General features: G+C 38.2%; 2 protein-coding genes across 3 annotated transcripts; one reads left to right on the top strand and one right to left on the bottom strand.

Moving 5' to 3' along the window:
- The first annotated feature begins 2,171 nt into the window (after window positions 1–2,171).
- XRN2 (5'-3' exoribonuclease 2) lies at window positions 2,172–92,354 on the top strand. 2 transcript variants are annotated; one of them, XM_045981274.1, is made up of 30 exons: window positions 2,172–2,350; window positions 29,750–29,877; window positions 29,960–30,071; window positions 32,013–32,124; window positions 33,843–33,901; window positions 33,978–34,067; window positions 35,055–35,127; window positions 35,269–35,319; window positions 35,758–35,915; window positions 37,157–37,231; window positions 37,319–37,452; window positions 37,552–37,609; window positions 37,693–37,800; window positions 42,071–42,115; window positions 43,512–43,643; window positions 47,348–47,466; window positions 49,760–49,895; window positions 51,153–51,260; window positions 51,354–51,443; window positions 52,109–52,181; window positions 57,807–57,890; window positions 59,397–59,494; window positions 60,499–60,578; window positions 61,770–61,826; window positions 73,141–73,209; window positions 73,307–73,438; window positions 74,620–74,747; window positions 83,562–83,625; window positions 89,426–89,564; window positions 91,816–92,354. In XM_045981274.1, exons 1-30 carry the CDS (start codon window positions 2,276–2,278, stop codon window positions 91,879–91,881), a joined length of 2,853 nt encoding a protein of 950 aa, XP_045837230.1. In that variant the 5' UTR covers window positions 2,172–2,275; the 3' UTR covers window positions 91,882–92,354. The 2 variants fall into 2 exon arrangements, with proteins under 2 accessions (XP_045837230.1, XP_045837231.1); XM_045981275.1 differs by lacking the exon at window positions 37,693–37,800.
- Window positions 92,355–98,649: 6,295 nt separating this feature from the next.
- On the bottom strand, window positions 98,650–100,101 carry NKX2-4 (NK2 homeobox 4). The gene is made up of 2 exons (XM_045980085.1): window positions 99,633–100,101; window positions 98,650–99,266 (listed from the first exon to the last, which is right to left on the bottom strand). Exons 1-2 carry the CDS (start codon window positions 100,087–100,089, stop codon window positions 98,650–98,652), a joined length of 1,074 nt encoding a protein of 357 aa, XP_045836041.1. The 5' UTR covers window positions 100,090–100,101.
- Window positions 100,102–121,896: the final 21,795 nt, after the last annotated feature.

The following is a 121,896-nucleotide window of genomic DNA, read 5'->3' as shown; positions in this document are numbered from 1 at the left end:
GCTCAGTCGGTTAGGCTGCTGCTTTCAGCTCAGGTCATGATCCCAGAGTCTAGGGATCGAGTCTCGTATCAGCTCCTTCCTTGCAGGGAGCCTGCTTCTCTCTCTTCCTCTGCCAGCTTCTGCGTGCTCTCTCTCTCTGATAAATAAATAAAATCTTAAAAAAAAAAAAACAACTCCCAACTCCATTGGTTTTCTCCATGTCCCCATTCCACTTTCCAGGATCTCACTCTTTCCCAGTCAGTGCCTTTACCTTAATAGGAGACACCCTGTGAGGCTGGGAATTCAGTGTGTTGTAGATCAGTCACTCCCACAATGAGGTTCTGAGTTTGGCTCTCAGCAATTTCAGCCCTGCTGTAGGTGATAAAGGTCTCTTTCACGGCATATATAGACACTATTAGGTCATTTATGTGATGCTTGAGTTGGGAAATTGAATCCCAGGGAGCTCATCTTTTTCTTCCCCGACTTTGTTCAGTGATGTTAGGAGAAACCAACTCAAGCACACATGTCACAACACAGCTCATATGCTCCTCCCACCTTTCAGGTTCCCTCTCCTCTCTACCTTTTACCCTCCTCTTTTCTGCCCCAAATTTCAATTTTTGTACCTCTTTCAGGCAAAGCAAATTTAGCACCCAATGAATTAGTTGTGTACTCCTCAAATGTTGTTACTGGTTTGTTTGTATTGTTTCCTTTGCAAGGGATAGGAACTCAGTCCAAACCAGCTTAGGGCAAAAGGAGAATATATTGGTTCATGGAATTAAGGGACAGGTTTAGCAACCAAACTGCAGGAAGAGGAATTCAGCTGTACTCAAAACCCCCTGGAACCAGGAACTAAAATCTTTCTTATCTTTATCTTAATCTTTATCTTAATCATTCTTATCTTTCAGCTTTCAACCATCTGGGAGGGGTGCCTTAGCTTACTTATGGTTCAAAGTTCAAAAATGCTGGGCAAGGACTCTCACTGTCCTAACTTACCCAGCTGTCCTTCCCCCCATATGATGTGTGTGTGTTCATAGAAGAACACAGCACCTCCCAAGGAAACCAAATAGGTGAGGAGGAGGAGCTATTTCCAGGAGAAATGAGGGATTTCACCACAGGTATTAATAATTTCAGCAATCCTTAAGTAAAATATTGGAAAACATTTTCTCTTAATTTCTGCAACACGTTAAGCAAAATGGCATCAGCTCACAGAGGAGGGGGCAATAAATATTGCATTCCAGGTAGCAAGGAGAAATACTTTCAGAGAGGCCTCTTGAGGTGAGCCTTTAGGATTGAGTGTGATTTGTCAAGCCAGGAGGGGATTCCAGGGAGAGAGAGAGAGAGTTCCAGGCTTGAACAAATGGACACAAATACCTCCTCTTCCAGAACTCTCTTTTTATATTCTGGAAAAATGTATTTGAAGCCACCACAAAACAAAGGATAAAAGTATCCTTTCAGTGCAAAGTTAGAGGAATTAAATGCTCTTTAGTTGGACGGAAACACAAGCTGTGTGAATAAACAAGTGACTAAATCCCCCTGCAACTTGACTTTCTCATCTGCTACATAAAGATGGTAATGGTACCTTAAGGCTCAAGTAACGATTAAATGAGATAATCCCTCAGCCAATGCTTCCACACATCATAAACGCTCAAAAAAACCCCGCTAGATATCAGCCGTTATACTCATAAATGTAGCTGGGAAAAAAAATGAATTAAATGCTAAATGCCAGCCAGATACCATTTTTAAAGTATTGAGAGTGAACTCGTTATGCAAACCAAACATTGTGAGGTCAAACTATTTAAAATTACTCCTTTTAATAGTTCAGGTACGTACAATGTTACAAAACCAGGAGAAACCAGGAAGCAGAGTTGACGAGTGGGTTTAGATGCTCTGATTTTGTCAACTGAGACAGATGAGAAACAGGTGATCAAACCCACAAAGAGCTCCCCGAGGACCTGCTGAGCGCCCGGATTGCGCGACCCAGGGGAAGCTGCAGCGAAGGCACAGCCCGGGGGCCCACACAACTCAGACGCGCAGGAGCGCGGAATCCGCGCCTGGCCCCAGCTACAACAAGCACCCCAGGATGGGGCACCCCCAGCTCTCACCACTCCTCCCGCAAAAGAACCCTGCCCCGCCCCCCCGGCCGGTCGACGTCCCAGGCGGCGCGGTCGTGACGCCACTTCCTGTCGCCGGCGCGCACGTGGGAGGAAGTGCCGGTGCCCGCGGCCGCCGCTCCTGCTTGTTTCTCCGGTTACGTTCGTCCGCCGGCCGGGCCGCTTCTTCCAGCTGGGCAGCCGCAATGGGAGTCCCGGCTTTCTTTCGCTGGCTCAGCCGCAAGTACCCATCCATCATTGTCAACTGCGTGGAAGAGAAGGTGAGGAGGCGCCTGACGGCCGCCACGGACTCAGGCGCGTTTAGGCCGCGGCCCTCGGCGCCCGCCACTTGCCCCCCGGGCACGGTTTTGGGTCCCGCGCCACCCTGTCGACCCGCGGACAGGGCGGCCCGACACGCTGTTGGGCGCCGGCACCCGGAATCGGGGCCCGGGAAAGCGGGCGGGGCGGGGCAGGCGCCGAAAGAGGCACGAACTCGCTTGAGGGCTGTTCCTCCCTTGCCCGCTTTTTCCGGGACCGGGAGGCCCCGCCCACGGCTTTGTTTCTTTCCGGCCCAGTGCGTTTGGTTTTCGGATGAGTCTTAAAGTCTGTTGAGCTACTCCTGGCGGCTCCACAGAATTAGCTGGTTAGGGCTGCGCAGATGCTGATCCTGGCCTTTAACAACCTTGTAAAGTAATAACCCGCGGCGAGCTTTTTTATTGTTTACTGTCCGTGCCTGAAAGGCTTCGTAGTGCCAGAGGCCATTTGTTGCTAGATTTGTTAGATTCCACGGCGAAAGCAGCCATCCAGGACAAGATAGGACAAGATAGAAGTCTGATAAGTGCCCCTTGTCTGGGTGCTCTACTGTCGGACAGCTTGCTTGTTAAAATTTCCGGAATTCCTGGATGCACTCGAACAGTACACTTTTTGTTGTTAGTTTGTTAGTACATTGACTTTTGTCCATTCTTCAATTTTGTAGTTACCGTTTCCGTGTTACCAGTCCGAGTTCGATTTTGTACTCTTAATTAGAATTTTTGGGTTGGGAAGGTTCAGGGGGGCACATCATGCCTTCCACCCTTTCGTTTTTGAAGGAAGTACCCCGCTGTTACTGTGAAAACTTACTTTTGTTTCATCCTCGCACCGTGAGATCTTAATTTTTGCTTATTTGCTATCCAAAGGGGGAATCGAAAACCTTCTTTTGATGGTATTCCCAGTATCCTTTTTTTTTCCTGAAAGAGAAACTGTTAAACTTAATGCTTGTTTCCTTTGTTTTTTAAGACTTTTCTCAAACACAATGTGCATCTCATTCCATTTTTACTTTCTAGTGATAACCAGTTCTAACTCTTTGGTCCTATTTCTGAGTATCATGCTTATACCTGATTTACTGGTTTTGGATCTAGCTGTGGAATTGCAGCTATGATAGAAGACGGTTTAGTTGCTCTTGCAATCTCTTTCCCCCGTCCAAATAATAGTACATCACTATCTTCATTTCTTCTAACGGTAAGCTTGATAATTTTACAATGCCTTTTTAAAAATTGTATTTCCTATATAAAGTATCCCTTGACTTTTCACTGTCAAAGCTTAGGTATTAGCTTTTCTACTCTTGCTGCCCTACTCTTCACCTCAGCTTGTCAGTTATACTTTTTCCTTGTTGGCATCCAAAATTAAATTGTCAGGGCGTTGGCAATACTGATTTATTTCAAAAGCTAAAAAAATTGGGGGTGCCTGGGTTGCTCAGTCAGTTAGGTATCTGATTTCAACTCAGGTCATGATCTTGAAGTCCTGGGAGTCGGGATCCCTCTCAGCCTGGAGTCTGCTTGTCCCTCTGCCCCTCCTTCTGTATCTGTCATTCATTCATTCATTCATTCATACATACATACATACTTTGAAAAACAATAAAAGCTGAAAAAAATCAAATAGTATTGTCAGTTATTGTCACTATGCCGACTCAGGTTATGTGCTACTTTGTCTTTTCCTTGGTGTGCTTTTCTCTTTTCCTCTTTACATCATTCCCTATCAAATCTCCCTCTTGCCTCAGATATTCTATCAAGTCCTCTTTCTACTTGCAGACTGCTTTTTGAGATTTTTTATTTCTATTGCTGTCACACTTGATTATTTAGGCTTTCTGGAAACCTGTTTCTTGAAATTTTTAATAATTCCTTTCTTCAAATTGGAGATACTGTTTTCTGATCATCTTTCTTGGCTTAAATCCTTGGTTTTTATTTTCAGTCAAATTCTTAAAAGAAGTGCTATGTGGGATGTTAGTTTTCTGAGTCTGTTGTATCCTTGTACATATGAATGGTCATTAGCTAAACATAGTTTTAGCTTGAAAATAAGTTTCCCTCAAAAGTTTGAAAGTATTGTTCCTTTGACTTCTGTTATCCAGTGTTGTTGATGAGAACTGAACATTTATGTGATTTATTTATTTAATCAACACACTTATGGAGCGTTTAACATGTATCAAGTTTAACATGTATCAAGTTTAACATGTATCAAGCGTTTAACATGTATCAAGTGTTTTTCTAGGTACTTTACAGATTAATTTATTAAATCTTCATACTCATAAAATTATTACTCATTATTATTACTATTATAGATGAGAAAACTAAAGGACGGAGGGGTTAAGTAATACACTTAAGGTCACTCAGCTAATGTCAGCCAGTGTCAGCCGGGAAGACCATGCTCTTAATTTATGTGTTCTTCTGCTTTCATTCTTTTGTAATTGGTTTATTTTTATTTCTGAATTTTTTAAAGATCTTTGTATCCTTGGTAGTATAAGCTTTCATGATTATATACTTAGGTATAGGGTTTTTTAAAATTTAAATTCATTTGGATCAGTACTTGGCTGACTCTTTGAGTCTGGAAACTTGTGTTATTCAGTTCTAGAGAATGTTCTTTGATTTTTTTTTTTTTTTCCTGACTTTTTTCCTCTGCCCTCTGAATCCTGGATACTGGGTCTCTGATTTCTTTTTTTTTCCTTAACCTATAATGTATTATTTGCTTGGGTACAGGTCTGTGATTCATCAGTCTTAAAAAATTCATAGCACTCACCATAGCACATACCCTCCCCACTGTCCATAATCCAGGGACCCTATCCCTCATACCTCCCTCCCCTGCAGCAACCCTCAGTTTGTTTCCTGAGATTAAGAGTCTGTTAAAATTTGCCTCCTTCCCTGGTCCCATCTTGTTTCATTTTTTTCCGCCCTTCCGCCCACTACCCACTGCCTGCCTCTCAAATTCCTCATATCAGAGAGATCTTATGATAATTGTCTTTCTCTGGTTGACTTACTTTACTTAGCATAATACTCTCTAGTTCCATCCACATCGTTGCAAGTGGCAAGATTATGTTTTTTTTGATGGTTGCATAGTATTCCACTGTGTGTGTGTGTGTGTGTGTGTGTGTGTGTGTGTGTGTGTGTGTGTATACACACACCACATCTTCTTTATTCATCTGTTGATGGACATCTAGGCTCTTTCCATAGTTTGGCTATTGTGGACATTGCTGCTGTAAACCTTGGGGTGCACGTGCCCCTTCGAATCACTACATTTGTATCTTTAGGGTAAATACCTAGTAGAGCGATTGCTGGGTCGTAGGGTAGCTCTATCTTTGACTTTTTGAGGAACCCCCATACTGTTTTCCAGAGTGGCTGCACCAGCTTGCGTTCCCACCAACAGTGGAGGAGGGTTCCCCTTTCTCTGAATCCTTGCCAACACTTGTCATTTCCTGACTGGTTAATTTTTGACATTCTGACTGATGTGAGGTATCTCACTGTGGTTTTGATTTGTATTTCTCAGATGCCGAGTGATGTGGAGCACTTTTTCATGTGTCTGTTGGCCATCTGGATGTCTTTTCTGCAGAAATGTCTGTTTATGTCTTCTGCCCATTTCTTGATTGGATTCTTTGTTCTTTGGGTGTTGAATTTGATAAGTTCTTTATAGATTTTGGAAACTAGATACTGGACCTCTGATTGATTTATTTTTCTTTCTTTCTGTTCTCCCCTTCCCCCTCCTCTTTTGTAGCTTTATGAGATATAATTGACCAACAGCAAACTGTACATATTTCATGTGTACAGTTTAATAGATACGGACATATGTGTACATCCATGCAACCATCACCGCAATCGAGATAATAACCATCACTCTAAAATATTCCATCTGCCTCTTTAATATTTCTCCTTAAAGCCCCTCCCTGTTGACCACCTTTAATCAACCACTGGTGTATTTCTGAATCTGTAGATAAGTTTTCATTTTCTACCATTGAATATAAATGAAATTATATTGTAGGCACTCTCTCTTTTTTTTTTGACCTGGCTCAGTTACTTTCATTCAGAATAATTATTTTGAAGTTCATTCATGTTATGTGTATCAGAAGTTCATTTCTTTTTTATTTTGTATAGTATTCTTTGTTGTGCATATATCACATATTGTTTATTCATTCATCTGATTGAGGAGCATTTGGATTGCTTTGGGCCATCATAAAAAAAAACTATGAACAGCTATGAACAGTGGTGTCCAAACCTTTGTGTGAATGTATGTTTTCATTTCTTTAGAGAAATTACCTAGGAGTGAAATGATTGAATTGTATAGTAGTTGTGTGATTATTTCAAAAGGAAAAATTGCCAGACTGTTTTCCCAAGTGATTTTACAATTTTGTATTGCCACTAGTAGTTTATGAGAGTTCTAGTTCTTCTTTTCTTTGCCAACACCTGGTATGGTTAGTTTTTTCAGTTTTAGTCCTTTTTTTTTTTTAAGTTTTAGTCCTTCTAATGTAGTTTTATCTCTTGGTTTTAATTTGCATTTCCTTAATGACAAATGATGTGGAGCATCTTTTTGGGTGCTTATTTGCCTTCCATATATCTTCTTGAGTGAGATGTCTATTCAGATCTTTTGTTCCTCCCCCTTTTTTAAAGAGAGGTAGAAAGGGGGGCAGGGGCAGAAGGAGAGGGAGAGAAAGAATCCTAAGCACGCTTCAGGCCTAAGTGGCTCGATCTCACAGCCCTGAGATAAGAAACATAAACCAAAATCAAAAGTCAGCTGCTTAACTGATTGAGCCACTCAGGTGCCCCACGTTGATTTTTTTTTTTTTTTTAAGAATTTATTTATCTATTTGACACAGAGAAAGAGATCACAGGTAGGCACAGAGGCAGGCAGAGAGGCAGGGGGAAGCAGGCACCCCACCGAGCAGAGAGCCCGACGCAGGGCTCGATCCTAGGACCCTGAGACCATGACTCGAGCCGAAGGCAGAGGCATAATAACCCTCTGAGCCACCCAGGCGCACCCTGATTTTTTTTTAATTGTCAAACCCATTTGCATTCCTTGGATAAATCCCACTTGATCATGATATATTATTTTTATGTACCATTAGATTCAGTTTACAAAAGTTTTTCTTGAGAATTTTTACCTTTATGTTCAAAAAGGATATTTGTGTTCTGGTATTCTTAGGTCCAAAAAGGATATTTGTGTTCTGGTATTCTTAGGTCTTTGATCATTTTTCTTATCAGATAATCTTGATGTCAGATTGAGTTGTGATATTTGCTCTCTTCAGTTTTCTGGGAAAAGTTTTTGTAGAGTTGGTATTATTTCTTCCTTAAGTATTTGGTAGAATTCACCAGTGAAGACATCTAAACCTGAAGTTTTTGGGGAAGGATTCTTTTAGCTACAAATACAGTTTCTTTAAGTGAGCATAAAGCTGTTCATATTATCTTTTTTTTTTTTTTAATGAGTTTGTATGTTTCATCAATTCTGTCCATTTCATCTAGGTAGTCAAATTTGTTGACATAAAGTTGTTCATAGGATTCCTTATGATCCTTTTGCTCTCAGTGGAAAATGTGGTGATGTTATCTTTCTCATTCCTGATACTGATGCCTTTGGGCACCTGGGTGGTTCAGTCAGTTAAGCATCTTTCTGCCTTTGACTCAGGTCATGATCCCAGGGTCCTGGGATTGAGCCCCATGTCTGGTTCTCTGTTCAGTGGGGAGCCTGCTTCTCCCTCTCCTTCTGCCTGCCGCTCCACCTGCTTGTCCTCTCTGTCCCCTGCCCCCCTCTCCCCCCCCCCCCCCCCGGTCAATAAGTAAATAAAAATCTTTTTAAAAAAAAGAAAGAAAAATGCCTTAAACTCTCCTAAACTCTAAAGAACTAGTGATTCTGCATTATACTCCGCTGCTCCCACCGGTCTCTGTTCTCTGGTTATTTCTGTGTGAGAGCTGAAACAAGGCAGTGTTGCCATTCTTTGACTTCAGCTGGGAGTATGCATGTTGGTGAACTCAAATTTTTCACTGCTCTGCTCATGTTTGTGAATGACTGTGAGAGCATTGCAAATACTGATTTAGGGGTTACCAAAAGATTTTCAGTAAGTTGGTGAATTAGCAAATATGGAATTCATGAGTAATGAAGATCAGTGGTATATATGCCACACGGGGTAGTTGTGTGAATTAAATCAATTAATACAAGTTAAGTTGTTTCAAACATTGCTTTGTACAGACACTTGGTATTTCAGAATCTTATTGCTAAATTAAGTTTCAGGAATTCGTATGTCCAAGTAAAATTGGGGATATATTTGTGTCTAACTTTTGATAATATTGTGTAGTGTAAAATAGTGCTCTATCCTCCTTTTTTTTCCCCCCTCTTCCATTTGATTGAGTACTTTTTTATGACTGGCACTAATTTAAGGGCAGGAGGGACAGTAATGAACAGGGTGGGTGTTGGTCCCTGATTCTACATTCAGTTTTGATCAGTATAATACTTTTGGGGGAGATGGCTGCTACATTTTTAGGTAGCTTAATTCTCCCACTTAAAGTTTATAATTAAAGGGTTTCTTGTATATTCATGGATGTGGGTAACCATCGCCATAGTCAGTTTCGGAACATTTTCATTACCTCAGAAAGAAACCTATACCCTGTGGCTATCAACCCACTATCCCCTGCCCCTGCTACTCCTATCCATAGGCAACCACTAGTTTACTTTCTGTCTCTCTGTAGAGTCTCTATTGTGGCTTCCATGTAAATGGAATCATGTAGTCTGTGTTTTTTTCCTGGCTGGCTTTCTTCACTTAACATTATGTTTTTAAGGTATATCCATGTTATAGCATGTATCAGTACTTCATTCTTTTTTATGGCTAAATAATACTTCATTGTGTGGTGTGGATATACCACATTTTGTTTATCCATTTGTGTGTTAATAGACTTTTGGGTTGTTTCCACCTTCGAACTGGTATGAGTAATGGTATTAAATTCACATACAGGTTTCTGTGTGGACATGTTTTCATTACTGGGTATATACCTAGAAGTGGAAACTCTGATACAGGGTAACTCTGTGTTTGATTATTTGAAGAACTGCCAGACTGTTTTCCAAAATGGCTGCAACATTTTAATTCCTACCAGCAGTGCTTCAGGGTTTTAATTTTTCCACATTTCACTAATACTTGTTATCTGATTTTATTTTTGCCATTCTAATGGGTTATGAAGTTGATATCTACTGTAGTTTTAATTTATATTTCCTTTAGGACTAAATTATACTGAGCATCTTTTTTCATGTGCTTATTTGGCCCTTCGTGAATCTTTCTTGGAGAAATGTCTATTCATATTTTTTGCCTGTTTTTTAAATTATGTTGTCCTTTGATTGAATTGGAAGAGTTTTTAAAATGTACATATTCCGAATACAAGCCCCTTAAAAGATATATGACTTGCAAATGTTTTTTTTTTTTTCCTGTTTTGTGTTGTCTTTCCACTTTCTTGACTGTGTCCTTTGAAGCATGAAGTTCTTACTTTTGATGATGAAATCTAACTTACTTTTTGTTTAGTTGCTTGGGCTTTTGGTTTCACATCAAAGAATCCATTGCCAAATTCAAAGTCATGAAGATTTATGCCTGTATTTTCCCCTGAGAGCTTTATACTTCCAACTCTTAAATGTGCATATATGATCCATTCTGAGTAACCTTTTGCATATGGTATGAGGTTTAGGGTCCAACTTCATTCTTTGGTGTTTGGCTATCCAGTTGTTACAACACCATTTGTTGAAAAGTGTTCTTTGCTAATTGAATGGTTTGACACCTTGTTAAAGTTGACTATAGAGGTATGCTTTTGTAGTGAATTTTGAAATCTGGAAGTATAAGTCCTTTGTTTATTCTTTTTTGAGGATTATTTTGTATATTTGACTTCCTTGCAATTGCATATGAATTTTATAATCCACTTCATAGTATAGATTTTACATTTCTTTGATTAACTTTAGTTTTAGGATACTACTATAACTGGAATTGTTTTATTTTTTAATTGTTCATGGCAAGTGTATAGAAATTAAATTTTTTTTTATATTGGTCTTGTATCCTGCAGTGTTGCTGAGCTCATATATTCTAATAGTTTTTTGGTAGTTAATTTAGGATTTTCTATATACAGGATCACATCATGCAAAGTTCTACTTCCTCCTTTACAATATAGGTGCTTTTTATTTTTCTTACTTAATTGCCCTGGTGGAACCTCCATGACAATTCTCACCTTAAAGGGAAACCATCTACTTTGTCATCTGTTGAGTATGATGTTAACTATTTTTTTTGTAGATGCCCTTTATTGTAAGGAACTTATCTTCCATTCCTAATTTATTGAGTGGTTGTTTGGTTTTTGTTTTTACCATGAAAGGGTGTTGGATATTCTCAAATGCTTTTTCTACATCAGCTGAGATGGTCATGTAATTTTTGTCTCATTCTGTTTTATGTATTTTATTAATTGATTTTTTGATGTTAAGCAAGTTTTGCATTGCTAGGATAAATCCTGCTTGGTCATGCTATATGATTCTTTTCATGTATTGTCAGATTCAGTTTGCTAGTATTTTGTTGAGGGCTTTCATATCCCTGTTCATTAGAGAGTCTGTAGTTTTGTTTTCCTGTGACATCTTTGTCTAGTTTTGGTTATCAGGAGAATACTGGCCTTGTAAAATGTGTTGGAAAGTTTTTTTTCCTTTTCTTGTTTTTGGAAGAATTTGTGAAGAATTGGTTTTTTTTTTTTTTTAAGATTTTATTTATTTATTTGAGAGAGAGAGAACATGAGTGGAGAAAGGTCAGCTGGAGAAGCAGACTCCCTGCCGAGAGCCGGGAGTCCGATGTGAGACTTGATCCGGGGACTCCAAGATCGCGACCTGAGCTGAAGGCAGTCGCTTAACCAACTGAGCCACCCAGGAGCCCAAGAATTGTTATTCTTCTTTGCGTGTTTGGTAGAATTGAGTGAACAAACCGTTTAGGCTCAGGCTTTACTTTTTTTTTTTTTTTTTTAGATTTTATTTGTCAGAGAGTGAGTGAGTGGGTACACACAAGCAAGGGGAGTGGCAGACAGAAGAAGCAGACTCCCTGTTGAGCAGGGAGCCCAATGCAGGACTCGATCCCAGAACCCTGGGATCATGACCTGAGCTGAAGGTAGATGCTTAACTGACTGAATCACCCAGGCATCCCTAAGCTTATTAGGCTTTTCTTTGTGGGTAGTTTTGTTTTCTGATTTTTTTTTTAACTGGTTTTGCCTCATACAGGTTTATTCAGATTATTTCTTTTGTCATTTTTATAGTTTTTTTATTAATTGTATGCGTCATCTAAGTTATCTAATTTTTTGGTGTACTATTCATGACCTTTTTTGTTTGTTTGTTTCTATAAAGGTGGCAGTAACATCCTGTCTTCTCTTTTTCTACTGATTCTGATAATTTGAGTCTTCTCTTTTTCTAGGTCAGACTGACTAAACGTTTGCTGATCTTTTGAAAGAACAACATCTAGTCTCAAAGGTTTTTTTCTTTTAATCTTTTCATTTTTCTGTTTTGTTACTTTTTCCTCTATGTCATTGCCTTTGTTGGCTTTGAGTTTAATTTGCTATCATTTTTCTAGTGTCTTAAGGTACATATATTTTTTAGTATTTTTTTTTAAAGATTTTATTTATTTATTTTATAGAGACACAGAGAGGGAACACAAGCAGGGGGAGTGGGAGAGGGAGAGCAGGCTTCCTGCTGAGAAGAGTCTGATGAGGGGCACAGTCCTAGAACCCTGGTTTCATAACCTGAGCCAAAGGCAGACACTTAACGACTAAGCCACCCAGGTACCCCTATTTTGTAGTGTCTTAAGGTGCATAACCTATAAGGTTAGGTTGTGGATTTGAAGTCTTTCTTAATATAGACATTTACAGTTATAAATTTATGGTAAGAATAAAGCACATAGAATTCATGGCTTTTCCCCCATGATTCTTTAGTCTTTCAAAGTTAAATATTTTTAATTTTATTTTTTTCTTACTCTATTTTTAAAAATTTTACTTCTTTCCTGTTTTACCATTTTTAACTATTCTATATTATCAATACCTTTTTAAAAATCTTTTAAAGTTTTCATTGTTATAGTTCTGTTCTATCCCTTCATTGTATTTAGCCTTGCTTTTTGTATACATAGAGGTTTTTCTTTCTTTAAATTTTGGAATACAGTTTCTTCTAACAGATCAAAATATACCCTAAATCTAGCACATGGCTTTGTTCTAGTCTCCAGCCTGATCACATTCTTTCCTCTTTTTTTCTTCTTTTTTCAACTTTTTTTTCTTCTTACTAATTTCTTGTTTAGAATCTTTTTAAGTTTTCACCTTTACAATCATATTCCATCCCTTAATTGTGCTTTACTCTTATTTTTGTGTATATGTACATTTTTTTTTTTTTTTTTTAAATTTTGGGAGCAGTTTCTTCTAACAGACCAAAACCTCCACTCCCTGGTTTCGGGTCTCTTCCAATTTGGTTAGTGTATATTTTTCTGGTGTCATTGCTACCCTTTTCGTATTTTGTTCTCTCAGCCATCTGATCTTACCTGGATAAAATGACAGGGCAGAAAAATTCACCTCAGAACAAGAGGCATTACCGACAGCTAGGAACCTAATCAATACAGACATTAGTAAGATGTCAGATCTAGAGTTCAGAATGATGATTATCAAGGTGCTAGCTGGGCTCAAAAAAAGCATAGAAGAGAATCCCTTTCTGGAGAAATAAAAGAACTAAAATTTAATCAAGATGAAATTTACAAAGCTGTTAACGAGGTACAATCAAAAATGGAGGCTTTTATTGCTAGGATAAATGTGGCAGAAGAGAGAATTAGTGATACAGAAGACGAAGTGATGGAGAATAAAGAAGCTGAGAAAGATAAAGTACTGGACCATGAGGGGAGAATTCGAGAGATAAGTGATACCATAAAACAAACAATATTAGAATAATTGGGATCCCAGAAGAAGAAGAAAGAGAGAAGGGCAGGAGGTATATTGGAGCAAATTATAGCAGAGAATTTCCCTAGTTTGGCAAAGGGAGCGAGTATCAAAACCAGGAGGCACAGAGAACCCCCCCTCAAAATCAATAAAAATAGGTCCACACCCCATCATCTAATAGTAAAACTTACAAGTCTCAGTGATAAAGAGAAAATCCTGAAAGCAACTGGGGATAAGAAGTTTGTAACATGCAGTGGTAGAGATATTAGATTAGCAGCAGACCTGTCCAGAGAGACCTGGCAGGTGGGAAAGGACTGACATGATATATTCAGAGCATTAAATGAGAAAAATAGTAGCCAAGAATACTATATCCAGCTAGACTGTCGTTGAGAGTAGAAGGAAAGATAAAAAAAACTTCCAGGACAAACAAACAAAAATGAAAAGAATTTGCAAACACTGGACCAGCCTTACAGGAAATATTGAAAGGGGTCCCCTAAGCAAAGAGAGAGACTAATAGTAATAGACCAGAAAGGGGGGCGCCTGGGTGGCTCAGTGGTTTAAGCCGCTGCCTTCGGCTCAGGTCATGATCTCAGGGTCCTGGGATCGAGTCCCACGTCGGGCTCTCTGCACTGAAGGGAGCCTGCTTCCCTCTCACTCTCTCTGCCTGCCTCTCTGCCTACTTGTGATCTCTCTCTGTCAAAATTAATAAATAAAAAAATCTAAAAAAAAAAAAAAAAAAAAAAAAAAAAAAAAATAGACCAGAAAGGAACAGAGACAGTATACAGTAACACTCACCTTACAGGCAATACAATGACACTAAATTCATATCTTTCAGTGGTTACCCTGAATGTAAATGGGCTAAATGCCCCAATCAAAAGACACGAGATGTCAGAATGGATAAAAAAAACAAGACCCATTGATTTGCTGTCTACAAGAAACTCATTTTAGACCCAAAGACACCTCCAGATTTAAGGCAAAGGCGTGGAAAACAATTTACCATGCTAATGGACATCAAAAGAAAGCTGGGGTGGCAATCCTTATATCAGATAAATTAGACTTTAAGCCAAAGACTATAATAAGAGATGAGGAAGGACACTATAGCATACTTAAAGGGTCTGTCCAACAAGAGGATCAAATAATTTTAAATATCTATGCCCCTAGCATGGGATCACCCAGTTATATAAAGCAATGAATAACAAACTCAAAGAAACACATTGACAGTAATACAGTAATAGTAGGGGACCTTAACAACCTTCCTCACTGAAACGGACAGATCATCCAAGCAAAAGATCAACAAGGAAATAAAGGCCTTAATGACACACTGGACCAGATGGACATCAAAGATGTATTCAGAACCTTCCATCCCAAAGCAAAAGAATACACATTCTTCTCTAGTGCACATGGAACATTTTCCAGAATAGATCACATCCTGGGTCACAAATCAGGTCTCAGCTGGTACCAAAGATTGGGATCATTCCCTGCACATTTTCAGACCAAAATGCTTTCAAAGTAGAACTCAGTCACAAGAGGAAAATGGGAGGGGCGCCTGGGTGGCTCAGTGGGTTAAGCCTCTGCTTTCGGCTCAGATCATGATTCCAGGGTCCTGGGATCGAGCCCCACATCGGGCTCTCTGCTCAGTGGGTCGCCTGCTTCCCCCTCTCTCTTTGCCTGCTGCTCTGCCTCCTTGTGATCTCTCTCTCTCTGTCAAATAAAAAAAAAAAATACACGTTTAAAAAAAAAGTTGGAAAGAACTCAAATACGTGGAGGCTAAGGAGCACCCTACTAAAGAATGAATGGGTCAACCAAGAAATTAAAGAAGATTTTAAAAAATTCATGGAAACAAATGAAAATGAAAACACAGCTGTGCAAAATCTTTAGGACACAGCAAAGGCAGTCCTGAGAGGAAAGTATATAGGGATACAGCCCTTTCTCAAGAAACAAGTGAAGTCTCAAGTACATAACCTAACCCTATGCCTAAAGGAACTGGAGAAAGAACAACAAAGAAAGCCTAACCCCAGCTGGAGAAGATAAATAATGAAGATCAGAGCAGAAATCAATGAAATAGAAACCAAAAAAACCCAAAAAACAAAACAAACAAACAAAAAACAGTAGAACAAGTTAATGAAACTAGGAGCTAGTTGTTTGAAAGAATTAATAAGATTGATAAAGCCCTGGCCAGACTTATCAAAAGGAAAAGAGAAAGGACTCAAGTGAATAAAATCATGAAAGAGGAGAGAGAGATCACAACCAACACCAAAGAAGTACAAACAATGATAAGAACATATTATGTGCAACTATACACCAACAGATTTGACAATCTGGAAGAAATAGATGCATTCCTAGAGACATATAAACTACCGAAACTGAACCAGGAAGAAATAGAAAACCTGAACAGACCCATAACCAGTAAGGAGATTGAAGCAGTCATCAGAAATCTCCCAACAAACAAGAGCCCAGGACCAGACCTCTTCCCAAGCGAATTCTACCATACATTTAAAGAAGAATTAATACCTATTCTTCTGAAACCATTCCAAAAAATAGAAATGAAAGGAAAACTTCCAAATTCATTTTATGAGGCCAGCATTACCTTGATCCCAAAACCAGACAAAGACCCCCCCCCCCAAAAGGAGAATTACAGACCAATAGCCTTGAGGAACACAGTTTTAAAAATTCTCACCAAAATACTAGCCAGTATGGTCCAACAATACATTAAAAGGTTGATTCACCATAACCAAGTGGGATTTGTTCATGGGCTGCAAGGTTGGTTTAACATCTGCAAATTAATCAGTGTGATACAATATATTAATAAATGAAAGAAAAAGAACCATATGATACTCTAAAAAATGCTGAAATAGCACTTGATAAGGTACAGCACCCTTTCTTGATCAAAACTCTTCACAGTGTAGGGTTAGAGGATGCATACCTCAATATCTTAAGAGCCATCTGAAAGCCCGCAGCAAATATCATTCTCAAAGGGGAGAAATTGAGAACTTTTCCCCTAAGGTCAGGAACACGGCAGGGATGTCCACTGTCACCACTGCTATTCAATATAGTAGTAGGAGTCCTAGTCTCAGCAGTCAGATAACAAAAAGAAATAAAAGGCATCCAAATCGGCAAAGAAGAATTCAAACGCTCACTCTTTGCAGATGATATGATACTTTATGTGGAAAACCCAAAAGACTCCACTCCAAAACTGCTAGAACTCATACAGGAATTCAGTGAAGTGTCAGTATATAAAAATCAATGCACAGAACTCAGTTGCATTTCTATGCATCAACAACAAGACAGAAGAAAGAGAAATTAAGGACTTGATTCCATTTATAATTGTACTCAAAACTGTAAGATACCTAGGAATAAACCTAACCAAAGAGGCAAAGAATCGGTACTCAGAAAACTATGAAAGTACTCATGAAAGAAATTGAGGAAGACACAAAAAGATGGAGAAATGTTCCATGCTCATGGATTGGAAGAACAAATATTGTGAAATATTTGCGACAATGTCTATGTTATCTAGAGCAATCTACACATTTAACGGAATCCCTATCAAAATACCATCAGTGTTTTCAAAGAAATGGAACAAATAATCCTAAAATTTATATGGAGTCAGAAAAAAGCCCGAATAGGCAGAGGAATGTTGGAAAAGAAAACCAAAGTTGGCAGCATCACAACTTCAGACTTCAAGCCTATTACAAAGCTGTCATCATCAAGACAGTATGGTACTAGCACAAAAACAGACACATAGATCAATGGACAGAATAAAGAGCCCAGAAATGGACCCTCAACTCTATGGTCAACTAATTTTTGACAAAGCAGGAAAGAATGTCCAATGGAAAAAAGACAAGTCTCTCTGACAAATAGTGTTGGGAAAATTGGACAGCCAGATGCAGAAGAATGAAATTGGACCATTTCCTTAGACCACACACAAAAATAGACTCAAAATGGATGAAGAACCTCAATGTGAGACAGGAATCCATCAAAATCCTTGAGAACACAGGCAGTAACCTCTTTGACACCCGCAGCGACTTTTTCCTAGAAACATCACCAAAGGCAATGGAAGCAAGGGCGAAAATGACCTATTGGGACTTCATCAAGATAAAAAGCTTTTGCAAATTAAAGGAAACAGTCAACAAAAGCAAAAGACAACAGAGAGAATGGGAGAAGATATTTACAAATGACAGATCAGATAAAGGGCTAGTATCTAAAACTTGTAAAGAACTTAACCAAGCTCAACACCCGAAGAACAAAGAATCTAATTAAGAAATGGGCAGAAGATATGAACAGACATTTCTGCAAAGAAGACATCCAGATGGCCAACAGACACATGAAAAAGGTGCTCCATATCACTTGGCATCAGGGAAATACAAATCAAAACCACAGTGAGATACCACCTCACCTCAGTTGGAATGGCAAAAATTAACCAGTCAGCAAACGACAGGTGTTGGCGAGGATTCAGAGAAAGGGGAACCCTCCTCCACTGTTGGTGGGAATGCAAGCTGGTGCAGCCACTCGAAAACAGTATGGGGGTTCCTCAAAAAGTCAGAGATAGAGCTACCCTACGACCCAGCAATTGCTCTACTGGGTATTTACCTTAAAGATACAAATGTAGTGATTTGAAGGGGCATGTGCACCCCAAGGTTTATACAGCAATGTCGACAATAGCCAAACTATGGAAAGAACCTACATGTCCATCAACAGATGAATGGATAAAGAAGATGTGGGGTGTATGTATGTATGTATGTATGTATGTGTACACACATGTACACACACACACACACACACACACACACACACACACACACACCGGAATACTATGCAGCCATCAAGAAATGCAATCTTGCCCTTTGCAACGACGTGGATGGAACTTGAGGGTATTATGCTAAGCGAAATAAGTCAGTCAAAGACAATTATTATATGATATCTCTGATACGAAGAATTTGAGAGGCAGGGTGGCGGGTCGTGGGTGGAAGGGAGGGAAAAATGAAAGAAGATGGGACCAGGGAGGGAGACAAACTCTAAGAGACTCTTAATCTCAGGAAACAAACAGGGTTGCTGGGGGGTGGGAGGGAGGGATATGGTGGTTGCGTTATGGACACTGGGGAGAGTACATACTATGGTGAGTGCTGTGAATGTGTAAGAATGATGATTTACAGACCTGTACCCTTGAAGCAAATTAAACATTACATGTTAGTTAAAGAAATTAAAAGGAATAGTGTTGTTGACGTCGTCTGTTTCCTTATTTTTTTTTTTAAGATTTTAATTATTTGACCAGAGATCACAAGTAGGCAGAGGCAGGAGGGGTGGGGGAAGCAGGCTATTACTGTTGAATTATCTGTTTTTACTTTTGTCATTTATTAAAAGATTTGTGTTTTAAAAAGTTTTTTGTAATAGCTTTTGTTTAATTCAAGTATAATTAGCACACAGCGGTATTTAGATGTACGCATTGTTTTGCATGTACAGTATGATTCAAAAATTCTATACATTACTCAGTGCTCATCAGAAAAAATGCATTATATATCCCATTTATGTTTCACCCATCCCCTCACCCATCTCCCCTCTGGCCACCATGAGTTTATTTTCTTATATGAGTCTGTTTTTTGATGGTCTTTTTGTCTTTGTTTTTTGTTTTATTTCTAGAACTCCATCCACATACAAGTGAAATAATGGTATTTGTCTTTCACTATTTAACTGATTTCACTTTACATTATATTCTGCAGGTCCATCATGTTGTTGCGAATGGCAAGATCTCATTTTTAATGGCTAGTGATATCCCATTTGTGTGTGTGTGTGTGTGTGTATCACAATTTCTTTATCCATTCATTTGTGGATGGACACTTGGGTTATTTCCATGTGTTAGCTGTGGTAAATAATGCAGTAAACATAGGGGTGCAAGTGTCTTTTAAAATTAGCGTTTCTGTTTTCTTCTGGTAAATACCCAGTAGTGGAATTAACTGGATTATATGGTAATTCTGTTTTTTAATTTTTTGAAGAACTTCCAGCTTGCTTTCCACAGTGGCTGCACCAATTTGCATTCTTACCAGCAGTACAGAAGAGTTCCTTTTATTCCACATCCTCGCCAGCACTTGTTATTTCTTGTGTTGATTTTAGTCATTCTGACAGATACGGAATATCGTGTTGTGGTTTTGACTTGCATTTTTCTGATAATTAGTGGTGTTGAGCATCTTTTCCTTTGTTAGCCATTTGTATGTCTTTGGAAAAATGTCTTTTCAGGGCCTTTGCCTATTTTTTTTTTTTTTTAAAGACTTTATTTATTCATTTGACAGACAGACATCACAAATAGGCAGAGAGGCAGGCAGAGAAAGAGGGCCCCCCGCCGAGCAGAGAGCCTGATGCAGGGCTCAATCCCAAGACCTCGAGACCCGAACCCAAGTCGAAGGCAGAGGCTCAACCCACTGAGCCACCCAGGCACCCCTGGCCTTTGCCTATTTTTAAATTGGATTATTTGAGGTGGGGGTTGCTGGTGTTGTATAAGTTCTTTATATGTTTTGGATATTAACCCCTTACAGGACATCTCATTTGCAGATGTCTTCTGTTTTGAAAGGTTGTCTTTTTGTTTTGTTGATGGTTTCCTTCACTGTGCATTCATTTTTGTATAGTCCCAGCAATTTTTTTTTAAAGATTTTATTTATTTATTTGACAGACAGAGATCACAAGTAGGCAGAGAGGCAGGCGGGGCGGGGTGGGGGAAGCAGGCTCCCCGCTGAGCAGAGAGCCTGATGCGGGGCTAGATCCCAGGACCCTGAGATCATGACCTGAGCCGAAGGCAGAGGCTTAACCCACCGAACCACCCAGGCGCCCCAAAGTTCCAGCAATTTAATTTTGTTTTTGTTTTCCTGGCTTGAGGGGACATATCTAGAAAACTATTTCTGTGGCCAGTGTCAGAGAATTCGTGGCAGTGTTTTCTCCTAGGAGTTTCATGGTTTCAGATCTCACATTTAGGTCCTTTGTTAATCCATTTTGAGTGTATTTTTGTGCGTGGTATAAGAAAGTCATCCAGTTTCATTTTTTGCATGCAGATGTCTGGTTTTCCCAACACCATTTGTTGAAGAGACTGTCTTTTCCCCATTGTATATTCTTGCCTTTATCATAGTTTAATTGACCATATATGCATCAGTTTATTTCAGGGCTCTCTATTCTGTTCCACTAATCTGTCCCTCTTTTTCTTTGTGCTAGTACCATACTGTTTTGATTACTACAGCTTGGTAGTACATCTTGAAATCTGGGATCATGATACCTGAAGTTTTGTACCTTTATTTCAAAATTGCTTTGACTATTTAGGGTCTTTTGTGATCCCTTACATACTTTAGTATTATTTGTGCTAGTTCTGTGACCAGTGTTATTGGTATTTGGATAGGGATTGCATTAAGTCTGTAGATTGCTTTGGATAGTGTGGACATTTTAACAGTTTTGGTTTTCTCAGTCCCTAAGTATGGTATATCTGTGTCATTTTCAGTTTCTTTCATCAGTACTTTATAGTTTTTAGAGCACAGGCCTTAAACCTTCTTGGTTATGTTTGTTCTTAGGGATTTTATTATTTTAGGTGCAACTATAAATGAGTTTTTAAATTTCTCTTCCTGCTACTTCATTATTCATGCATAATACAGTGGATTTTTGTATATTAATTTTGTGTCCCATGACTTTACTGAATTTATTTATCAGTTCTAGTAGTTTTTTTGGTGGAGACTTTCTGTGTATAATACATCATCTGCAAACAGTAATAGATTTACTGCTTCTTTACCAATGTGGGTGCCTTTGATTGTTGTGGCTAGGACTTCCAGTATCATGTTGAATAAAAGTGGTGAGAGTAGACATCCTTCTCTTGTTCCTGATCTTAGAAGAAAAGCTTTCAGGTTTCATCAATGAGTATGATGTTGACTGTGGGTTTTTCATATGTGGTCTTTACTTTTTATTTTTTAAATTTATTTATTTGAGCAGGGGAGGGCCAGTGTGGGGAGAGAGAGAATCCCAAGCGGGCTCCATACTGAGCACAGAGCCCAATGCAAGACTTGATCTCAAGACCCTGAGATGACCTGAACTGAAATCAAGAGTCAGATGCTCAACCCACTGAGTGACCCAGGCGCCCTCATATGGTCTTTATTACGTGGAGGTGTGCTCTAAATCTGCTTTATTGAGTGTTTTTTTTTTAAGTCACCAATAGATGTTATACTTTATCAAGTGTTTTTTCTGCATCTGTTGAAATGATTGTATGGCTTATATCTTTTTTCTTGTTAATGTGATGTATCATATTGATTCATTTATGAATATTGAATCACATTTGAATCCTTGAATCTCTGGAATAAATCCCGTTTGATCATGGTGAATGATTTTTTTTTTTAAGATTTTTTTAAATTTATTTGACAGAGATCACAAGTAGGCAGAGAGGCAGGCAGAGAGAGAGAGAGAGGAGGAAGCAGGCTCCCAGCTAAGCAGAGAGCCCGATGCGGGGCTCGATCCCAGGACCCTGGGATCATGACCTGAGCTGAAGGCAGAGACTTTAACCCGCTGAGCCACCCAGGCGCCCCTGAATGATTTTTTTTTTAATGTATTGTTCGTTTGGTGTGCTAATATTTTGTTGGAGTTATTTGCTTCTGTGTTCCCCAGAGATATTGGCCTATAGTTTTATTTTTTGGTTGTGTTTTTATTTGTTTTTGGTATCAGGGTAATGCTGGCGTCCTGGAATAAATTTGGGAGCTTTCTTTCCTCTTCTATTTTTTGGGGATAGTTTGAGAGGAATGGGTATTAACTTTTCTTTAAGTATGGGGGTGGGAGGGGATTGCAGAGGGGGAGAGAGAGAATCTTAAGCACACTCCAGACCCATCATAGAATCTCTCTGGCCTCTATCTCATAACCCTGAGATCATGACCTGAGCCAGCAAGTAGGGATCAGACACTAATCCTGCTGAGCCACTCAGGCATCCCTGGTGATACAGTTTCATTGCTAGTAACCAGTCTGTTCAAATTTTCTATTTCTTTCTGATTCAGCTTGGGTAGTTTATATGTTTCTAGGAATTTACCAATTTCTAGGCTGTGCAGTTTGTCAGGATATTTTTCACTATTCTCTTATAATCCTTTGTGTGATGTTGGTTATTTTTCTTCTTTCATTTCAGATTTTGAGTTCTCTTTTTCTTGGTGAGTCTGGCTAACAGTTTATTTCTTTTGTTTATCTTTTCAAAGAACCAGCTCCTAGATTTATTGTTCTGTTCTTTCCTTTCTTGCACTGGCTTTGGAAAGCTTCATATATTTTGATGCTCTGTTTCTATGAGCATATATGTTTTTAATTGTTACAATTATTGATGGATTGATCTCTTATCATTATGAAATACCATTTCTGGTAACATTTTTTTAAGTGTATTTTGTCTGATACTGATAGGACAATTGTAGCTTTCTTGTGGTTGCTGTTGCATGGTGTTCCTATCCATTTACTCTCATTTTTTATCTATGAGTCACAAATGTGTCTCCTGTAAGCACTTGTACCTATAAATAACATATAATTGGATCTTTTTAAAATCCGGTCTGACAGTTTCTCACTTTTGATTGGATTCTTTAATCCATTTACATTTAATGTTATTGATGGAGTTGGATTTATATCTATTGTTTTACTTACTGTTTTCCATATGTATTTTATAATGTAAAACTTAACTTTAATTACTGATTTTTTTTTCCACTATATTTTTTGAGTGTTTTTTTAAGTGGTTGCTCTAGGGTTTGCCAAATACCGTAAACTCTTGAGCAGCATGAGGGTTAGGGTTACTGGCCCCCACATAGTTGAAAATCCACCTATAAACTTTTGAATCCCCAAAACCTAACTGCTAATAGCCTACTCTTGACTGGAAGCTTTACTGATAACATAATAGTCAATGAACACATAGTTTGTGTCTGTATTATATACTGTATTCTTCCAGTAAAGTAAGCCAGAGGAAAGAAATGTTAATAGAGGGGTACATGGGTGCCTCAGTGGGTTAAAGCCTCTGCCTTCAGCTCAGGTCATGATCCCAAGGTCCTGGGATTGAGCCCTACATTGAGTTCTCTCCTCAGCAGGGAGCCTGCTTCCCCCTCTCTCTCTGCCTGCCTCTCTGCCTACTTGTGATCTATCTCTCTGTCAAATAAATAAAATCTTAAAAAAAAAAAAGAAATGTTAATAGAAAAATCATAAGGAAGAAAAAAATACATAAGGAAGAAAAAAATATACATACCTATATTTACTGAAAAAAACCTGCATGTAAGAGGGCCTGGCCCACAGATGCTAATGTTCTACAGCCTCGTTGCCTGGCCTCAGGAGCAGCAACCACCAGGCAGGCCTATGAGCAGCAACAATGGTCTGGAAGCCCAGAAAAGCTGCCCCATCTGCCTGGAGGTGTACCACCAGCCTGTGGCCATCCATAGCTGTGGCCATATGTAAGTGTACTGACATCTGGGAGGCCACAAGGGTGGGGTACAGCTGTGGGGAGGAGTTTATGCCTGATGCAAGAGGGCCCTGAGGTACAAGACTGCTCCCTGTGCAATATCGTGCCTGCCCTTTGGGTGGATTCCTCAGCTTGGGCCTGACCTCTTGCCTGCCAGCCCTGGGCACTCAGTCCAACCACCCCATCAGCATATGTGGTGACCTGCAGCCCTACCTGGTCCTGGGACTCTCTGAGGGCTACTGACAGGCTTAGCTGGGCTCTTCCGCTACTCAGACGGCAGCAGGTCACCTTCAGTTTGGTCCCATGAAGACTGGGGTGGGCATTTATAAATAAATGTTTTGAAGCTTTTGCTCTCCACTCTTAAAGGTCCTTGTATAAGTGGACCTGCGCAGTTCAAACCCATGTTGTCCAAGGGTCAGTTGTACATCTTATCACCTTTAGATTTATAGTAGTTTAATTCCAGTAATTTATAGCACCTTTAGTGCTACCTAGCTTGATTCCCACTTTCTCTTTCCTGTGGTATTGCTGTTATACATATTGGATTTATTAATGTTACAAACCCAACAGTGCATTATTATAATTATGACTACACTATTTACAGGAACTGTCTTAGCCCATGGCATCTTTGCTCCCACTCCATCTCCATTTGTGCTGTTACTGGGAAATACGTTGCACTTACATTACATTGTATTAGAAGCCACAGTACATTATATAGTATCATTTAATCCAGTTGCTTTTTAAATGAGTTAAGAAAAGGAAGGATTAAAGATATGCGTATTTACCTTTATTGTCTTTACTTCAGCCTAAAGAACTATCTTTAGTATTTTCTTAAGTTCATTTTGCTGTCAACAAATTCTCTGAATTTTTGTTTATCTGGCAGTCTTTTTTTTCACCTTCATTTTTGTTGTTGTTTTGTTTTGTTTTAATTCTAAGTAGGCTCTGCACCAGCGTGGGGCTTGAACTCTCAACCCTGAGATTGAGAGTCGTATGCTCTAAGGACTGAGCCAGCCAGGCGCCCCTTCACTTTCTTTTCTGAGCAGTAACTTTCCTTGGTTTAAGACTTTCGGCTAACAGGTTTTGCATTCTGCACTTTGTTACTCCATTGCCCTCTCTTGATTCTGTTATTTCTGCTAGAAGCCAGCTGCTGATCTCATTGCAGTTCCCTTGTAAGTATTCTGTGGATTCTTCTAAAGGTTTCTCATCTTTCATCTTCAGCATTTTTACTCTTATATGTCCATCTGTGGTTGTCTTTATGTTTATCTTACGTGGAGCTCTTGGAGCTTCTTGCATGTTCAGGCTATTGTTTTTCAATACATTTGGGAAGTTTTTTGGTTATCATTTTCTTGAGTATTTTTTCTGTTCCTCTCTCCCCTCTCCTAGTAGGTACTCTGTTTACATGTGTGTTCATGATTTCATTGTGTCCCATATTCCTCTCAGGTTTTCTTTTCTTTTTCTTTTTTTTTCCTCTTCTGCTCTTTGGTTTGTGTAATGTCTATTCAACTATCCGAGTTTTCTAATTCTTTTGCTTCAAATCTGTTGGGTGTCTCAGGTGAGTTTTTAAAGTTATTGTACTTTGCAACTCCAGAATTACAGTGTTTTTATTTTTAATTTTAATTTTTGTTAACATTCTCTATTTGAAACAGATTGTAATCCTACCTTCCTTTTTTTCCTTAGGCATACTTTTATAATAACTACTTTAAAATCTTTTCTGTTCATTATGACATCTGGACATACAGGTGGTTTTTGTTGCTTGTCTTTTTCTGAACTGTGGTTTATTCTTTTCTGTTTTTCTGCATATCTAGTAGATTTTTGGTGCAAACAGGACATTTTAGATAATATACTGTAGCTCTTCTGGGTACTGGTGCCCCCTCCCTGCCCCATTCCGGGGCGTGTTATGTGTTCCTAGTTTACTTACCGGTTACGTTATTGTAGTGAACTACGTTTCTTTCTCACTGTGTTACATGGCTCTGAAAGATCAGATACCTCCTTAAAGAGGTATAGTTTGGGTCTGCCCATTGCCACCCTGGGATGACCTGTGGTACTGGTAGGGGGCTCTCTCCCACTTTCTCTGATCACACTCAGCTATTCAACTCCACTAATTTTGGCCCTTTGTTGTTTTCATTAGTGCCCTGGGGCATAAATTCCTTTATAGACAATCCAGTCAAACTGGTTCCTTCCAGGGATTACTTTCTGAGATTAATATGGGGTATTTGTTCCAACCAAAGGAAAGTTCCTCCCAGCTGCCTTATTCCCTGGTTCTCTCCTGCAAACTAGCTGGCTAGGGGAATCTAAAACTGAGTTCTGTAGTTTGGTATCTGACTTCAACAGTGAGAACTTCTTACAGTGGGTTTTTCATGATTTTTCTAATGCTACTGTTAAATATTAGGCAGGCTTAAGCAGAACTGCATCTACTTAGCTATTACTAAAAGTAGTGGTTTCTGCCTCATGTTTGAGGAACCAGAAAGCCTTGTAAGGTTAGTAGAACAGTAAGTTGGTGTGAAATTAATTTTGAGTGGTTTATGTTAAAACCTGTGGAGTATCTTTTTTTTTTTAAGGTTTTATTATTTTTTGGCAGAGACACAGCGAGAGAGGGAACACAAGCAGAAGTGAGAGAGGAAGAAGTGGGCCTTCCTCATAGCAGGGAGCTTGATGCAGGGCTGGATTCCAGGGCCATGGAATCATGACCGGAGCGGAATGAAGGCAGACACTTAAGGACTGAGACACCCAGGTGCCCCTGTGGAGTATCTTTTTATACAGACTCACTTTTATACAGACTCACTATTTGTGTCTTTGTACTGTCTTTACTTTTTAAAAAATATTTTCTTTACCTTGATTGCTTGGGATCATTATCAAACAAATAGGATGATTTCTCAAACTGCCTATGTGGGATATATATATATATATATCCTTTTTTCCATGAAAAGGAGAAGGCTTCTTGCTAGGCAAGAACTGCCTTGACTTCCAGCCTTCTGGGTAGGTGTACTCGTTCCTCTGGGACAAGTCAGTCAGCGTGGGGACTGCACTGCCTTTCCTCCTCAAGTACCCATCTTGCTTGGTCCCTGTGGAGCCTGAGTGGTAAGGAAGGGGGAGAATGCAAGGGACTGACTCTTCTGGCTGTTAGTGCTGCTGGTGCTGCTGGATTATCCAGAAGCTGTCCCTTGAGTCCCTCTCTGGGTCTGGAGACCTCTTGTGTTTACCCACTTCTTGGCAGGAAAGCTCCTCTCTGCATGTTTTAGGCTGTGAGATGTACTAGTTTTCCATATCACGAGTTTTCAGCCACAGAGGACTCTGGTTTTCTGTCACAGATTCTGAGTTGCAGATGTCTGTTGTTAGTTTCATGGTCTTGGGTTAGAAAGGGAAGGCTGCAGTGTATGCTCCGTCTATCATTTGGAAAACCCAAAAGATAATGAAAAGGTATTTGAAATGAATTGATTTTGGGGTTCAGAGTGGCTCTCCTTTTATCTGCCCTTTGATTAAGATCTCTCTTTAACCAGCAAGAGACACATTGGCATTGTATTTGGCAAGGCTCTTAAGGAGTGAGTTCCTTTGTTGAGCATCAGTCTTCTCTTGAAGAAATTCTAAATTTATGTAATTAGCATGTTGAATATATCTGCAGTAATTCTGAGAGGAAAATATATTCACAGTCTTCTTACTGGAAATTCCTGGAATGCCCTCTTTTTTTTCCCAAAATTAATGCCTCCCTCCCACCTGCCCCCCTCCCCCGCTTCCCCGAAACATGCTTCATTTTCTAGGTAGTATAAATAGAAATTCTCATGCAGCTATATACTCAGCATTCATTGAGGAGCTGCAATATGCCTAGTGGTGTACTATGGACAAAGGGCAGAGGCTATTAGCAAGCCGATGGCCTCCTGTTTTTGTACACACAGTTAAATTGGAACACATTCATAGCCATATTTATGACTGCTTTCACTCTGTAAAAGCAGATATGAGTTGTTGCAACTGAGATCATATGGCCAAGTCTAAAATATTTTTAACCTGACTTCCTGGGGAGCATAAAGACGGTGAGTCTTGATTCACCTGAGAGTGGTATCTGGCTTGATGCAGAGAAAGGAATGTGTGGACTTTGGAGTGTAGAGGCTAGGTGGAGAGGTTGATAGCTGACTGCCTTCATAGAGTTTGTTTTGGTTTTTTGAGGGGAGAGTTTTATCAGGTTGTCTTCTATTGAAATAGACCCACCAAAATTGACCTCTTACTTTCCTTACCATTTTTATCCTATTCACTGCTTCTGATCAGGCCCTTTTTCCTGATACACAAGTATATGTGTACAGAGCAGTATCTGAAAGCTGCTGCTCTGTTCCTCCCTTAAACCCCTTTTGTGATTGCCTTTTCTCCCAATTATAAATGTACATTAAAATGCAGTCTCATTCCTTTCCATCTCTCAGAGATAACAACCAGGGTCTCATAATTTTTCCCTTGCTTTTCTTTTTATGCTTTCACTGTGTATGTTGTACTCCGCCCTGAACAATACCTGTTATTATTTTTTTGTTTTAGAACTTTCTATAAATGGTACTGTTTGTATTCTTCTGAAGCTTGGTGGATTTTGCTTTTGTTTTCTGTTTGTCTGTTTTTGGCTCAGTACAAATATATTTGTGACTGTCCTTTATTTCTTTGACTCTCCCTTGTGTCTGACATTCTGGTATATGGACATCCACAATTCAACATTAATTCATTCTGTGGGCTCTTTTTTCCCCCTAATTAAGTTGACCTTTCAATTTTTTAATAGTCTTACTGAAATGTAATTTATATGCCATAAAATTCACCTGTTTAAAATGTACAGTTCAGTGGCTTGTATATAGAGTTGTTATCACTACCTAATTTTAGAACATTTTATCACTTCCAAAAGAAATGTTGCACCCATTTGCATTCATTTCCTATTACTTTTTTCCTCCCCCACCCCCAGATTGAAACTCATCTGTTTCTAACTCTGTAGATTTATCTATCCTGGAGTTTTCATATAAATGGAATCTTCTGTGGTCTTTGGTGACTGGCTTTCACTTAAAATGTTTTTGAGACTCATCCATGATGTATGCGATGGCTTTTAAGTTCACAGTGTTTTGCTGCTACAAATGATGCTTTTATATGCTTTATGGGAACTTTTTTTTTTTTAATGACTTACTAACAGTAAAAATTTGGTCTCATATTCTTACCATTTACTGAAGCTCTGGAAGAAAAAACAAAGGTAATATTCATTACAAAAATACAATTGAGGGGTGTCTGGGTGGCTCAGTCGATGAAGTTCCTGCTTTCAGCTCAGGTCGTGATCCCAGGGTCCTGGGATCGAGCCCCATATCAGGCTCCCGGCTCAGTGGGCAGTCTGTTTCTCCCTCTCCTGCCCCTCGTCCTACTTGTGTGCGCGCGTTCTCTCTCTCTCTCTCTCTCAAGTAAATAAATGCAGAAGGAGAAGCAGTTAGTTTTCTGAGGGATGTGTATGAAGAGTTATAGAATGAGTGACGTTTGATCTCAGTCTAGACTGTGGAAAATCAGCAAGGTTTCAGAAGGTGGGTGTGGGCAGGAAGACAGAAGGAGAAACTACGCAGAGGCAGGAGATGGAAGAGGGTTTTCTAGGAACTTAGAAGAGATGGGATTGGCCTGAATGATACTGTGGCAGGCCAGAAGGCTAGTAAGGGTCAGTCTTTGAGGCAAGTGATGATGCAGTGATGGTCATAGCAGTGGGACTGAGAGGAAATGAAGTGGAGAGGCCTTTTTTTCAGGTTAGATTGATGGACTTACTGATAATGGGTTGGGGGCAGAGAAGAATTCTAAGACGACTCCCATGGTTTCTTACTTGGACAACTGGACAGTTTTAGATTTTGATAAATATCCTTCACATAGTTGAGATTAACTTGTGTTGGAAACTGTCCACTTTCCAAAGATCAGATATCTGCATGAGTTTGCTTTAAGGAGTAAAATCATTTCTTACTTTATAATTTAAAGATGGCTTAAACTGCTTTACTTCCAGTTCAGAAGTGAAACGGGTTTATACTGAGCCTAGGATATGTTAATATTAGACTTGAACAATCAAACTATTATTGTCCCTTTTCTCCTAGCCAAAAGAATGCAATGGTGTAAAGATACCTGTTGATGCCAGTAAACCAAATCCAAATGATGTGGAGTTTGATAATCTGTATTTGGATATGAATGGAATCATCCATCCCTGTACTCATCCTGAAGACAAGTACGTAATCCATTTTTGTCACTGATAGCAGAAGATACAGGGGAGTACTGTATTCTGTTACGTTGTTTGTTTGTCCTTATAGACCAGCACCAAAAAATGAAGACGAAATGATGGTTGCAATTTTTGAGTACATTGACAGACTTTTCAATATTGTAAGACCAAGACGACTTCTGTACATGGCAATAGATGGAGTGGTAAGTGCTAAGAAGAAGTTAGCTTATAATCCTCTGTTTGTGTTTTTGCTGTGTTCCCGAGTGTCTAGAGTGAAAGTCAGCTAAATAACGAAAAATGTTGACTGTGGTGAACTTGAGAAAGGCAGCCTGATTCTTCAGTCATTCATTCAGACATTTCTTGTACCTGTTTTGTGCCAAATGTTGTGAGATACTGGGAATAATGGTGACTGTCCTTTATTTTGAAGGGCTTAAAATGAGCAAGGTAGTTACTCGTGGGCTTTATAGGTATTAGATAACACGTGCACAGTACTGAGGGAAGAGGAAATTATTTTACTAAGGGAGTTAAGAGATAGGAGGTGACTTTTCTCCCATTTTCTGAAGCATAAAGAATAATGGGAGATTGGTGGGTAGTGGAGGGGGATCAGTGGGATAGATAGGAAGAGTGAAGAGCTTATGGATTTCTCAAATGGGCCCAGTAAATATACTTCCCATGCCTTTGACCACACTAACACATTTGAGCAATTACAGGTGTTTTAGATTGGAAGGGGAAGTAGAGCAATGTCTTGAGAAGGCCTTATTGCCATGCTTAAGAGTTTGGATTTTTTCCTATGGGCAGTGATGAGTACTCAGAATACTTTAAGAGGGCAATAACTTACTAACCTAGGGTGATATGTCCCATATCAACTAGCTTAGCTTATAAATAACCAGCAAACTATATATCAGCATTCAAGGAAAATTAAGGTAAATCATAACCCTAAAACTTATAGCTATACACAAACAGATTATGTTTCTTTTAGATTTAGTAATCCTAGTGGCTAATGGAATGATTTTAAAAATCTAGAAAACTTTGGGTCCAAGAAGATTAATTTTTCTGTGAGGTTCTCTTTAGGCAATGAAAAATCTTAGTTACTTGATAACTTGGTAAGTTGCAGTTGAAGTGCAGTGAAGAGTAGAGGGAACAGGAATATCTTATTTGGAGCTTATTTCCATTCATATTTGTGAAAGGTCTTGAAAATCTGTCACTTTACATCCAGTGTTCCCTTACTGCTAGATCAAGCATAAACTGTATGCATACCTGTGTGAGTGTCTGTATGTCTATCTGTCTGTTTGTATGCTCAGGTGCGTAGCATGTTTTTGTTGAAATATATGTGTGGATCAAAGAACATGGTACTTGAAAGAGTTAGGTTAAGTGGTCTTATTTTATAGGAAAAGGAACTATTTAAAAGAGAATTTAAAATAACTTATTTTATGTAGACAGGATGTGTGAATCCTTCCAATCCCAAAACTCAGTTCAGGAATTTCAAAATCTTAGAGTCCAGTTCATTTCATTCAAGCTTATCCAGTAATTTTAAATTATATTTGGTCAGAGTAATTCAAAAGTATTTTCAGTTAAAACCTTGTTCCCTTTCGACTTGCTTGCTTTCTTGTAGAGACCGAGTATTGTGGGACATACAATATAGAAGTACCTTGAGGTCCTACAGATTAAGAAGTTGTTTTCTTTTGTTTTTATGGGACGTGGTGAATCTCATTTGGAGACCATTCTTCCTTTTAGGCATGGACATAAGGTCTTCTTGATCCTGGTTCTGTGCTAGTATCTATTCATTTTATGCTGGCTGGGTGTTTGAGTAAAGTGAGCTCTCCTTGGGTGCCTTGAAGCACCATAGCCCAGTAGAAGTGGCTTTGGATTGTGGGCTCTGTAGTATTAAGTGACTTGTTAGGATGTTTGTCCATTTTACATGTCACTCATGTACATGACTGAGGCCAGCTTTTAAGGTCTTCATCCAAATTTAAGTTCTCAGGATTTATTGTCATGAAAGGATTTTTAGATATATTAGATATTAGGTATATTACTTTTCCATTTTAGTGTATTATTTTTGTAAGAACAACTCATTGAAAATAATGGATAGATTTTGTTACATGTATTTTGAATAGTATAGTATGACTGTCTAATAATGTTTTCAGGCACCACGTGCTAAAATGAACCAGCAGCGTTCCAGAAGGTTTAGAGCATCAAAAGAAGGAATGGAAGCAGCAGTGGAGAAGCAGCGAGTCAGGGAAGAAATATTGGCAAAAGGTAAAGAATGTGCATCTTGAACTTGGACTTCTTAAGAAATGTATATAGAGTGGGGGAGAGGTGTCAGCTTTTGTCATAGTAGGTATAGTTTTAATTTAATTGGGATCTAGAATATCCAAGGAAAAGTTGTGTTCACTGTCAAAAAGTTGTTAATGGAATCCTTCGTTCCCACTAACAAGCTTTTCTTTTCCCAGCTCTGTAGTAAAAGGGAAACCTAGTAATAAAAGGAGGGAATTCTGGTAGGGAGAGCTGTTTGGCAGCCTCTTTCAAGGCAAGTGCAGCTCTTCAGCTAACTTTGATGTATCTGTAAAGGAGGAATATATTAAGAGTGCCTCTTACTTTTCTTTTCAATGGGGGCTGTTAGAAAGCTACAATTCTGTAAACATTTTCCTTAAATCAGTCTGGGTAGCTTGCTTATTACTTTCCCTTAGAACTCAAAGGTCTGTAAAAGGAGGCCCAGGATGACGTGATCCGTAGTTACAGACTTTCACTAAACTCAGACACACTTCAATAGCGGAGTATGCAACAGGCACTAAGGCAGTGAAATACCCAGAGTTCCCTTGACTTGGGGGAAGGGTGAGGTGTGATCATCTTTGCAGTTCCCCAGAGCTTGAAATTCCTGTTGGATAAATAGGTGGACCTTGATGAAGTCTCAGAGGGGAGGAAGGTCAGGGAGTCCAGATACTCCATGGGACCAGTTCTCTCCCAAGACACTTCTGTCTGTGAGATGGGGTATTTTAATGGTGGGGTGATTTGTTTGGTGTTTTGTTACAAGGTCAGTATGATAGACCAGAAAAGCAACAATTTATTGGCTCAAGATATTGTACCTTGCAGGTAAAAGGATACCATAGTGTAGTCAACTCAGGCCTACAATTAGGATATATTTTCTGTTTTAATTTGCTAGAAGCGTGTGACTGAATAATTACTTTAGCTGCAGCTTGTAATATGCTTAAGGCCTGTTTGGACTTATAAAAGATAGTCTTTGATTTTAAAGAGGTCTTTCTTGAAGATGTTTTGAAATATATTTGTCTTTAAAAAAGCTAATCAGTGATATAGAGGACAAATAGGACTTTTATATCGCAGCTGATAATTTTGTTTCTTATCATATAAGGCTGTAATAAACTTGACAGTTTACAGGCACCTGGGTGGCTCAGTTGGTGCATCTTTCTTTGGCTCCAGTCATGATCTTAGAGTTCTGGGATTGAGCCCCGCCTCGGGCTCCCTGGTGGAGGGGGAGTCTGCTTGGCCTTCTTCCTTTCCTTCCACTCATTCGTGAGCACACACATGCATGCCCTCTCTCTCTGTCTCAAAGAAATAAAAATCTTTAAAAAACAAAAAACTCTGCACTTTAATTTTGTTTTTCTAAGGTACCTTTATCTCAGGAATTACTATCCAAAAGAAAATTCCTAAACTGTGTATGTGTGTGTGTGTGTTTTCTGCTGCAGAGGGCATTATGAAGAATATCATAATTTCCATATTTCTATGTAACTATAGTATCTTTTGTATACCATATATTGTTTGATGGTCATGTTAAAGCTTATATTAAATTTGAGAGAATGAATCTTATTTTCTTCCCCAGAGGGGGAAAATTTGTTCCTCAGGTGACAGTATTTCCCTTTTGTTTGTATTTGGACTTATTTTGTTGTTCTGCCTTAATACTGAGTAATTTATCTGTTTTTTTAGTGGAGAGAACAAAACATTGCCTCTTTTTCCTCTAGGTGGCTTTCTTCCTCCAGAAGAAATAAAAGAAAGATTTGACAGCAACTGTATTACACCAGTAAGTAGTCTCATACTTTGGCAGCTATTGCTAACTCCTAAATGGTAGGTTAATTTATTTCTTTCTATCATTTTAGGGAACTGAGTTCATGGACAATCTTGCTAAATGCCTTCGCTATTACATAGCTGATCGTTTAAATAATGACCCTGGATGGAAAAACTTGACAGTAAGTTTCACATTTTGGTACTTCAAAAAGATAAGGGTGATCATTTTAGGCTGTACTTTGATATGACTGATACCCCATAAAATGCTAGTTGATTGTCAGAAGAAAGAGAAACTTCCACGGTTATTAGAGATGGGATGCCCTGCATGGTCCAGTTTTAGGCTGCTGAATTTTCTCTCAATGCCAATTTTGTCCTCTTACCATCACTATGAAGCTATAAAACAGGACCCATGATTTTTAAAAAATACATATATAATATTTTATATTACATATGTATATATAGGAAGGCAAGTTTTAAATGAAAATTTCTACTGTTAGAAATTGAAACAGAGCCAGATTAAAGTCATGGGGCTGCCTTTAAAGAATAGCTGTGTTCTCCTATGTGTTTAAGTAAAATTTTATTGTACTTTTATGTAATTTTAAATTCAAAGCTTGTTGGGGCACCTGGGTGGCTCAGTCAGTTAAGCATCTGCCTTCTGCTCAGGTCATGATCTTGGGGTCCTGAGATCAAGCCCCGCATTGGGCTCCCTGCTAGGTAGGGAGTTTGCTTCTCCCTCTCCCCCTTCCCTTGCTCATGTGTGCCCACTTTCTCACTCAAATAAATAAGATCTTTTAAAAAATAAAAAATAAATTCAAGGCCCATTTTGCTGTAAACTAGATATGGTAAATTATATTTAATGGGTATTTTTTATTGATTACTCCCAGGGTTTATGTGGTTTGGGGCTACATCCTTGGGTAGCAGTGAGTATACTAGAAAGTGATCAGTTCTTCTGGCTAAATTTGACTGAAACGTTTCATTTTTTTCCATTCCTGTAGTAAATTAACCAATGAAACAATTTTGGTGTTTAACACATACCTTATGAAACATTTCTAATTAATAACACTGTCTTAATGGAATTATCCTAATTTATTTTGAGCTATTCAGTTTTATTGATTTTTGTGTTAGAAAATTGGGGATGCACTGACAGTGTTAAAAACTGTTTTTTATAGGTTATTTTATCTGATGCTAGTGCTCCTGGTGAAGGAGAACATAAAATCATGGATTATATTAGAAGACAAAGAGGTAAAATTCCCTTATAAATATTTATTATATGTTCTATTTAAAAAGCCAAGCCATTATATAGAAAATATTTGGTAGAATGTGATATTCCTGTGGTGTAAAATACATTTATATAAATATAATGTATCTTTCTCCCGTCTTTAGCCCAACCTAACCATGACCCAAATACTCATCATTGCTTATGTGGAGCAGATGGTAAGTTTCTTCTTACCATTTGATTTGATGCTCTTGGATTAAACCATAGCTAATTGATGGGTTGGTGTGTAGTAGTGGATTATTCCTGGTTTCTTGAAATTCTAATATATTTGCTCATTTTATGTTTGAGAAGGAATTGGTACTAAGTTTAATCTGTGATTCATGTTCATTTATCTTAAATTTTAAAAATATTTTTCAATCTTTTGATACTGCATACCTTTAAGATGGAAGATTTTCATTGCTCATGTTTCTGGAGGACAGCTTGTTGCTTGAGAACTAAAAAAGTTTAGGTTTTTTGGCTTTATCACCTCTTTATGTGCTTGTTTTGGCTTTTCTTTGTGTTGTGTCTTGTGTTACAGTGGTGTCCTTTATCATTGGTTGTGGTAGGGTCTTCTCAGAGTGTTCACTGTTCAATGTTTTATCCTTGTTGGTTGGTAGCTGATCTCATTATGCTCGGCCTTGCTACACATGAACCCAACTTTACCATCATTAGAGAAGAATTCAAACCAAATAAACCCAAACCATGTGGACTTTGTAATCAGTTTGGGCATGAGGTCAAAGACTGTGAAGGTTTGCCAAGAGAAAAGAAGGGAAAGGTAGGAACTTTGAAATGGTAATTGCCTCACATTTAAAATTTTTCTGTTTTATTTTTTTGTTGTGATAAAATATACTTAACATACAATATACTGTTTTAACCATTTATAAGTTTACAGTTTAGTGGCATTAAGTATATTCATTCAGATTGTTTCATTTTTAGAATGGATAAAGAGAAGACTGTATTGTATTACCTACTTGCTCTGTTAGCCCTCATAGGAATGTATCTTTCATAGCCCTTTAAAGTGAACATACATTCAAAAGCATGCATGCACTTGGTCTTTCTCCTCTGACTTCTGATACAGCTTATGTCTACATGAGGCTTAGGTCTCATAGTTAGTAATGCCTCTTGCACATGATTTGTTTGTAGAAGTATTTGTTTCAAATGATTATTTTTCTTTAAAACAATATAAAATACATTAATTTGCTTGATACTTTTAAGTTACTCCTAGTACCTATATATTTTGGGTTCACTTGATTATATCCAGCTCCCTTTGAGTGTTTTCATCTGATTAAGAATATGGTGCCTCTTTACGAACCATAAGAGACTATGGACTCTGAAAAACAACCTGAGGGTTTTGAAGGGTCAGGGGTGGGAGGTTGGGGGAACAGGTGGTGGGTAATGGGGAGGGCACGTTTTGCATGGAGCATTGGGTGTTGTGTAAAAAGAATGAATACTGTTACGCTGAAAAAATAAATAAAATGGAAAAAAAAAAAAAGAATATGGTGCCTCTTTAAAAGACATGCTGAGTGGGGGAAAAAAAGGTAAAAAGTATACTGTATATTCATAGAGAAGGGTCTAGAATTATATAACTTGAAATTTAGTATTGGCTGGATGTACTGTAAAGGCATCCAGCTAAATGGGTATTTATGTTTTAAATGCTAAAAATGGTATTTATGTTTTAAAAGAGTTGTAAAAACAAAACAAAACATGAAAGAATATGCAACAGAGACCACCATATGTGTCTCCAAAAGGCTAAAATTTTACTATCTAGCCTTTTACAAAAAACATTTGCTGATCCCTGGTCAGGTATGATTGGGATTATGGATAATTTTCTATTTTTAAAATGGTTTGGGGAGTTCTCTCTCTCTCTCTCTCTCTCTTTTTTTTTTTTTTTTTTTTGGTAATTCTTGTAATATTAAAACGGATCTTGCTTTAGCGAAATCCACAATATTGACTTCGTTGGAAAAAGTCACAGGGTTTAAAGTAGACTTGTTTAATCTTGACTCCCCTTTCCTGCAGCATGATGAACTTGCAGATAGTCTTCCTTGTGCAGAAGGAGAATTTATCTTCCTTCGTCTTAATGTTCTTCGTGAGGTATGTAGTAATAAACATTGGGATCAGTTCTCTAAAGCAGGGTGGCTTTTGATAACTTCTAATGGCAACGTTCCTTCTTGGTTGTAGTATTTGGAAAGAGAGCTCACCATGGCCAGCCTGCCGTTTACATTCGATGTTGAGAGGAGTATTGATGACTGGGTCTTCATGTGCTTCTTTGTGGGAAATGACTTCCTTCCTCACTTGCCATCATTGGAAATTAGGTACGTGTGTTTGTGTGAGTTTTCAAACTAGTGTTTTAGCCTTCTTGCCTTTACAGTACACATTGGTCCTAATGTGTAATATTTGTTTCCTGGTGGCAGGGAAGGTGCAATTGACCGTTTGGTTAACATATACAAAAATGTGGTACACAAAACTGGGGTAAGTTAACTCTTGAATAATTTCAAAACAGAAGTATTTGCTTTTGTAAGAAGATCATTTTACATGTATTTTATCACTTACAGGGTTACCTTACAGAAAGTGGTTATGTCAATCTGCAAAGAGTACAGATGATCATGTTAGCAGTTGGTGAAGTTGAGGATAGCATTTTTAAAAAGAGAAAGGATGATGAGGTAAAGTGTTTCTATTGCAGTAGCTAAATTGCTCCTGTCTCTAATAGGCTGTGATGATCCTGTGATTGTACTTTTAACCTCTTTGAATGCGTTGTTATATCATTATAGTGTATCAGACACCAATGTAATCATGAGTGGTCAGTGCTTTGATTATTTTATAAAGGTGGTGATGCTTGCTCTGTGGAACTATGTATTGCACACTGTGTGGTTGCGTTGTAATTTTGTTTTCTCTTCATAATCTTAATAAAGATAAAAATCCTGGGGCGCCTGGGTGGCTCAGTGGGTTAAGCCGCTGCCTTCAGCTCAGGTCATGATCTCGGGGTCCTGGGATCAAGTCCCACATCGGGCTCTCTGCTCAGCGGAGAGCCTGCTTCCCTTCCTCTCTCTCTGCCTGCCTCTCTTGTGATTTCTCTCTGTCAAATAAATAAATCTTTAAAAAAAAAAAAAATCCAAACACCTGTCTAATCAGGCTGTGAGATGAGGGTGCCAAAGCTAGACGAATCCTGGGATTTAACTCATGGCTGCCATGTGTTATAGGAAATATTTATGCCCTGGAAGATAGGTTCAGACTTACCAATTCTCTACTCTGGTAGTAGAGTATAGGGGGTCAAGGTTGAATTGCATCAGCCAAGGCAGGCAGAGGGTTGCAGCTCTGAGTAAGAAATTTAACACATGAAAGAAATAAAATAACAAAGCACTTAGAAATTGATTACATATGATAGGATGAGTACTTGGTGAGAAGTTCAGGTTTCTGACTTGGGTAGTTGGGAGATTGCTGGTTCCATTCACTGAGATAGCAAGCGCTTAGGGTAGAGCAGTTTGAGGTGAGGGACAAGGTAGAAATTGAGTTTTATTTTGGAGATACTAAGTTTGAGGTACCATATGGCGACACTGGAGAGTAGAAAGTCCATGAAGCAGTGAGATGGGTTTGTGTAATGCTCAGGCAGAAGTCTTTTGAAAGGAGATTTGAGAACCCTTAGTAGAGGGGAGGTACTTCAAGCTGTTAGTGTGAACTTGAAGTCCCTGGGACCCTGTGTGTAGTGAAAGTGCCTCCAATAGAAACGTTGAGAAACATGGACATTTAAGGAGAGAGAGGAGCTGGTTGTAGAGAGATGGGAGGAAATCCCTGAAGAGAGAAGCCATTGGTGCTCTCTTGACTTGTCAGGGCAAGGTGGACAGGCCCCTAGTACATGGCCAGGGGTTTGGAGGCTCTGGGGAGTCAGTGGGGTAGAGGGGCAGTAGTGTGGAGCCAAAGCAGGGTACAGGGTGATTGTGGGGGAGCGTCAAAGGAGGCAAGCAGTGGGTAGAATTAACAGATAGGGCTTCTTAGAGAGTGAAGGAAATCCTTTCAAAAACTGATCTTACAAAAAATTCATATGCCTGTTTTGAGCAAATATTGCTACTTCATAATTTTTTACAGATTAAAACATATCTTTTTTTATATTTTCTTCAACTTTGTGTACTATTGCTAGTGGTCTCTTTCTTAGAACCTTCAGTACCATTTTATGTAACAGAGTGAGTGGACCGTAATTCTTTCCAAAACCTTTGGTTCTTGGTAATCCACTATGGCAGCAAGAATTTTTCACATGTAAGGTTCCAGTAGCAGAACTGACTTTGTCTGGGATATCAAGTGTCTACCAGTGTAGCCATTTTGAACTGAGACTTCAACAAGTGGAGTTGGCTCTTGCATTTATGCTTAAGGAAAAAAACTGTACGTTTGTACTGTGCACTACTTGATATAAAAACCTTAGAACAGCCCTTTTATGTGGCTTTAGCAGACTCTGTACTAATAAATACTTGTGATATTTGGCATTAGAGAAGGATGTATGAGATTTGATAGGTACCAAAGTGCTTCAGGCTTAAGTAATATGGTTTCCAACTGGACTAGCAGAGAGGGCATTTTAAAGCTCTTTGGATCTTTTTTGGTGTTCCTGACATCATATGATGTCTATCAGCAAGGTTGGGCATTGATAGAAATATATGAACCATCAGAAATTCAATATAAAAGTGTCTAGGTTTATGTGTTTTCCTGAAAACTGTCTGTGGCATTTGACCAACTTCCAAAGGAGTTCATAGCACAAAATAGTAGAAAAGGAATACATCAGTATTTATTATTAAAACTGAGTGGTTGAAGGTGATGATTTTTATTTTATAAGCTTTGATATTTGCCCTTTATCTTGCAAATGTCCTTATTTATCCAGTAAATATTTATTAAGTGTTTCTCGTGTGCCAGATAGTATTCTGAGTATCATTGATATAAAAGAAAAACAAAAAGGCAGACAAAAATTCCTGACCTCGTGGAGCTTACATTCTTCCTGAAATGGACAATAAGCACAAAAACTAAGTGAACTGTGTACTCTGTTAGAGTGATGAGTGCTGTGAAGAAAATTAAAGCAGGTGACAAAATATCTGGGAAGGTGAAGATGGGGTTGTTGCAGTTCTAGAAAAGGTGATTAGCGAAGGCCTCACCAACAGATGACTTTGAATAAAGACCTGGAGAATGTGAAGAAGTAAACCATGCAGGTGTTTGCATGAAGAGCATTTCAGGCAGAGGGAATAGCCAGTGCAGAGGCTCTAGGGCATGTACCCAGGATATTGACTATATGGAGGCAAAGATAGAAGCCAAGAGCCCAGTTAGGAAACTCTTTAGCAGCCATCCAAGGGAACCAGCATGGTGGCAGTGAAGATGATAAGAGGTAATTGGATTTTAAATATGTTTTGATGGTTGAACCACTGGATTGGCTAATAGATTCAATGCTAGTTCAGTGACTCCAAGGCATTTTGTCTGAGCAGTTGAAAAATGGTCTGAGCAACTGACGAAGAAGACTGGGAGGTGCTGAGTTGGGGGTGGGGATTCCATTTTGGGGACATTAAGTTTGAGACAGCCAATTGGAGATGTTGAATGGGGAGAGGTCCCGGTTAGAGACTTATCACCATATAGATGGTATTTAAAGCTGAGACTAGATGATTACTCTTATAAGTATTAGGCACAGAGAAACACTAACATTGAGAGGTTGGAGAGTCATGGAACAAAGGCATGCAGCAAGAGTGAAAAAAGAGAACCAGGTGAGTGTAGTGGTTTTGAAGCCAAGAGAAGAGCATGATTCAAGACCAAAGAGTCATGGTCAGATAAGGACTGAAAACTGACTAATAGCTTTCACTGTCTGCAGCTTGTTGGTACTCTAGATAAGAAATATTTCAATTAAAGATAGAAAAGCTTGATTAAAGAAATTGGTGGATTTCATATCTTAGGAGGTTTTAGGGTAGCCATTCACCATATATCTAACATTCAGCCTTTCTTCTGGAAGAAAGTATACCTTTCAGACCTTAAGTAAGGGTGTTATTTTGCATTTGGCATTACTGACCTGAAAGAGATAGAAGTGCAGCTGGTCAGGTGGCAGCCAGTATAGTACCTACTGGCCCTTGTTTTGGGCTATTGTAGGACCTTAGTTGTTCCAGTGCCTTGATACTCAAGGAATCTTGGGCATGGAAGGAGTGCTTTCTGGGACCAGGGAGGCCTTTGAATGGCCGAACAGTTAGTTGGAAACAAGATCAGTCCCAAATCTGTTGAAGAGAAACCATGACTACATTTTGAATATGAGTGGAGGGGAAGAATCAATACAAACTGGATCCTTTCCTGTGAATTAAGTTGGCTCAGAATGAGCAGTACAAACATCTGAATTTCTTTCCTTACTTTCATGAGATTGACTTTTTGGAACCTGCAGTTGGGTGGGGACGGGTGTCGTGTTTGCACAGAGCCCCACTTCTCTCTTTACCCACTTGGTGCTGTGGGGTGCTGCAGAATTAGGAACTGTTGAGCCCTCTTTAGGTAACAAATTCATTATTAAATTGTCTTATTAATTTTTTTAAATGGCTATCTTGGTTATTAACTATATTCAGCTAAAACTTAGGAATTGTTTTATTTGTATCTTCTCCATGTTGACAGCCTATTCACTCCAGGGTAAAACCAAGAGTCTTTGTCATGACTCTTGCATTCTTTCATGAAATGATTTCAAAAACTATCTGAAAATATTAAGAGGAACAGTTAAATTATATCTAAACTCCATTTAGAATGTTCTCTATCCATCTAAAATTCTGATAAAACGCACTTTGAATATATAGTCCATTGCCTAGTTTAGCTATGTACCTAGGTTTCTGGGGTCTTCCTTTAAAACCTGAATTGTTTCCCAAATCATTCCTGGAAATGTTTAACTCTGGCACTTTTTGTGTATGTAATATTTGACAGAATATGTGGATTTTATACTTTTAGGACAGTTTTAGAAGACGACAGAAAGAAAAAAGAAAGAGAATGAAGGTGAGTTTTAATTAATTTCATAAGATTGGCAACAGCATAAGTTTACGGTGTGGGAGAAAGATGTTTATTGCAGTAGCTTTATCCTTATCCTGTAGGAGTTGGATAGGGGTGTAATGTCTACCCAGCTCCCTTCTTGCCCAGAGGAAGAATACTGGTGTCAAGTCTTTTCTAAACTCTGGAGTCTGAAAAGATGCACTTGATGGGTATGGGGTGCTTAGCTCTTTGACTTTTTTTGTGATAATCAGGTATTTTTGCAATAAAAACTGTCAACCCTTTATACTCTAAGTTACTGCATTCTGTCTACATCTTTGTCAGATTAATCTTCCTGAAACTCTTGTTTCTTTGTTTGGAAATGACGAGCGACTTTGTAGTCCCCTTAGAGCCACTTCTCTCTCAGGCTGGCTTGCAGAGTGTAGTCTGATCTGGCCTGATACTAGCCACCGAGCTTTTCTGTGCTCTCTTCTAAATGTACCACACCCCTCCTGACTAAGAGTGTTACCTACATTTGCTAGCTCCGAGTGGATTTCTGACTTCACAACTCCCTCACATCTTAGCTTTTCCACTGGGGCCTCCCTTGAGGCCTTGGCCCTAGTCCAGGATGAGCAGTCCTTTTCTTTGAACTCCACTGCTTCTTGCTTGTGATATTTGTTTTCTTACCTCATTGCATAATGTTCTATAGTTACTTCTTTAGTTCTTATTTTTCTTAACTGGATTTAAAACTTACGGAATTTAGGGAGTGCCTTTTATTAGAAGTGAGCAAGTTGGGGAACTTAGAAGGGAAAAAAGTAGAGTTATTTATTGTTCCAGGTAGTGTCAAAGCCAGTTAGGTTGAGAGGGGAATATCTGCTTTCTGCCTTTTGTATTACTATTTTCTTTCAGTCAATATCTGTGTAAAAAGTATGTTTTACCAGTCAGCCACAATGGTCATCGATTCCAGCTATGATTATAGCTCTAATTAATTGGAAATAGTTTATTCTAGCAAGCTGAAGGGTAAATAAAAGTGGGTTTTCCTAACTATAAATCAAACTCTTGACTAGTTTTTTAACCTTCGTTGTTGTATTATTTTTATGTGCCTGAAATCCTTTGTTCAATGTATTCTCAAATTGTCAATAAACATAATAGAATAGCTTACTGAGGCTTGAATAGATTCTGTGTATCAGAACAGTGTATTGTATGTACTTTTAGAACTGTTATTATTAAATACTACAGAGTATTGTTTGCAGGGTGAGTTACTATCAAATCAAATTTTGGATAGTCCTGTAAATGCTAACAGAAATCTGGTTCCTCCTTTATATGCTTACAGTGAGGACTCTATTTCAGTGCCATCTTTTCTTCCTGTCATCTAACTGTATTGTGATTTAATTTTAATTTCTACATTTGTTTCCACTTACGTTAGAGAGATCAACCAGCTTTCTCTCCGGGCGGAATATTAACCCCTCATGCCTTGGGTTCAAGAAATTCACCAGGTTCTCAAGTAGCCAGTAATCCAAGACAAGCAGCCTATGAAATGAGGATGCAGAATAACTCTGTAAGTGACTGACTTTTACGTGGCATTGAAAAGTGGACCATCAGAGGTCTCTTGTGGTTGTATGTGAATTTTGTTACTAAGTCTGGAGTTGTTTTGTGTTGTAGTTTTTCTCAATTTCTTTTTCCTTGAGATATTTTTAACTTTGTTGCAGCCATGATTATCAATATGTAAATATCTAAATGATAGGAAAGAAAAGAAAATGCATGTAAATATATATAGCTAAGTGGCAGCAATGTTTCTGTAATGCAAATGGGCCACAGTGCTTCCCCCTTCCCCTAAAGGTACTGGGTGCTAGAAGCATGATGGGGACATCCAAGTATCTCATAGCTAGGGGTAAGAGAGAAAGGTGGGTTTTCCCCTTTCTTTCCAGGGATCAGCTTTGGGCATTTTATTATATATATTCCTCAGTCTGTCAAATACAGGTATTCCTCACTGCCTAAATTCTTGCTTTCCAACTCAGGCATGGAATAGATTTGAATACATATTTTCAAGTAGCTCTCACTATGCAGATTCTGGTTGCTCTGTACTTAGAAACTCAGGAATTGAATGGATCTGCCACTTGGTATCCCTCCTTGTTTGAACTTGGTGATCCAGACTGAAGAAGCAGATCATCTCAGCCAGCAAGGCTGTAGTCTATCCAGTAGCTTCCTGTTGTAGTGGTAACACACCATGAGCTCAGAGCACAAGGCAGGGCAGCAGCAGGGGTGAGGGAACAGACAATGAATTGATGCACAGCAAATAATCAAAGCTATTGCTTATTTCAGGCTGGTAGGCATAAGGGAGAGTATGTGTTATAAAGAAAGGAAATACATTTTGTAAAGTTTGATATCTAATGTAAATTTTATTTTGATATATTCAAGGAAATTGCGTAAGTTTTGATATTTCATTATTCTAACAGTTACCCTATTGATGCCCCAAATCTTTTATTACAAGGCAATCCTGTATATGGAATTTTTGCCATATCAGGAGACTGATTTATATTTCTGCAAATTCCCATCTTGAAATTTTAGGACCTTAGCTATGGAATTTGAGAATTCATGAGAATTTGCATCTCCTGAGAGAAGCAGCCTGGGGTTTTGTTATGTTTTTTGTTCTGTTTGATTTTTGTGTTCTTGTCTTATTCCTTACACATTAACAGTGGGATATGGAGGGTCAGTGAAGGAATTGCAATGAGACACTTGAATAGAACAGAAAAGGCTGATGCTTTTTCTTAATCTCAGGAAGGCAGGGAGGTTTACACTTTGCCAGCTCTGATTGCTTTGAGAAGGATTCCAATATTATATTGAGGCTCCACAGGACTAGACCCATTGTTGATTAATAGTGTCTACCAATGGAAGTAGGAATAGAGAGATTAATGATTAGGTTGCTTATTTGATCCTGTTTTAATTCCCCTTGACATAATTATTTCTGTTGGAGTCTTTGCATAGAGGGATTTTCATCTCGAATATTATGAATTTAAGGAAATCACAAAGCCTAATTACCAGTTCATTTCAAGGGAGAATTTATTTAAAGTTACAGATTTATTGTTTTGTTTGTTTGTTTGGGCTGTTGGGCATATTAGTATCTAGTATTGAGTAGTGTCTACCTGATGGTTTATGCTGTTAATGCTTTACTAGCTGGCTTCTGTTTCCTGATAAATGTGTTTTTAAATTTTGCATTCTGAAATACAGTTTGACTATATCTGTGGCCATTTCATAAAATGTGATTGCAAAAAGAGCTTTTTAAAAAGGAATTTGAGGGATCCCTGGTGGCTCAGTGGGTTAAAGCCTCTGCCTTCAGCTCAGGTCATGATCTCAGGGTCCTGGGATCAAGCCCCGAATCGGGCTCAGAAAGGGCGAAGCGGGCTCCCTCCTGAGCAGAGAGCCCGTTTCCCCCTTTCTCTCTGCCTGTCTCTCTGCCTATTTGTGATCTGTGAAATAAATAAATAAAATCTTTTAATAAATAAATAAAAAGGAATTTGAATCATTTGAGGTGGTATGTTCAGGAAAGACTTGGTTGGTAAAGAGCAGAAAAGAGCAATAAAGATTTAATATTAAAAAACTACTTTTTGTTTTCCCTTGCCGGTATACTATTTTTATTATCAGATAAAGATAGTTTGTATCTTTTTTGTCAGTTTGGGAAAATTTGCTTTTTACCCAACTTCTCTGTACTTAGACAGTTGATAGGAATATTGTTCTCATAATTTAATCCAAATAGATTTAGTGATGGTTTAAAAATTAGTGATAACTTACTTCTGAAAGGTGAGCCACCATATGCCACACCTACATAACATTTCATTTAATCCTTGCTATAAACAACAAAGAGGACATTATCCCCATTTCAAGTTGAGGCTGACAGAGGTTAAATAAATTGCCCAAGGCCAAACAACCAGTAAAGATTAGAGTTGGAATTTCAAACTCAGATCTTTTTGACTAAAAATACTCATCTCATTTTCAAGTACAATAGCGCCTTCCTGAATTTATGTTTTATAGTTTTGGTTTTTTTTTGTTTTTTTTTTTTTAAAGATTTTATTTATCCATTTGACAGAGAGAGATCACAAGTAGGCAGAGAGGCAGGCAGAGAGAGAGGAGGAAGCAGGCTCCCCACGGAGCAGAGAGCCCGATGCGGGGCTTGATCCCAGGACCCCGAGATCATGACCTGAGCCGAAGGCAGCGGCTTAATCCACTGAGCCACCCAGGCGCCCCTATAGTTTTGGTTTTTTTGAACAGTATTGACCGTAGAGTGTCATGAATAAATCGGAAATTATACATTTTTTAGAAAGTAAGTTATAAACTCTATGAGAAATACAATTTTGCTTTGTTGTAACTTTTTGGTCTATAGCGTGAACTACATTCATACTAAGTTTTTAGTTATAGTATCATTAAAGTATCCTTGTAAGCTCTCAGTTTGAAAATAATTCAGTTTAATCACAATATCTAATATGCTATGAATAATAGAAGAGAGACTTTACCATGAAAACGTTTTTTGCCACTTGTGGTTTTGGTCACTTAACATAAAACTAAAGTTGCAGTTTAGATTTTTTACTTAAATGTTAAAATACTTTCTCATTGAATGAGGTACAAATGGAAGATAATAGTGAATTTAAAGTGGTATCCAAGTCTTTGAAATAATGTTTGCATTTTTCTAAGTTACTAATACATTTTTACTTGGACCTTGAATTTTAAACCTTATCTATAAAATAATTTAGCAGTTATCTGACAGAGTCTTGTTAAACTTTTGCTTTCCAGATGGTTGTGTGAGGTTGAGCATTTACCATTTAACTTCATTCTCACTAGCACTGTTTTGTGTATTACTAATTAATATATTTGTATTTTCCTCCTTATAGCTTTGCCGTTTGATTGGTAGAAACTGATCACAAACTCATAACGTGAGGGAACCACTGAAGAAAAAAATAATTCCCATCCTTTAATTTTTAAAAATCTATTAAATTAAATTCTTTTTTCTTCTGAAATAATTTTTATTCTAATAATGTTCAGATTCTTTTGAGTTTAAGCATAGGAGGCTTGAACTATATAATTCTTTTTCTGAAGGAGTAGAGTATGCCAAGAACAGTCTTTATATTTTTTCAATGTACTTACCATATCTATTTAATAGCTTTAACAGTTGTATTACCATGAAGCATGATTATAATAGCAGTTGGATGTAACTTCTTATGTGAAATGAATAATTAAATCCTTCCTCTGTAATATCATAATTGTTTGCAGAGTCCTTCAGTATCTCCTAATACGAGTTTCACTTCTGATGGCTCCCCATCTCCAATAGGAGGAATTAAGCGAAAAGCAGAAGACAGTGACAGTGAACCTGAGCCAGAGGATAACGTCAGGTGAAACCATTTTTTGGTAACACTTTGTTATGAAATTGCTGAAATAGATGCTGTCTAATTAATACTGTTTAGCTTAGAGCAGCAGTGCCTTCAGATGCTTGCCTGTGATCTTTTTATCCACCAGTAATTAATGTGGAGGGTTAGAATAGTCAGTAAATTCCAGTGAGATGTGTAAGCTATAGCTGTTAAATCTAAGTATCTAGATTAGTATGCGTGCAGGTTTTTGTCCTCCAAGCCACTTTTCCCTCTGAGACCAGGCACTAGATCAGCTAGACATGCGGTGTTTAGCTCTGACTATGTGATTTGAATGTTACTGTTTTGAGATTAAATTTTCAAGCTGCTTAACACAGGAAGTTCAGTTACACTTGGATACTTAACACAGTTTGCTTTAATCTTCTCAATTGGAAAAGTTCTTCCTCAAATGAAATAGACAAAAGTCATTCAGTTAAGAGATAAATCTGTATATTTTTTAAAACCACAGACATGCATATATACAATTATATTTCATGACAAAGAAGTTTCCCTTTAGCTATATACTTAAAATTTCTAATAGGAAACTGATTCTTTATACAGAAATTTGAGATCATTATATAAGATTAATAATCTCTTGTATAATTAAACCCAGATTTGAACCCTGGGTTCTGCATGCAAAAGGCCAACAATCTTAACAATTGTAATTCATTAAGAAGTTAGCAAAATGATATATTTCAAAGTTAAACAATGGTGGTCCACAACTCATGCTTCTTTTATAGGACATGGATGGTATGTTTACATTTATGATGAGAAACTTCTTGGGTGTCATGTATGGTTCTGTATTTTCCTAATGTCCTTTGGTGTTAGATTCTGAGATCTGTGGTGGCTTGTGATTGAACATTTACCTTATCCTCTGTTTCTGCAACTCTGGATTTTCCTCTTGTAGTATGTTATCTGTTTTATTGGGTAGCCATCTTGATCAATACCAGCTTAATAGTTGAATTGATTTGTTAGTACTTCATTGTGTAATCCCAGTGCTGAGAATAGTCAGGGTAGAAATGCTTCTGTCAAGAAGTGCTTGAGACACTTGACGTGTATTTCATTAATATTTCTGTAAAACAGTTATAGTCCACATCATAGAGGATATTTCTCCTAATTGATGTTCTGTGAATGCATTGGGGCAGGGGAGGGAATTAAAATTGGTGTGGTGTATTCTGGAACATGACTGTAATTAATTAGTAAGATGTGGCACATGGTGGAAAATAGTCCTTAATGAGAATCATCTTGATGTTCTTATCTGTCCTGATTTGTTTCGTTAGTGTTCTTTGGCTTCTTTGTGTTATGTTTAAATCTTTTAGAGAATGAAAAATGAGTACTTAAAAAAGCATTTTGAAAAAGTGGTTCTTTACATGTATTTTCAGTGATTAATAATAATTTAGTGTATTGATTGACCTGCTTCTGAGTTCTACCAGAACATACATACGTGTGTGTATGTGTCCTTCCCTTAAGCCAACAACTCTTAGCTGAAAGAGGGATAAGGCCCAAGGATGGGAGAATTGGTATAAACATAATTTGCTGCCTGGTTCCTAGAATGTTGTTTTACAAACCACTTTTTACCTTTTAAAAAATTACCCATGCAAATCTCTTCTTCTTTTTTTTTTTTTTTCCTTAACATTTTATTTCTTTATTTGACAGAGAGAGACACAGTGAGAGAGGGAACTCAAGCAGGGGCAGAGGGAGAGGGAGAAGCAGGCTTCCTGCTGATCAGGGAGCCTGACTCAGGGCTTGATCCCAGGACCTTGGGATCATGACCTGAGCTGAAGGCAGACGTGTAACAACTGAGCCACCCAAGCACCCCGCAGATCTTTTTTTTTTTCTTTTTAAAGTAACTTGGTTGACTGCTTTGTTCAGTTTAAATGTATTTCAACAAACTGAGAAACTTACATAAAATATCTTCAATATTTGAATCTTACGGTGTAGTTTCAGAATTGGTCTATGATCAAAAAACAAGTAAAACAGTATTAAAATTTGAGCAAACAAGTGTTCACTATCTCCTTTAGTAATAGTTTTCTCTTTTTCCAAAATGTAGTTTTATAATGGTCTTACTAGAATTAGTGTTTAGATTTTTGATGTTTGACTGTCTTAATAAATTCTGTGAAAGTGGGCTTTTTTAGATAATTAAAGGAAGTTGTGTTAGCATTACTGTTTAACTCATTCACATTTCACCTGGATATTAAGTATAAAATGATTTGGGTGATAAACCAGTGGACAATTATGGAAAGTATTAATTCAACATGAACCGGCTTTGCCTGGGTTTTAGGCTATGGGAAGCTGGTTGGAAGCAGCGGTACTACAAGAACAAATTTGACGTTGATGCAGCTGATGAGAAATTCCGTCGTAAAGTTGTACAGTCTTATGTTGAGGGGCTCTGCTGGGTTCTTCGATACTATTACCAGGTACAGAGAGAATATTTTCCTCTAAACCTAGCTAATCATTTTAGGACGATCATAATTTCTGTGTATTATTGAGCTATAATGAAATTAAATCCAGACTCATTCTTTTAAAGCTTCCTGTTCAAAAATTCATTACTTTAAATATTTGTTTATAAAGGCTTTTACGCTTCTCAAGTGTTAATATATAAATAAAGATAATTTTTGTTGTGCTTAAGGATTTCAGCATCAAGTAGTGTGGGTTGAGTATACTTTAAGTATGGTGGTTTTTTAATTGGAAGTAAAAAATAATAGTCACTAATGACTGAACAAAGGACAAAGACTAGAAAAAACTGGTAAGAATTTGAAAGGCATTTGAATGATACAATTTCCTCTGTGTAATGTAGTGATGTTACATGAAATGCATTCTAATTGGAGTAATCCGTATCTGACTTAAAGCCTTTGATAATTGAGATGTCACATTGGTGAGAGATTAGGTAGACATATAGGGAATTGTAACACTAGTTGTTAATATCTGGTTTCATTCTCCGAGAGCAAGGCAAGTTAAGTATGGTGTGATCTAAGAAAAATGAAGTTTGTCATTAAGTGGAAAGTATAATTCAATGCATTGTCAACTGTATAATAATAAATTCATGTTTTACTTTTGTTCTCAGGATTTTAATTCATTTAGGCATAGAATCAAAATCATATTAGGAGTTTTTTCTATCAGTAAAACTTCTTTTTGATGGGTTTACTTAAATATTTTTATAATAAAGAGAAAATTGTTACAAAATATAATAAGGAATTATAAAATGAAACTTTTGGAAATTTTATTTAGTCACTGTTCAGTGTGGTGTCCCTTCCCCCTCTCTATGCTAAGTAAGTGCCAGCTATCACTGCTCTTCATTTTGTTTGATAATGGCAGCTGTAAAATTGGAAAGAAATGTAACCAAGCACATTTTAAGGGTAAAAATCTTCACCAAATTGTATTATATAAATTGTATTTACAAAGTTCGTTATTAACTACTGATTACTAAAGACACTTTGCAGTAGTTTTTAAATCAAGGAGCCATTGATAGAAAGTAAAAGTTCAGTTAATCAAAACAACTCTTAGGACTCATGGGGAAAAAATTAATATATGGAATGTACACTGGAAGTTATGTATTTTATAGGCTAATACTCTAATTTTTATTTGCTTTTCTGTGTCCGTATTGAACGTAGATTTTTGTTTTTGGTTTCTTTTTTTTTTTTTTTTTGTTTTTTTTTTTTTTGTTACAATTCTAGGGCTGTGCTTCCTGGAAGTGGTATTATCCATTCCATTATGCACCATTTGCTTCAGACTTTGAAGGTATTGCAGACATGCCATCTGATTTTGAGAAAGGCACTAAACCAGTAAGCTTAATTATTTAAAGTCATGAAATTCATAGAATTTTGGCTTAGATAAAAATTGTGTGTCTTATCTTAAACCTTTTTTCTTTCTTGCAGTTTAAACCATTGGAACAACTTATGGGAGTTTTTCCAGCTGCAAGTGGTAACTTTCTACCTCCATCATGGCGGAAGCTCATGAGTGATCCCGTTAGTGTCTTAGTATTTTGAGTATGTTAGTAACTGGGTTTTTGTCATGTTTCATGAACATTCGTCACAAGTGCTTTTGTATCTAATAGTTAATACAGTGAAGTCCAAAAACAAAGTGAAAGTGTTGAGTTCTTCTGTATGTTTTTCACCTTTTTCCCCCCCTACTTTCCTTGGCTGTGAGAACGCTACCTGGTATAAATAAAGTTAATTTGTGTTTAGGAACAATTCTTAAAACTGTTACTTTGTTCTAAGCCTACCTGTAAGTCATTGTTTTTTGTTGTTGTTGTTCCAGCCATGTGTGGTGGCTACCAATGTTCAGACATCTCTGAGCTTCTTTTGTGTGCCAGATAGAAAGGAAAGCCAGGCAAGAAGTAGGAATCATTAGAGCCCATAAACTCTTCATTGACTGTGTTGGGTCCACAGTTGTCAGTTTTAAATTCCTCTCTAAAAATGCCCCCCCCTTTTTTCTTCGTTTTTTAAAATAAAATTGTTAATTTTGTTTTACTATTGGGATTAATGACCTGAAATCTTATTAACATTTTTTAAAGGAATGAAACCTTGTTTTCTCATCAGGCTTGATAAACACGAATGAAAGACATGTCAGATTTTTTAAAACTCAGACGTGTGACATTTGTTTTGAATCTTTATTTTTCTCCTTGACATAGGATTCTAGTATAATTGACTTCTACCCTGAAGATTTTGCTATTGATTTGAATGGGAAGAAATATACATGGCAAGGTAAAATTTAGACATTATTCCTTTTTGTTAAAACAGTCTCCACTTTTTGGTAAACTGTAAACGAACATGATTTAGGTGATGAAAGAATTTCTATAAAATATAAATATTTTAAGAATTGCATGTCAAAATTTGATTTTTTTTTTCTATCCACTGTGGCATTGGCAATGATTAATAGTAACATTCTGATAAACAGTAAATAGAGTTAAAATAGACCAATCATTCTTTTGTCTTTTCTGTGATTAATTAATGGGACTTGGGAATTGCTTTCATTTAGTAGCTCATTGACACCTTGTAAGGTTGCTGAGAAATACAGGTTTACAGTTTTTATAAGAATGCCATTTTTAAATTACTACTAAATTTAATGTGCTATTTACCACCTAGCAAATGTGTGATGATGACTGATTATAAAACACAATAAAGAAGTCTCTCACATAGTAAGTCAACTGTTATTTCATGCCAAAGGCCCTTTCAGCAAATCACTTTAAACTTTGCTTCCACTGTATATTTTTCTAAGATAATTTCATTTGGGAAAACCATGTTTTTACTTCCTGCTTGGTTATTTCCTGTGGTACAGATGCCCAGTAACATGACTTAGAGAATTGTGAGATGGGAGGAGGGATAAGTAATAATTTACAAATTGAAAATCATTTTATGAGATTTTAGGGTTGATTTTGGGTTTATGCAGTAAAGGAAATTTCATACTACTTTAGTGGATTGATAATGGGAAATGCAGCCCACTGATTGAGGTTAGCAGGTGTTGTGCTCTATGGTCATAGTTTGTTGTGTGTAAATTGGTTGGAGTTTTAGGTTGTTTTTAAGGTGCTTTGTGGAGGGTATTAATAGAAGGGAAGGGCTAAGAGGCAGTAAAGTAAAAATATAAGTACATAAGTAAGCAAATGTTGAATAAATAAGTAAATATATAAACATGCAGATGTCTTGCTTTCTATATATAATCATCCAGAGGAAAAGTGAAGTAGTGCACAATGGTTACAATTTCTTCACATCCTTGCCAACATTTGTTACTTTCTTTTTTTATTCAGTAAATGGCTTTTATGTATTTAAGTGTTTTTGGTTGAAGTATAATTGACATACAATATCCTGTTTCAGATGTACATCATGGTGATTTGATATTTTTATAGGTTATGAAGTGATCCCCATGATAAGTCTAATAACCATTTATCACCATACAAAGTTACTTCAGTATTACTGACTGTATTCCCTATACTATATATTACATCTCCATGACTGACTTATTTTATAACAAGAAGTTTGTACCTCTCAGTCCACTTCACCTAGTTTGCCTATCTCCTCACACTCTTTCCCCTCTGGTAACCAACAGTTTGTTTCCTTATCTGTGAGTCTGTTCCTGTTCTGTTTGTTCATTTGTTTTGTTTTGTTTTTGAGATTACATATATAAGTGAAATCATATGATATTTGTCTTTCTCTGTCAGGACTTGTTTCACTTAGCATAATACCCTGTAGGTTCACTGATGTTGGAAATGGTAAGCTTTCTCTTTTTTATGGCTGAGTAATATTTCATTATATATGTGTGGGGGTGTGTGTGTGTACACATCTTTATCCATTTGTCTGTTGATGGACACTTGGGTTGGTTCTATATTTTGGCTATTATAAATAATGCTGCAGGGAACATAGGGGTGCATTTATCTCTTCAGACTGCTATTTTTCTTTTCTTCGGATAAATATCCAGAGGTGGAATTGCTGGATTGTGTGGTGTTTCTATTTTTTTTTTTTTTAAAGATTTTATTTATTTATTTGACAGAGATCACAAGTAGGCAGAGAGGCAGGCAGAGAGAGAGGAGGAAGCAGGCTCCCTGCTGAGCAGAGAGCCTGATGTGGGGCTCGGTCCCAGGATGCTGGGATCATGACCTGAGCTGAAGGCAGAGGCTTTAACCCACTAAGCCACCCAGGCGCTCCTCTGCCCATTTTTTAATTGGATTTTTTTTGTGTGTGTTTTGGGTATCAACCCCTTGTTGGATGTATGGTTTGGAAATATCTTCTCCCATTCAGTGGGTCGCCTTTTCATTTTGTTGATTGTTTCTTTTGCTGAAACAAAAGCTTTTTAGACTACATCACTGAAGTAGTCCCATTTGTTTATTTTAGCTTTCGTGGCCCTTTCCTGAAGAAACTGGTCCAAAAAAAAAAAAATGTATTGTTGAGGCTGATGTAAAAGAGCTTACTGCCTATGGTTATTGTTTCAGTTCTGACATCCAAGTCTTTAATTCATTTTGAATTTATTTGTGTATATGGTACAAGAAAATGGTCTAGTTTTACTCTTCTGAATGTAGCTTTCTGGTTTTCCCCACACCATTTCTTGAAAAGACTGTCTTTTCCCATTGTGTGTTCTTGCCTCCTCTGTCATAGATTAATTGACTGTATATATGTGGGAGTTTTTCTGGGCTCTCTGTTTTATTCCATTGATCTGTGTGTTTGTTTTCATGTCATACCATACTGTTTTGATTGCTGTAGCTTTATAGTATGGTTTGAAGTCAGCGAGGGTGAGACCTCCAGCTTTGTTCTTTCTCAAGGTTGCTTTGGCTCTTTGGTGTCTTTGTATTTCCATACAAATTTTAGGATTTCTTGTTCTAGTTCTGTGGTAAATGCCAGTGGTATTTTGATAGGGATTGCATTTAATACATGTTCGCTTAGGATAGTATGGACATTTTTACAGTATTCTTCCAATCCCATCAGCATGTAATATCTTTTCCATTTATTTGTGTCTATTTTTTTTTAATAATAGCCATCCTAATGGGTATGAAGCAGTATCTCACTGTGCTTTTGATTTGTATTTCCCTAATTATTGGTGATGTTGAGCATTTTATTCATGTGCTTATTAGCTATTTCTGTATCTTTGGAGAAATGTCTTTTCAAGTTTTTTACTCATTTTTGAATTGGGTTTTTGTTTTTATTTTTTTATTATTTTATTTATTTATTTATTTATTTGACACAGAGAGAGAGAGATCACAAGTAGGCAGAGCAGCAGGCAGAGACAGGGGAAGCAGGCTCCCTGCTGAGCAGAGAGCCCAATGTGGGGCTTGATCCCAGGACCCTGAGATCATGACCTGAGCTGAAGGCAGAGGCTTAACCCACTGAGCCACCCAGGCACCCCAGGTTTTGTTTTTATATTGTAGGAGTACTTTATATATTTTGAACACCAGTCTCTTACATATGATTTTGTATTTATTTTCTTCCCTTTTGTGATTGTCTTTTTACTCTGTTTGATAGTGTCCTTTGATGCACAAAATTTTTAGTTATGAGGGAGATTCAGTTTTTGTTGGACTATTTTGTCGTTCCTGTGTTTTTGGTGTTGTATGCAAGAAGTCATTGCCAGATCCAGTGTCATAAAGCTTCCCCCCCCCCCCCCCCCCCGCCCCGTTTTAGGAATTTTACAGTTTGAGCTCTTAACATTTAGGTCTTTGATCCATTTTGAGTTTACTTTTGTGTAGGGTGTAAGGTTAGAGTCCGTCTTCATTCTTTTGCTATGGATATCCATTTTCCCCAGTACCATTTGTTGAAACAACTGCTCTTTCCCCATTGAACAATCTTGCCACCCTTATTGGAAATCATTTGAGTGTGTATCTGAGGGCTTACTTGTGGGCTCTCTATTCCACTGCCTAATATGCTTATCCTTATGCCAGTACCAAACTGTTTTAATTACTGTAGCTTTAGTAAGTTTTGCCATCGAGTGGTGGGAGTCCTCCAACTTTATTTTTCTTCTTCAAGGTTGTTTTGGGTCTTTGGGGCCCTTGAGATTCCAAATGAATTTTAGGATGAGTTGAAACTCAGACCTTTAATATTTTTATATTTTATGTAAGTATTTTCAGTTACTAGACTGCAGCAAGAACATAACTTTTTTGAGGTCAAATTTAGTACTGTGAGGAGTTAAAGTTATTCCCCCATGTCTTTAAAACTTATTAAAAGTAATGGTAATACTTAAGTTCTTACCTAAGTTGCATGTATCTTAAAATGATAGAAGATAAAATATATCTGGGTAGTTTTTTGACATTTACTGAACTCTTGCAATGTTGTGTTTTTGTAGTATTTCCTTAATATACGTAAGAGGAATATAGCATACCCATTTCGAATACTACATATTTTATATATGAACAGAATATTTTGAGTCATTTGATCAAAGTCACAGTGGCTGAACTAAGATCTGGACCCAGGGAGTGTGACTACTGTGTATTTACCTAAGTGCTGTCTCTACTTGGGTTACTTGTGTTGTTGAGGTAGTTCACGTTAACGTAATAAATAAGTACTCAGGAGAAATTAGCTGTAAATGTCATTTTTACTATCAGCTCACTCAAGAACTAAATTTATCACATCTGGGTATAAGGCATTTCTTTCTGTCCTGCCCAGTAGGGCTGATTTGTTGCTTAGTAACCTTATTGCTTTCATTAGCACTGCAAGTTGCTTACCAGTTGGAGCTGGCTTTTAGAGTTGATATTGTAGGACAGTCTTTTTGATAATTTGTTTAGGTCTTAAGTGTATGACTAAACAAAACTTGAACAACTCCCTGCGTTTTTTCCATGTAAATGTTCACCAGTAGATGAAACAACCTAACTTTGATGATAGATGTTAATATTCTTGAAATCACTTTTTAGGCCCTTCAGAATTCACTTAGTTTCTTTTTAACTTTAAAAAATGCATATTTCCCTTCTAGATAATGAAATTGAACCTGTTTCTAAACTTTGAAAATATGGTAGCTAAATAATTAATGACAGCTTTGGGAACCTTTCATTTCTCTCATTTTAAAGGGAACAATCACAATTGGCAGTTTTGACTGGCAATAGTTTCAAAATTATTTAGCTCTAATTAGCATTTCTCTTTGCTGTTTATTTTACACTTTTTATTTTGTCAAAAGACTACTGTATACAATATAACATATACATGTGGTTTAGTAACTTCATATATCTTTCTAGAAATAGATACTGTATTACTGGTGTGCTGCTTTGAAAATTATGAATGTAGGTTGAAATAAAACAATTACTTTAATTCCAGCACATTCCACAGGACAGTTTTCAGCCTGAATATGAACAGCTTGGATCCTACCCAGCCCCCAAGATTACTTAAGCAAGTCCTTAAACACCTTTTATATCTAAATTAGTTATTATGTTTTAAAATGTAAAAAACAGAATGCTGTGCAGTGTTAGAGCTGGAAGACATACCGTATATTTATTCACATTGAACAGACCTTCTGAATATTTTAGTTGAAAACCAAGTCCTAGAAAGATGAAAGGACAAGTTCAAACTCTTTGCAGATTAACTGGCTTGCTCAAGGGCATCCTCATAAGTAAGGCACAAGAACATAAACTGGTGTCCAGGTGGCACTTGTTGACTTAATTTAAAAGTTTTATCATCATGGAGTTAAGATTCTGCAAATGTGATTTTTCATATGAGCTGTCTTAGGGATGGAAAATATATGAAACTTCTTTCTTCTCTGAACACATGGAAAGTATTTGCATCTGAGATTTGAATAGACTTCAGTTCCCAAAATGTTTTTACGCCAACAGGGATATTCTACTAGAAACGTTTATTTGAACGAGTAATAAGTGGAATTTGGGTGATCCTAAGAGTTCAGTGGTTGGTGTGCATTTCTTTCTCCAGGTGTTGCTCTGTTGCCTTTTGTGGACGAGCGAAGGCTGCGAGCTGCTCTAGAAGAGGTATACCCAGACCTCACTCCAGAAGAGAGTAAGAACTGTGCTTCCACTTGGTCTCAACATTGAGTCTGTATCTTACAGACTTTACATTTCTGTATAATATTAGACTCTTTTTTCCATTTGTCAAATTTCACGTACAGGGGGCATAAACCGTTGGTTTTTACTTCTTCATAAGAAAAATCAACTTTGCTTCTTAAAATGTGTTATCCAAATTGAATAGTAAATACAATTTTTTTTTTTTTAACTTACAAGTATTAGATTTATTAAAAAGCAATACTTTAAGGGGTGCCGGGGTGGCTCAGTCAATTAAGCATCTTACTGTTGATCTCAGCTCAGTTTTTGGTCTCAGTGTTGTGAGTTCAAAGTTCACAGTGGGCTCCATGCTAGTTGTGGAGCCTGCTTTTTAAAAAAAACAAACACAAAAACAGCATTTCAAGAATATCTTTTGACTTTCTGATTCCCTTTTTTTTTTTTTTTAAACATTTACTTATTTATTTTAGAGAGGGCAAGCATGCATGAGCGGGGGTAGGGGAGGAGGGAGAGAAAGAGAGAGAATCCTCAAGCAGGCTCTGCCTTGAGTGTGGAGCCCAACGTGGGGCTCAATCCCAGGACCTTGAGACCATGACCTGAGCTGAAATGCAGTCAGCCACTTCACTGACTAAGCCACCTAAATGCCTGCCCCTTGACTTTTTGATTCTTACATGACATGCACACACAAAACTAATTTTCCATGCTGTGAGTGTATTAATTTCCTCTCTGTGTCCCTTCTTCCCTTCATCCCCTCCAGTAAGTTAACTTTGTTTAAAAAGCTATGTTGAAATAAAGGCATTTACTTAGTTTGCTAACCTGAAATGTTATTTGTACAGAATGGCATTTAAAATACTGACAGTTAAAAGTGTTGGGAAATTGTAAAGCTAGACTCTGTTGGAAAATTTATTTAATACCAGTATAATAAACCTATAGAAATAATTTCTCTGTCAGCCATCCTTAGAGTAGTCTTTGTTATCAGATGTTGTAATTTGTTTGGGTTTGCTCAGGAAATGGTTATTTATTTCTTACAGTAAGAAATTGAGTTCTATATAAGTTTATTCCTTATCTTACAATACTGTATTGAAATATGTCTTGGTGATAATTTTTTCTGATAGTCTTTGATCTTTGAAACCTTAATGTCAAACTCGTTTTTCTTCTACAGAGACCTCACACATTTAGGTCTGTCACTTTTAAATTATTTTTTGTAGGGGCACTCAGTCCTTAAGTGTCTGTCTGCCTTCGGCTCAGGTCAAGCCCCACATCAGGTTCCCTGCTCAGTGGGAAGCCTGCTTCTCCCTCTCCCACTTTCCCTGCTTGTGTTCCCTCTCTCGGTGTGTCTCTGTCTGTCATATAAAAAAAATCTTTAATAAATTAAAAAGTATATTTTATTGTAGACCTTATACTAAAGTTTTAAAAATTTAGACGTTTCTTTTTATTTTATTCTTATTAAAGTTGCTCTTGCAGATATAATTGTTTGATCTTATTTCTTTCCTTATTTCCCCCCCAGCTAAAAGAAACAGTCTTGGAGGTGACATCTTATTTGTGGGCAAACATCACCCACTCCATGACTTCATTTTAGAACTCTACCAGACAGGTTCCACAGAGGTATGGTCTCTTTTTCCATCATGAAGTGCTTTTAGACAGTATAATTATTCGGTTAATTCATCAGAAATACATTTGTTAAATTTTGATAAAATAGAAACAAGTGGGGTGCCTAGATGGCTCAGTCAGTTAAGCATCTGCCTTCAGCTCAGTCATGATCCTGGGGTCCTGGGATCAAGTTCCACATTGGGCTCCCTGCTCAGCAGAGAGTCTGCTTCTCCCTCTACTGCTTCCCAGAGCTCATGGACACATGCTTGCTCTCTCTCAAAAATAAAATCTTTTAAAAAAAGATAAAGAGGGGCGCCTGGGTGGCTCAGTGGGTTAAGGCCTCTGCCTTCGGCTCAGGTCATGATCCCAGGATCCTGGGATGGAGTCCCACATCGGGCTCTCTGCTCAGCAGGGAGCCTGCTTCCCCCTCTCTCTCTGCCTGCCTCTCTGCCTACTTGTGATCTCTGTCAAACAAATAAAATCTTTAAAAAAAGAAGAAAATGTACCATTTTAATCTTTAAAAACCATTTTAAAAGTGTATAATTTTGTGGTATTAAATCTATGTACAGTGTTGAGCAGCCATTCACCACTATCCACTTGCAGAACTTAATTAGCTTCCCAAACAGAAACTGTTATCCCTTCACAAACAATACATCTCCATTCTCTCCCCTTATTTCTGATAACCTGTCTTCTACTTTCTGTCTCTAAATTTACCTGTTTGTGGAAATGGAATAAATGGAATCCTATAATATTTGTCCTCTTGTGTCTGACTTATTTTACTTAGTGTAATGTTTTCAAGGTTCATCCATGTTGTAGCATGTATCAGGGCTTCCTTTTATGGCTATAGTGTGTATATACCGCATTTTCTTTATCTATTCATCTGTTGATGGAAACTTGGGTGGTTTCCTCCTCCTGGCTTTTAAGAATAATATTACTATGAACTTTGGTGTACACGTATATGTGTGAGTCCCTGCTTTCCATTCTTTTGGGTTTATGATCAGGAATGCATTTTTCCACAGCCAGTGGATGTACCACCTGAACTATGTCATGGGATTCAAGGAAAGTTTTCTTTGGATGAAGAAGCTGTTCTTCCAGATCAGTAAGCATTCATTTGTGCACACTGGGGTGACTGGGAGGAAGTTTAGCTAGCATTTTTTCCTTGTTGCCCAAATGTTTTATTTTCTAGTGATAGTAAGAAAACAAAACAACAGAAAACCTGCTGGACTATAAAAATACTTGGGGTCAGAGCCCACCTCTTCAGCCTAGTAGCTGTATCACTGTGTGCAGGGAGCCCTGGGGGTCCCTAAAGCCCTTACAGGAGATCCATGAGTTCACAGCTATTTTTATAATAATACTAAGATGCTATGATATTATTTGCTTTTCTCATTCTCTTTCTCTCTTGAGTGTACAGTGGAGTTGTCCAGAAGCTGAATGTAGTGTGATAGCTATCTCAAGAGATTGAATCAGAAGCAGATAAGAGAATCCAGCTATTAAGATAGATATTAAGCCAGATATTAAAGAAATTTTAAAAAATGTAAGACAATGACACTTCTTTTTTTTGCTTTGTAATATAGTTTTTCATTAAAAATGTTACTTATGTTAACATGTAATAGTTTATTACTGTTATCTCTAAATTTATATTTTAGAAATTTCTTAGTTTTAATTTTTAATAGGTAAATATTGATACACATAACCAACATAACCAGAAGCTCTTTGAGGTCCTTGATTTTTAGAAATGTCTTAAAGGGGTTCTGAGATCAGTGTTTGGGAATTGCTGGTCAGTTGTATCTTCCTCTTTTGTAGATAATGGGTGGTTTTCCAAAGTGATTATACTGTTTTGTAATCTCAGTGGCAGTTTGTGAGAGATCTTGTTGCTCTACATTCTTGCAAACCCTTGGAATTGATTGTCATGACCTTAATTTCTGTCAGTTTAGTGGATGCTTATTGGCACCTTTTGTCTTACAGTTGCATTTCTCTGATTACTAATGAAATTGAATGCCATATGGCATATTTATTAACCATTAGGTTTCCCTCATTTATCAAGTACCTGTTCTATTCTTCTGTGCCCCTTTTTGGTTTGTTTGTATCCTTTACAAATTCTGATATGAACCATTTGCCCATAATAGTTTTCTGTTGAGGTTACAAGCAAGGAAGACAGGGTCCTTTTTTTAAAGATGTACTTTGTTGTGTCATTTTTTGTTGGTACATTTTAATGATTTCTCTTTCCTAAAGCAACATCTTAATTCCACTTGTCCAAAAGGTTACAACTTAATCCCTTCTTTCTCTTTAGAATAGTATGTTCTCCTGTCCCCATGTTACGGGATCTGACACATAACACTGCAATCAGGTAAGTCTTCTAAAATTCATGTCTTTGACCAAAACACAGCTCTGAACTTGCAGATAAGTTTAAGAAGATCCCTGAATCACTAGGAAATGGCAGCTATTATTCCCACTAGTGCTTTGAGATTGGAGAGTCCCTGTGTTGCAGACCTCAGAACAGAGCCTCTTGACTTTAAATTATGTATATTGTTAAGGTTACTGATTTAACAAGCTTGCTTCTCTGCTTTCCGGTTTCCCCTGACAACCTCTTAATTCTTCCTGGATTAGGGAAGTGGGAGGTAGAAAGTAGGAGTTTCTAAGAGTAGTTTACTATGTAGGAGCAAACAGAACTCATTACCCCAGAGACCCACACAGCCTCTCTGTGTTATAACAGATTATTTTAATTGTATTTACCTGCAGAGTTTAAAAACAAAACTATTACATACTTTATTTTGGTTGAGATAGAATAAATTGGCGGAAATGTTTACCAATAATTATTATAAACTAAAATTAGATCATTTCTGCTACCTGGAAAAATGTATTTCATTTCTTTCTTTCTTTTTTTTTTTCCAGTTTTTTTTTAAAATTAACATAATGTATTTGTTTCAGGGTACAGGTCTATGATTCATCAGTCTTACACAACACACAGCACTCAGCACAGCACATACCCTCCCCAATGTCCAACACCCAGCCACCCCTCCTTCCCACCCCCCCGTATTTAATTTCTTGCATTTCTTCATACAGCATTCTGTATGTATAAAATATAATGTGACTGTTTAAAATAAAAACCAACACACTTACTACTCATTTGCTTAATTCTTGTATGTAATTACAAATCTCGATTGCAGGATTTATGTTACCATTTTCTTCAGTCTTTAAGCAAGACTAAGGAAAATACATCCTAATAATTCAAGGATTTTGTAAAAGCCTGCTTGGGAAGACTGTTACTGAATCCTTCTCTCCCAGTCATTGTTACTATTTCTCTTACTTTTTGGAAGTATTTTGGATTTTATTTAAATTTATCATTGTAAAGTGTGAGCATATTCATTTTCCTATTAATAGATTCAGATAGATAGCAACTGCCACTTTAGAGGGGCTTTTATTTAAAGAAAACTGTCATGAATTTAAAAAATCTTTCTAAATTAGTTGCTTTTATCTTTACACACATTTTAAATTTATCTTCACATGTAATTTGTTCTGGCTCTCTGTCTTTGGCTCTTCTGTTAAGGGTGGAGTTTAGAATTGTGGGCCATGCTCTTGCACCCATCACAAATAGTCTGGTTCAGGTAGATCCAGTGTGGACACTGTATTAACCCATGGGATTTCTCTGCCTTGAAACAGTGCTTCAGGCCAGTTAATGCTACCAGTTCCGTCTTTGGATTGTCACATGCTTGTGCTCCCCAGTTCTGCATGTTTTCAGGGCCTTTCTGCCCAGCCCTCTAGAAGTACTTAACTTTTTTTTTCTACTTAACTTTACAATTAGGACAGAAAGACTTGTCCAAGGGAAGAATTACAAAATTGGCAAATCCTCTAACTTCTGTTTGTATGGTGGTGTTATTGTTGGCTGGTTGGTTCTGAGCCTGAAGAGGTCTTTGGTATTATTTGGTATCCATTGTGTTCTCCTAAGATTTTTAAATTTACAAGACAAATACCAGATCTAGGTGCAAATTCAGACATATGTTGAAAACTTCATAATAAAATTGATTCGAGTTAATGTCCTAGAGATTTGTGAAAGACCACATTAACTTTTACCTTACGAGCTAATTTTCAGTGTTTCCTATGAGGGGTAATGAGGTTGATCCAGTTTATTGCAGTTTTTGTATATGCGTTTGGGGGCTTGTTTTTCATCCCAGTCTTGTGTTTGCTATATAAATGAAAATCTGAGAATGCAGGCTCTGGTGCCAGTTGCTGGTTATTTCTATTTTGACTCCTGTCATTTTTTTCCCTTCTCTGTTTGTATGCATCCAGTATTCCATCCCATATTTGAGTAGTTCTTCAAGTTGAGTTTACATGGGTTTTCCTGCCACACAGCTCTTACCTGTAGTGTTAAAAAGGCATATGATAGAGGTTATTGAAGTGTTTAAGTTCCTAGAAGGACTCTTTAGAAAATACAGTCAGCTGTGACCTAGGAGATCTCCCTCCCCCAATTCTGATTCCATAAATCAGTCAACATATTAGTAGCTTAACTTTGAATAGAGCAGAGCTATCTCCCCTATTTTTCCTCATCCCATTCTTCACCATTGTAATTTGCTTAGATGTAATATTTTTAGACTAATTCTTTGTTAACTTTAAATATAGGGGTGCTTGGGTAGCTCAGTCAGTTAAGTGTCTGCTTTCAGCTCAGGTCATGATCCCATGTCAGGCTCCCTGCTCAGCAGGGAATCTGCTTCTCTTGCTCCCTCTGCCTCTTCCCCTGCTTGTGCTCTTTCCTGCCTTCAAATAAATAAAATCTTGGGGAGGGGGACCTTTAAATATATAAAACCTCATATGATCTTAAAATTAAATTTTCTTCCCACTGCAGTGGCACAATTTTCTATTCATCTGGAATAGAGAGACAGACAGACAGACACACACACACACCCCCTTTGTTTTACCTCAGACTCAGCGTTCTGGACTTCTTTGTCATGCCCCTCATCAGTTCTCCTTGCTGGTCTCCCCTTTCTGTCCCTGACCGTCCTGTTGCCCAGATTTACATTCTGCTCTCTTACACTATGTGCTTTGGCTTCTCATTCTACCTTAATTCCTATATCTATACCACTGTTCTGGATTTTCTTTTTCCCAGTTGTTCTTCATTTCTGGCTCTTCCCAGTGAGCCTGTGTTGTAGGGGGTTTTGTTTTTTTGTTTTTGTTTTTTTTTTCCTTTATTTTGAGTTTTTTCTGAATTACTGTAATGATCTCCCAGCTAATTTATTTGATTCCACCTTCCCACTGAATCTACTGGCATATGCTATGAGGCTTATCTTTGTTAAACACTGCCGCTCCTCAGAAAGCTTCGCTCTGTATTGTCAGTGGAATTATACTTCTTTGCTTTTTGAAGGCCTGTCCTGGTTTGGCAGAGCTATAGCTCTGTGCCTGAATCCCCACAGTTCCTCAAGGACACCTGCCACCTCCTTCAATGCAGGCTCTTCCCATGAGTATCCCATTGACTTTGCTGCCTTCCTTACGTTGTTTGGAATGTTTGTTCCTTTATATCCTATCTTTCATAGCTTTTCTTCTCTTCTGAAACGTAATCTGAAATTTATATATTCTTATATGTTATTTTTATCAGTAGCACTGTTAAGATTTTGGTTGTTTTGGGATTTGTTTTTTTTTTAACTCCTAGCACCTGGCATAGTTCTAAACCTGTATAAAAGCCCAGGTGTTCATAGTGTTCATAGTGTCAAAGCCCAGTGTTTGCCAGAGTCTTCTAGCAACCCTTATTCCTTCAGAGTAGTGTTTCTCAGACTTTCTATGAATCAGGCAAGGGGTAGAATGTTTTATCTCTTCAAGGAGGTTTTTAAAAATATGAATTTTTAATGTAACCATTACTGCAGTATTTGTAAGACTCATGGTTGGCAAGCAGATAACTTGAAATCAGAAGCCTAGAGGAAGGGGAATACATAGAGTCAGTCACAAATTTGATAGTGAAAGCTCTTGGGAGGGCTTAATTTCCACTGCCTGGTTAGCCTCCTCTGATAGAATGTCAGAAAAGATATCTTAAGTCCTATAAACTTAAGTGCTTTAAAATGTCAAGTATATGAATCATGAAGTTTTTCTTACAAGAACAGTTTGCATTGGTATGCTGATTTAGCATTAATTAAGGAATGTCAGGGGAAGGTAGAGTAAAAATATGTAACTTGATATTTGGAGTTTTCTGCTATCTTTGTGAAGTGTGCTAGCACTCAAGCAGTAATAGTACTTAAAATAGCATTTCTAAGGATAATTCTTAAAGTGAATTGAGTTGGAAAGGGGTGTTGTACATTCCATTCCGTTTCTGTTGAGACTTTGCTATATAGTATTTTCTTTTTATTAATGGTGTCTAAAGTGCTACTTGTAATACAAATAAAAGCACTGCTCAGTTTTGTTTTTTTCAACCATGCTTAGGTTTATAGTTTTTATATTTTATCCTTAATGTGCTTGTGATGACAATTAGGTGATTAAAATAACAGGGAGGTTCCCTACCAATGGAAGGATCTATTATGCTACTCCCGGACATGATGGTCTGGTAGATAGAAGCCTAGGCTTTGTAAGTCAGCTCTGTGCCACCTGGAAGAAGTGGTGAAAAACGCTTGTGTTTACAGAGTTAGATGAAGCAGTACACATCTAAACACAGTTCTCTTACCTCAGAGGGGCCACCTGTTGAATCTATAAGCTGTTCTGTTAACTCATTTCCTCCCTGAAGGTGCTTTTGTGTTATTTCAGTGTTACTGCTTTCCCCTGACTCGCTCCACAGTTAAGCTCTTTTGTTGCTGGTGGTAGAAATTGTCAAAGATAAATCTTGTTTTTCTTCTTTATTATTTCTATTTTTATTTGTGTATTTTATTATAATAACATCATATTTGTTATTTTAGTTTTTCTGTTTATAAGAATTTTAATTACATAAACCTGAAAAAAACGAAGGAACTTTGAAAGGTTGGGTCTCAATAAAGTTCCCCTTTGAGACTTTGACTAATGGGCTCCTGCCTGGTTTATGTGTTTCAGGTTTTGTTTTTTGTCTTTTTTTTTTTTTTTAAAGACTTTATTTACTTATTTGACAGATCACAAGTTAGGCAGAAAGGCAGGCAGAGAGAGGGGGAAGCAGGCTCCCCACCGAGCAGAGAGCCTGATGCGGGCCTCAATCCCAGGACCCTGAGATGATGACCTGAGCCAAAGGCAGAGGCCCAACCCACTGAGCCACCCAGGCGTCCCTGTATTTTCAGTTTTTGGAGAGGTTTGTTTAAGTTGTGGCTGGTGTTTCACCTTGGAAAAGTACAGTTGAGTTGTGCTTTTCTTTTATTTTCTAAAAATATAATAGTTCTTAGTATATATTTTTGGGAACAAATTACTAAAAAAAAACCACCCTGAACCAGTGAAAGCTTAACTCATTTTAGAAGAGAATAAGTCTTCAAATTGTTCTCCAAGATCCAAGGGAAAAGAATGCTTTAGTCTTTGAGATCAAAAATAGCATCACTTGTCTCTTCAGTAGGGACCTCCAATCTTATTTTTAGATGCTCCTTTTCTGTCTCCTAATAATTTGTTTCCTATGAAGTATATAGATCACTGTGTTGAGTTTGGTTCTGAGGGTAAGTAGGAGAGATGTTGGAGATTTTTTTCCAATTATCTTGAAAATTTTTTCCCTTTTAGAACATGACCATGGATGATGGAATTTTTTTTTTTCTGTTTAAATAAGATGTATTTTATTTTATTTTTAATTTTTTATTTATTTATTTTTTTATAAACATAAAATGTATTTTTATCCCCAGGGGTACAGGTCTGTGAATCGCCAGGTTTACACACTTCACAGCACTCACCATAGCACATACCCTCCCCAATGTCCATAATCCCCCTCCCCCTCTCTCAACCCCCCTCCTCCCAACAACCCTCAGTTTGTTTTGTGAGATTAAGAGTCACTTATGGTTTGTCTCCCCAATCCCATCTTGTTTCATTTATTCTTCTGCTATCCCCCTAACCCCCCATGTTGCATCTCCACGTCCTCATATCAGGGAGATCATATGATAGTTGTCTTTCTCCAAATGACTTATTTCACTAAGCATGATACCCTCTAGTTCCATCCACGTCGTCGCAAATGGCAAGATTTCATTTCCTTTGATAGCTGCATAGTATTCCATTGTGTATATATACCACATCTTCTTTATCCATTCATCTGTTGATGGACATCTAGGTTCTTTCCATAGTTTGGCTATTGTAGACATTGCTGCTATAAACATTCGGGTACACGTGCCCCTTCGGATCACTACGTTTGTATCTTTAGGGTAAATACCCAGTAATGCAATTGCTGGGTCATAGGGTAATTCTATTTTCAACATTTTGAGGAACCTCCATGCTGCTTTCCTGAGTGGTTGCACCAGCTTGCATCCCCAGCAACAGTGTAGGAGGGTTCCCCTTTCTCTGCATCCTCGCCAGCATCTGTCATTTCCTGACTTGTTAATTTTAGCCATTCTGACTGGTGTGAGGTGGTATCTCATTGTGGTTTTGATTTGTATTTCCCTGATGCCGAGTGACGTGGAGCACTTTTTCATGTGTCTGTTGGCCATGTGGATGTCTTCTTTGCAGAAATGTCTGTTCATGTCCTCTGCCCATTTCTTGATTGGATTGTTTGTTCTTTGGGTGTTGAGTTTGCTAAGTTCCTTATAGATTTTGGACACTAGCCCTTTATCTGATATGTCGTTTGCAAATATCTTCTCCCATTCTGTCAGTTGTCTTTTGGTTTTGTTAACTGTTTCCTTTGCTGTGCAAAAGCTTTTGATCTTGATGAAATCCCAATAGTTCACTTTTGCCCTTGCTTCCCTTGCCTTTGCCGTTGTTCCTAGGAAGATGTTGCTACGGCTGAGGTCGAAGAGGTTGCTGCCTGCATTCTCCTCAAGGATTTTGATGGATTCCTTTCTCACATTGAGGTCCTTCATCCATTTGGAGTCTATTTTCGTGTGTGGTGTAAGGAAATGGTCCAATTTCATTTTTCTGCATGTGGCTGTCCAATTTTCCCAGCACCATTTATTGAAGAGGCTGTCTTTGTTCCATTGGACATTCTTTCCTGCTTTGTCGAAGATTAGTTGACCGTAGAGTTGAGGGTTTATTTCTGGGCTCTCTATTCTGTTCCATTGATCTATGTGTCTGTTTTTGTGCCAGTACCGTGCTGTCTTGATGATGACAGCTTTGTAATAGAGCTTGAAGTCCGGAATTGTGATGCCACCAACTTTGGCTTTCTTTTTCAGTATTCCTTGACTTCTTTGCCGATTTGGATGCCTTTAATTTCCTTTTGTTGTCTGATTGCTGAGGCTAGGACTTCTAGTACTATGTTGAATAGCAGTGGTGTTAATGGCCATCCCTGCCGTGTTCCTGACCTTAACGGAAAAACTTTCAGTTTTTCTCCATTGAGAATGATATTTGCGGTGGGTTTTTCATAGATGGCTTTGATAATATTGAGGTATGTGCCCTCTGTCCCTACACTTTGAAGAGTTTTGATCAGGAAGGGATGCTGTACTTTGTCAAATGCTTTTTCAGCATCTATTGAGAGTATCATATAGTTCTTGTTCTTTCTGTTATTAATGTGTTATATCACATTGATTTGCGGATGTTGAACCAACCTTGCAGCCCTGGAATAAATCTCACTTGGTCATGGTGAATGAATAATCCTTTTAATGTACTGTTGAATCCTATTGGCTAGTATTTTGGTGAGAATTTTTGCATCTGTGTTCATCAAGGATATTGGTCTGTAGTTCTTTTTTTTTTTTTTTGTGAGATCCTTGTCTGGTTTTGGGATCGAGGTGATGCTGGCCTCATAAAATGAGTTTGGAAGTTTTCCTTCCATTTCTATTTTTTGGAAGAGTTTCAGGAGAATAGGAATTAGTTCTTCTTTAAATGTTTGGTAGAATTCCCCTGGGAAGCCATCTGGCCCTGGGCTTTTGTTTGTTTGGAGATTTTGGATGACTGTTTCAATCTCCTTACTGGTTATGGGCCTGTTCAGGTTTTCTATTTCTTCCTGGTTCAGTTGTGGTAGTTTATATGTCTCTAGGAATGCATCCATTTCTTCCAGATTGTCAAATTTGTTGGCGTAGAGTTGCTCATAGTATGTTCTTATAATTGTCTGTATTTCTTTGGTGTTAGTTGTGATCTCTCCTCGTTCATTCATGAAGACTGATCCAAAGGAAAAGAGAAAGGATGATGGAATTTTTAAAGCAGTTTTATTGAGGGACAATTGACAGTAAACTGCACATATTTCATAAATAAATGGGTTTGTTTTCTCAAACACCGGTTTCGGCTGTCTTATTATGTTTCTTGTAACCATTGTCCTTCAGGAGAGATTATCCCTGTGAACCTGGGGTTCTCTCTTCTGCCTTGGGAACTCGCTACCTTGGCTGTTTCTTTCGTTTAGTTGCCATCTTTCTGTACATCACTTGCAGATCTTCATCTCAAGCCCTCACCTGAATGTGATCTTCATTCTGTTCTAGCCCTGCCATTTCTTTTGCCTGCCCAGCATTCCCACCTCCAGCGCCTATTGAAGGCCCTTACCTAGACTGTGTCGATGATCTTTTGGTTCTCTCTTTCTTCTCTCTTACACACTGTTGCCAGGAGTTTCTTTTTGCGTTGCATTCTTGATCATGTTTACTCCCTGACTGACTGTCAGAAGTGATTTCACATTGTGGTCAGAACAGGCTCTCAATGATATTAACCCAGTTTGGCCAGCCTATGTTCCTGCTCGCTTTTGTTCACAAACTTGCTTGCTCCAGTCTAGCTCTTCTCAACTGACGTCCCACTTGGGAGTTAAGGCTTAAGACATTGGGATGCTTGGGTAGCTCAGTTGAGTGACCAACTCTTGACCTCAGCTTGGATCTTGATCTCAGGGTCATGAGTTCGTCTCCTGTGTTTTGCTCCACGCCCAGTTCCATGCCCAGCTCTACTTAAATTTAAAAAGAAAAAAAGGCCTGGATGCCTGGGCAGCTCAGTCAGTTGAGCATCTGCCTTCTGCTCAGCTCACGATCCTGGAAGTCCTAGGATCGGGTCCTGTATCGGGCTCCCAGCTCAGTGGGGAGTCTGCTTCTCCCTCTAACCCTCCCTCCTCTGTGCCCCCTCTCTCTCTCTCTCTCAAATAAATAAAATCTTTACATAAATAAATAAATAAATGGTTTTTAAAAGGCCCTCAGGCCAGTTCTCAAACTTTCATTGCATGTAACCAGTCGGTTTGTGTCTTATTCCTTTAGAATGGGACTATTTATCTGTCTTTCTTGGGAGAATTGAGAATGTAATCACTCAGATCATTTGTATAGGGATGGCTTCTCTCCCAGATCCCTGTTGAGAAGGCTGCTCCAATTAAACAGAGCTATTCCTTAGTTCCTTTGGAACCCCTTTCCATGTCTTAGTTACATTTATTTCCTCTCCCATTCTGTAACCAGTCCTGTCCCACTTTATATCATGGCCTCTTGGATGATGTTTTCCTTGGTCCCAGGTGAAAGAATCCTCTTCCCTCTCCCCCTTGCACACATGCTTTTATCCTGTACTAACAAAGACATGAGTGGAAGGTATGTGTACACACATCCTTTGACTCAGCATCTTTTCTGTGTCTATTATTGCCTTTTCCACTTTCTTATGAAAATGTTATTAAATATTTCCTATTTCCTTTATCAGAAGGGGAGGCAAGCTTGATGCCTGGCCAGGATTTGTACCCCTACGCCCACCCTGAGATTGTGTATGCTGTGGGAACTCTTTTTTTTTTTTTTTGTGACAGAGAGAGATCACAAGTAGGCAGAGAGGCAGGCAGAGAGAGAGGAGGAAGCAGGCTCCCTGCAGAGCAGAGAGCCGGATGCGGGGTTGGATCCCAGGACCCTGAGATCCTGACCTGAGCCGAAGGCAGCCACTTAATCCACTGAGCCACCCAGGTGCCCCTGCTGTGGGAACTCTTAAAGTTTGTTTGGTAAACTGCTGAAAAACTCTGCTGACACAAAGATAGCTGTTTTGAGACCTTCTAGTTGCAAGTCTTGCTTTTTATTACTGATTTTCTCTCTTCACTTTGTATCTGGAAGGCCCTAACGAACCTCTATACTTAACTACCATTTTCTCTGTCACCCTCTTAAACCTGTAACACAGCCCTAAGCCACTTTGCCCAGTAGAGAACATTTGAGATAAAGACAGTTGCCAGTGAAGAGTGAATTTTAAGAGGAATTGATTCAGTAAATGAAGTATTGTTTAGCTGCTCTTGAGATCAGCATTTTTATTATAAATGAAGTTATTTTTGTGTACTTAAAATGTAGTTAAATCCCAGTGCTACGAAAGTAGGTCCTAATAATTTAAAGTGGCAGTATTTGAAGAGAAAAAAGTTAGCTATCTAAAATGTCAACCGGTTCAATAAAACCTTCTTGAGTAGAAACGTTTTCCTGCCTCACACTGAGGTCTTTTATCCATTTCAAGTTTATCTTTGTGTATGGTATAAGAGAATGGTCGAGTTTCATTCTTGTATACATAGCTGTCTAGTTTCCCAGCACCATTTATTGAAGAGACTGTCTTTTTTCCACGGGATATCTTTTCCTTCTTTGTTGAAGATTATTTGACCATAGAGTTGCAAGTCCCCATTTGGACTCTCAAATAAAACCGTTTTCAAGTATAATCATGGAGGAATTTTAGAAAATAAAAAGCACCAAGAAGGAAAGGAGGTAATTATACAGAGCATATCACTGATTACTTTTTTGAATATATGCAGTCAAATGCTCTACCCCTGAGCTATACCCCCACTTTTTTGAATATATGCCTAGGCTGTTGTATACATATTGAAATGTCAATTGAGGATTCCATTTTTATGGAGAACCATAGTTTCTTTAACCAGTCCACTATTAAATCCCACACTTAGGTTTTAGTTTTTCAGCATGAATACAAATGTCGTGAGCATCCTTAGGGATAAACCTGGTACAGATCCAGAATCCTAGAAGAGGCATTGCTGTATCAAAAGGAAAACTTAAATATTTACCAGCCTTCGGGACATGCAAACCCCACCAGAAAGGAAGCTTGATCCAGCTTATACTCAACAGTCTGAGTGTACAGATTTATAAAATACAATAAGCCTTTCGTGTAGTTTTCAAATTGTGACTGTTCCTGATATAAGAGAAACATTAAGAGAGCATGATAGAGGGCTCCAGCTGGGAAATTTAACCTTTTTCCCCATAGATTATTTGTGTTCACTTTCTGATTTTGTGAGTATTTCTAGTGGCATTTGCATCTTTTCTTTCTTGCCACAAGAACTAATCTTCCTAAGATGCTGGAGGGTACGTCTTTGCCCCACACTAAACAAAATGAAAGGTATTTCTTTTTTTGTCTTTCTGTTGTTTGTAAACCTCTTCCCCCTGTCTCCAGTATCCTGTTGGAATTGTTCAAGATTTGAAGCAGTGTCTGTTTCTTCTCTCTGATCACCCGCGGTTAGCTAGAGCATGGCTTTTCCCACAGAGAAAGTTACATGTAGGCTGTGTACTAGGGATTAGCAGCAGTTTGGTGAAAAAGATAGTTAGCTATTTGGCGAAACTATTGATTAAAATGATTTTTGGAGAGAAGACTTTTAATTTTAGTCACTCTTTTTAAACATGAAAAGTACCTCAGTTTACATAATAGTTGAACCAAGGTAATATACTGAAGTCATTAAATTGTATGTTGCTCTCTCCTAGTATTAATTTTAAAGACCCACAGTTTGCTGAAGACTACATTTTTAAAGCTGTAATGCTTCCAGGAGCAAGGTAACAATAATGCGGTTATAAAATATGAACTATCTCATTTTATTTTGTATGAACAGTGTTTATCCCAGTACTAAATATTGTATTTTCAAATGGTCAGAAAACCAGCACCAGTACTGAAACCTAGTGACTGGGAAAAGTCCAGCAATGGACGGCAGTGGAAACCCCAGCTTGGCTTTAATCGGGACCGGCGGCCTGTCCACCTGGATCAGGCTGCATTTAGGACTTTGGGGTGAGTAGTAGGTTGCTGTCCTTTGTATGTTTTGCTTTTTTTGGAATCATTCACAAGGATTAAGTCAGTATTTATGCTACAGATATTTAAGAGACCATTAATTGAAACTATTTGGCAAATATTTTAATGACTTTGATACTCTTATGCTCTTCATTTTTAAAATTCACTTCTGTTTCTTTGGTTTATGCTTTATGTGTTATTTGAGAATTCTGTTATTTTCTCTTAAAAGGTTCTCCTGTCTTTCTGACAGATCTTTCAAAGGAATGAAACGTTCTCTTTACCTTCAAGAAAGTTTTAGCTGAATTAATGTATGGCAGAATCTGTTTAAAGTGTTAATCAAGGGGCACCTGGGTGTCTCAGTCAGTTAAGCATCTGCCTTCAGCTCTGGTCATGATCCCTGGGGACTGAGCACCCCATCAGGTTCCCTGCTCAGCAGGAAGCCTGCTTCTCCTCTCCCACTCCCCTTGCTTCCATGCCCTCTCTGTCTTTCTCTGTCAAATAAATAAATAAAATCTTTAAAAAAAATAAAGTGTTAATACATTACAATATATGATGCATAATATATAACAAGTACATAATACAGTATATGTTCAGTACATGAAGATAACTCTCAACTTTGATCCATATTCCTACTTCTTGGAATTTATTTTGAGAAAATAATTTTAGAGGGGCATAGAGTTATATGCCCAAATCTATAGTGCATTATTAATAATAGTAGTACTAAATGAGAGGAATAGTTTAATAAAATGAGACATCACCATAGTGAAGTACTCAATAGGTATACATCCTATAATTATGAAGACAACGAAAAATATAGGGAAATGTTTCATAGAATTGAAAACGGCAAGTTATAGAGCAGAAGTATATGTAGTGATAGCAACAGCATGGGTCCTTGAGGGCAAAACTTAAATATGATACAAAAAAGAAAAGTAGACTCACTCTTTACATGAAGTAATTAATTAATAATTAATTATCAGTTAAGAATCTTGGTGTGGCAAACAAACATGCTATCACCCTTACCATTGGTACTATTTTGAACTTTGTTAATTATAAGTCTTTTAAGTTTGTATTATCTTTATCAGATCTAGTAAAGGGAGAACTACTAGCATTTAATTTATATCAGCTGTCATGTGATGGATCTGTCTATAAATTTTTTTCTGGTTGGTGGGGTCCTTTTACAGCCATGTTATGCCAAGAGGCTCAGGGGCTGGCGTTTATGGCAATGCTGCACCACCACCTGCAACTTATCAGGGGAACCTATACAGGCCGCTGTTGAGAGGACAAGCCCAGATTCCAAAACTTATGTCAAGTAAGTTTTTACAAATTGGTATTTGACATGCTAAATGAAATATTACAGCAAAGGTTGGTTTCTAATCTCACTGCTAGAAAGATGTATTTTATCAGGGCAGAGATAGTGGACTATAAAAACATAATTTAGAAGAATTGTAAGGGAATGTAAAGTCTTTCAGATACTTTTACTTTGGCTGTATATAGTTAATTGAATAATATGAATTGGATTTCTTATTTTCATCTATAAATCTGCCACAGTGAACCTGTGCAGAAGGAGGTGTGTGGAGTGAATTGCTGTTTATTCCATTATTACAAGTACTGGGGCAGTTAAATCAGGTGCAGTAGATGTGGAATTACAAACTCTTAATCAACTGAAAGACAGCAGTGTCTCCCTTTTATGATGCACATTGTATGTTGTGATGCATGTTAAGATAAAGCCAGGTATTGCTTTAGGTAGGAATATTCCTTTAACTCTGTGATTCTGTGAAAATCTTGGCCTTTCCCTGACCCCTTGTAACCCCTGTATCCTTGTGGATAGAAGTGGTTCAGAAATGTTACTCATTGAAAATAATTACATTGCATTTGGATGACAGTGGAAAAGGAGAAGGAGTTAAATATTAGGCTTTTTATAGATTTTGTATTAATTTTAAATTGTGTCCCCATTTTGTTATTTTTTGAGCTTTGTGGCTGTGTTCAAGTCATGTGCCAGGTTCTAAAAACCATCTTCTTCATAAAGTCTTTGCTTCTCCATTCCTGATTATCTGGTTGCTACCCAACCAAACTGGGACAGCATGGTGGTGGGGGAGACATGACATGTGACTGTGGCAAGAGACTGCTAAACCTTTGTTAAATCTAAGTGTTTATTTTATTAAGTTTCTTTCTGACTGTTGGAAATATTTCATGCAAAGTAAATTAACGAATACAGAGGGGGCTGCTCTGAGAAATCTTTTTAAACCAAAGTTGTAGTTGTCAAAGAAATACCAGATTAATGTGAAGATGTTGGAAAGTATTTATCCTATGTGCCTACTACTGTTTTCATGCTAATTAAGTTACAGGCCCACTTGTTTTTTTTACTACCCAGATTTTCCTGGTACAGTATCCAGGAAGAAATTGGTTCTGAAGGTCTCATTCTGTCTTAGAGCTTTCTCTCTTTTCAGTGTATCCTCTCTGCCTGTCTATCTCTGTCTCTCTCTCTCTGTGGCTTTATGACATTGAATGGAACAATATTAAGACTACATGAAAACTATGGAGTTCAGAGGTTTTATTCTATTTAGTGAAACATAGAAAGGGCACAGAGTTTAATGGGCCTTGTGGGGATCTATTTATTGCGGTAGTTTACTTAGCTGCTTTCCCCCTAAGATTTAGCAAATGACATTTCTGAGTATTTCCATATATATTTCAAGCCATGCCACATTCAACAAAGAAGTTTAATCACTTTGGAAGAGTCACCTATGCCCTGACATTTTACTAGTAAATGGTGAAAGCATATCCAGCTTTTGATAAAGCCAGCTGTTTATTGACACATTCCTTATTAGTTCCTTTTTTTTTTTTAATGACTCTTCACCATGTACTTCTATCCATAATGGCATCATAGCTTCCAAATAGGAAGAAAAAAATGAGATGCAGAGTGCTAGAATCAAGTATACTCTCTATAGCTTAGGTTAGCTGGTGTTTCTCAAAATGATGGTTATGAGGCATTTCTGAGGTTGTTCCATTTAGTAAGCTTTGAGAAATTTGGAGAGAGATTTGATCAGCAAAGGTGAAAACATGTGTTCTCCATTATGTAGCTTCCTTTCATTTCATGTTTCCTAAGGCCCAGTCTCTGGACCTGCTGCCACCATAATCTAGAGTATTCTTTTTTTTCCACTTAAATTGATTGTTTTAAATATAAGATTATATCAAAAGTATATGACATTGTGAGTTTAATGTTTTTTTGTATTTTTTCAAATAGACATAAAAATAAGAATGTAATTATGAAGATAAAAGGTTTATCACAGTCCCCAGAAACTGATCTTATATACCACCCGTGGTATGCATACCACACTTTGGGAAATATTCCCTAGATCTTCTAGGGAATCATAGACCCATATGGGAATCTATAAAAACCATGGACTGCCTTCACAGAAAATAAATCACTCACTCAGTATGGTGTTCATGTAAATCCAAGTGCTTCATTCTCAGGTCCCCTTTCATCCTGCAGGATCCATCTCCAACAGTAAGAGTAAGAAGACAGTCAGGAAGGTCTTTTATTTATCAAGGTCACATCAGAGGTAAAGAATTTCGTGTCTTTCACGGCCTGTAATTTTTTATAGTTCTTAAGTTTGTCATCTTCATCAACAGTCAGCTCTTACCAGATTAGCATCTGTGCATTCTATTTCAAATAGTAGGGTCACCTCTCCCCTTTTTATTACCTTGAGTCTCTCATTTGCCATTGTTACTGGTCTTATGAGTGACTTTAATTAGAATCTATTTCAGTAAGAGTCTCTATTTTAATTATATCATTAAAAATAGGGAATATGTTTTGTAAAGTAGGGATTGACTTAGGGCAAGAAATGAGTTTCCCTCTCTGCCTGGTGACTTGTGAACATTGAGCCACCTGAGCATTAATGCTGGGACTTTCAAAGGGAATGGGAGTGGTAGCAATGAAAAAGTTTATGGGAAAAAATCAGCAAGAATGTGCTATTCAAACTGAGCCTACTGAGGGGAATTTGGGTTACTCTGGCTTGATGGGGAAAAAAAAAAGAGTTTAAAGTATATTGCAAAAAGTCAGGTGGTATTAAGCTTAGAATAACTGGGGGCGCCTGGGTGGCTCAATTCAGCGTTTGCCTTTGGCTCAGGTCATGATCCCAGGGTCCTGGGATCAAGCCCCTTGTTGGGCTCTCCTTCTCCCACTCCCACTGCTTGTATTCCCTCTCTTGCTGTCTCTCTCATCAAATAAAAAAATAAAATCTTAAAAAAAAGAAAAGCTTAGAATAACTAGTACAAAATTCTGGGAGCATAAATGGGAACCAATTATGAAGGTGGGAAAGCTGATTTTTTTCCCTCCATACTTTTAGCGACATTTTAAATGGATTTTAACCGTAATACATGTTAAAGGAAACATGGCAGATAATAAAATATAAACACCCGTAATCCCATGGTCCTGCAATAAAGCAGTAGTTTCTTTCATTATATTCTTACATGCAATTTTTGAAAATTGGATTATTATACATATATCTTCATATGCTTTTTTATTACAATGTAACATATAAAATTCTGAGTTATAAGTGTGAAGTTTAATTAATTTCTATGAAATGAATACTTTCATGTAACCACTGCTTTGATCAAAAAGTAGAAAGTGACCAGTCTCCAGAAGGCCCCCCATTATGTTCTTTCCCAGGTGCCACTCCAGCCCATTAAAGAGAATTATTTTCCTGACTTCAGTGTCATGGATTTTTTTCATCTGTTTGTTTAATGGACTCTTAACACGATTGACCTTTTTGAAAATTTGCCCTCTTTTGTTCCATATTTTGTTTCTGAGATATATCTGCATTGTTTCTGCAGCAGTTCGTTCATTCTCACGCTTCCCCTGCTCCATCAGTAACTATGTTGTCCTTTCTCTCCTTGGGATAGTGTTTGGGTTGGTTCCCGATTTGGGGCTTCTGGAGTAGTACTGCTATGAAATTCGTGTGTCTTTGGACACATGTAAGTAAACATCTCTGATGGGTAGGTATGTACAAGTAGTGGAATTGCAAAGCTAGAGTCGTGTGTGTTCAGCCCTTATGAATAAAAATGCCAGACACATTTCCCAAGTTAAATTCAGTTTATACCAATTTACATTCCTTTAGCAGTGCAGGGAAGGTCCAGTTGCTCCACATTCTTACCAGCCCTTGGTATTGTCAGTCTTTACACCTGTAGCCATTCTGCTGGATGGGTAGTGGTCTTCTGCTGATATTTAATTAACATTTTCAGATGTTTTAGCCAAAATTTTTTTCTGATTTTCTCCCCATGAATCTGTTAAGATGGTAACCAAAGTGCATGTGCTAAGTGCATTTATTTTTCCTTCCTGTCTTAATTAGATGTGTGGAATAATGTTAATTAGAAACTTCTGAAGTGTTGAAAGTAGTTTTAAGTCCCTGATCCTGCCTTCTTGAAACCCTAAGCTTGTGAGCCTCCTGGTTAAGGTAGTGGCTCTCCTCTGATTTTCCTGAAGTAACCTGGATAGTCACCTATACCAACAGCACAAGTTCATGTGAACTGTGGAGTAGCATAGTGTAGCATGTAGAGTGGTGAAGAGAACATAGCTCCTGCTTTTACCATGCCACTTAGGAACCCTGTGACACCCCCGCCCCCCCCATTTCTAAAATGGTACTGAGAATACCCCTCTTAAAGAATATCCATAATAAAGGAGTTTAAGTTATTAAGCACTGGAAATGGTGCCTAGCACACAGTAAGTGCTATGAGGGCATTAAATAAATATTAAAAGATCAGCTTTCTTTTTTTATAAAATCTTGAACTGTGAAATTTGGTCAGAAATAGTTACAGTAAAATTGAGATCTAAGCCATTTAATTTTTTAAGTGTTTGTAGTATCATAGCTATTTTCTTTATGTGGTACAAAATAACACTCAAGGCAGGCCATTTGGTCAAACTCTGTGTCTGCTGTAGGTGTTTTTCACTGTTGGTTTTTGATTTGTCTTGATGTGTCAGTTTTTGGCTGATGAGTAATTATCTGGGTACTGATAACTTGCTGGAGTCAAGTGCAGCCTTGAGTACTCCATGTGAATAAAGCATTTCATTTCTGTAACCCAGAGAACCCAGTATGTCATTTCTCTTCATTTCAGTTGGTAAACTTGTCAATTAGCTGCATTTGGAAAGTGATTTTTGATTAGTGCAATCAGTAAACATGGAATCTTTCCTGTGATTGCCACGCTGATTAGGTAAATTGTCACTTGAGGAGCTATTGGCGAAGCCTTGGTTTATATGGCCTTAGAGCTTTAGAAAAGGGATAAGTTTTTAAAGACCAAAGGAAAAAATTAACTGTCATTTTTCCTCTCTCGCTGGTACCTTTCTGAAGTGCAATTCACTACCTCAGAATTTTTTTTTTCTTCCTCTCAATGGATCTTCTGTTAGAGCCATACAAATGAATGATAATAAGTTTGTTTTACCTTCTACTTCATTACTTATCAGCCAGGAAATATTTCTGCTTTATGAATACTTAAGGGTTATATATATTTCTCAGAGCCACATGAAGAGATTTGTTTAAAAGTAACCTTGAAGGTTTTCTTTGATCCTTTTTATTTTTCTTTTCTGGGTTGAAAGCAAGAGATGTTTTAGTAAGTGTGTGACAGAATTTTTACATCATAGGAAATTTGCTTAGGTTTTAACAAAAACTATAGTTTTTGCATGTGCTGAGTTTATGTGAAAGCAGTTATTCTGGAAGTGAGAAATGGTAAAAGCAAAATAGAGACTTTTGCCATTTGTCTAGGCAGGTGCGTAGGTAGACTGTTAAGAAGGATTCCTTCTCTCTACAGACAGTATTTGTACTTAATGAGCTTTACATTCCAATTCCAGTTAGAAATACTGTTGTGCTTAATCTAACATGAAGCATATTTGAATCTAATGAAAACGTATTCTGGATGAGGGTGACTTTCCCTCCATTTGTACTGTTTCTAGGAGAAACATACAAGATTTTTTTCTGCCTTTTTCATGAAACATTTTGGTTTTTCTTGATTTAGATGTATCTTATTTTTGCTTGATTTTAAATTTATTAGGGATCCTGTGTGGAAGCTTCTACAGGTACCATGGAGAGTATGTATTCTGTGATGATACCATGTATATAGAGACCCCATGGAACCAAAATCACGGAATTAAGTCTTCATGGTAAATAGAGGCATGTTTCCAGGATGACTATAAATGATTATGGGACTTGTGAAATACAGAGCTAGACAGGGGTCCAAATGAAATTCATGGTATTTCTTTTGACTTTGGTTAGTTAAATTAGCTAATTTTATATGTGTAAGACACTAAAATAAAGTATACTTCTGGAAACATTTTAACCAGTTCTCATGAAACTAACTTGTGCACAACATCAGAATAGACCAGTGGACTTCCATGTTTAACAAAGTAATGATCACAGGGGCACCTGGATGGCTCAGTCGGTTGAGTGTCTGCCTCAGTTGGTTAAGTTTCTGCCTTTGGCTCAGGTCATGATTCCAGGGTCCTGGGATTGAGCCCCAGATTGGGCTCCTCCTCCTCCCCTCCATGCATGTTTTCTCTCTCTCTCACTCTCGTTCTTGCTCTCTCTCTCAAATCTTTAAAAAAAGAAAAAGTGGCCCAAAAGTTTATTTTGCTTTCAGTAGATTGCTTTCTCATGAATGGTGATGTGTTGAAAATCATATATGTGTTGAAATAAGTGTATTTCATGTTTTTCCGTAGTAATAAACCACACAGATTATCATTGCTGTTTTTGTAGGAATTTCTGGTTTTACCTCTAAGGATTATGATTTCCTGTTTATATATGGTCTGTAGTAATGATTCAGAAATTATTCTGGGCCTGTAGGGATCCTTCTTTCCCTGTTGGCTGTGGGTTCTGTGGTGATAACCCCCGTGTCCCCATTCAGGTTTGGAATATCTAATGACTGCATGAAAACTCCTCAGCAGTGTTCCTCAGTTTGATCTCTGCTAGCTAGTAATGGCTTTTAAGAGAAGGAAAGGGTCTTAATTGAAATCGACTAGAGGTGCCACCTTCCTTTTTATGCTTTTTTAGATTTTATTTATTGATTTTTTATTAACATGTAACATATAACGTGTATTATTTGTTTCAGGGGTACGGGTCTGTGATATATCAGTCTTACACAATTCATGGCGCCCACCATAGCACATACTCTCCCCAGTGTCCATAACCCCACCACCCTATCCTTCCTACCTCTCTCCTCCAGCAATCCTCAGTTTGTTTCCTGAGATTAAGTCTCTTGTGGTTTGTCTCCCTCTCTGGTTTCATCTTGTTTCATTTTTCCCTCCTTTCCCCTATAATCCTCTGCCTTATTTCTCAAATTCCACCTATCGGTGAGATCATATGATAATTGTCTTTATCTGATTGACTTATTTTGCTTAAAGTAATACCCTCTTAAGTAATTACCTTAAAGTAATCCATCCCGTTGTTGAAACTGGCAAGATTTCTTTCTTTCTTTTTTTTTTTTAAATGAAATGCTACCTTTCAATTCAGAATGGGTCTCACATGAAAATAATGGTGGTGAAGGCTTCCTGCTGCTTTCCAAGAGAAGCATCTATTGTGGGTTTGGCTGCTGGGCACTTCGTGCTAGCGGAGGTGCAGTGCGCTTTGGCTGCCCCACTGCTCTGGCCAAGGGTGGTTGTCTTTTTAGGAAAGCTGTCTTCAGGGGGCAATGTCAGCCTTGTTGAGGTGGGGAGAGCCCAAAACAGTAGTAGTTGTTATTCACACTGTAATAATGTGAACAGCTAGATCCTCTGCTTGTTCCATGTTCTCCTTTGTGGGGCTTTTAAACATAATTCCATTTTTCTCTCCACCCCCCCCCTTTTTTAAGTAAACCCAGATTACATTTTTTTGGTTCCTAACCAGAGATAAGCTTTCATTTCTTCTTTCCTTTAAGAAAGTAATTTTGAAAAGCATGTTTCTAGTTTGTGTTTCCATTAAAATGTGAGTCTGAATACATTATGGTAAGCCTTGTTGTCCTTGGGTCTCAGGAGTCTGGAGGAGGTTACTGTCCTCACACAGTGAACTCATTAGACAACTCCTGGAACCAGCTGTTTTAATTAGGTCACACACAGACTCTGCTGAAGGGTGGCCAAGGTGACTGCAAGACTGGAGACCGGAGCAGAGCAGCACTTGGTTAACATGACCTGCTGAGCTGCTGAGTGCCTGCCTGACCAGTGTTTGGGGCTGCTCCTTTCAGCTTGGTTACGTGCGGGAGTAGCAGCCATTTAGTTGTTCCTTGGAGTCAGATGTTGCCAGTTCAGCTTTGTGTTAGAAGAGGAAGTTTGAGACTCAGAAAACAATGGAAAAGTGGGTGGCCCCTTTATTAGCATCTTCTGGCCTGTGTTGGAGAGATGTGTGCCCTCCACTTTGTTGTGATAGCTAGGTAAGCCAGAGTTCCTTCCAGTTTCTATGATTAGGGGGAAATTCTCAGGATTTCTATTGAAGTTATTATTCTTTGAGTTGTATTTATGGAAAAGAACCTAAATCCCTTTCTTTTGCACAGCATTTAAAATAAAAATGTGAAAAACATAGACCTTTACATACTCATGCACACATACATAGGTAGAGAGAAATGTGGGAGTTTAATGACTAAGGCTCCTGAAACTTTCATTATCAAAGGAAAAATAATGAAAAATTTACTGACCCTGTTGATTTTGTGTCTTTTTACATTTGTAGTTTGTGTAATTATGCTAGTTTATTTAGTTTGTATTTTGTCTCAGATTTTTTTTCAAGAAATTCTATTTATAAGACTATAATATGGGTAGCTGAACAGTGATTACTTCTTAATTGAATTCTGGAGATTCTTTGATGTTGAGTTGTGTCAGTTCTTTATATATTTTGGATACTAACCCTTTTTCAGATATATCATTTGCAAATATCTTTTGTTCTATAGGTTGTCTTTTAGTTTTGATTGTTTGCTTCAGTCTGCAGAAGGCTTTTATTTTGAGTAGTCGCTCTAGTTTATTTTATGCTTTTGTTTCCCATGCCTCAGGAGACCTATCTAGAAAAATGTTGCTGTGTCTTATGTCAGAGAAATTACTGCCTGTGCTCTCTTCTAGGATGTTTATAGTTGTGATTACTTAAAATATTCTGTTGACCCTTCCCTGTTTATTTTCCAGATATGAGGCCGCAGGATTCCTGGCGGGGTCCTCCTCCTCTTTTCCAGCAGCAAAGATTTGACAGGTAATATTAAAGCAAACATGACTTTTAAATATTTTTCCACATCAACATTTGAGGTTTGGGCTTTCTCCAGGGTTTGAAATGCACTTTCTTCCTCTAAACAGTTTCTGTTTTGCTTCTTTTAGGAAAATAGATGCCTAGCACATTGAATTAAAAGACTCCTCTTTATATACTTTCCCACTTCCCTTGGTCCTTGGCCTTTATTATTTTGAATGTTTTAAGGTGGCCTGAAAAATGCAACACAGAGGGCTTAAAATTGTATTAGGTTTTGGTCAGGCTAAACAAATTTCTTTTTAGAAGGCTTGTGCAGCTTAATGAGGCATAACTAATGGTGTTCCACTTTTATCATTTCTGTGCGGGCAACACAGCATTAGTACAGACCAACCATTGATTCTTGCTACAGACCTCTTGAAGTCCTAATCAGCTTCTTTGGTACAACTTTTTCAGGGCTGACAAGCCTATTGTAGGGCAGTGTCACTGTAGGTCAGTAGTTATTAGTTGCCACTGAAAACAGTTTCTTTAACTGCTTAAGACTGAACTGAATTAAACGCAGAAGGGACTCAGAAAAGGATTATGGGATCTGCAGTCTAATAAGTACTGGGGACTAGGAAGAGTGTGACATGGTTTAATAACGAGGGATGTTTGACTTATGTTCTTTCATTGATAAGTTGTGTGCTCCTAAGTCAGGTGGTTTCTGCATGACAAGACAGCTAGGCATATTATGAATAATTATATTAACATCTGTAGAATAATTTTTTTACAGGGTAGCTTTCAAACCTATCATTTTATGCATATAGTCATTTTATGGTTTGCCAGCATCAGTAAATGCTGAAACCAATTAAACCTATAGTAAGACTTCCCTCTTTGCCTTCCCAATTCTAATCTGTTTTGTTCCCCTCTCTTTTATTGTTTTAGCAGTCTGACCATCTGAAATGAGTAAAAGTGTTGTTATGAACGGATTATAAATGTTGCTCCTCTTTTAAGAAAACTTTCTTTGGAGATTCCCAAACTTCATTTTGTGATTTTCTTCAAGAAGATAAAAGAAATCATGTTACTAAATTATGTATTAATAGTAGCAACTGCTTAGTGCAAGCTGCTTTTTAAGTTTAAGATGACTGATACAATGCCTGAATTTATGTTTTGTTTTCAATATAAGTGCCCCAAGCATACCCTACTTCCACATCTTTGGGATAGGACCATTTTCAGACAAATTAGGAAATGAGTAAGGCTTAAATTTTTCCTAAATTATAAATTACCACATTGGAACTGATCTCATTTTAAATAACTGTCTTTCTGCATTAAGTTTGTTGAGTTTGATTTTCAGTTTCCCTACTTTGTTGCTTGCTTCTCTCCCGTGTCGTTAATAATCACGAACCTTTATAGTCTGCCTACGAAGTGTCAGCACTGTGAGCGAACATGCCTTTAGAAAAAGACTTCATTTATTCCTCCTAGTAAGCCTCTGAAGTAGATGTTGTTTTTACAGATGAGGAAACCTAGGTACACAGCAGTTGAGCAGTTTCCATACATTTCTCTTCTGTACCATTCTTTACCAAGAAACTTTGACTTGAACAAACAGAACTTTTTAGAATGCTTATGTGAACATAATGGTATAGTAAAGCTGTAGGGACTTAGAGGAAATAAAGGATCTCCTTCCACTTTTGAGACATTTTTTATTTCCAGTGGCTTTGCTTCCCTCTGGACACTGAAAGAGCACCTAAGATCATCACCGTTGTCCTGATTTCCATCAGGTTTTGTTCGTCTGCCCTAGCCAAGTACTTGTATTGTATCCTGACTGTCTTTGTGAACCCAGCAGGTTAGGGACAAGTTTTGTGGAGCATTCATTTTTGGTCTAGTTTTAGTTGGAAACTTGAAATCCTACCTTAAAGCAGAAGTTAAATGTGAGCATAAGAAAATTCTTAGACCATGTCACTTAAGAAGCATAACATTCATAAAGAAAACAAAGTTTGAATTCAGCCACCTGAAATTTGTTCATTAGCCTGTTAGCAGATACAATTAGCAGATACAGACTGACAAGTGTGTCTAACCATTCTGACTTCACAAGGCGTAGAGGAGAAAATATAAATTTGTAGTCACTTTGACTTTACTGAGATGTGACACAACTGGTTAGTAGAATTCTTACTGGAACCAGTTTTACTGATTTTTTTTAAAGATTTTATTTATTTATTTGACACAGGGAGAGCACAGGCAGGGGGAGCGGCAAGGAGAGGGAGAAGCAGGCTCCTCACTGAGCAGGGAGCCTGACCCAGGGCTTGGGCCCAGAACCCCAGGGTCATGACCTGAGGTAAAGGCAGACACTTAACCTGCTGAGCAACCCAGGCACCCCTGATCCTTATTATTAGTTCAGTACTTGCCCACTGCACTATTTTGGGTATTTGGTTGAGAACCCTACTAGAAAAGAAAATGTTGAATGTACTTTTTTTTACTAAAATACACTGTTTCTTGAATTTTCCTACTTTGAGGTAGTATCCGTACTCCGTATGTTCGTTTCATTTAAAAATACAACAGGGGGCGCCTGAGTTAAGCTTCAGACTCTTGATTTTGCCTCAGGTCATGATCTCAGGGTTGTGGGACTGAGCCCTACCTCAGGCTCATGCTCTGCAGGGAGTCTCCTTGAGATATCTTTCTCCCTCCCTCTCTCTGCCCCTCCCTTGCTTCACTCAGGCTCTCTTTCTCTGTCTCTCTCAAAAACAAATAAATCTTTAAAAAAAAAATACAACAGGAACTGCCCCCACCCTTGCCTTCTCGCACGGAGACAAGCCAGCTCAAACTGAGTGAATGGTAGAGAGTATTTGAATTCTCTTCGTTGCTTGAGTTCTGCCCTGTTGTGCATGTAATTCTTGCCAGGGAGGGCTTCTCTTTTCTGGCCATATCCAAGGTGGCCATTTACTTTTTAACTTAAGGGCATTAAGCTTAGTCAGTCATGGAAAATCTTTTAAAACTGCCATATATATAAATTTAAAATATCCAGATTGGTCATAGTGACTTCATATTGCAAGCTACTTTCCAAAATGGGAAGTTAGAAACTTGAGAATTTTTTTTAAGATTTTACTTATTTATTTGACAGAGAGAGAAATAACAAGTAGGCAGAGGGGCAGGCACAGAGAGGGGGGAAGCAGGCTCCCACTGAGCAGAGAGCCTGATGTGGGGCTCGATCTCAGGACCCCGGGATCATGACCTGAGCTGAAGGCAGACTCTTAACCGACTGAGCCACCCAGGCGTCCCAAAAGTTAAGAATATTGTTGTCATAGACAAAAACCAAAAAACACAGTCTTAACCATAGAGGGCAAACTGTTGGTTACCAGAGGGGAAGTGGGTGGGGGATGGGTGAAATAGGTGATGGGGATTAAGGCACTCACTTATCATGATGAGCACCAGGTGATGTATGGAATTGTTGAATCACTGTGTTGTACACTTAAAACTAACACTGTGTTTTAACTATACTGGAATTAAATGTTTTAAAAAACATTTTAAAAAAAGAAAATCGAATGTTGGCAATAATGTAAATATTTATATGTAGTTGCCATCCATGATGCCAAATGCCTCAGGTAAGTTGTCTCAGTAGATAGCTACTAAATTAAAAAAGGTAAAATGTGTCAACCTCAAAACTTTGGTCCCAGATTTAAAGTATATTTTTGAAGGTAAATTTACTTGTAACTACTTGCAAATTAATACAATTAGTATAGAAATGTGGTAGACCTGTGGAAAAAAAAGGACTGCCAGTAAAAAGCAATAGAGGATAGTACCTGTCCCTCCTACTGTTCTATTTAATTTCAATTAAAATATTTCTATAAAAATTATCTTTCAAAAACATTTTAAGTAATTATTTTGAACAAAAAGAGGACTTTGGGAGCGCCTGGGTGGCTCAGTGGGTTAGGCCTCTGCCTTCGGCTGGGATCATGATCCCAGGGTCCTGGGCTCGAGCCCCGCATCGGGCTCTCTGCTCGGCGGGGAGCCTGCTTCCTCCTCTCTCTCTGCCTGCCTCTCTGCCTACTTGTGATCTCTACCAAATAAATAAATAAAATCTTTGAAAAAAAAAAAAGGACTTTGTGCTTTTAAATTGTGGCTTTGTTTCTAACCTATTTTTAGAATATAAAATAATGTAAAATTGCATTTATAATATCATCCATACCAGCAGATTTTCCAGAAGCCCAGTTGAGTGAGTTTGATCATTGCAGAACTGAAAATAAGAATCGATTATAGTTAACACAATGTGTGAGTTGCATCTGGTGTGTGGGTTTTAGGTTAATGGCCCAGTTTTGAAAAGCCTCCTTGGTTACAGTACAAAACATTAACCCCTCACTCCTTAGAGATCAGAAGAGAACATTCCTATCTCTCTGCATAATTGTTCTTTCCAAAGAGATGGGACACTCTTGCTAAAATATATTTGTATTAGTAATGAGCCTGAAAAATAATAAAAGCTCTGAATATATGGATATTCCCTCTGAGATATATTTTTTATTTTGAGTACAGCAGATTTTATTGGTTAAAGCTCTGGTTTCACCATTAACTGTGAAGAATAGTATTGGTTTCTCTATAGTTCTTCAAGGAGTTGTCCTTTGAGTCATCACACAAAAAGAATTATCTTTAGTATTAAAAAAAAAAAAAAAAGCTCGAAGTGAAGGCAGGGAGAATGGGAGGGTAGAGAGGATGGATTCAGGTTTGAATAGCTGTGAGAAGAATGCATTACCCAGCATTACCCAGTGAGCCCAACTTCAGGCTATTCCCCCTACCCCCAGCACCTGGGAAGTGAAATTCATATGCTGGTATGGTTGCAGTTAGTGCTTTAGCAATTTTAAAATTCTGTGATTTCTCCTAAAATCTGTAATGGCCCCAAAGCATCTGGTGTTAAAATATATTGGAGAATTTTGCTTCTATTTACTCTTTATAGTGACTGTTCTGTAAAATGGAAGTTGAAAATGCCTCGATAAAATTGTGTCTTACATGGTGATTATCTTTAGAAGGTGTATCTTGGCTACATTGTTTATGTGACAGTTTTACATTATTATTTAATACATCATACCTGTTGCTTTGTATCTGCAAAGTTAAAATAGGCACTTGAAGACAATTAAAACATTTCTTTTCACTAGTAATCTGGGCCGGCAAACTGGGTTATAATAGCTGTTGAATTTGTGTTCCCATGTAAACTGTACACCAAATGCCAGTCAGCCCTTGCCAATTAGTGCTCATGTTGCTAGGTCACCGTGGTCAATTGAAAACTGCATCAATAGAACTTGAAAAGGTTTCCTCCCGATCAGACCTTCTGACATATTGAGCAGAATAATGGATGGGAAAAAACAGCCAAGTCCCCTACCCTAGATTCAAAATACTGAGCAGTAAGAATTCATTTGCAACCTGCAATTAACTAGAAAGAATGGACTCCAAGAACGAGTCTAGACATTTTTAAAAATAAAGCCCATTTTCCTGTCTTGTACATGTTTACTCTTTGGATAGCATCTTAAATGTAACCAACTTGGTGATCTTGGGTCCAAATATTCAAGTAACCAAAAAGGAAATTTCATAGTTGAAAATGAACAAAATATTTTAAGTCATACGTTTCTGATTCATTCGAGTTTAGATCCCTTTTCTTTAAATGCTGATACTTAAACATGTTAGACTACATTGAATATGAGGGGCATAAAGGTCCCTCTGATGCTGTATGCCCCATTTGACAAATGCAGGCAAATTTGATTGTCATAAGAGTTGGAAATGATGCTAGCCAGTTTGAGATGTTGAGCTCTATAACAGGTTTGACTTATAATGCAGACATAATACTTCTCCACAGAGGCGTTGGGGCTGAGCCTCTGCTGCCATGGAACCGGATGCTCCAAACCCAAAATGCAGCCTTCCAGCCAAACCAGTACCAGATGCTAGCTGGACCTGGCGGATATCCACCCAGACGCGATGATCGTGGAGGGAGACAGGTGATACAGTGTGGGCTGTGGGATGAAAAGCATGCTGCACACTTGGTACTTAGCCATGCTTCTCAGGACACCGTATTTTCTTAAAAACATTTCTGGATGAGATACTGATTGTGTCGGTCAGCTGAACTTGGGTCCTTCATTTTAAAATGTATATAGAGTGAGTCTGTGCCTTACTACATCTTTTACACCCTGAAGATGCTAAAGGTTTTCCAGCCCCAGAGTCCTTTTAATCATAGCGGTCAGTAATATTTAGCACAAATAGAGTCAGTTGCCAAAACATTTTTTTATCCTTTAAGGATGTTCTTTGTAGTAGTAGAAACTAGATTTTATAGTAGATAATTTTGTAGAAGCTGAAAGTAACAGTCCACCCTTTTAGCTGTTACTTTATTCATCTTAGAAGTCTCCTCTTTTTTTGATTTATCTGGGATACCCCTTTTCATGGAAAGAAATATCTCCTTCATTATTTCCCGCATATTTTTTAGCTAAATTTAAATAGCTTTACAATGAGTATAGCAATTCCTAGACAAATTTATTTAGCATGTGTGAGCTTCATTTCCTTCTCTGTAAAGTATCCAGTTTAAGCAGTATTTAAGATAGAGGTCTGTTTACCTCAGTCTATTTTTCCCCCCAGCCATTTGACGCCTGGCTAGTATTTATGTGCTCTGCAATCAAATCCTTGCCAGAGAACAGGGTCAGAATGCTACGATTTAGTGTGTGCAGTGTTCATGGAGTTTAGCACCTGTGGTGATGTGAAGTAGTTTTAAAATTGCTTACCTGGCATTGCCTACAGACCTTTTGCAGTGCTTCGAATACTAATTTTCTTAACAGGTTCTTGGCATGCGGTCCCTTTGTGTAAGACCTCTCTTTTGATAGCTTAGAAAGATTTTTTTTTCTTCTACACATTTTTGTAGATTATTTTGTAATAATCTAATGTGTTACTTCTTATAAAGCTATTCACTTTATAAGAAAATAATCATCTTAATTATCTTTTGAGAGAATTTTGTTAAAATTTATTAAAATCTGTTCATAGAATTTTATTTTGAATTACTGTCAGCCCCAGAGGTCTAAAAATCATATCAGTAGTTTGCCATTTTTTGCTGAAGAGTTGATGGGATGATAGTAGGCAATCTACAAAATGAGTATTACTGAAATGGGGACATACTTATAAACTGGAAGGAACCCTAGAGAATTTTTAGTCCGATTACCTCATTTTCCAAGTGGGAAACAGCAGTGGCAGCAGAGCTATGGCCTGGCTGCGGGTTCTTCTGAGCCCAGTTCCTCTGGTTTTTCATCTCCTTCAGAGGAGGTCTTTCCTAGAAGGAACTCTCTGTTTTTACAGCAGGTAAAATTGTTATTCACTTAGAAGATACAAACCAATTGGTAAATTTATAATTCTTTTAGGACCTTTTACAAATACATTTCTTTTTCTTGCTCTCTTTTTTCACAGATACTTTTTATTAAATCACAGGTTTTGAAGTACTATTAAATTGCAGAAGTTCATTGTTAAAAACAGTGTAATTATGACCACTCTATTTAGTAAAGTTTACATGACTAAAAATAAAGCCTTAATGGTCTACACATACTCATTATAATTTAAACCACTGAATGACAACACGGGGCCAGGGTGTGGGGTGGGGAGTCTGTTTCAGAATCCTAGAGGCCCAGAAAGGGAATTGTGAAGGAATTTTTTTGTATAGAAATGTTATTTGTAAGCTTACTAGGATATGTTGTGAATGTCACTAGTAATTATGTAATAATCTAATGTGTTACTCTACTATTTATAGCTAAACATACCCAAAAAAATCCCTAAAATTAATAGTTCATTAGGCCTCAGCTGACTTATCAAGCTCTTGTCTTGGTTAAGCAAAATGACTTCTCCAGCATATGTCTAAAGATGATGTGGACATCTTACCACAATGTGACGTGAATTACTGCCAGGGGTGGCAGGGAAGATTGAGAGTCACTAGTCTTTTACACAGGTCACTTAACTATAGTTCATTTGTGTGCATTTTAAGGAGTTTCTTAAGTGCGTATTACAGCTTCTTTGGGTAGTTTTCAGTGGTACCATTTATAGCAAGCTTTGCATGAAACTGGGGGCCTAAAGCACCTATTTATGAAAGACCTTCCATGTTAAATGCTTTTAAGACATATTCAGTTTCTTTATGGTGTGTTTTTCCAGTACGATGTAAAATTAATTTCTTTGAAGGGGCATCAGTCCAGAAGATAAACTCTTGCTTTTGCTTATTTACAGGGATATCCCAGAGAAGGAAGGAAATACCCTTTGCCACCACCCTCAGGAAGATACAGTTGGAATTAGGCTTTTGTAAAGCTTTCCCAAATCCTTTCATCATTCTACAATTCTATGCTATTTGTGGAAAGATTTCTTTCTCAAGTAGTAGTTTTTAATAAAACTACAGTACTTTGTGTATTTCTTTTAACTATGTATATTTCTACTGACCTGATCTCACTGTTTATGTTGCTTTCCAAAGATGTGTGTGCATAATACAGTGGATCTGAATTTATTATTGCTTATAAAACACATTTGATGGAATAGGGATACTGGTTTTTCATTATGGTTAAAATCAAACCAGCTGTGGATTTTAAAACACAGTATATTCTCGATCACCTAAGATCCATGCTGATTTTTAATGCACAAGAATTAGGTATGAACTCCTGAGCTGGAACCCTCAGCTAACTAGAGTATATATTGTTCAGTATTTCTTTGGAAACATTTCATTAATGTACTTGTCTTATGGAAATTTCTGGACTTTAGTAAAAAAAAAAAAAAAAAGAAAAAGAAAACTCTGGTGTCTTGTGTCCTTATTATAGAATTTCAACATTGAAAATCTTGGCCATGTGTTGTTTTAAGTCATTTTTTCAGACAATCATTTCTACAGTTAGATGTCAAAAGAACACCAATGAAGAAGGAAGACAACCCAACAAACTCAAATGTTACTATGTGAGCTACTGACTTGGCTAACTATACAATCTCTAAGAATAAGTTATTTATGTTTTATAAATTTCATATAGACTTATCCTTCAGTTTTAAGGCTTGTTTTACATCTTTAAGAAAAGGTGAGAAGTTTAATTTGTAGCTACTTAGCCTGTGCTCCTTAGCATATTTTTTGCATGATTTTGTAGTAATTTGTTTGTACTCATTTTTTTTTCTTGCTAGTCAGCACACTTACTCCTTAAATTTATTCTTGCTGTTCATACATGGCACTTCCATATGCACTTTCATTTGTTTGCCACAACAAATTTACACACATGTGTAAAGACTTGCTGCTTTGTTACCATTTGCCTATTCTAGCCTAAGATTGTAGAATAAGATTTTTCTTTGACCTTCTGATTTAGGACATTTTTGCTTAATATTTCAACTAAGGCACACTTGTTAATCTTAGCCTATGCAGAGAAAAGGCCACCTTAATCTTAAATAAGAAGGTATTTTGAAGCTGTTGAGTTCTTTGCTGGTGATGGGTGAATAGAGAAAGGTCCTTCATTGTTGAGACCAAGCCTCTCTGCTGGAAATTAACAACACAACCATTATAACCTTCACAATATGTTAAAGTAATAACACCTTTTAAATTTCTCTGTTCCAAATACTAAATGAATAGCCACCTAAATCAAGTATTTCATATTCCAGAGGAGCCCATATAAATGTCCTCTCTATAGCTTCATAGATACCCCAAACCCACACTTCCACAGAACCTATATTTTCTCAGATTTTTAGTTTGTTTAATTTTTAGCTGTCATGAGTGTGTATAAAATAATTGTTTTTGCTTGGCCTATACACAGTTACATATAACTGTTAAAAAATTTTCATTTGAAAATGAATGTTTAAAGTATTTTGAAGGCATCTAAGCCAAAAGCCTGATGGAAAAAGTGCGCCAGCTAGATTCCCTCTACCTGGTGGGGTGTCCTGGAGGACACCTGCCCCCTAGATGAACCCTCACAGGCCTGCTCCATTCCTTCATCCTTGCTCCCTCCTCTTGCTCCTTACTCCTCCTTCCTCTCTTTCCAATTTGTCCCCCCAAGTCTGAATCTGCCAGAAAAATGTACTATTATTTCAACAAATGAACGCTTCTTAGGACTTCAAATAGAATATTTAAAGCTATAAGCATTCCCTCCATATTCGGATATAAAAATAGTTAATGGACCCAATTTAAATAACTACTCATACTATCTAAATAGGTTTTCAGGGTCTTCTATTAAAGATACTTAAAAATCTTAGAACATGAATCAGTGATATTATTGTGGCTCTAAGGGCCCTTAATGAGCAGTTGTCTTCCCTTTAAGGATCAAATGAGGTAATGCACGTTAAAATAACAAAGCCATCCACAAACTATTAGATTGCCATTTGGCCTTACAAAGGCAAATTGGGTGTAACGATCTATGGTTGATTTTCGTCCTAGGGCGCGGGACGTCTGGGCGGGCCGGGGTGGAGCTGAGGGTTGCAGAGCTCCGGTTTTCCGCGGGGCGCATTGGAGGTCGGGCGCACCTCCGACCGAGTTGAGGGCCTCGGGGCGCGGTGACATCGCAGCTGGGCGGGATGGTGGCGGCGTCCGGGAGCCACTGGCCTGGGGCGGCGGGGACAGACGGGCTGCTGCTCAGAGGCAAGGTCCCAGGCCCGCGGGCAGGTGCGCCGGCGGGGAGAGTTAGCGCACCCCATCCACCCGCTCCTTTCGGCGCCTGCTGCCTCTCCCACCAGCGCCCTGATCCGCGTCCAGCCACTCGCCGGCTCGGGAGCCCCGCGAGCCGCCGGTGTCTAGTAGGGTGGGCACAGGAAAGTTCAAACCCCCGACCAGCAGTCTGGGCAGGGTGGTTTCGGCCGCCCCCAGGCCAAAGTGAATCATTGCAGCCGCAGCCCTCGGTTCCTGGAAGTGGCGCCGCAGCTTTTTCACCTGCTGGTTTTACCGTCTCAACTCCCTGCATGAAATGCAAACACCGAGCCTGTAAGGGATAGCGAAGATCTTCCTTCCGAGGCTGCAATTTTAAGTTCTAAGTCTGAGCGTAACCGAATTTAGCTAAGTTTAGAAATCTGAAGTTCAGACATTCTCTTAAGAGTCAACTAAGACTCCCCATTCCCGGACCGCTGAGAGCTGTCAGGCTCCGTCCAGCTAGTCCGACGCCTCTTCCTGATCGCTCCAGAGGGTCAGGGAGCTGAGATCTCGCCAGACTCTTCCTGGAGATCGACTGTCCTGCTATTTCTAATTAGGAAAAAAGTCGACAAACAATAAAATAACAAATGGCCCATTCTCGACAGATTTTTTCCTCCACTCGGGGTAAAGTTAACCTCTTGTGTTGCTTGTTTCTGGATTTCATATTTACGGAATGAGGAGGGCTAAAAGAAAACATGCTTTGATTTTTGTATGTGAAATGGGAATGGAGCTATATTCACTACTGCAAAATAGCACAACTTAGAGTTACGCAATGTTAGTGGTTAAACCTTTATTAGAAGTTACCTAAACAATGACTGAAATAGAGATTACAAGGGATTAAAAAAATAAAAGGCATTTCATTCAATTTTGGGTACACATTTCATTGAATTGCGGGTATACATCTAAAGCAAAAACAATGAAACCAAAAAACTCTCCCAAAAGCTTCCACTACCCCAAAATGAAAAATGATAAAATAAAAGTGATCCTGAAATCACAAAGTTTTCTCAGTACTTACTAGGGAGAGCAAATTCCTGATGGAATGTGAATGCAGCGCCTGTCTGCCATTTTCTCTGAATCTTCTCCAGATGCTCACCAATTCTCACTAGCATTCTCACTAGCAGTACAAAAACAACAACAACAACAACAACAAAAAAAAAAACCCTAATTTTTTTTTAAATAAATTGTATCCTAATTCCCTGTCTCATTGGGTTTGGGTTTGGGCATGACAAGTAGCAGCATTTTAAAAAACTGGACCGAAATTGTCAACATAAAGGGCTTTTTTCCACACAAGTTACTGTTGTGTTAAACCGTTGGGCAATATCATTCATGCTTTGAACATCTGAAACTTGTACTGCCACTACATAATGCATTATTTATGCACAAATTCATATCTAAAAACCCAGTCCATGGGTCTTTGTGATTGTGGTTCACAAATTTACTCCCAAAGTCTTTTAAATCATTAGTATTCAATGCAGCTAACAAAGCCATTCTTTGGAAGGTGCTTGCATTTAGTTACCAGGGTAGAGTTTCTGATTTACTTTAAATTGAAAGTAAACAATTGCTAGCAGAATAGAGTTTGGACACAACATCTGTGTTGATAAGTCTGGCTACTTGTTTTGACCATCGGGTTTTAATTCTAAGCAAAACCTTAAATAGAAAACTGGGTTACACCCTCCATGCTTTCTATACAAAACACCATTCCTGCGCCTTCAACATTGCACACTGCCACACACTCAAAGCTTCAATTCATATCCCAATGAAGATTACAGAAAAGTACCTGCAGTCCCTGCTGTTCCTCTCTGCAACTTTGATTCTGGGTTTTTGTTTCTGTGCCTCAACTGGAAAAGATAAGCTTGTTGTAAAACCCCAAAACATTTAGGAAAATATCACATCTGCAGTTAGCATTTCTGGAACTGAGTTTTGCTCTGGCCTCTGCTAAACTTTGAGAGGGCTTTGTTCCACTCAGACCCTGCCTCAGCCCTCCCTCTTGGTTGTGAAGACACTTATCCTCCTCTTCAGTTAATGAGTTTCACCTAGTCTGGCCATTTGTGTTTTTATAAAAGATCTGCAAAGCACTAATTGCAACAGAAGAAAAAAAGCTCTTGCTCTGCATTAATCAGAATGCAGAATTCTATAGTAAAAACATTTTCTATTCCAATGTTTCAAGAACCAAATCTTATCCTAATTTCAGAACGTGCACACATAAACTCTGTGCATTTCTGGGTGTAGGATGTTAAGCCATCTGCAGCGATTAGTTCTGGCAATGGTTCCTTTACTACTTAAAGGAATGCTGAAGGGAAAAATACATGCCTACAGCAAATACACTTTTAGAAAATACTGTATAAAGAAGGCTGTTTTTTCTTAATGATCTTTTGGATACAGAGTTCACTTAATCTAAGAGACTCTTTGTTCCAGAAATAAATTATCAATAGAAATATTGTCCATGAAGATTGTTTTCCTTAAACATATTACTTGGAGCCTTTAGTCCATAAGCTATTATTGGTAGTATTGGGTTGTAATAGGTATATATTGCAAACCATGTGCACTTTCGGGAACACATTTCTAGAAGGAAAATTTCAGAATTCTGGTACTGATGTGAGGGAATCAGATCAATATAGACAAGCATTTTGAAATTTGGCATATCAGTAATAATTAGGCTAGCCTGGCAAAAATTTCGAAAGTCAGCTCTATCAATATGCAAAAACCCAAATTGGGAGAATTTTCTGTAGGTGTATTGCACCATTTTTATACTATTTTCTCCCTCAAATTATTTCCTTTTATGTAAATAGTTTTTTTAAAAATTAGTTCTCATTTTCCTAAAGATGCATTCACATACCGTTGATAAAGCTGATCCCCTTGTTTGTTCAGTGGTTGTTTTTTCCCTCTGTGAAAGGGACTGGAGTTTTATTATTATTATGTAAAATACAGTTTAGAGAAAGTGCAAGTTTAATTTCTAAAACACCTTCTGAAGGATTCACTTTGTACATTCAGAAAAACACTCAATGAAGTGAAATGAAATGTTTCAGTCTCAAACTAATTCTAAAACTTCAAATGTGTAAGAGTTTGAGGGTCTCTGTTAACTATTTGTGATCATCTATAAATCACACTTCATCCATGTTAGGTCTTTAATTTTCATTCGTTTTATAAGCTAACATTCTTCAGCTTGCTTTTGGTATTTTTACTCCAATACCAGTTATTTAAATCATGAGTAAACTGAGCTGCGGTGTAATGTCATGCCAGCAAGTAGGGGGGAAAAAAGCCAAACCAAAATAAAACCTATACAACTTAGTGAAAAAGAAATGACCACTTGACTTTAACCAAAAAAGTACTTAAGATTCTTTTAAGTTATATTTAAATATTCATTTGAAACATAAGAAATATAAATTGGCATATTAAAGAGTAAATACATTATTTGTACAATAAAACACCAACAAAATCGGTGTGCAACCCCTATTAAGTTGTAAATATGATGGGAAAATTATAAATAATTCTTACTCTTTACATTCTGATTACAATTCAATAAATCACCTTATTCTCTTCCTTCTTGACATGCTTTGAAATATATAGATTAATGTCAATTTTAGCAAATTTGCTTGCTTGTTCTAGTATTTTATCAAGGTATTCAAATTCAGATAAGCAAATAACTTAGAGCAAATAACAGATCTACGGAAAGACAGCGTGCATTTATTTTATCAGCTGATTTTGGGAGACCAGATTCCACATAAGAAGTAGTTTACAATCGTTCCTTCTTATGAGCTGCTTCTTACGGTAGGAAATATCCTCTTTTGGAGTAATATAGAAACACTCATTTGCCAAATAACGATCAAAACATTTTAAAATCGCCATTAAACTTAAAAAGCTTTATCAACCCATATAAGCAGTTATTTTGATTATTTTTATTCCATTTCTCTATTACCTAAATGGCAATAATTCCCCTGCAATAATGTTGCTATGTGCATGATCCACCTTGAGCTACAATGTACTTTCAATCAAACATTAATGAAATTGCACTTAAGGGGGAGGCCTTTGAAAATTAATCTCTCAAGTTCCACTCCAAAAACGAATTCATTATTAAAACTGGGTTGGTTTTTTGAGCTACAAACACCAACAAAGTTTCCAACTTTTTAAAACTCTTGAGAGCTTTGGTTAGGAACGTGGTGGATGTGGACTCAGCCAGCTTTTCGAATAATTTAGGAACTTCTGAAGGAGTAAATCACCACCTCACAGCCTCCTGGCGTCCCGGGGCTGTCGCTGCTCCCCACCCCCCGCAAAGAGGTGCAGAGGCTGCCCCTCTCCACAACCGTTCACTAGTTTCGATCGCCATGTACGTAAGAGTCCGCTTCGGTGTGTTTCCCCCATCCGTTCTCGAAGTTTCTTACACGGCCTCCGCGCCGCAGGCCGGACCCCGCCCCGAGGCGCCCGCGCGGTCACCACGTCCTGCCATAGAGCAGGTTGGCGCCGAGCACGCCGCCGCCGTAGTCCCCCGCTGTCGCGTCCAGAGCCGCCAGACCGCCCCCCGGCCCGTGCAGTGCGGGCGGGCTGGGCGACAGCTCCTCGAGCTCGGGCGCCGGCGTCGGGGCCGGCGGCTGCGGGCCGGCCTGGCCGGGTGTCGGGGTGCTGGCACCGTTCTGGCACGGCTTGCCGTCCTTGACTAGCACGGGCACCGCCACGCGACGCGGGGACGGCGGCGGGGGCGGCGGCGGTCCCAGGCCACCCTCCTGCTGCAGCTGCTGCGCCGCCTTGTCCTTGGCCTGCCGCTTCATCTTGTAGCGGTGGTTCTGGAACCAGATCTTGACCTGCGTGGGCGTCAGGTGGATCATGCTGGCCAGGTGCTCGCGCTCGGGAGCCGACAGGTACTTCTGCTGCTTGAAGCGACGCTCCAGCTCGTAGACCTGCGCCTGCGAGAAGAGCACGCGGCGCTTCCTTCGCGGCGCCGCCGCAGCCGCATGCAGCGGCGCCAGCGTCTTGGCGGCGTCCGCGATGCCCGTCAGCGACCCCATGCCGGCTACGTTCACGCCCGCCGATGGCCCCATGAACCTGGAGACTGGGGAGGGCCCCAAGGGGAGAAGCCGCGTGAGCGCCAGGCCTGCTGGGATCCTGCTCCCGCCGCCGCCCCAAGCTCTTCACACCGCGCGGCCCGCGACGCCGGCGGGACCTCGGCTGGTCCCAGCACCCTCCGCGCGCCCCAGCCCGGTCCCGGCACCCTCGGCGCGCCCAGGAGCCCGGCACCCAGCGCGCGCCCCCGGCTGGGTCCCAGGACGCCTCGCGCGCCCGGGCCGCGTCCCAGGACCTCCCGCGCGCCGCGGGCAGGAGCCCGGGACCCTCGGCTCCGCGCGCGCGCCGGGCTGCGATGGGCAAAGCCCGCGCGCCGTCCGCCTGCCCTCAGTCCCGCGCTGCCCGCCCCGCTCACTTGACGAGTAGCGCGGATCCGGGTTGGCGCCGTACCAGCCGGTGGCCGCGGCGGCCGCACCGCCCCGCATGCCGTCCGTGTAGGCGGGCAGCTCGCCCACGTTGCCCAGGCCGCCGTTGCAGTAGCCGCCCATGGCGCCGTGCGAGAACTGCGAGACGCCCGGCGGCATGTGGTAGGTGGCGGCTGCGGCCGCCGCCGCCGCTGCCGCCGCCGCCGCCGCCGCCGCGTTGTGGCCCGCCATGGCGTGGGGCGGCTGCATGCCCGCCACCGCCGCCGCCTGCGAGGAGGGGCCGAGCGGCGGCGCACGGTAGGCGGCGGCGGCCGCGGCCCCCAGGGGCGCCCCCAGGCCGGGCGGCGCGCCGTCCATGCCGCCGCCGAACTTCTTGTAGGTCTCCTCGATGGGGCTCAGGATGTCGGACACGGAGAAGGGCGTCGTGTGCTTGGGGCTCAACGACATGGCTCGGCGAACGGCCAGGTAGGGGGGCCCGGGGCGGGCGCGGGCGGGACGCGGCGGCCGCTCGTCGCCGCCACCCCGGCTGCGGCGGCAGCGCCTGTGACGAGGACTCGGCGGCGCGGCGAGCCCCGAGCCGCGGGATCTGGGGTTTATTTTAGTCCGCCGCCAGGTTTACGACAGACTCGGGGGGCGGAGCAACATCCCAAACGAGCAAACAATGGTCATTGACATCTTTTTCTCTACCCCCCACCCCCGTAACGGAGGCGAAAAAGGTAAAGGGGGCAGTTGGGGGTTTCTTGAGAAGATCACCCCCCTCTGCTTTCTCCATCCTTCCCGCCTCCATCCCCAGCAGTTACCCCAGCCCTCAAGCACCAGAAATGAGAAACTCCGAGGTCGGCGTCGGGGCTTGACGTCAAGAACTCGGCGCTGCTTTCCTTCCAGACCGGAGTTTCCCTACAGGGACTTTGTAGCCAAGTCCACTGTATTTGGGCATCGGGGATGGGTGCTGAGCTGAAGGGGTTATGCAGGGCTCGCCTGGTCCTCTACAGCGACCAACTTCTCATTCGCTCCATCATCTGAAGTGCTGAAATAAGAAAAAAAAGAAAGAAAAAAAGAAAAGAAAAGGCTCTTGGGTCCCACCATAAAAGCGCATAAAGAGATGAGGTACAATGACCATCATCTGCCATTGCAGGACTTCTAATTTATGCATCTTTAGACCCTTAAGCATCATTTTGTGGGCAACCAAACGGGCACTTCCAAATTAGTTCAAAGTGTCCAAATCCAAAGAAGAGAGAAAACATGCACACAGAGATACCCACAAATACACAGATGCTAACTTGTAAGTATTCTGTTTCTAATCTGTGGGGATGGAGGTTGGATAAGGGGAAAGGGGTACATTTTTATTTGTTAGAAGCTTTCATGTTCATTTTATACTTGTAAAGTTCTTCACAATTTTCTTTCCTTTGCTGCTGCTTTTTTCCTGTATTCTTCGCTCCCGCCTTCCCTGTTTTTTTTTTTTTTTTTTCTCTCTTCCCGCCTCATATCTCTGTCTCAGGTAAATATTCAATTTAGGGTTTATTCTCCTATCACTGCCATGATCAAAAAGAAGAGAAAGGAAAAAAAAACCCCAAAACCTAAGTATTTCTGGCTGTTTAAAATGGGTCTGTTGTTGTCAGAAAATAAATAACTTGTTTACGGAATATGAAATGGATGCAGAAACCACATAAAAAAGATAGTTTCTCTTGAAAAATAGAAAACCATAGATAACTGATTTTTAAAAAACTGTCATTTTTTAATTTGCAAATTTACCTGCAGAGCAAAGAACTTAGACATTGTGAACTCTCCACCAAATGCTGAACGTGACAAAACAAAAGAAGTGTGTGCAAAGTATAGTGACTAAATTTTGAAAACAATCTTGCAGTTAAAAAAATGAAAATGGGGAAATGAGAATATAGTTTTTAAGTTTTCCTGCATACTGGTGGGGAAGGAGAAAGAACAAGGGGTATGCTTTCTTAAGCGAGATTTTATTGTTTAAAAAGAAGCAGAAAAGAATGTGTGAAAAACGTTCTAGGTTAACTTAATAGTACATATCTTGAAGGCAAGAACAGTGTTACCTATTCCTTTTCCTGTTTGGTTTTAACCCTTTGGTTGGAATGTCTTCCAGAGTTTTCCTCTTATTTTTTTAATCATTGTCTTGCTCATTTCAATGAGTTTTGCAAAGAATGTGTCCTCTCTGGGGGGTGAGGGGGTGGGAAGGGACCAGTATGGTCATCTGTGAGAACAAAGTGTCAACCAGGCAAGTGAGTAGAGGAGTATTTAAAATTTAAAAATGCTAAAGGAACAAAAGGCAAAGTTACATGAATTGTTTGTAGTTGTCAGTTAATTGACTTAGCAAGGTTAGTATTGCTACAATTTTAACATGATACTACTTTTACAGGTCTTTACTGAACTTGAAACACTTGGGCTAGGTCTTCATCTTCACCTGCAACTGGAATTGCCTATTAATTTTAAAAAATTGGTGACACACAAAGAAGCATTTATATATGTACTTAGGTGATTGTTGGAACCCTGAAAACTGCAGTTTAGCTTTAAATTTTGTTTTAATTAAAATTGAAGTGTTTACTTGTAGTAGTTTAAACAAAAAGTAGAAAGATATTTCAAACTATCAGAGACAACAAGGTAAGCAAAAATATTTGTGTGATGGCATCTATGGATAAAAAAGCCAATATGAACCATTATATTTTATTTTTCAAGTTCAAACATGTCTCAGAAATGAAACCTATTGTCATAATGTTCATGTTGATTAGTTACCCAAATTGAAGAAGTGTTTATAATTACATTTTTCCAGTTATTATTTTTCAAGTTTTCAAGTTATACATTTCATCTAGTGTAATTTGTTTTATAGAACTACAGGATAGCATTTCACATCAAGTGTTTATACAGCAAGTTGTTGCTTATTTTGTTTTCCAGCTGTATTCAGTCCTGCTACAGGTTCATTTACATATGGAAGGATCCCATTTTTAAATAAAAAGTACTTTATCACATCTGGAGGCTCTCTGCAGAGAGTCGCTTTCTAGCTGCTGGGGAGCTTGATACCCTGAATGTTACTCTTTCACTGGAGGTCAGTAGTTAAGAAAAAAAATCACAGTCTTTAACATTTCTCTTTATCAATTATTTGTGCCTCATTCTAGAAATGACATGCTTTCATGCTGGAAACACTGTTTGGATATGTGCAGATGATGTCTAGAGGATGTATATGTACATTTATATACAGACACAAATTAAAACAGTCCACTTGATATTCCATTAAAGCTTTTCATCAAATTCACCTCATCAGATTATTGTCTGTCCCAATTATGTATGGAAATTTACACTCCGTAGTTTCTTAAATATTATCGACTAAATTGGATTTCATAGGAAATGTATTTTTAAGGAAAGTTTTTTGTTGAGTTTGCTTTCCTTAAAAACAATGCTGGCAGGCTGGGGAGGGGTGGGGTGGGGAAAGAAGCAAATACCACTAAAGGGAATACAGTGAAAAGAGATGGCCCTCCTACTCCTCTCCTCCAGCCTCTCAGTTTCCCTTTTTCAAAAGCTGGTGTTTTTTTTTTCCTCCCCCCCCCCCCCCCATAGTCTGTACAATTTGAAACATATGACCATTTTACGCACTAGGGGTAACATGTTTTATATGGTTTGGTACCTTGCCTTTTTCATAGTTTAGGTTTTGTAATTTTACACATCACATTTAGCATTGGAAACTTAAGAAATAAATGGGTTCTGGCAAAGATAGAAAATTTTCCTAGACAAAAAGTTTCAGTGGGATCTCTTGGCTTCTGGCAAAACTGTGAAAAATGTGGTATTTATTGAGAATCTCTGATGTGTTAGTTAACTTTAAGACTAAAGATATTTGGCAAAAAAAAAAAAAAATTCTGAAGTAGAAGCCTTTTCCAGATTTGGGATTTGCTGTTGTGAGAAGCTCAGAGAAATGGGCCCTGAGAAAAGTTGAGAAACCTTCTGACATATCCAGCCAGTACTTAAAGGGAAATGTTTCTCTAAATCGTTGCTTTTCTATCTAGCAAATAGATTTCTAATGTGTCCCAAATTTCCCAATAAAGACATACTGTGTTTGAAAATATAACTCTCTGCTTGATATTCAAGACGGTAAGTGACTTTTAGAAATGAGACACTTGCTACATTTGTGATTGGTTTAGAATAGTTGTGAAATTATTTGATTGGTAAAATTCCCATTTTGTGGAAGTAACTTTAAAATACAGTAGGGAAGGAATAAAGAAACATTGTCAGAATAGTACTTTGAAGCAAAATTTGAGGTTATAAAGAGGAAACAAAATGTTATAGAAATAAAACACAAAAGTTTTAAAAAAATTAAAAAATTGCTGGGATGCCTGCCTGGCTCAATCTGTGGAGTGTGGGTCTCTTGATCTCAAGGTTGTAAGTTCAGTCCTCATGTTGGGTGTAGAGATTACTTAAAAATAAAATCTTAAATTTTTTTTGCTGATTCCCATCAATTTCTGAAATTTGGTTCCTATTTCTTTTTAGTCATAAAGGCCTTTTGTTTTAAATGTTCATTTCATTATTTTGAATCTCTTATGATAATATTACACTTGGATTAATGTGACTTTGTTATTTCTCTTTCCCTCTTCTAATGGGGTACAACAGAGGTAAGATTTTTGCAGTACTTGCATGCCTTCCTGCCCTATTTCCCTCTCTCAATCTTCCGTCCATCTCTCCATGGTACACTGAAGTACAGCTAGGGCCTAGGGCTGAGGAGAAATGTAAGGTCTCTTCTTGAGAGAACAAGGAGAGGCTAGAGAACTTGGTACCCTCACCTGATCCCTGCAGTCATCCTTTCATATTTTCTCCACAAAATGTAAACTTTTTGCAATTTAGCTCCTAATAAAAAATCTTGAGTCACTGTTTCTTAAGATTCAGGTACTTTAGATTGAAAATAGTTTTCTGGCCAATGAACACATTTTAAATGGGATGGTTATAAATACAATGTGAGAACAAATGATAGGTGTTAAAGATGATATTGTTGTTGAAATTATCATAATAATAAAGTCCAGTTGATTCCTGAAAAACAAAAACTAGAAGCCTGCCTTTCTAGAGTCAAGCTATATAACTAGTTTTTACAGTCTCCATAGAGAATAACATTAGGCTACATCAGGAATGTAAATATATGAAAATTGACTAGTATGTCATAACTCTCTCACCCTGGGATTATGAGCTTGAGGTAGAAATTTAAATTTTGTGTGCTTTAAAACATTTTTTTAGAGCAATAAAATACATGATAGTGAAAACAATGGCAATTTTGAAATATATTTTTTCTTTCTTTTTTTAAAAGATTTTATTTATTTGACAGAGAGCACAAGCAGGGTAAACAGAAGGGAGAAACAGGCTTCCCACTGAGCAGGGAGCCTGATGCTTGTGCAAAGGGAGCTGCTTAACCAACTGAGACACCTAGGCACCCCCATTTTTTATTTCTGAATAAGAAGTTTACTTCTGTGTCTTGCTTACATAGAAAGTTTAAGACTTTTTAGAATATAATAGCATTTCCATTGAACAGTATCTTTGACATATTTTCACATATTTTGGAATGTCATTAAGTAGCTCTTTTATAAGAAAAAAGGATCCTTTGAATTTTAGACAAAGCTTATTTCTATTATTTTGTGGAAGGAGCCAGTCATTCTAAAGGTTTAACAGTATCTCTACCTATACCTGACTAGAGGGCATACATATAGCTTTTTAAAAAATACATATTTTTGTAACTTTTTTCTCATATACCCTCAATTTTTCCTTAAGGGGCTCCGTGAATTTAATGTAAAATCTCTTTCTCTCAGCAAGTCCCATTAAAGATGTATATCACCTTACAGTTACAAATTGACTTGTAATTATCAAGGAAGGTAAGAGTCTTTACACCTAACTTGGGTATAATTAGGTTATTTGTTGCCATCACTTGAAGGAGAAATTCTCATTTTTGACATTTTAATAAATTATGTGTTGCATTTATTGTTAGAGTTCTACTATATACATTTTGGAAGAAGTAACTATGATGATAATATGATTTTAGAATAATTTGCCCAACTTTATCCTTTTTTGTCCTGTGTACCAGTAATGTTGATGACATATTTGCAGATACTTGTATATATCTCTCTGCATTCTACATTGAGAACTGTGTTTGAAGCAATAGGCTAGTGTTCACCTCAAATCAGTAGGAATTTTGGTAGATTTTATTTTTTAACTTATTTTTATTTTTTAAAGACTTTACCCACTTATTACAGAGATTGAGAGAACGAATGGGAGGAAGGACAGAAGGAGAAGCAGACTCCCTGGGAAGCAGGGAGCTTGATGAGGGCTCGATCCCAGCACTCCTGGATCATGACCTGAGCCAAAGGCAGACGCTTAACCTACTGAGCCACCCAGGCAACCCAGTTTGGGTAGATTTTAAACAACTTAATTATTGGTTCAGTAATTTGCTTTAAAAAATATACATAATTTCGTTAATCTACTTTAAATGACATAAAGATATTAAATGCCATAAAGAGAACAGAACAGATAAAAGTCTGAGAAGAACTGAATGATCTGTTTGTGAAATAATCTACTAATGGAATCTGACTCTTCAGTAAACCTAGAATTTATTACGTTTTTGAAAATGAAAAACAATACTAAATTTTAAAAAGTAGTTTGATTTCCATGCAGGGAATGTCAACAGGTTAATGAAAATGTGATTCAGGCTGGTTTTAAATTGAACTAGAAATAATGAAAATTTTAGAAACATGCTATGAGCTACAAAACTATTGAAATTTGGCCAAAAATGCCAAATAAGAATTGCTTAAGAAAATAAGTACCAGTTTGAATGAAAGGAACTTATCATTGGCATACAGGGTAATATAGAAATATCTAGTAGAAGAAATGTAAAACATCTGGAATAATCTCTTCCAAAATAAAAAGTGTATATATCCAATAAAATTTTTTTAAAAATGGAACAACTAACTTAGCCATAAGTATAAATGGCAAACTTCAATGGGCAAAATACTTTAAAGTTACACAGAAAATGGGGTGCCTGGGTGGCTCAGTAGGTTAAGCCTCTGCCTTTGCCACAGGTCATGAACCCAGTGTCCTGGGATCAGCCCTCAGACCTGTGACAGGCTTTCTGCTTGGCAGGGAGCCTGCTTCTCCTTCTCCCTCTGCTTGATGCTCCCCCTGCTTGTTCTCTCTCTCTCTCTCTTTCTCTTTCTCTCAAATAAATCTTTAAAAAAATAAAGTTATACAATAAAAAATTTTAAAATTGGACTTACAGTTGTTTAAAGTTCACTTCTTAATGGGATAAATAAATATGAACTGTGAAGGGTATTTTAAGTCTGAATGTTGTACATAGTTGTCATTCTAGGAATTACATAATGAAATACTTTATTATTGTTTTAATTTGTGCTTTATTTCCTTACTATTGTAGACATAAAATATTCTGAAAGATCTGAATGAAAACTTTCACATATGAAATTGTATTTTTCTATAAATTGTCTGGTATGTGTAATGATTTCATCTAGAGTTAATTCTCTGAAATGTAGTATTTCCTTAGAATAATCAGTGATAGTGCATATATGATTGAGCCACAATTGTGAACATAATTGATGGCAGACTGCCTTGATGCAGCTCTTATGAACAATTTGCTGAGATTCAAAGTGTGTTGGTAGAAATGGTAGTCTAAAGACACTGGAGGATAGAAAAGAAGGCTGAGGTTTCCGGTATCCTCTGAGATCATTCACATAAATCCCTGGTTTAGTAAGTCCAAGTGTTGTGTATGTGCTCTGCTCATGAAAAATAATATTTATGTGGCAAAAAAAAAAAAAAGATTATTTGGTCATGGATCTTTTTTTTTTTTTTTTAAGAATTTATTTCTTTGAGAGAGAGCACGCAGAGTGTAAGGGCAGAGAGGGGGAAAGCAGACTCCCTGCTGAGCAGGGAGCCCCATGTGGGGCTCTATCCCAGGACCTTAGGATCATGACCTGAGTTGAAGGCAGACACTTAACTGACTGAGCCACCCAGGTGCCCCAGTCATGGATTTGTGTGTGTGTGTGTGTGTGCATAATTTTATTTTATTTCTTTTCAGTGTTCTAGAATGCATTGCTTAGGCACCACACCCAGTGCTCCATGCAATACATGCCCTCCTTAATACCCACCACCAGGCTCACCCATTCCCCACTCCCTTCCCCTCCAAAACCCTCCGTTTGTTTCTCAGAGTCCACAGTCTCTCATGCTTCATCTCCTTCTCCGATTTCCCCCAACTCACTTCTCCTCTCCATCTCCCAGTGTCCTCCTTATGCTCTACATGAAAGTGAAACCATATGATACTTGACTCTCTCTGCTTGACTTATTTCACTCAGCATAATCTCCTCCAGTCCCCTCCAACAGAAATGATGAATACCCAGTCATGGATCTTGAATAAACAAATTGGAGTGTCTATACTATACCTGTTTGAAAAGGAGTAATGGAGAATGTTCTGTATATTCAGTATTCCACATGGGGTTGTTTTTAACTTCTTGGCAGTAAGTTAACAAATGTAAATACAAAAGTCAAACACTTTTCATACCAAGAACGTCTAATCATGAATAGTCCTTAGCTTTCCTACACATAGATTGCTATATTTCTATGTGTTCAAGCAGTAAGTTGTATCTCTCTTACGTAGATATTTTTTAAAAGATTTTATTTATTTGAGATAGAGCAGGCTCTCCACTGAGCGAGGAACACAAGGTTCGATCCTAGGACTCTGGGACCATGACCTGAGTTGAAGGCAAGTGCTTAACCAACTGAGCCACCCAGGTGCCCCTCTCTTACATAGATATTTTAACATAGAGACTCAGGAGGATTAATTATGTGATGCAATAGAGAAAAGCTTAATTATGTATTTATTCATCTACATTGATTCATAAGGGACATGAGGCAATTTATAAATATATTTTTGTGCTTTTAGCATTTAGCGAGAATCTGAACCTCGTGTAGTTCAACCTCACACGAAGTTTTCCAGTGGTCAATTGAAAAAGCCAGTTTCCACCTTTTTTATTTTTAGGAAGAAAAAACCCTGATTCCTCAGGGAAAGAGGCATGACCTAACACTTCACTTAGAAATTCCTCATGGAGGGCTTCACATAGGGAACACTGATTATAAAATACTTAATAGTTCTAGAGCAGATGGAGTTATTCCTTAAGGTTGGCTCACTATAGTGGCATTCCTCAAAAATTTGAGACCCCAGCCCCCAGTTTAATTAAGGTAACTGAATAAAAGATGGGAACAAAATATGGTCCAGGTTTGTAGCCTTCTGATATTCCAGGAATGAATTCCATACTTTTCAAAGACTTCCTAAAAACCACAATAGTTTTAACAGTTTGATATTAGAACATTCTTATACTGAGGCTAAGTAACTGTGATTTATAAGAATCGTATCTAATTCAGTCCTTTCATGCTAAATTGTAAGTCTAGCCCTTTTCTATAATTTTCTATAAAGCCCTCTAAATATAAGAAGATATATTATTACCATGTTGTCTTATGTTTTCTCCTTTTTATACAAAAGCTCCCAGAACAACAACAAAAAAATCTGAGATGAACATAGACAATTATATTAACCAATAATTTGTCAAGTGATTACTAAATGCTTAAGAGTGTCCTGAACACTGTAGAAAATTGGAAAGAGAGCCCCTCTTTTTTTAAATTAACATATAATGTAGTATTTGCTTCAGGGGTCCAGGTCTGTAAATCATCAGTCTTACACAATTCACAGCACACACCCTCCCCAATGTCCATCACCCCTCCACCCCATCCCTTCCACCCCCCCTCCGCTCCAGGAACCCTCAGTTTGTTTTCTGAGATTAAGAGTCTCTTATGGTTTGTTTCCCTCCCTTCTCCCCACGAACCCCCACACTGCCTCTCGAGAGAGCCTCTCTCATACCAGAGCAGAAACTTACTCTTGGCATACATATCTTGATCTTGAAACAGAACTTTTATATGTATATATGCCTCACTTTATTATTTAAAATTATATATATATATTTTTATGTTTGTGAATGTATGTGTATGAATATATGTATGTATGAGAATACAGGCCAAGTTCTAAACAGTTGATTTATTAATGAGCTTTTTAGCATATAGCCCATTTGTAAGGTGAAGATAAGGCTAATATCCTAAATCATGAACATTTATTAATCTTTTCCTGATGTGTGAGGCAAGTTCATGAATTTTCAGTGTTTATTTCATTTAATAGTTATAATAGAAGAGAACTTAAAGTATGATTGACATTGCAGTGAATTCAAGTGAAAAAATATTTTGAAAAGGAGTGGGGAAAGAGATCTCAAAGAAAATTCTTTATACTGCTTTCCTGCTTCTTTGCAAGGTTGATGATGGATCAGAATTTATGCAATGTTTGAGTAGCTATTGTTAATGAGACTATTATTACACAGTCACACTATTTTTTTTTCCATTTTATTTATTTTTTCAGCGTAACAGTATTCATTCTTTTTGCACAACACCCAGTGCTCCATGCAAAACGTGCCCTCCCCATTACCCACCACCTGTTCCCCCAAACTCCCACCCCTGACCCTTCAAAACCCTCAGGTTGTTTTTCAGAGTCCATAGTCTCTTATGGTTCGTCTCCCCTTCCAAATTTTTTTTTTAATAAATATATAATGTATTTTTATCCCCAGGGGTACAGGTCTGTGAATCGCCAGGTTTACACACTTCACAGCACTCACGATAGCACTTACCCTCCCCAATGTCCATAGCCCCCTCCCCCTCTCCCAATCCCACCTCCCCCCAGCAACCCCCAGTTTGTTTTGTGAGATTAAGAGTCATTTATGGTTTGTCTCCCTCCCAATCCCATCTTGTTTCATTTACTCTTCTCCTATCCCCCTACCCCCCCATGTTGCTTCTCCATGTCCTCATATCAGGGAGATCATATGATAGTTGTCTTTCTCCAATTGACTTATTTCACTAAGCATGATACGCTCTAGTTCCATCCACGTCGTCGCAAATGGCATGATTTCATTTCTTTTGATGGCTGCATAGTATTCCATTGTGTATATATACCACATCTTCTTTATCCATTCATCTGTTGATGGACATCTAGGTTCTTTCCATAGTCTGGCTATTGTAGACATTGCTGCTATAAACATTCGGGTACACGTGCCCCTTCGGATCACTATGTTTGTATCTTTAGGGTAAATACCCAGTAGTGCAATTGCTGGGTCATAGGGTAGTTCTATTTTCAACATTTTGAGGAACCTCCATGCTGTTTTCCAGAGTGGTTGCACCAGCTTGCATTCCCACCAACAGTGGAGGAGGGTTCCCCTTTCTCCACATCCTCTCCAGCATCTGTCATTTCCTGACTTGTTAATTTTAGCCATTCTGACTGGTGTGAGGTGATATCTCATTGTGGTTTTGATTTGTATTTCCCTGATGCCGAGTACACAGTCACACTATTTTGATGGCTATCTAGAGAAAGTTTATAAACTTACTGTTCAACTTGATATTTGTTTTGTATACATTTTCTTTATACGGACAGCAGAGACTTTGGAACTTTTACGTGACTATAAGTAGAGTTAAAGCAGTGATAAAAGGTGTTTCTTTCCTATGCTTGCTAAAATTATTTCCTTAGAAAAACTAACAATATAATTTCTCAGGTTATAGTGAATTATATTTGATTTGTAGATTACAGGCAGTAATTACTATTTTTTAAAAGATTTTATTTATTTGATAGAGATCACAAGTAGACAGAGAGGCAGGCAGAGAGAGAGGGGGAAGCAGGCCCCTGCCAACGGAGAGCCCAATGCGGGGCTCAATCCCAGGACCCTGAGATCATGACCTGAGCCCAAGGCAGAGGCTTAATCCACTGAGCCACCCAGATGCCCCTACAGGCAGTAATTATTGATGTCAGCTTAGTATTACTAAAATTATCAAAGTAATAAATAGAAACTTACTGCAAAACAAGCTAAAAATAGTATCTAAGTATATAGAGCAATTCTGTCCAAGAGTAATACAATGTGAGCCATATGTGTGATTTAAAATTTTTTTTCAAGATTTATTTATTTATTTATTAGAGAGAGAGAGTCTTAAGCTGACTCCATGCTGAGCATGGACCCTGTCACAGTGCTGATCTCCCAACCCTGAGATCAGAACCTGTGCCAAAACCAAGAGTCAGATGCCCAACTGACCAGGCCACCTAGACATCCCTGATTTTAAATTTTCTAACAACCATATTAAACAAATGAAAGAAACAGGTGAGATTAAAAAAAAAATCTGTCTTACTGAACCCATTATATGCAAATATTATTTCAAAATACAACCAACATTAAAATTATTAAGAAGTCTTTTTGGTTACTAAATCCTTGTAATTTTATACTACTGCTCATATATATCTATATATCTATCTATATATAGATATATATTTCTTTATGTATCTAGACCTTGTATTTATACTTTAAAAAGATAATGGTATCACATACATAGTCTGACTTCCTTTCTCCACTTATATTTTATATTAATTTCCACATCAGTGTCTATATATATATTCCTAGTCAGTACGAATACATACCCTTATGGCATTGCACGTACATGTTCATTATTCTTTCTAATGATCATGTTATAGTCTATGATATGGTTTTACTATAGGTTATTTTATCTAGTCCCTTGTTAATGAGTTTAGGCTTTTCTCCTTTCCTCTCCTCCCATCCCCAACCTTCCCCTTCTCTCTTCCCCCACCACTTCCTTTGGTTACAAACAGTGGTGCAGTGAACATACATGTAGATCCTTATGCACTAGTACAAATATTTACAAATATTTATTTACAGATATTTGTGCAGGATTTCTAGAAGTAAAATTGGGTCAGAAGTAAGTTCATTATACATTTTGGTAGAAATTAGCATCCAGGGCACCTGAGTGACTCAGTGGGTTAAGCCTCTGCCTTCTGCTCAGGTCATGATCCCAGGGTCCTGGGATCGAGCCCTACATTGGGCTCTCTGCTCGGCACTGAGCCTGCTGCCCCCCCTCCCCACCCCACCTGCCTGCCTCTCTGCCTACTTGTGATCTCTCTGTCAAATAGATAAATAAATCTTTAAAAAAAAAAAAAGATTACCGTCCAAAAAGTTCATCTCAATTTACACATCAGCAGTGTTTGGTATACTCTCTTCTCCCTGCATCTCTCACCAACACTAGATAATCATTAAGTTCCTTTTTACTAGTCTAGTTCAGTTTTACATACATAATTTAGTATCTCTTTAATGTTCTTTTTACTGAAGTACATTCATTCATTTAAAAAACAAAAAGGAAACAAAAGGAAAATTAGCCAAGAAATATGTAAAGTGTGAGGGCAGAAAATCTGCAAAATACATCCAGAGATAACCACTGTTTTTTAAATTTAGTTTATTTATTAGAGAGATAGAGACTGCAGGAAGAAGGCAAGAGGGAGGGGCGCCTGGGTGGCTCAGTGGGGTGAGGCCTCTGCCTTCAGCTCAGGTCATGGTCCCAGGGTCCTGGGATCGAGCCCCGCATCGGGCTCTCTGCTTGGCAGGGAGCCTGCTTCCTCCTCTCTCTCTGCCTAGTTGTGATTTCTCTCTGTTAAAGAAATAAAAAATTAAAAAAAAAAAAAAGGCAGGAGGGAGAGGGGGAGAGAGAATCCTAAGCAGGCTCTGTGCCTAGCATGGAGCCCTATGTGGAGTCCATCTCACCACTGTGAGATCATGACCTGAGCCAATACCAAGAGTCAGACACTTAACCTACAGACACCCCCAGAGATAACCACTCTTAAATAAGTATTCAAGCTACAAATTTTAGCTTACAACTCTAATATATTTGCATTTCTCTTCTTGTTACTTTTCTTTGAGAGGAATGTGGCGTAATACAAAGTGATTATGCTTTAGAATTAGGCTTCAGTTGAATCCTACTCTACCAAACTGTAAAATTTGACTGTAAATTTTACTTAACCATTCTGAACTCAAAGTTCTCATCTGTAAAAATGTGAAGGTTAACTTAAATATGTTTAGTAAATCACATATCAGTTCCATAAAATGTTTGCTTTATTTTATTGCTTTGTTTTGCTCTCACCACTTTCTTTCTGAGAGCAACAAAAGGATGTATTTTCTAAAATACTATGTTTTATTGCAATGGTTGGAAACCCATAATATGTCAAAGGAGATTACTGAGAAGTAATATTAGTATAGTAATTGATCTGGACTTGTGGAAAGGAGATTTATTTCTTTGAGTACGGAGTCTTTCTCACCACCCTCTGGCACCTCCCTTCACTTATCTCCTCTTGTCTCACGACATTATACAGCCGAAGTGTTGAATCATATTACTCTTCCCTTTTGGGAAAACATGAATCACCAGGCACAAAGGAAATACCTTTTTCTTTCCTTTTGGAAGAAAATTATCTGAATAATCCTGGAATCAACCAAGCAGAAAAGTTTCTTATGCAGATAATTTGCCTTTGGAAAGTTCTATGCCAGTGTAGAAATACCTTAAAGGTTATGTCTTTTAAAAACTCTAGATGGGAACTCTACAGTACAACATATGGTATGCTACTGAAGGACACCTATGTAACTAGAACAATGTTTTGCATGTAAACTAGTATTTGGGTGACAAACTGACAACTACAGAATCTTTGTCATAGAGGTGGAATGGCTTTTAGCCCTTTGCCACATATACATTAATATATGCTTTATCCACTCAGTCCTTTATCTAGTAAGCATTTGTGAATTGCCCACAAAATGCCAAGCTGTAGATACAAAGAAGACAGAACAGGCTCTGTCCTCAGTGAAGCCTTCTGGTAGGGGCAGGGAAGAGGGGAAAGAGAGAGAGGGATAAGTGAGCCAACATTTGTAATTTATTTTTAAAAGTGCTATGGTAGTTATGCATAAGGGGCTATGAAAGTACAAAGGAGGAACCCCTAACTCAGTCTGAGGAAAGGATGGGTTGTGGAAGATCAAGGAAGCTGACCTGGGTGAAGTAATGTATGGGATGAATTTTGTAGATCAGGGAGTTAGAAGGTGGAAATGGTATTCCAGATGAAGGAGCATATTAAAAAAGGCATTTTAAGTCAACGAACACTTAGTGAATGTCTACCATGTGCCAAGCCCAAGGAAGCATGGAGTGTTCAAGGAATGGCAAGTAGCTGCATGTGACTGGAGTATAAGATACAATTGGGAATTAGTGGGAGATCAACTGGACAGTTCAGCAGGAGCCATACCATGAAGAGCCTTATATACCTTGCTAAAATAGATTGGACTTTATCCATAGAGAACAAGACAACTGGATTTATGTTTTGGAAAGTCATACTGGCATTAGTATAGAGAATGGATTTAGGAATACTAATGTTAGAAGTAGAGCATCTAATTAAGAGGCTATTATAAAAATACATGAGGGTTTAAAGTAAAGCACAGCCTTGAAATGAAGAAGGACAGATTTAAGAGATATATATAAAATTTTCTTTATCCGTTCATCAGTTAATGGACACTTAGGTTGCTTGCTTGTGTTGACTATTGTAAATAATGTGACAGTGAACATGGGAGTATAGGTATCTTTTTAAGATAGTGATTTTGATTCCTTTGGATAAGTACTCAAAAGTAGAATTGCTAGATCATATAATAGTTCTATTTTTAATTTTCTGAAGAACCCCATACTGTTTTCCCTAGTGACTGTACCAATTTACATTTCCACCAACAGTGCATGAGAGTTCCCTGTTCTCCACATCCTTGCCAACACTTGTTATTTCTTGTCTTTTGATAATAGCCATTCTAACAGGTATGAGGTGATATCTCAGTGTGGTTTTGATTTATATTTCCCTAGTGATGTTGAGCCCTTTTTATGTAACATATGTAAAAGATTAATATTGCTACTATAAAAGTGCCTTCCAACAAATAAGCCAATAGAGAATGGACAATTTACAAAAGAAATAATGCAAGTAAGTAATAACCACCTGAAAAAGTGTTCATTCCCCAGAAGTATTAGGGATTTGCTAATGAAAACAGCCATTAGAAGCCATTCCTCTTTCCCAGAAAGATTTACATTCTATCTAGAATTGGAAAATAAAGGACCACAAAGTCACATTTTTGATGACAGTATAAAGTGATATAGCTTTTTTGGTCTGAAAATGTTGTACAAGGATACACACACACACACACACACACACACACACACACACATATACATTGTCCTGATGGTAGCATAATTTGTAGTATTGTAAATAATATGAATTCCCATCAATAGGAAAATGCCAGGTTGTTGCTGAAAAGAGTGGGGGAGGGCAAAATTCAGCTGCATTCACAGCCATGAATAGATATGAATGATTTTGCAGGTTGCAAAATCATACAATATAATCCCATTGTGAGAAAGAAAGTAGGAAGGAAAAGAGAAGCATATATTTAAACACAACAGTTAAAACTTCATCAGTCTGTTTATATACCTGGAAAATTATTTGGAAGGGATCACACCAGTTTCAAAGAATTACCCAGAGAGCAGAAGTAGGAGAAATAAAGTGAGGAATTTTCGCCTTTTAAATATGGCTGCAATTGTTAGGATTATCTGTTTTTAATATGTTAATCTTGTCTCTCCAGTTATTTAATCCTGGCTCCAGATAACGTCATCTCTTCAGCACTTACCACAGTGCTGATCATTTAAATACCTGACTCCACTTTCTACTTGGTTACATGGTTTTTGATTAGAAAGTCTACTGTAATTTTTATCCTTATTCCTCTATAATATAATGTTAGCCTCTATCCTCCTCTGGCTTCTTACAAGATTTCATTTATCTTTGGTTTTCTACAGTTTGAATTTTACATGCCTCGGTGTAAATTTTTAAGTATTTTTCTTACGTGGTGTTCTTTCAGCTTCCTGAATTTTTAGTTTGCTGTCAGCCATTAATTTTAGAGCATTCTTTTTTTTTTTTTAAATTTTAGAGCATTCTTGACCATTATTATTTCAAATGTTTTTTCTGCTCTGTTCTCTGTTTCTTCTGCCTCTTGTATTCCAATTATGTGTATGTTATATATTTTGAAATTGTCCCACAGTTCTTAGACTGTCTTGTGTTTTTCATGCCCCCCCCTTTTTTTTTCTTTTTGCCTTTCAGTTTGGGAAGTTTCTGTTGACATCTCTTGAAGCCCATTGAGTAGTTTCATGGGTTTTTTGGGAAGATTTAATTTATTTGAGATAGAGTGAGAGCAAGAGAGAGTGCACAAGCAGGAGGAGAGGGGCAGAAGGAGAGAGAGAAATAGACTCCCCACTGAGCAGGGAGCCCTACTCAGGCTCAATCCCAGGAATTTCGCATCTTGACTTTAGCTGAAGGCAGACCCTTAACTGACTGAGTCACACAGGTGCCTCCACTGAGTCATTTTGATTTCTAGTTTTTCCTTTTAATTCTTAGAGTTTCCATCTCTATCTTATCTTACCTCTGTATTCTTGCTTATTGTCTATTTTTCCCCATTAGATCTCATAACATATTAATCACAATTATTTTAAAATCCCTGTCTGATTTAAAAAAAAAAAATCTGTGCCATGCCCGAGTGTAGTTCTGATGCTTTCTTCGTCTCTTCAGACTGTGCTTTTTCTTGTCTTTTAACATGGTTTTTAATTTTTTTTTTTTTATAGCCAAACACTATGTGTCAGGTAACAATTATTATATAGGCTTTTAGTGTAAGATTGTAATGTTAATCTGGCTAGGATTTGGGCTGTGTTTAATTTGTAACTGTAGGTGCTGGAGGCTTCAAATTTCTCTAGTGTTCTTTCTTTCTTTTGGCTCTCCTGTTGTTAGAGGGTTTAACTAAGGACTCTTTCTTTCTTTCTTTCTTTCTTTTTTTTAATTTCTTTTCAGCATAACCGAATTCATTGTTTTTGCACCACACCCAGTGCTCCATGCAATACGTGTCCTCCATAATACCCACCACCTGGCTCCCCCAACCTCCCACCCCCCCCCCCCGCCCCTTCAAAACCCTCAGGTTGTTTTTCAGATCCATAGTCTCTTATGGTTCACTTCCCCTTCCAATTTCCCTCAACTCCCTTCTCCTCTCCATCTCCCTATGTTCTCCATGTTGTTTGTTATGCTCCACAAATAAGTGAAACCATATGATAATTGACTCTCTCTGCTTGACGTATTTCATTCAGCATAATCTCTTCCAGTCCTGTCCATGCTGATACAAAAGTTGGGTATTCATCCTTTCTGATGGAGGCATAATACTCCATCGTATATATGGACCACATCTTCCTTATCCATTCGTCCGTTGAAGGGCATCTTGGTTCTTTCCACAGTTTGATGACCATGGCCATTGCTACTATAAACATTGGGGTACAGATGGCCCTTCTTTTCACTACATCTGTATCTTTGGAGTAAATACCCAGCAGTGCAATTGCAGGGTCATAGGGAAGCTCTATTTTTAATTTCTTAAGGAATCTCCACACTGTTCTCCAAAGTGGCTGCACCAACTTGCATTCCCACCAACAGTGGAAGAGGGTTCCCCTTTCTCCACATCCTCTCCAACACACGTTGTTTCCTGTCTTGCTAATTTTGGCCATTCTAACTGGTGTAAGGTGGTATCTCAATGTTGTTTTAATTTGAGTCTCCCTGATGGCTAGTGATGATGAACATTTTTTCATGTGTCTGATAGCCATTTGTATGTCTTCATTGGAAAAGTGTCTGTTCATATCTTCTGCCCATTTTTTGATATGATTATCAGTTTTGTGTGTGTTGAGTTTGAGAAGTTCTTTATAGATCCTGGATATCAACCTTTTGTCTGTACTGTCATTTGCAAATATCTTCTCCCATTCCGTGGGTTGTCTCTTTGTTTTGTTGACTGTTTCCTTTGTTGTGCAGAAGCTTTTGATCTTGATGAAGTCCCAAATGTTCATTTTCGCTTTTGTTTCCTTTGCCTTTGGAGTTGCTGTGGCTGATATCGAAGAGGTTACTGCCTATGTTCTCCTCTAGGATTCTGATGGATTCCTGTCTCACGTTGAGGTCTTTTATCCATTCCGAGTTTATCTTTGTATACGGTGTAAGAGAATGGTCGAGTTTCATTCTTCTACATATAGCTGTCCAATTTTCCCAGCACCATATATTGAAGAGACTCTAAGGACTCTTTCTTGAATAGAATCTGTGTCTTGAATCTCTTTTAGCTATAACCAACAGTTACTATAATGAAGCCCTGATGGTGTGGTGATAAAGTGTAGGAGGAGGGAAGTGTTCTATAATCTTATTATTAAATCTCAGTCTTCTAGTGGGCCCCTGTCCCTCAGTGTGAACTTCAGAAGTGTCTCTTAGCTCCCCACAATTTTTGGTAAGGCGGGAAACCTAGTGATGGCTGGAGTTGGAGAAATTTTCTTCCTTCAGATTGGCTAGATCCCTGGTAAAGTCCTTCCCCTGGAGAGTGGGCATTTGTAGGGGAATTCCCTGTGTGTATTTTACAATGTCACTTTTCCCCTTCCCCTGCCACAGCCTTGAGGGAATCTTTTTTGGCTTTTTACCATGAGAAGTTGGTGGGGACCCCCCTCCCCACCACAAGAAGTGTAGACCCCACTAAGGCTAAGCCCCCAAGAGATTATCACTGTAATGTTAGTCTACCCTCAGCCTCCAGAAGTTAATCAAATTTACCATTTAAGGGTCCCTACCAGTTTATGGCTCTAGCATTTCTGCTCCAGGTAAGCAGATAGCTGTGACACTCTAGGTTTTCCATCTTGATAGATTTCAAGGTGGCAGATAGCCTTACATCCACAGTTTTCTAATGGGTACAAACCATTGCTTTTCAATTTGTTCAGTTTTTTGCTTGTCATAGGACAGAGAGTGATGACTTCCAAATTTTTTGCATGTTTGAGGTGAAATGAACTAAACACTTAATAGCCACAAAATAAACTATATGGAACTGTAGAATTTTGTATATTTAATAACTTATTTTTTGTTTTGCAAATTGCCAGCTCATATAAAAGTTTTTATTTTTATTTTTTTATTTTGTTATTTTGTTAAGATTTTATTTATTTGACGGAGAGAGACACAGCAAGAGAGGGAATACAAGCAGGGGAAGTGGGAAAGGGAGAAGCTGGCTTCCCACCGAGCAAGGAGCCTGATGTGGAGCTCGATCTCAGGATGCTGGGATCAATACCTGAATCCAAGGTAGACACCCAATGACAGAGCCACCCAGGCGCCCCTATATAAAAGTTTTTAAATGAAAAATTAAAGCCATCTTCAAATATTTAGAGAGTTATAATATGAAAGATTAGATTTGTTCTCAATGTCATCAAAAGATCTATTCATGGAAATTTTATATATGTAGGTAGATCTTTTTTTTTTAAGATTTTATTTATTTATTAGAGAGAGAACACGAGACAGGGGAGGGTCAGAGGGAGAAACAGACTCCCCACTGAACAGAAAGCCCGATGCAGGACTTGATCCTGGGACTCCAGGATCATGACCTGAGCTGAAGGCTGTCGCTTAACCAACTGAGCCACCCAGGCACCCTGTATGTAGGCAGATCTTAATATAAGGAACTTTTAGGAAAATTATTCAACAATGTTGGGCATATAGATTTATGATTTGAAAATCCATTTCTAATTGTGAATTGATTTGGGAATGCCAGTAAGTCTATCCTACTCCCATCAATGAGTATGTGGAAACAGATACTAAGTGACAAATCCTCAGGTATTTGCAGTAAAAGAAAAACTATCTTGGATGAGAGGTGGTCCTACATAGCTCCTTATGAGGATATTTTTTGATTCTCAGTGTATCTTTTAAACCTCCCAAAGGAGAAAAAGTCTACTCCTCTTTCAAGTTTTTGTCTAAATACAGTTTATTTTATTTTTTTAAAGATTTTATTTATTTATTTGACAGACAGAGATCACAAGTAGGCAGAGGCAGGCAGAGAGAGAGAGGAAGGGAAGCAGGCTCCCCGCTGAGCAGAGAGCCCGATTCGGTGCTCGATCCCAGGACTCTGAGATCATGACCTGAGCCGAAGGCAGCGGCTTAACCTATTTAGCTACCAGTTTATGGCTGTATTTAGCGCCCCTAAATACAGTTTAAATCCATTTACATACTTGTAAGGTGATGGCCTTTGAGGAAGCTGATTACAGTGTCCTGAACCCCATTCCAGGCTTGCAGCTAAGGGCTAGGCTTGGAACCCATCTGCAGCAGGATGCTGCAGCAGGATGCCCAGCAGTAGCAATGCCTTCAAAGGAGACTCCAGTGGGCAAACTTGCATGTATGTGTAATGCTTAGCTGTCTTGACATTGCTCACAAGGGTGCCTGTGCAACAGAAGAGAAAGAAAATGCCTTTGCACAAGCTCCTGTGAAGTGACTTTCCCTTATGCAGGAACTTAGGTTCAGGGAAGAGATAGGCTCAACATGTCTTTAAGATTTATTTCCATTGCTGGGAAACTGCTATATGTGGCATGCTTGCTGCAAATACAAAGCTTATGTGTGGCATGGCGATTTTGTATTGCTTTTGCACTAAAAGCTTTATTGTTAATGAAAAAGAAGGAAAGACCTTGGTTAGTTGTTTTACATCTTAGTGTTTTATTTTGAAGAAACATTCATGTTTCCAAAGGTCAAAAAATAAATCAGGTCTTTAAAAAGTTGTTTTCAGGGGCTAAGAAATATCATTTTGAAATAATAATGTTTTTGAATTGTATATAATTCATGGTTTCTGAACTCTATACAATTCATTGGTTTTTTTTCCCCCATTAATGAACCTAAGGTATATTTATGAATGCATTTTCACATTTTATTTTCCAGGAACCACTTATGTTGACTTCAATATGCTCATTAAAAAAACTAAGCACAGAAAATTTAGGTTTTTTTCCCAAGTCACATTTGACATTAGTAGCAGAGTTGATAGGTTTATATAAAGCAATTCTTTCCTAACACTCATAATTTTTTAAAAATTCAAATTAAATTATAATTTATAAACATTAAAATTCACTCTTTTTGGTGTTTAGTTCTGTGAGTTTTGACAAAGGCATAGAGTCATGTAACCACTGCCACAATTAAAATATAGAATATTTCCATTAGCCAAAAAAATTCAGTTGTGTCCTTTCAGAGTTTTAGATTTTACTTTTAGGTCTATAATCCATTTTTGATCCCTGAGGATGTGAGGAAGTATGGATGTAGTTATTTACTTTTTTCTTCCTTCCATCATTTCTTCTATCTCTTTGTCTGTCCTTCCATCTCTCCTTTCTTTTTCACTTTCAAAAGTGGAAATCCAATTATTCGAGGACCATTTGTTGAATTACTTTTTTGTTTTTGTCGAAGATCAATTCGTCTTATAGGTGCATGTATAAAAT

This window comes from Meles meles, chromosome 16 (assembly GCF_922984935.1).
Source record: "Meles meles chromosome 16, mMelMel3.1 paternal haplotype, whole genome shotgun sequence".
Taxonomy (NCBI): Eukaryota; Metazoa; Chordata; class Mammalia; order Carnivora; family Mustelidae; genus Meles; species Meles meles.
Note: the sequence above shows the minus strand (reverse complement) of the source record. Positions and strands in the feature narration are given on the sequence as shown.

Excerpts from the sequence above, each read along its gene's own strand:
- XRN2 (XM_045981274.1), top strand. The coding sequence starts at position 2,276 with ATGGGAGTCCCGGCTTTCTTTCGCTGGCTCAGCCGCAAGTACCCATCC. Across the intron at positions 32,125-33,842 it reads GGAAGAAATATTGGCAAAAG|GTGGCTTTCTTCCTCCAGAA; the intron begins GTAAAGAATGTG and ends TTTTTCCTCTAG. Across the intron at positions 33,902-33,977 it reads ACAGCAACTGTATTACACCA|GGAACTGAGTTCATGGACAA; the intron begins GTAAGTAGTCTC and ends CTATCATTTTAG.
- NKX2-4 (XM_045980085.1), bottom strand. The coding sequence starts at position 100,089 with ATGTCGTTGAGCCCCAAGCACACGACGCCCTTCTCCGTGTCCGACATC. Across the intron at positions 99,267-99,632 it reads GGATCCGCGCTACTCGTCAA|TCTCCAGGTTCATGGGGCCA; the intron begins GTGAGCGGGGCG and ends GGCCCTCCCCAG.